Source organism: Nelumbo nucifera, chromosome 1, assembly GCF_055504915.1.
Source record: "Nelumbo nucifera cultivar China Antique chromosome 1, China Antique-T2T, whole genome shotgun sequence".
NCBI classification, from domain to species: domain Eukaryota; kingdom Viridiplantae; phylum Streptophyta; class Magnoliopsida; order Proteales; family Nelumbonaceae; genus Nelumbo; species Nelumbo nucifera.
In genome coordinates this window covers 159,564,736-159,708,914 of record NC_142649.1, presented here as the reverse complement: position 1 = coordinate 159,708,914, position 144,179 = coordinate 159,564,736, and the positions used below count along the sequence as shown (strand labels likewise).

The 144,179-nt window shown below is 39.4% G+C and overlaps 6 protein-coding genes and 1 long non-coding RNA gene across 15 annotated transcripts in view; all 7 read left to right on the top strand.

The window, feature by feature from the left end:
* RHON1 (Rho termination factor) overlaps positions 1-14,811 on the top strand; it is a 17,941-nt gene extending 3,130 nt beyond the window's left edge. The window contains exon 2 of the mRNA XM_010248482.3: positions 13,411-14,811. Within this exon, the coding sequence (XP_010246784.1) occupies positions 13,411-14,540 (1,130 nt within the window). The 3' untranslated portion in view covers positions 14,541-14,811. The remainder of the gene's footprint in view (positions 1-13,410) is intronic.
* Positions 14,812-22,157: 7,346 nt separating this feature from the next.
* On the top strand, positions 22,158-23,101 carry LOC148804050 (uncharacterized). Its single transcript, XM_088899143.1, has 2 exons — positions 22,158-22,407; positions 22,734-23,101. Exons 1-2 carry the CDS (start codon positions 22,158-22,160, stop codon positions 23,099-23,101), a joined length of 618 nt encoding a protein of 205 aa, XP_088755269.1.
* Positions 23,102-53,338: 30,237 nt separating this feature from the next.
* Positions 53,339-73,132, top strand: LOC104589989 (putative E3 ubiquitin-protein ligase XBAT35). 6 transcript variants are annotated; one of them, XM_088894975.1, is made up of 11 exons: positions 53,372-53,612; positions 53,711-53,844; positions 54,736-54,850; positions 56,630-56,710; positions 56,853-56,941; positions 57,039-57,130; positions 57,278-57,359; positions 57,767-57,814; positions 59,255-59,357; positions 66,705-66,790; positions 71,990-73,132. In XM_088894975.1, exons 2-11 carry the CDS (start codon positions 53,743-53,745, stop codon positions 72,776-72,778), a joined length of 1,587 nt encoding a protein of 528 aa, XP_088751101.1. In that variant the 5' UTR covers positions 53,372-53,612; positions 53,711-53,742; the 3' UTR covers positions 72,779-73,132. The 6 variants fall into 6 exon arrangements, with proteins under 6 accessions (XP_088751102.1, XP_088751103.1, XP_088751105.1 ...); XM_088894977.1 differs by lacking the exon at positions 66,705-66,790 and adding an exon at positions 66,842-66,879 and having other exon boundaries at positions 53,370-53,844; XM_088894979.1 differs by having other exon boundaries at positions 53,371-53,830.
* A 14,899-nt stretch (positions 73,133-88,031) lies between these two features.
* Positions 88,032-94,893, top strand: LOC104589991 (U-box domain-containing protein 3-like). Of its 2 annotated transcripts, none has more exons than XM_010248487.3 (5): positions 88,032-88,221; positions 90,605-90,885; positions 91,925-92,041; positions 92,189-94,117; positions 94,338-94,893. In XM_010248487.3, the coding sequence occupies exons 2-5, from the start codon at positions 90,610-90,612 to the stop codon at positions 94,401-94,403; spliced, it is 2,388 nt and encodes a 795-aa protein (XP_010246789.1). In that variant the 5' UTR covers positions 88,032-88,221; positions 90,605-90,609; the 3' UTR covers positions 94,404-94,893. The 2 variants fall into 2 exon arrangements, with proteins under 2 accessions (XP_010246789.1, XP_088751099.1); XM_088894973.1 differs by lacking the exon at positions 88,032-88,221 and adding an exon at positions 88,539-88,856.
* An 8,682-nt stretch (positions 94,894-103,575) lies between these two features.
* On the top strand, positions 103,576-108,995 carry LOC104589992 (uncharacterized). Of its 2 annotated transcripts, none has more exons than XR_734046.3 (2): positions 103,576-105,765; positions 107,279-108,995. It is a non-coding gene; the product is annotated as an uncharacterized LOC104589992 (long non-coding RNA). The 2 variants fall into 2 exon arrangements; XR_016080498.1 differs by having other exon boundaries at positions 105,864-108,995.
* A 16,222-nt stretch (positions 108,996-125,217) lies between these two features.
* Positions 125,218-132,970, top strand: LOC104589993 (coatomer subunit beta-1-like). Of its 2 annotated transcripts, none has more exons than XM_010248489.3 (5): positions 125,218-125,392; positions 125,466-127,579; positions 129,611-130,120; positions 131,690-131,775; positions 132,374-132,970. In XM_010248489.3, exons 2-5 carry the CDS (start codon positions 125,531-125,533, stop codon positions 132,576-132,578), a joined length of 2,850 nt encoding a protein of 949 aa, XP_010246791.1. In that variant the 5' UTR covers positions 125,218-125,392; positions 125,466-125,530; the 3' UTR covers positions 132,579-132,970. The 2 variants fall into 2 exon arrangements, with proteins under 2 accessions (XP_010246791.1, XP_010246793.1); XM_010248491.3 differs by having other exon boundaries at positions 125,221-125,392; positions 125,489-127,579.
* Positions 132,971-142,878: 9,908 nt separating this feature from the next.
* LOC148804049 (uncharacterized) lies at positions 142,879-143,913 on the top strand. The gene has a single exon (XM_088899137.1). It carries the CDS (start codon positions 142,879-142,881, stop codon positions 143,911-143,913), a length of 1,035 nt encoding a protein of 344 aa, XP_088755263.1.
* Positions 143,914-144,179: the final 266 nt, after the last annotated feature.

Below are 144,179 nucleotides of genomic sequence, written 5' to 3'. Positions count from 1 at the left end.
CTCAATGACCTCCTTGACTTGCAATCCTTATTTTGTGTCCTTGAAACCCCTTTTTGCCTTTCATGTCGCACGCTTTCTCACAGGGTCTCATTTTTCTTTTTCTTTTTTCTCTCCTTTTGCACCTAAGCCATGTTAGCTTTAAGAAAACAATGATGAATCAGGCAATTGAGTTAAATAAGAACAAACATTTCCTTGTCCATGCTCCAAAAGAGTGATTGAGGAGGTATTTAGAAGCCATCTGGCACTGAACGTTGTTGGTTTTTGTTTTTCAGTAGCATTTGAAGGCAGAGAATTATCAATTAAATTAAAGTACTTCCAATTGGTAACTGGAAAGTGAAATTAGTTCATCAATTGTAATCATTAGAGGTCTTACATTTTAGAACTCTTAGGTGTTCGGTTCATGGTTCTGAAAAAGGGTGGTATTGTTCCAGAACCATACCGATTCTTCTTCTTTTGAAAATGACCATCTTCATGGTTCATTTTTTGAACCATGCTATGTGAGCATTGATTGTACAATTCATGATACATGTACTTTCACTATTTACTTATTTTTTTATCAGTAAAGGTAAATATTATTAAACAGTATATCAAACTTGAGGTTACAAATGTGTGGGTAAGTTACCCACACCCATAGAGATAATCAAATACAACTAGAAACTGCACTCCCCATACCCAGCCTTACAAGTTAGCCCAAAATAACTGCTGCCTATTTGCCCCCTGTTTAGCTAAAGTATCTCCCATGCCATTTGAAATTCTTCTCACCCATTTAAAAGTAACATTTAAATCCCTTGTTAACCTTTCAATTTCCCTGATCCTGTGCCAGTAAACCCAAGGAGTTCGGCTGTGAAATTGTGTCCAGGAAATTACCACCTGATCCTGTGCCTGTAAACCCAAAGTCCCAGTTCAGACCAGAATTATCGAAGGTCACAAATTTGGAAATGGGTTCAGATTTTTAGTTTGACAAAGGTTGTTCTCCCAATCAAAGGTCTTCCCAAAACAAGACCTTGTTCCCATTTCCCACATCATATCGAATATGGTTGAGGAAGGATAGACCTCTTGAATTGCTTTCTAGGGAGATGTTGATGAAGCATTAAGCTGTGTTTGGTTGCAGTGCAATTTTATTTGCACTAGTACAAATGCATGGGAGTGCAGATGAAAAAAATGCAAATTCTCATTTAATTCTGTTTTGGGTTTTACTTTATTCTGCTTCATGTCTTAATTTACATCATTTATATTGCAATCAAACAAAATAAGCTAAAATCTGAAACAAAAATAGGTCAAAATTTACATTCAAATTGTTTTCATTTTCATGGTTTTGCATCAGTGCAACTTTATTTGCATTGCAACCAAACACAACATTAGGGGCTATTTTTTGCATCCCAGCCATTGACCGCCCATGTATACTTTCAATTACCTTGTGTTAGAGCCTTTCTTATTTTAACAGGAATCTCTAGTGCCATTTTCCTAGGGAGCTCTATTTTTCTGGACTAGGTTCCCTATCCTAAGTCCCCCTTTGTCTTTTGGTCTACACACCTACTCCCATTTCACCAAACTATCTTTCTTTTCTTCTCTTGGTTCCCGGAGGAAGTCCATCATCTTCTCCAACTTTCCTACTATTTTGATTGGAATTTTAAAGGTGGACAAGTAATAAACAGGAAAGTTAGCCAAAGTAGCTTTGATTAAAGTTATTTTCCCTCCTATGGATATATAATTTCTCTTCCACAAAAATATCTTATGAGCAAATCTCTCCACAACCAGATTCCAAAGGCCTTCAAATCTTGGGTTTCCTCCCAAGGGGAGACGGGAGACCTAAGTAATCCAAGGGTGAACAGCCAACTCCTAACTTCACACCCTAAGATTCCTGCTATTCTAAAAATTTCCTCCTCTTATTGATTTAACCCCACAACACAACTTTTTCCTAGGTTAATCTTCAAGTTGGACACTTTTTCAAAAGAACTAAGGAGTTTTTTAAGGTACCCTAGGGAGGAGGGGCTGGCATCTTCATAGAAGAGAATTATATCATCTGCAAACTGTAAGTGGGTTACCACTATCCATTTCTTCCCACCTTCCAACTCCTGATCAGGTTGTTTAAGTCCTCCTTGATGTTCATTTTGCTAAGCACCTCCACAACTAGAGTGAAAGGGGATAAGCTGGGAAGAAATCTCTAGCAGTTCCATTAATCAGGATGGAGTAATGCACTGATCTTATGCAATCCTTAATCCACTTTCGCCACCTATCCCCCAAACCAAACTTCTCCATAACCTCAAGCAAGAGAGACCAATCCAGTCATAGGATTTCTCTAGGTCAAGTTTACAAATGAAACCTTTCCCCTAGCTTTCCTATTTTCTGCTACACACTCATTACCCACTAGAATTTGGCCAACTATTTGTCTGCCTTCCACAAAGACTCCTTGAAAAGGTGATATTATTGAGGGTAAGACCTTTTTCAGCCTACCTTCCAACACTTAAGCTACGATTTTATAAAAGCTTCCCACCAAACTAATAGGTTTGTAGTCTCTTGGTGTTGTGGCTTCTTTCTTCTTGGGAATTAGGGCAATAAAAGTGGCATTTGTTCCTGGTGAAATCTCCCCTTTTTGGTGGAACTCCTCAAAGACCTCAGTAAATCATTTTTTTTTTTTTAAAATCTTCTAGCAATCATGATAGAAGGCCATAGAGAAGCCATCTGGTCCAGGGGTCTTTAATCTTTCCATTGAGAAGATGGCATCTCTGTTTTCCATTTTTTTTATCAATAACAATAAGTTTTATTAATGAATAAGATTTGTGAAACTTTAATTACAGAAAGGGGGAGGTAAACTATCTTAACTCCCCAATAACAAAAGGACAAAGAAAAAATCTAAAAATTAGCCCAAAACTGAGAATCCTTAACCACCCCTTGCTTAGCTAACCCATCAGTCATTGAGTTAGCACTTCTCTTCACCTAGTTGTACTTCACCTCAATATTCTTACTCAGCCATTTAAATTTTTTCTTTTCATTGCTGTAGCTCCATAAACCACTGTTGTCTCCTTTCAGCCACCTAATCACCACCTCTGAGTCCCCTTCAATAACTAAGAATCTGATGTTTAATTCTCTTGCTCTTTGAATTCCTTCAAGAACTGCTAGAATCTCAGCCCTAAGAGAGTCACCCTCGCCAATTGGGCCTGAGAACATGGCAATAATAATCCCATCCTCATTCCTGAACACATCCCCAATCCCAGAAGGCCCTGGATTCCTTAAGCTACTTCCATCAAAATTCAGTTTTATGAATCCAGCCGGAGGGGGGGGGGACCAAGAGGGCCTAGAGGTTCTCTTACAATGGGAAGAGATAGTTACCTCTTTCCACTTTCTCAATAAGTCAGTCATGGAAAATTCAGAGAATAGCTCCATATATTTCAGCCACTGAGCGCATCTCTGTTCTCCTTAATTGTGAAGTTGCATTCCAAAGCCCTTGACTGAGCACTTGTTAGCCTATTCCACTCAAGGTCTGGTAGGTCTTGCCTACTTTCAACCAGTCTAGAAAAAATACTTTGAAATGTACTACAAAGGATTTGATAACCTCCCCTTCCCTTCTAGTTTCCTGCCCATCCACCTCTACTACATTAATAAAGTTATTCCTTCTCCCATTTGTAATAGAACAGAAAAAAAAACTTGTGTTCTCATCCCCCTCTTGAAGCCATCTGCACCTAGACTTTTGCCTCCAAGAGATTTCTTCCTTAGAAGCTCCTCTAATTCTACCTTCAACTTCCACCTTTCTTCTTTCTTGTCTAAGGCTTCAATTTTTGATGAAATTCTCTCTTGAACTTCTTCTAGCCTTCCAAAGTACGAATTGTTCCAGATCTTGATTCTTTCTTTTAGATCCTTTAACTTTCTCATGAATCTAACACCCTTTTTCCTATTTCTAGGTCTGCATTCTCCCCACTAGGACTTAATTCTTTCTTTGAAGGTAGGGTCCTTTAACCACATAATCTCGAATAGGAAGGGTGATGGGCCACCTAGCAACTTTTCTTGTCCTAAACAAATGGGGCAATGGTCTTAGGTTACCCCAGGCCTAGGCAAGGCCCTTGCAGTCAAATTTTCTCACAAACCTTCCCAGTCTACTGAGAACAGAAATTTATCAAGTTTTGAGCAGGTTGGGTTGGCTTGGTAATTTGATCATGTGAAATCAGCTTGTAATTCAACTCAAAAGCATCAACTAAACTGTTAAACTTTCTCATGCTTTGGGTAATTCTTTGATTTGGGTTGTTGGTTTCTCCAAGCACCAAGGTCCCTCCCACAAACCCCCGACTGCACTCAATTCCTCCCAAATTTGGTTCCTCCCTCTATACAAATTAGGGCCATAGACATTGGTCAACACCCATTCCCTTCCATTGGCTACCCTTTTAACTTTTGTTGAAAATTAATCAGTTTTATGGTGTTTTTCTGAGTAGATTTTATGTTAGTTGTTAGATAGGAGGTGGGGACCACAGTAGTTATGTGAGTCCAAATTTTATTATGTTTTTGAGTGTTATATATGCTGTTTTATGTTTTGCCGCCCTATAAGGGCATAGTTGTCTTGGTACTATTCTATTATTTTTAGTATAAATAATAAGTGAAGGGGGCGGTCAAATTATTGATCTCTTTTCTTTTCAACTTCTCTTCTTCTCCTTCTCTCTTCAAGAAACTACTTTTCTTTCATATTTTTTAATTCAACAGATTTCTACTTGGTATCAAAGCATTGGTTAGGGTATCTTGAAGCATTCTCATGCAGCCCTAGATCAGCTGATTGCATGAAGTAGTAAAGGGCTGATCGATCTGCTATAGATTGCCCAGTTCTTGGATTTTTTGGTGGGATCTAGTCATCAGGAAAGTGATCTACTGTTCGACATCAAAATCAGGAAGAATTGGAGTACGGGGAAGAGTCCTAGAAAAGTTGGATTCTTTGTTTTTGATCTGATCTTGGGCGCCCAGGTATTGTTAGTTTTCTTTTGATTTTTTGAAGATGACGGTTTGGTTTCTGGAATTTTCTGAGCCTCCCAGAGTGATCGATTCATTCTTCTCTCTGTTGGGAGGTGTGGGGAGGAGAGAGATTTCTCTCCAGGTAGGGTTTTCTTCTTCTGGAAGGGTTGGTTTCTGTGTGTGTGATGTTAAATTATTTTTTGAAGGTCTCCAATCTATTTTTTTCTTATTGTTGAACTGTTTGAAGTAAGATGAAGAGTTGGAATATCGAGATGAAATCTACCGGTACTATGGGACTGGGTGTTGGAGGTAGTAGTGATATTTTTGGGTATGGGATCATTACTACAGTAAAATTTGATGGTACAAATTATTTGGAGTGGGCACAATCAGCTAAGATGGTTATTGGTGCTCGTGGAAAATTAGGGTATCTCATTGGGGAGGAGAAGAAACCTGATACAGACTCTTCCCGATGGGTGTAGGAGAATTACATGGTAATGTCCTGGTTGTGTAATTCTATGTTTCCTCGTATTGCAAAAAAATTCCTATGGGCTAATATTGCTAAGGAGATTTGAGATGAAGTGACTGAAACCTATTCTCAGAAGCAAAATGAAGTCAGAGCCTATCAGTTAAGAAATCAGGTGATAAGTATGAAATAGGGAGAAAAACCTCTTGCTGTGTGTTTCTCCATGCTAAAACCCAATGGCAGGAAATAGATCACTTAGAAATTGTTGTATGGGAAAGTGTGTAAATGATGTAGCAACTTATCATAGACTGGTAGAGAGGAATAGGGTTTTTGAGTTCTTGGCAAGGCTGAACCCTGAATTTGACATTGCTAGGCAGCATATTCTTTCTAGGAAGGGTGTGACACTCTCTCAGGTCTATGCCTTTGTCTTTGGAGAGGAGAGTAAGAGGAATGTAATGCTGAGACAGCTAGGGATTGACCAGTCGGCTATGGTTGGTACAACAAAACCTAAGCCGAATGGAGACAGGGGGAGTAGTGAGACTAGAAGGGAAGATAAGGATTTGATGTGTGATTATTGCAAGAAGCTTAAGCATACCAGGGACACTTGTTGGAAGCTTCATCCAAATTTTATGCCTGCTAGGATAAGAAACAAGAAGGGAAATGCAAATGTCGTCATTACAGGAGACTCTTCGGCCCCTCTTTCCCAAACTGATTGGGAATCCATTGCAGTAGCAGCAGTGAAAACAAAATTGGAGAGGTTTGGACAGCTTATGAATAAGAAAGATTCACCTAGCTCTAGCCTTCCAGATGGATAGTAGAATGCAAGAGCCAACTACACCACTTCCTTTGCACATACAGGTAGTTCATATGTGACTGTAAATCTTGCATCCACTTCAGGTAAGGAGGGACCTCCCTGGATTATAGACTCAGGAGCATCTGAGCATATGACAAATGCCCCTACCCTTTTCAGTTCCTATCAGTTGTGCTCTGGTAGAGACAGAGTCTCTACAGCAGATGGTTCACATATGCCCTTTGCTGGGAAGGGGACAGTTAGAGTGACCAATGATATAACTCTATCTTCTGTTTTACATGTCCCTAGACTTCATACCAACATAGTGTCTGTTAGTTCTTTGACAAAAAATTTAAATTGTTCTATGACCTTTTTTCTTGGTAATTGTGTTTTGCAGGATTTGGAGTCAAAGAAGATGATTGGGAGTGGTCGTGAGGTGAATGGAGTCTACCTTTTGGATGAGATTCCGAGACATCAGGACCATCATGTTAGCAGCAACAGTAGTAGTGGGTCAAAGTCAGTGAACCAAATTATGCTTTGGCATAATCACTTGGGACATCTTTCTTTTAGTTCTTTGAAATGTCTTTTCCCAAAGTTGTTTGAGTCTGTTCAGTTATCTATTTTGGAGTTTGAGAGTTGTCAGTTAGGAAAGCATTGTAGACAGTCTTTTAAACCAAGTAATAAAAGAAGTACTGCTTTTAATATTGTTCACACTGATGTATGGGGGCCATATCATACCCCTTCCATGGGAGGATTCCGTTACTTTCTCTTGTTTGTGGATGATTGTACACGATATTCTTGGATATATTTGATGAGATCACGTGATGAGATTCCTAATTTTGTATGACAGTTCCACCAGATGGTTCTCACACAATTTGGAGTGGGAACTAAGGCTTTTAGATCAGATAATGCCAGAGAGTACTTTGAAAAGGACTTGACCACGTATCTCTTAGAACAAGGTGTAGTTCATCAGAGCAGTTGTGCATATACACCGCAACAGAATGGAGTTGCTGAGTAAAAACAGACACATTGTGGAGGTGGCAAGGAGTCTTATGGTGTGTGCTTCAGTTCCTAAGCAGTTCTGGAAAGATGCAGTTCTTATAGTTGTGCACATTTGATTAACTGTGTTCCTTCACGGACTTTGGGGTTTAAGGTGCTATTTAGTCTTCTTTTTCTAGATGGGGAGATATTTCATATACCTCTGAGGGTTTTTGGCTATGTTTCCTTTGTTCACATTCTTGGCCATCATCGCAAAAACTTGGATCCTAAGGCCAAGAAATGTGTTTTTCTTGGGTATGTTCAGAACCAAAGGGGTATTGTTGTTATGACCCAGTGTCGAGGAGCAGATTTGTCACTATGGATGTTAGCTTCTTTGAATCCACCTTCTTCTTCTCGAGCGGTTCTCCTTAGGAGGAGAGTTTTGGGGAGAACTCACAATTTGTTCCTCTTCCTATTTCTTTGGTGCCTCCATCAGTTCAGCCAGTACATGCATCAATTCAACTAGCACCTGCACCTCTAGTTTCATTACCTGAGCCACTACGGGCAGCCTCACAGAAATATCAACGCCAGCAGATGATGGTTGACTCCACACATCCTCAACCCACACCACTCTCTATCAGTCCTTCTGAAACTCCAGATTCAGTAAATGCAGTTCTAGGTATTCCTCTTGAGCCTGAGTCTGTTATGTTTTCTGATGATAATGTTCCTATCCCTAACACCATTATTGCAGCTGATCCCACTGACCTTGATCTTCCCATTGCACTTCGTAAGGGGAAGAGAAAGTGTACAACCCATTGCATTTCACACCATCTTTCCTACAGTGCCTTATCACCCTCCTATTGTGCTTTTCTTTCTTCCCTGGATTTTGTGTCTATACCTAGGAATGTTACTGAGGCTCTCTCCAAACCTGAGTGGAAAACAGTCATGCAAGATGAGATGGATGCTTTGGTCAAAAACCAAACTTGGGAAATAGTTGATCTCCCCCTAGACAAGGAGACAGTCGGATGTAGATGGGTATTCACAATGAAGTATAAGGCCGATGGCAAGATAGAGAGGTACAAGGCAAGGTTAGTAGTAAAAGGGTATGGTGTTGATTATCTAGAAACCTTTACACCAGTAACTAAGATGAGTTCAGTTCGTATCCTTTTATCTCTAGCAACTACCTATTCATGGCCCTTGTTCCAGCTTGATGTCAAAAATGCCTTCCTCAATGGTGATTTACAAGAGGAGGTATATATGGACATTCCAATAGGCTTTTATGAAAATGTTGGTAAAGGAAAGGTGTGCAGACTTAGAAAATCTCTATATGGATTGAAACAGTCACCTAGGGCTTGGTTTGACAGGTTCAGAGGGGCACTCATCCGTTTTGGATACACACAGACACAGTTTGATCACACCCTCTTTGTGAAGAGGAGAGATGCTCTGGTGTCAATTCTGATTGTGTATGTGGATGATATAGTGGTGACAGGAAATGATCTGGAGGAGATTGATGATATCAAAAAATCATTGCAGCAAGAATTTGAGATCAAAGATCTTGGTGAGCTCAAATACTTCTTGGGGATTGAAGTTGCAAGATCTAAGCATGGAATCTTCATTTCACAGAGAAAGTATGTACTTGACCTACTGTAGGAGACTAGGAAGCTAGGTACCAAACCAATAGACACTCCTATTGATCCAAATTACAAAATTAATAGTGTGGATGGTGAGTTGGTGAAAGATGTGGGGAGATATCAAAGAATGGTGGGCCGATTGCTGTATTTGTGTATAACACGACAAGATATTTCTTATGTTGTCATTGTTGTGAGTCAGTACATGCATGCACCTCGGGTTCAGTACTGGAAAGCTATTGAGAGAATACTTGCATATCTGAAAAAGCACCATGGTAGAGGCATTCTTTTCTCAAATCATGAGAATCTGAAGCTAGAATCCTATACAGATGCAGACTGGGCAGGATGCTTAAATGACAGGAGGTCTACATCAGGAGTGTGTACCTTTGCAGGTGGAAACTTGATCTCCTAGAAGAGTAAGAAGCAAGCGGTTGTGGCAAGGTCAAGTGCAGAGGCTGAGTATAGATCCATGGCTCATGGTGTCTTAGAACTTCTTTGGGTTAGATCTCTTTTGAGTGAGATTGGGGTGAAAGCAGAGGAACCTATGATATTATATTGTGACAATCAGGTTGTAATCGATATTGCCCAAAATCCAATTCAGCATGATAGGACAAAACACATTGAAGTTGATAGACACTTTATAAGAGAAAGGGTAACAACCGGAGAAGTTTGTTTGCCTTATGTCTCTTCAGAGTTGTAGCTGGCTGATGTTCTCACTAAAGGGGTGGCAAAGAACAAGCTTGAACATGATTTACGCAAGTTGGGAATGTGTGACATTTACTCCCAACTTGAGGGGGAGTGTTGAAGATTAATCAGTTTTATGATGTTTTTCTGAGTAGATGTTTTATATTAGTTGTTCGATAGGAGGTGGGGACCACAATAGTTATGTGAGTCCAAATTTTATTATGTTTTTGAGTGTTATATATGTTGTTTTATGTTTTGCCGCCCTATAAGGGCATAGTTGTCTTTGTACTGTTCTATTATTTTTAGTATAAATAAGAAGTGAAGGGGGTGGCTAGATTATTGCTCTCTTTTCTTTTCAACTTCTCTTCTTTTCCTTCTCTCTTTCTTCTCTCTTCAAGAAACTACTTTTCTTTAATATTTTTTAATTCAGTAGATTTCTACTTCATCATTGAGACTAAGTAGTTTCCAATGAGCTCTTCTAAACACTCCAACTCCTCATTCTTCCAAATTGTGAGTATGCCTCCTAAAGCTCCTCAAGGTGCAGAGGCCCAATTTAGACCTCTAATTTCCTAGATACTTCTAATCCACTTTCTATATATTTCAGCTAGCTTTGTCTCTTGAGCCAAGAACATTTCTTGCTTTTCTTTTTTTTTTTTTTGATCAATAACAGAAACTTTATTAAGAATTATGAAGCTTTAGGTACAAAAAAGGGGGAGATAAAGAGTCTTATCTCCCCATCAGAAAATTACAATGAAAGAAGATTAAAAAATAGCCCAAAAAATAGCCTCTCTATTCACCCCTTGCTTGGCCAACCCATCTGCAAAAGAATTAGTAGTCCTTTTCACCCAGCTGTATTGTATCTCAATGCCTCTACATAGCCATAAGAATTTTTTCTTTTCATTATTGTAACTCCACAAGCCACTGTCCTCTTTCTTCAACCAGCTAATCACCACCTTTGAATCACCTTCCAAAATCAGCCGACTGATATTTAGTTCCCTTGCTCTTTGAACCCCTTCCAAAGCTGCAAGGATCTCAGCCCTAATAGAGTCTCCTTCTCCAATAGGGCCTGAGAACAGAGCAATAACAATCCCTTCCTCATTTCTGAAAACTCCCCCAATCCCAGAGGGCCCTGGATTCGTTATGCTACTGCCATCAAAATTCACTTTTATAAATCTGGAGGGAGGAGGGGACCACAAGGGACTAAGAGTCCTCTTACACAGAGTAGAGGTTGCTATCTCTTTCCAGTTTCTTAACAGGTCAGCAATAGGAAAGTCTGAGAACAGTTCCATAGTTTTTAGCCAGTGTGCAGCCTTTAAAAGTATTAGGTCTAATAGTTCTTCCAGGGATCTTTCCTTTTCTGAAAATATTTGAGAGTTTCTTTCCTCCCATAGTGACCAACACACGGCTGCCCTAATATTCCTCCACATCATCTTCCCTCGCTTCTTAGGCCATCTGAAAAATGAAGGGGAGAACAAACCTTGGATACTCTCAGGAGGGTTCCAAGTACACCCAAAGCGAGAAAGTACCCACTCCCAAACAGTTTTAGTAACCTTACAAGAGACCAAAAGGTGGTAACTGGATTCCCCATCATCTTTACAGAGAGAGCATCTATTAAGAAGTAAACAAGAATTGGGTCTTTTTTTCTGAAGTAGATCATTTGTATTTATTCTTTCCAGGAAAATTTCCCAACAAAAAAACCCAACCTGAGGAGGAATGGGCTTGCTCCAAAATTCCTTAATCGGAAAGGACACACCAGAAGGGACAGATGACTGAGTTAAGGTTTCAAAAACCGAAGCACAAGAGAAGGTTTCTGAAGTAGAAGGGATCCAAATTCTGGTGTCTTCCCTATTAGGATCAAGGAAGATATTCTCAATGATGGCTAATAAAGGTAAGAGGCTGTCCAAGTCTGTATCCCTAATTGCCCTTTGCAGGCCGAGGTTCCACCCAAAACCAGAAGTGGAGTCTGAAGGAACTAAAAAAGAAGAGATAGGTTCATTTTTCAAATCTGACAGAGCATACAAGGAAGGAAACTGGTCCTTCAGAGGTGAAACCCCAACCCAAAGATGTTCCCAACATTTTATTCGATTGCCAGAATTAACATCGTACCTGATCCTAATTAGCCTCCTCTTTTTGGCACTTGCTTAACCTCTCACATTCCAACTAATTATCTTCATTCTAGCATCTGAAAACAGTCCCTGAGAGTTCCTCCTGATTAAGTTCCTTTTCCTTTACCGTTCTCCTTTTCATAAATTATTTCAGTCACCAGTTTCTCTACTTCACTCTTCTTTTTCCTCTTCTCTTTATCCTTTCTTAAGTGAACTTTTATTTTTGCTGAAATCTCCAAGATACCCTTTTCTTTTGGATTTTGTTTTCTTTTTCTGGTTCTGGAATTCTCCTGCAGGGAACACGAAACCATTTCCAGCACCACTCCTTTTCTCCTCTTCTTCTAAAAGGGTAGAAAAATTGTTCATCACTAGACTGATAATCTTACCTTCTTCCTCCACCTCCTTACAATCCTCTCCTACAATCCCCTCAACAGGCTCTATGGCATTTGGGCTTTCAGTAAACAAGGGTGGCTGTTCTCTAGCTGGATCTGCAAGCACAGGAGGAACAGGACCAAAGGTCACAAAGTTAGTACCAGAAGGAACAGGGTCTGAAAGCAAAAAAGGATAAACAGAGGGCGGAGGAGTAGAAGGTTTAGATCCTCCCTGTTCCAATCTTTTACAAGCTTCTCCTGGATTAGGCCCTTCTTGGTCGCCTTCAAGGTTAGATATCACCTTGCCTGCATCCTGTATCTGTCCCTCATTTGTTGCCATGCTCGGACCAGTGACTTTGGATCATAAGTTCTCATCAAGTGTAAGCATGATGCCATATTGGTTTTTGAGACACAACATATGACTTCCATGTCATGTTTACATCAGCGAATCATGTTTCCTGGTGAGAAATCTATAAAAAATTGTGTTAAAAAGAAAAGGTTATTTTGCTGGTTCTGGAACTGGCAATAACATACAGAACATTGGTTGCATTCGTGAACCTGATGAAACATGAATGCAACCACGAACAGAACCCCTCTTTGGTGAACTAGAACCCAAATTTCTATTTCAAGTTAGCACATTTATTTACTACCAAAAAAAAAAAAGTTAGCACATTTATTTGCATTGCAATTGTGGAATAGACTCATAACAAATGCTATGATTGAATGGAACGAAATGAGTGTACTTTTGCGTGGGCACCAAAGACCATCTTGTTAAACTTAATTGGGAATTCTGTCTTCTACGTGGGTCTATAAAAGAAAAATAGGTGAAAACCACGACAGAAAATTGTCATGTATGTTAGGGTAACATAAGAAATGAAAGGATCTTTATGCTTCTGTTGAGGAATCAGTAATTATTGCAACTAGAGACACATTAATGGTTAGATGCCAGCCTGGCCACTGGGGTTTGGCCCTTTCAAGTTGGTTCTTTTGGGTTGTATTGTAGTGGCCTGATGGTCTCTGTGTGTAGTCATTTTGGTAAGCGAGATTCTGATTTTTCCCTCTATTCTCTTATTCAATATTTGCATTATTAAATAATAATATTCTTGATCTTGTTACTGAGGACAAGATAAGAAATTATTAGATGCCGGATTAAGAATGCATGATTGCCAAAATCATATTGGTGCTCAATTCCGTAATTCCATTATTAAGATATGTGTACTGTTCCGTGCAATTCTTTCCTGTGAAGAAGCATGCATTAATTGACTGGCTTTTTGAATGTAACTTATCCGTCTCTTTTGATGGTGAAGAAACTATTATATATTCAATTAAATGTGGATTCTGAATGGCATGGGTTGATTAGTAATGATAAGATCCAGGAAGCAGGAAAAACATGCACTGAACTGTTTTACATGTATACTTGAAGACTTTCTACTATGAAGTTGGGCTTTCATTCTTGCAGGATATGGACCACCAGATGGAAGATGTCTTCCTTGCTCAAGAGTTTCTGGAAGTGCCATGGCTGCACCATCTTATTCAACTTTTCCACAGGTCAAATCAATGAAAACCCTGGTTCTTGCTTACAAGAGAGCATCTATTGCATGTTCTGCTAATTCCAACAGTCACAGAAGAAACCCAGATTTCTCAAGACAAAACAGACAGGGGATCTCCAGAAGCAGGAATAGACAAACCCCAGAGAGAGAGAGCTCGGAAAACCTTGAAGAACCTGAGCTGTTATCATCAAAAAATGGGCCATTATTCTCACTTTCCAGCAGCCCAAGGTTTCAGGCTACTGCTACCCCGGGTCCAAGAGAAAAAGAGATTGTTGAACTGTTCAGAAAGGTCCAGGCTCAGCTCCGAGAGCGAGCAGCAATGAAGGAAGAAAAGAAGATTGAAGCCTCACAAGGACGAGGTAGGGAGAGTGAAACGGTTGATTCCCTTCTTAAACTCTTACGTAAGCACTCAGTTGAGCAAGGGAAGAGAAGAAGCAGTGGAACAAGCAAAAGCTTTGTCCTGGACCAATCGGAACAAAGCAATGTGTATGATGAAGAGCAGAATACAAGCTTCTTTGATTCGAATAGCATCACAAGGGATGAGGTGCAAGTATCAAGTGCTCCTTCATTTACAAGACCAGCTTCAAATTTCCGACGCAAGTCTCCGGTCCCTAGGGTAAAATATCAGCCTGTTTATTCAACGGAAGATGGTCCAAGCCTTACATTGGACTCTCCTCCGAAGTCATTAGGGAGGAGAAAGAAAAACATGACTGAGCCGAAGTTGAGGCGTGAACCAGAGCCTGAGCCCGAGCCCGAGCTGGAGCCAGAGCCAGAGCGAGAACCAGAGCCTGAGACTGAGCCAGAGGCTATTTTTTCAGATAGTGAAGGGGAAGCATTTGGTGAGTTGGTTGAATCGTCTTCTGACACTGAGGAAGTGTACCATGATGATGAGGTAATGGAGGAACCTACCAACCAGATGGACTTGAGTAAACTAAAGCTTTCTGAACTCAGGGTAGTTGCAAAGTCTCGTGGTGTGAAAGGTTTCTCCAAATTGAAGAAAGGCGAACTTCTGGAACTACTTGGTAGAAATCAGGCTTGATGTCAAACCAAACTGAGTCGGTCCCGTCCCCATAGACTATAGTATTTGAAAGAGTGTATCAGCTTTTAGTTCATTTATCTTCCTTCCTGTCTTTCTGAATCCATAGATATATGCTTTTTTGCTTTCTTATCCCCTACTACTAGTACCTATACATTATGGAATTCCAGGCTTTCCCTTGTTTGGCAGGGATTTTTGAATCAACTGTAGGATCTCTTCCGTCGTCCCTTTCTTCTCTGTTTGCTAATGGGACTATTTTTTCCGTGATATCTCATCTAATCTTGCTAACTGAACTCTGTACAAGTTGCAATTCCTATGCAGATGTATCCAGACCGTAAAATTGTGGGCCCCCTTCTTGAAACTTTGTCAAGAAAAATGAATCTTAGCGGTTTGATAAAGCAGAATAGGCCGCAAAAGTCAAAACTTGATTGGGTGGTTGACGTCAAAACTAACGGTCTAGATCGATGAGTCTGGTCCATTGATTCAACATTCCAGGTCGATGGAGTACCTAAGCTACATGTATCCAGCTACTCGGTTAGAATAGTGGACGATAAAATCAAGGGTTGAGAATTGAGATCGATCAGTTAATATTTTTTTTTTTTTCAAACGTGTCACTTTTTGAAAGGGGCACACTTCCTATGGTGTCTGTGTCTCTTAACACGTGCTCAAAGGGAGTTGGACCTATACTGTTCAACGCATCCTACGGTAGAGATTGCAACAAATGTTATAATAGACGGATTCAAGCTCAAAGGTGATTGCTTGTTCAAGGTGATTTCTTCTCAGTGATTACACACATGTAACATACGATGCCACATGCACCTTGGAGATGGAGGCATATGTTGAAGGATGCAAAGAATATTGTTAGGTCACATAGCCTAATGTCTTTTTTACATGTTAAAAGAAATATTAATGTAGCTCGTATATTTGTTAGATGGTGTATGGAGTATGGTGACTAAAAAAGTATGGACTCGCTTGGAACGATAAGGAATAAATCAAAGCGTTAAATGATTTAAATACCCTTAAGGCTCAGTTTGGAAGGAGTATAAATATAAATATGTACAGTATAAATACATATAAAATAATACAAAAATATAAGGATTTATATTCAACATTTGTATTTGTATTTCTTTTAAACCGAGCCTTAAGTTTTTGACAATGGATAAAAACATCGTTACAATCTTATATAATTTTTTTTTCATTTCAAAACTATTCTTTTGTGGTCTATTCTTCATTGTTCATTAAATTTTCAAAACAGAATCTAACTTACCGATGAAAGATCCCTAAAAGTTAGATTTTTTCTTCTACTGTTGCTGGTTGATTTCAGGTGAATAACACAAAAATTGTGTTTTAGACTTTTAGGTGATAGGAATATTGAAAAACACAAAAAGTTGTGGGAATTTCAGATCAGGGTGGATTTGAAGGAGTAGCAGATCTGGGTAGATCTGGTTTTGGGACTTCTCTTTCTAATTTTGTATTCTTTTAATCCGACGAAAACAGAGCAAAAAAGAGGTACTCTGATGTTTTTTCTGCAGCTGGATTTTGAACTTTGATTGCCCCGTTTGGTTCATAGGAATAAGGGTTTGGAATCGGAATTGGAATGGGCTATTCTGATTCCAATTGTTTGGTTGGGTAGAATCGGAATCCCATTCTTATTTCTGCTGGAATGGCATTCCCCCATTTGAGGAATGGCTATTCCCTGCCCATCTCTTGGGAATGAAATCTCATTCCTACTGAGTCTAATTCCCATTCCTATTTGAATCAAACAGACTATCAGAATAGATCATTCCGATTCTGATTTTAAAAGATTTTCAATTCCCACTGCAAACCAAACGGAATTTTTTTTTTTTATGCGTCACTATAGGAAATGTAAGAAGAATGTTGATTTTTTTGGCAGCAACATCCACTTCCAACTATCTTTAATGGGCTGTTAATACAAGAAATTATTGTGACCATATGGAATTTTTGGTTCATTCTTGTTGAAATTGTGGAAAAAAAAAAGACAATGGAAAAGGAGAAAATAAGGAGAGCTTTAGGTTGTTGGGTTCAGAGTCCAGATGGGTTGACAGAAGCGAATTGAATACAGAGTCACCTCCATGGTCCTTGCTCAAAGAGGAGGCGAACAGGGAAGGGCATGGACATATTAGAAGAAAGCTTTTGAGGAAACCCAATAGAATAGATTCTCTTGACGTTGAAGCAATGGATGTATCTAATTTCCATGATCATCACAAGGTAGCAACCGTAGCATACTCGGTTAATATTTCATATTAGACCCCTTTATCGTCCTCCTTTGTTGGTGCTGGATTTATTTTTATCTTCCATGAATATACCACCTTCTGTCGCAAGTTCAAGGGTCTTGAGGAGTTACGAGTAAGCCAAAAAAAAAAAAAGATGGTGAGAAATGATTTGAGGCAATGTTTCAAAATCAGACCGGATCGGACGGTCAGATTAAAAAAACCGGGAACCGGTCATTCCGTTTCATTCTAGAACTGTCTTTTGACTAAAAACTGTTGATTTGGTCAACGAACCATTGACCCAGACAATCAAACTATTTAAACCGTCAATCCAAGAATCGGATTCTTGAATGGTTCATTGTCCGATTCAATTTTAAAAATCTTGATTTGAAGACCGTAATTTAACAATTAGATATGGCACTGAACCAAGTAGTGTGTTGTAACAGGATTCATGTTATGGATCATATAGTCAAGACGACTCTTAGTTGAGTTCAGTGTTGCAGCAACTCTTTCTTTTCTATTTGTTCGGGTCATGGCTGAGCTGGTCCTGCGAGACACGTGGCCGCCCAGCTATCGCCCTGCCACATCATCCTAGTTCGGCCACATCGGCCTAGCTCGGCTGAGCTATAGTATTACTGTAGCCCCCCGTCTTATCCTTCCAGCCACGTCAATTGTACGTCATGCGGATGAGCACAAGTACAGATAAGGAGTAAGGAAAGACGATTCCACTGGGGAATGGGACTCTATCCCGAGTACCTCGGTGGCTAACCTCATCCCGATAACCCCGAAAGCCCAATTTGACCAGGACACGGATTTTTGGCTATAAAAAGGCACTCCATGCTCAAGGTAAGGGATCCAACTTTCGACACCCATACTGTTACTCTGCTCGGACCAGCATCCTCATAGCTCGGCTCGACCACCCACCATCTCTTACTGACTTGAGCATTAGAGTACTTACCCGGGGATAACTCCTCGGGCCTCTGACTTCTTTCTTGATCACAGGTCTTGAAGTGCGGCCTCGCCCTGTCAGCAAGGATTATCTGGTTACTCTCCTCAGTTCGTGACCACCTTGGATTGAACAACATCAGATTGGCACCGTCTGTGGGAGCGCACAAAAAGCCACCCCGAAAATCTTTCCTTACTGCGCAATCAAGAAAGCGATCAATATGCCCAAGAATCGATCCGAGCGTTCAACAAGCCATCCCCGTCTCAGGAGTCTCACCACCGCAGTTCTCCGCATCAAGAAATTCCACAACCCCTAACCGCTGTTGATCCTGAGAAATTCCGAGCAATGCAAGAAAAAGTCGACAAGATCTTCGAAATGGTGCAGAACCTAGGACTCGTAGCACCACCTAGCAAGACCGTCCCTCCTTACGCACCGATGCACACGAAGGATGATCCTCGTCCCGAGGACCCCAAAGCGCTCCGAGCAGACAAGGGCATAGCGCGGTCCAACCAAGAAAAGCATGATACAACAAGAAGGTCGGCCCCCTCCGTCCGCTCTCGTAGCATGACGCACCAAACCACGTGGATCCCGACCGAAGAGAGGCTTGGCAAATGAACGCCACCTCACGTGGTCTCTGTCACTGAGTCCAGCTCCGTAAAGGACCGCGTAGTGCACCCCATGAAGGAAAGGGTGACACACACTACGGCTCCAAACCAAAGGGATGACGAGATTCGAGAACTCCGCCAGCGCTTAGAGGAGTTAGAGCGCAGCTAGAGAAGCACGACGCCAACTGAAGATCGGCCTGCGCCACCACTCGTGCCCATGGGCAAGGACCCACCCTTCACCCATGAAATTGTGGACGAGGTACCTCCCATAGGATGGCGGGCACCCCAGCTTGACAAGTACGATGGAAACACTGATCCTACTGACCATATCGAAGCATTAAAGGCTCAGTTTATGTTGCATGGACCCTCCGAGGGCTTGATGTGCAAAACCTTAGTGGCCACTCTCGCAGGTCCAGCCCTAACCTGGTATTCCTCTCTGCCTCCACGCTCAATAGCGTTGTGGGAGCAACTGGAGACCCAGTTCCGCGCTTAGTTCATAGCGAGTCAAAAGCATTGGAAGACCTCGGCCAGCCTCATGCAAGTGCGACAGAGGAAAAACGAGTCCCTCAGGGACTACTTGGCCAGATTCAACAAGGAAGCACTACAGGTTAGGAACCTGAACCAGTCCGTGGCTGTCACCGCTATCCAGAATGGCCTCCGCCCATCCCCATTTAACTTTTCCATCTCCAAAAACCCTCCGCAAACCCTGGTTGCGCTGATGAGCCGTGCACAGAAGAAGCACAGACAGCTACGGGATGAGGAAGAGAGGCCCGACAAGAGGAGGAGAGATATTGAGGAGCGAAAGTCAAAAAGATCAGACTGGGACCATAAGAGGCAAGACCGCCGACCCGACCACAAACCACGAACACCCCCGCCGACCTATCGGAACTTCATGCCGCTCAATATGCCGCGGTCTAAAGTCCTGATGCAAAGCTGCGACCATAACTACGTCCGTTGGCCCGAGAAGATGAAAATGCAAAGCAACAAGAAGAATCACGACAAATATTGTGAGTTCCATAGAGATCATGGCCACGACACAGAGAACTGCTTCGACCTACACAACCACATTGAAGACCTAATCAGGCACGGATACCTCGGTGGATTCATCAAGAGTGAGAAACCGACACAGGAAGAATAGCGCACGGAGGATGCTCGACAACCGCCCCAAGCTCCCCCTACTGGTGTGATCCACGCCATATCATGTGGAATCGCCGCAAGAGGGGAGAATAGCTCGGGGCACAAGAAGTATGTGTGACTGTGCGAGATCGACATCCGGGGGCACAAGAAGAAGTGTGGCCAAACCATCACATTCACCAACGATGACCTCCGGGGGGTTCAGACCCCGCATAATGACGCCTTGGTCATCACAACCGAGGTGGCCAACCTCGAGATAAGACAAATCCTGGTTGACACGGGTAGATCCGCCGATGTACACTTTGAGAACGCGTTTGAAAAGCTTAGCATTGACAAAGAGCGCCTCACCCCCATCAACACTCCCCTAATGGGCTTCTCTGGGGAATCCCACCTGCCCACTAGGAGAATAACTCTTCCCCTACTGATTGGGGACGGTGACATTACTGCGACGACCATGGTGGACTTCATTGTGGTTATTTGCCCTTCTTCGTACAACGCCATTCTTGGTAGGCTGACCCTTAATGCTTTGCAAGCTGCAATCTCCACATTCCATCTCGCCATGAAGTTCCCCACCGAATATGGTATAGGGGTAGCACGTGGAGATCAAAGAACTGCGTGGCAGTGCTACTTGCTCTCCCGCCGAGGACCACGGTCGGCCGTAGAAACACTAATAACAGAAGCTTACGACCTCTGAGATGATGTGAGGACACAACGCAGCCAACCTGTTGAAGACCTCATCCAGGTACCGCTTAACGAAGGAGACCCCGAGAGGACAGTCCAGGTCGGCTCTCTCTTAAATGACCACCTCTAGGAAGAGCTTGTACAACTACTAAGAGACAATGCCAATGTATTTGCCTGGTCGGCAACAGATATGCTGGGGGTCAACCTCGACGTCATCACACACCGTTTGAACGCCGACCCCTGCTACCGACCTATCAAGCAGAGAAAGAGGAGTTTCGCAACAGAACGGTGGTAGGTGATTGTAGACGAAGTACAAAAGCTACTCGACGCTGGCTTCATTCAGGAGGTCAAGTATCCCGACTGGCTGACCAATGTAGTAATGGTGAAAAAAGCCAATGGGAAGTGGAGAATATGCATCGACTTCACTGACCTAAACAAGGCCTACCCCAAAGACAACTTTCCTCTACCAAGGATCGACCAACTTGTCGATGTAATGGCGGGCCATGAACTCCTGAGCTTTATGGATGCCTTCTCAGGGTACAATTAGATCCAAATGCATCCCGATGACTAGGAGAAAACAACCATTATCACCGACCGTGACTTGTATTGCTACAAGGTCATGCCCTTTGGCCTCAAGAACGTCGGCGCCACTTACCAATGGTTGGTGAATGAGGTGTTCAAAGATCATCTCAGCCGAAATGTAGAGGCATACGTCGACGACATGCTAGTGAAGAGCAAGAAGGCCGAGCAACACCTTGCCGAGCTAAAGGAAGTCTTCAATACCCTCAGGAAGTATCAGATGAAGCTGAACTCGACCAAATGTGCTTTCGAGGTCGGCTCGGGTAAATTCCTGGGGTTCATGGTGACGCAAAGGGGGATTGAGGCAAACCCAGAGAAAATACATGCCATCCTTGACATGCAATCCCCCCGAACCCACAAAGATGTACAACGGCTTGCCGGTAGAATAGCCGCCCTTAGCAGGTTCATGTCCAAATCCGTAGACCGGTGTCTGCCATTCTTCAAAGCCCTCAAACAACCGAAGGACTACCAATGGACCGAGGAATGTGAACGGTCCTTTCAAAAACTAAAGTGGTACCTAAGTTCGCCGCCTCTCCTCACCAAACCGAGCCCAAGGGATGAGCTATTGCTTTACCTCTCAGCCGGGGATGAGGTCGTCAACTCGATACTTATCAAGGAGGAAGACCGGGTAAAAAGGCCGATTTACTATACCAATAAAGTCCTTGGCGGCGCAGAAACCCGGTACTCCAACTTGGAGAAAATGGATCTAGCTTTGGTCACCTCGGCCAGAAAGCTCAGACCGTACTTTTAGGCCCACACTATTCGAGTGTTCACCGACTAGTCGCTTAGGCAAGTCCCCCAAAGGCCGGAAGCATCTGACTGCTTGATCAAATGGAGTGTGGAGTTAAGTGAGTTCGACATCGAGTATGCACCCCAGCCTGCGATCAAAGCTTAGTCCCTAGCCGACTTCATTACCGAATGCACGTTCACCACCAAGGATCCTGCTTCGCCGCCACAAATGTGGACCCTACACATGGATGGCTCATTCAATCAGCATGGCAGCGGAGCTGGTCTTATTCTTCCAAGCCTGGATGACACGGTGTTAGAGCATTCCCTCAGGTTCGAGTTTAAAGCGTCCAACAATGAGGCTGAGTATGAAGCTTTGATCGTCGGGCTATGCCTCACCCTAGACCTTGGAGATCAGAGAATAGAAGCCTTTAGTGACTCTTAGCTGGTAGTCAACCAGATTCATGGACAATTTGATACGAGAATGCCCACGATGGCAAGTTAACTACAGAAGGTGCAGGAACTCATCCACCGACTTGAGCACTTCAACATCTAGCAAATTCCTCGAGCCGAGAACATAAGAGTTGACACACTATCCAAGTTAGCCAGCTCCCTGAGAACCGACCTCAGCAAAACAACACGGTTGGACACCCTGGCCCAGCCGAGCATCACGCAGACAGCTCTCCTCGTCCTCCCTGTACAACACGACCCATCCTGGATGGACCCTATAACACAGTACCTCCACGAAGGCACACTTTCAGAAGATCAGACAGAAGCAAAGAAGCTCCAACATAGATCAGCCCGGTATTGCCTTAACCAGGGTCAACTCTATCGCCACTCACATATTCTCCCCTACTTGAACTGCCTCTCCCCATTCAAGGTAGACTACGTCCTCAAGGAGATCCATGAAGGTATTTGCAAAGACCATCCTGGCGCACGCACACTAGCATACAAGGCACTCCGGCAAGGTGATTTCTGGCCGACGATGAAACAGGATGCGATCTAGTTGGTTCAAAGATGCGACAGTTGCCAACGACACTCCAATCTCCACCACCAGCCTGCAGTTCCCCTGAAGCCAATCACCAGCCCATGGCCATTCGCGTATTGGGGATGGACATCCTCAGCCCCTTTCCTACTGTGGTTGCTCAGAAGAAGTTCCTCCTGGTGGCGGTGGATTACTTCACCAAATGTGTAGAAGCCGAAGCTCCAGCATGCATTACTGCGCATAATGCCCAGAACTTTTTTTGGCAAAGTATTGTCTACTGATTCGGTATTCTGTGCATCCTCATCATAGATAACGGGACACAGTTCACCGACCGAAAGCTTGAAGCCCTCTGCTCTGACCTGAAGATCGACCACCGGACCATGGCTATACACCAACCCCAGAGCAATGGGCAGACCGAGGTGACCAACCGAACCTTGTTGCAGGGCCTGAAGACTCGATTGGATCAGGCCAAGGGGAGGTGGGCCGAGGAACTGTCGAGCATACTTTGGGCATACAGGACTACTCCGCAGGCAGCCACCAGTGAGACCCCCTTTAGCCAGACCTATGGAGCCAAGGCTATGGTTCCTATTGAGATTGGCTCCCCAACCCTCCGGACCGAGCTCTTCGATGAGGACCTCCGCACAGAGTTAGACTTGATCAAGGAAGCCCGGGACTGAGCATATGTCAGGATGGTAGCACAATAGCAGAGGATGGCGAAATACTACAACACTAAAGTCAAAAGACACGAATTCGAGACTGGAGACCTCATCCTCCGCAAAGTCATAGTACCCGCGCTCGAAGAAGGAAAGCTCGGACTGAACTAGGAAGGGTCGTATAAAGTGACCAAGGTCCTTGGCCCAGGCACCTACAAGCTCAAAGACCTGGATGGTCGACCAATATTGAGAAGTTGGAACTCGGGAAAATCTCGGGATGTACTACCAATGGACTTGCAAGCAATAAAAGTTTCGTTTCTTTTAAGCTACAACTCTGACCCCAAGGCGCGCACACGCCCACTGCACACACCGGACATACACATGCTGAGCCACACTGTCAACCAAGTTGACTTCGCTGATCCCCGAATGACTAAGTCCATTACGCCTAGCTCAGCAGAGTATCGCCGACTAAGCTACCTGACTCAACTGACAACAGCTGAGCCTAAACGTGGAGGAAGAACGCCCCCGCCTACCAAGGCCTGAGGGCGGTCGAGGAACTCTACACAACCTCCAGCTTAACGACTGAACTAGCTGGGAAGCGGCTAGTCCTAGAAGGGCCCCAAAGGCTCCCGAGACCGGAAAATGAGCGTCCCATTGCTGAGAACTCGGGAACCAAAAGATCTCGAGCAACTACACCTTGGTCGGCACACGACCGAGGATGCTGAGGCATAACCCGGCCGGCTATGCCTCAACCAACTACACCTCGGTTGGGACAAGACTGGGGATGCCGATGCATAACCCGACTGGCTATGCCTCGGCCAACTACACCTCGATCGGCACAAGACTGGGGACGCCGAGGAGTAGCCTGGCCGGCTATGCCTCGGACAACGAACTAAAATCGTAGAAGTATAAAGAGGTCGCCCAAGGCACAACATACCCGGCCCGTGCAGTAGCCCGACCGGCCACACCCCCGCTAATAGAAAATGGTACTATAAGGCCAACAGAAAGTTGTACAATAAGATGTCGAGGCAAGGCCCAACCCGACACACACAATAGCCCGGCCAGACATGCCACGGCTGGGAAAAGAAAAAAGCACTAGGATAGCAACATATGGGCAGACAAAAGAAACACTAAATATTCAACTCAAAAGCGTTCATTACATCGCTTAAGACTCGGCATACCGAACCCAAGAAAAAAAATAACAGAAAAAGAGAGAAGACAGCCACTCAATCCTCGGCCACAGAGTCAGTAGCACCATCAACGACTTCGGCCTCAACATTAGCTCCCTCGGTGGATCCTTACAAAGAATCCAGATCGAAAGCACCCCAACCCTGTGACTCATCGGCCAACTCCGGATGGCAACGAAGGATCCTTCGATGAAAGAGGTTGGACCCAGTCGCAAAGGAAGCTTTGGTGTATTCGTCCATTTGTAGCCGCATCTCCTCCGACGCCTTGTATTGGTTAACTGCCTCCTTGGCAGCCTCCTGCCTCAACCTATCTCGCTCCGCCTTAAGATCGAAGATCTCTCGCTTCAGCTCCCGGACAAGGCTGGCCTGCTCGGCCAGTTGTACCTTTAGCTCGGCCACCTCCCTCTCAAGAGCGGTCGATCTCTCCCCAACAGCCTGCAGCTCGGCCAACTGGGCCTTTTGTTGCAGATACTCGGAGTCTTCCCATTCGTACGATGATTGGAGGTCTCGAAGATGATCAACCAGCGCAACCGCCGCATAAGCATTCTGTAGACGAACATGGTAAGTATACCAAAAAAGAGAACGAAACACAAGGAATAAGAAGAGGGGATTTACCTGGGCTGTAGACTGTAGCAGCGCACACTCCAGGGCTCCACTCCCGACCTCGATTGATTCCCAAGCTATTGACATTGTCATGATTCCCCGCAGTAACTGCTCGAGAACCCCAGGCGTCTCCAGATTGTCGTCCACACGAACTGACCACCTCGGCACGTGCAAACTCGAGTTGTTGCCTGTCTCAGTTACCGACGCGCCTACGGGACGATGAACCCCTTCAGGGTCGACCATGACAACGTCGTCCTCCTCAGCCTCCCACTGCCGGACTCTCCTTTGCCAATGAGCTGCCCTATCCATGGAACGTGGCCACTCTCCTGTCTCGGGATGAGCTTCAAGTTGCATATCGGCTCGCTCCTGCCTTTGTTGAAGTTCCTTCATCCGACGAACAATCTCTTCCTTGCTGGCCATACTTAGACTTGCAACACAGGATACCCAAGGTAAGTAAAAGGCAAGCAAGATAAATTTAACTCGACGAACAAATAAGTAAAGGAAATAGACCAATCACCCTTTCCATTAGCCCACCGAGCATTAGCATCTCCGAGCATGTGTACGTGATAACGTCGATTTCATGGATCATGCTCAGGGTTGACCTCTCCCCCCAAGTGAGCGCCAACCATTGGGGTTGCGGCAGAGTCGTCCTCGGCTCCCGCAGCTCGGTAGGAAAAGGGGAACCCTAGGAATGCGCATGAAGAAGAACGACTCCTTCTAGTGCTTCACGGAGTAAGGGGTCCCGACCAACGACCAAATATTCCACCGAGTGGAGAAGTAATAGTACCCCTAATGGTGGTGTTTCAGCTGGAGCATAAAGTTCACCATCCCCAGGGTCAGCTCGACATCGCGAATGGAACAATAGGACATAAGGCTGAGCAAGAACCTAAAGGAGTTCGGCATCAGCTGCACCGGCAACACCCTGTACCAGTTTAGCACCTCGGCGAACCCCTCGCTCAATGGGAACCTCAACCCAGCCTCCAAGTTATGCTCATAAATGCATAGTTCACCTGGCTGAGCATCAGTGGCCATCTCTCCGGGAAGCGGACACCTCATTTGGTATTCCGCGGGAATGGCGTACGTAGCTCAGATCTGAGCCATAACCCCAGGTGCCAAGACATAGGGCATGGTGTCAAATCAGCGACCTGCCCATAGAGGAAGCTCCGCTTCCATCCCGGAGGGACCAGCCTCAACCTCCTCAACTTCGGCAGCCACAAAATCTCTCAGCTCAGGCTCATAGTTTGAGTCGTGAGAAGAGCTAGAACCAGAAATACTGGAGGACCTGGAAGAGGAAGAGGAAGAGGACCGATGAGATGAAAAGAACATACCGGGCAATTTACAAGAACTGAGGAGCTAAGGCCACCGAGCTATCTGTTGTGCTAGCTGCCGAGCTATCCACCGTGCTATCTGCCGAACAACCTTCTGAGCAATGAGTGCCAAACACCTTCTTGCAAGCAATACCGAGGATAAGGGTCCCCCCGTCTTCCCTTTTATAACCATCAGGGGCATAGACCGAGGAGAGATCAACGATGCAGATGAAGCACCTCTGACAATGCCTCGGAAGACCAATCGATGCGACCAATAACGTACGATGGGAAGCCACGAAAACTGAAGCAGCATCCTCTACATGCAGCAGTTACGCCTATTAATTGTGCCAGTTCGACTATAGTACTGATCCAACCTTCGACGCGGAGACTCGCAGTACCGGTCTATCCTTTGACGTGGACCCTCGACTAGGCCACTTAAGTCCTCGGCTCGGCCGTTTAAGGCTACAAGGCCGCATAGTAGTCTGGCCAAGCATCCCCCTCCTCGACAACAGAACTAGGGGAGTGGTTCAGGAACCAAAACTTCGGTTCTCATTTAAGTTTTGCAGCTGACGAGCAGAAGACTCCTCGACAACGACCTCAATTTTATAGCTCGGCAACCCTGAAGGAACTCGTCTCCGGAGCCTGGCGCCCAATGGCCGAACATCACAACCTCAATTCCGAAGCTCAGCCTCCAACCGATAGCAAAAAGCCTTTCCTCGGCATACGGCCGAGCTAAGCCCCAACTTCGGAAGCTCGACACATCATGGTCGAGCATCACAACGACCTTAACTCCAAAATTCAAACCCAACTCCAAAGCTCGGCGCACCATGGCTGAGCATCACCATGGCATAGAAGCTCAACTTCCACTTGGAATTAGAGCCATTCCTTGGCTCCACCAGGAGGATGGACCTGGAAGCTCAGTTCGACACCTCGGCACTCTACCGAGCTATGCAACAGCACAACACTTCGGACCAGGCACTCCCCCTCCTCGGCTTCATAACTAGGGGAGTGATGTTCGGATTCCGAAGTTAGAGCTCTTAGAGTTTTGTAGCCGACGATGGGAAGATTCCTCGGCCACATTCCATATTGCCCGGTTCTCACCGAGGAACACCAAAGAGGACAGATGCCCATCCAGACATCAACTTGAAGTTCTTTGGCCAAAGAATGAATTGGACTACTTTATCCCTCGATTTCAGAACTGGGGGAGTGGTGTTCGGGTCATGGCTGAGCTGGTCCTACGAGACACATGGCCGCCCAACTATCGCCCTGCCACGTCATCCAAGTTCGGCCACATCGGCCTAGCTCAGCCGAGCTATACTATTATTGTGGCTCCCCATCTTATCCTTCTTGCCATGTCAACTACACGTCATGTGGATGAACACAACTACAGATAAGGAGGAGTAAGGAAAGATGACTCCGCTGGGGAATGGGACTCTATCCCGAGTACCTCGGTGGCTAACCTCATCCCGACAACCCTGGAAGCCCAATCCGACCAGGACACAGATCTTTGGCTATAAAAAGACACTCTATGCTCGAGGTAAGGGATCCAATTTCTGACACCCATACTGTTACTCTGCTTGGACTAGCATCCTCATAGCTCGGCCTGACCACCCACCATTTCTTACTAACTTGAGTGTCGGAGTACTTACTTGGGGATAACTCCTTGGGCCTTTGACTTCTTTCTTGATCACAGGTCTTGAAGCGCAGCCTCGTCCTTGTAGCTCGGTCTTGCCCGATCAGTAAGGACTATTTGATTACTCTCCTCAGTTCGTGCACCACCTCGGATTGAGCAGCATCACTTTTATTTCTTTATTTCTTTTTATTTTTTTAATTTTGATTTGGCATATATCTATGAGAGAACGAACTACTATTTGATTAAAGGAAAAATGCTAGTTCGCTGAGAACGGTGAGATACCTTTGGTTGTTGTGTAAGCTCTAACCATTGTTGAGAAGATAGCATATTGAAATTTCATAACCTTCAATCTAGAAATTGTTTTCCCTCTTCATGGGTCCCATTCTGGGTCTCATTCTCCCCAATGCTACATTTTGAAAATTTGAAGAAAAATAAAGGGTAAAGTATTCTTTTCAATCTTTTTGTTACTAGTTCTTAACAATTGTCTATTGTCAGAAACTATAGGGGTACTTTAAGTGATTATGCAAACAGTAGGATGAATTCTTGCCTATTTGCTAAACCATAGGGGTAGCAAATTGATTTCTATCTAATGCTTAGACCGGACCATATGGTTGAACCAATGACTCATGACATTTCTGAGTCTCGATTATTTGATGATTTTCACTTTTCATGGTCTAACCTGGACGATTAACCAATAAAAGTAAAACCATGATTGGGCCGAAAACTGATTGGATTGGGGTTAATCTGACATTGCTTCACGTTTTTAAAATAAATAAAAAATAAAATTGTTAAACCAATAATAATTATTAAACTTAATAATATTATTAATAAATTTGAATAATTTAAATTATTAAATTTATTTTTTTTGTGAGTAAGTTTTATTGTTAAATAAATTTAATAATTTAATGTTTATTTGTTACAAACAATATATCTAGTGATTTATAATAAATAGTTAATTGCTAATTTATTGTATTGTAATTTATTGATTTATAGGTTCTTAATTTGCCCTAGAAAAAAATAATGGAAGATATCATAAATTAATGTATATTAATAATAATTATTAAAATTTATATGAATAGCAATATTTACTATTACTTAAACTTAATATTTTAATGTTTTCTACTATGGCTGAGTTTGGAAGGAGTACAAATGCAAATATGTAGAGTGCAAAACCTTATATTTTGTCTTATTTTGTATGTATTTACCCTATACATATTTGCATTTGTACTCCTTTCAAACTGAGCCTATGTGTTTACTATAAATAATAACATTTATTGAAAATTCCCAATAGGTACCTTATACTTTAGGCAGAATGTCAATTTAGTACAAGAATTTTAAAACATGACAATCTAGTACCCGAACTTTTGAAATGCGACAATTTAATACCTACCATTAATGAACCATCAATTATGTATATCACATGACCTCATGTGCGATTTAAGACTTTTGAAAATGCCAAAATTACCCTTGAAAATAAAACACACTATTCATCATTTTATTTTTCAAGAAAAATGAAACAGAGCTCAAGCCAAACTCTCAACAGTCTAGACCGATGAAAACACAAGAGCTAGGGTTCACCACTGGCCGCCACCATGGCTAATGGGAGGGGTGATGTTCTCAGTTCACCATCGTAGCTGCCACCATGGCCCACGCTTAACGCTCTGATCAAGAGAGAGAAAGAGAAAAAAGGGCGCTCGTTGACCATGAAATGAAACAAAAGGACAATTGGGCAAAGTCTTGAGTCCTGAGAATCTGGAGGTAGCAGATGAGGAAGAAGATGGAGGTCCAGTAGAGCCACGAACACAACTCCAAGGAAGCAGGACATCAAAGCGTTCGGTTGTCCTACACTTGTATCGGTTGCGTTTAGTTGTCCTACACTTGATGCATGATGCCAAGGAAGCAGGACATCAAGGCAGCAGAAAGGGCTTGCAGTTGACGAAGAAGAAAACTCTCTATAATGATCCGCCCCTCAAGACATCAAGGCGCTTTGTCAGAACCGCCCTTCAGTTGACGCAGTTGATGCCGTTAGTCAAACGCAAGCCATTAGAAATACAAACTGCAGTTTTCTTCCTGCTGCAGTTAGTCAAACGCCCCTCAATTGATGTCTTGAGTTTTCTTCTTCGTCAGAACCTGAGCTTTCTATTTTGTATTTCTAATGGCTTGCATTTTGACTATTTGTATTTCTAATGAACAGCCCCTCAAAACCGCCCCCATAGCCCATAGCCCATGAAGAAAACTCAGGACATCAAGGCAATATTTCTCAGTTGGACTATTTGTATTTCTAATGAGCCTATAGCCCACGCAGAAAACTCTTTCTTTTGTAACTTAGAGGAGGGGAGGAACAAAGGAGAGGGAAGAAGAAATGGAACATCAACGTGTTCCAATCTCATTAGAAGTGCACCTCGGCACATACTAAACGAGTGCAGAAAATTCAGTATTGGCTTGGTTAATATAGAATGTTGATAAAGAAAATTAGATGACACTTGAAGGGTATTTATGTCTTTTTTCATGACACTTAACAGCTGGTTAACAGCAAGTACTAGATTGTCGCATTTCGAAAGTTCAGATACTAGATTGTCACATTTTAAAGTTCGGATACTAAATTAGCACTCGGCCTAAAATACAAGGTACCTATATGGAATTTTCCCTTTCTATTAAGGGTTCAACTATGATACTGAAATAGACATGATATCCGGAAAACTTGTGACCAATCAACTGGTATCACATGAAGGTGGTAACCAATCATATGATATTTATCAATATTCATAGGTGGGGTTTGATTGGTCAAAGCTTTTCTGGTATCATGTCTTTCCAACATCATTGATTTTCCCTTATAAACAGATGATTATTAATTTACCATTATGGATTTATTAATTATTATGTAAACTTAAAAACTTAATGTTTATTATTGTTTATTTAATGTGAATGCCTTAAGTTGATATGATTGAGAAGTTAAAATATCATCATTAGCCTTATATTTTAAAACGTGGTTCACCATTGGGCATGAGATTGGAATCTCTTTTGGCAGTGGTTAATTATGATATTAATCTAATGGTTAAAATAGGTAGATTGGGTGAGGAGTTGTTTGTTGGAAGGGGAATTGATATGCTCTATTAGAGATCTAGGTGTATTCATACCAATGTTTTTAAAACTGATCCAGAGGTTGACCCAGTTTTCCCAACGGGTCACGGGTCACCGGTTCAACCGGGCAGGTCGAATGGTTCAGTCCAGTGATGTCATAATTAAAATAGTAAAAAATTATATATTATACACACACACACATATATATATATATATATATATAGCTTGTATAAATATCTAGAAAATGATATAAAATTATAAATAGCTAAATAAATGTCTGAAATATCTTAAAACTTATAAAAAATGCCTAACATTTATGAAAAATATATTATCCAAAAATGCAAAAAAAGTGAGAAAAACTGAAGAAAAAAATGTAAAAATAGAAGGGGGGCTTGAGTTGGGACTTTTAAGGAATTTCTCGATTTTTTAATCCAAAAAAAATGGAATAAAAAGTATAGGTTGATAGTTTAACCGTCGCCCGGTTATCGGGTCGCCGGTTCGATGGTTCAACCATTTGGGTTGTCTAGTTCACTGACTTGTCAACGATTTTTTTTAACAAATTTCGGGTTTTCTGAGAACCAGACCTAGAAAGTTAACCAGGTGATGGTTCGAACAATCTGACCATCTGGGTCAACGGCGAATTAAAAACCTTGGTTCATACTTTATTTTAGAGGCAAAAATGGTATTAAGTAGGTGGTGGAACGAGAGATGATGTGATTTTCAAGAGAGACATTGTGGAAAACCAAACATCTCTCATGATTTTGACAATCTTATCTAATATATATCTATTAAAGGAAAAGGGGTGGTCTCCCTATATATATAAGGAATCTTATATATCTTATATGCCACCCCATTTTCGGGTTGACGGTTTGACCGTTCGGTTCGAATGGACACCCCGTTCTGACAATAAAAATTACAAGTAAAAAATTACAGAACCATTCTGGCCACCGGTTTTCGGGTCAACGGTTTGATCATCCAGTTCGAACGAATGGCCCGTTCTAACAACAAAAATTACAGGCAAAAAATTGAGTGTGTAAGGTCCATTAAGTAGTGTCATACGTGTTATGTCATTCAAGCGTATGACTCATACAACCTGAGAACGAAACCATTATGGCCACCAATTTTCAGGTCGACGGTTCGATCGTCAAGTTCAAAAGGACGGCCTGTTCTAACAACAAAAATTAAAAAATAAAAAAAATGGCCAAAGACCATTGAACATGTCAACGATGGTTCGACTATCCGGTTTGAATAGATGACCCGTTCTGACAACAAAAAATTACAAGCAAAAAATTGTGAAACTATTTTGGCCATTGGTTTTCGAGTCAACGGTTCAACCATCCGGTTCGAACAAATGACCTGTTCTGACAACAAAAATTATAGGCGAAAAATTGAGTGTGTGAGGTCCATTAAGCAATATCATACATGTTATGTCATTCGAATGTATAACTCATACGACCCGAAAACAAAACCATTCTGGCCACCAGTTTTTGGGTCGACAGTTCGATTGTTCAGTTCGAATGGATGGCCCGTTTTGACAACAAAAATTAAAAAAAAAATATCCAAAACAATTGAATGGGTCAACAGGTTGACGGTTTGACCGCTCGGGTCAATGGGTCATTGATTGATTCAATGGTTTTTGGCCAGGGACTGGGATTGAGGTAAAACGAAACCAGTTGCCTGGACGGTTCCCAGTTAAAAAAATAAAAAAAATTGGTCGTTCGACCATTTGGTTCGAATGGACGGCCCCGTTCTGATAACAAAAATTACAGGCAAAAAATTGAATGTGTGAGGTCCATTAAGCAATATCATACGTGTTATGTCATTCGAGCGTGTGACTCATACAACCCGAAAATGGAACCCTTTTGGCCACCAGTTTTCGGGTCGACAGTTCGACCATCCAGTTCGAACGAACAGCCCATTCTGACAACAAAAATTAAAACGGCCAAAAACCATTGAATGGGTCAACGGTTCGACCACCTGGGGTCAATGGGTCATTGATCGATTCAATGGTTTTTTGGCCAGGGACCGAGATTGGGATAAAATGGAACTGGTTGCCTGGACAATTCCCAATTAAAAAAAACAGCTAAAAACCATTGAACGAGTTGATCGTTCAACTGCCCGAGTCAATGGGTCATTGACCGATTCAACGGTTTTTTGCCAGGGACCGAGATTGGGGTAAAATGGAACTAGTTGGTTGGATGGTTCCCGAGCCGAAATGTCCATCCATCTGGGTCAACAACGATTAAAAAACCACCGTTTTTATGCTTTTGGATTTTCACTATTCAAAGGTTTCTTCTATTGTGGGCTTTATTCGAGCATGTGCGATATGTTCCCTTTTTTTCATTTTTTGCTTTTGTTTTTGTTTTTTGTTTTTTTTTTGTGTTTGGTCTTCTTCTTCAAGATCCTCCAAAATGGTCTAGGGTCTACCACCATTTTATTTCTTGCCTTTTGTTTTTTCTTTGGGTTTTCTTATACAATGTTTTTTTTTCTATTTTCTTACAAGACGATCGGGTTTGTCTCTTTCTTTGATTGCATGTATGTTTAGCTCTGTCTCAAAGCGGAACTTTAGACTCGATTTTCTGATTTTTTTTCCTTGGTTTTTCTTGTTTGGTGGATTTATTGCCAATTTTTTGTGTTTAAGGTCACTTTGGATTTATCTTTCAAGGTTTTGGAACCCCTTACAATGTCCACCCTTCCCATGACTATGACTACAAAGTTATTCCATTTAATTATTGACATCTAGAAAAAATGACCCAGAAATGGAACCGTTCTAGACACCGATTTTTAGGTTGAGGGTTCGACCGTCTAGTTTGAACAAATGTCCTGTTCTGACAACAAAAATAAAAAAATAACAAGTGGCCAAAAACTGTTGAATGGGTTGACGATTCGACCACCCAGGTCAATGGGTCATTGACTGATTCAATGATTTTTGGCTAGGGACCGGGTTTGGGGTAAAACGGAACTGGTTGCCCGGACGGTTCCTGGGCCGAACTGTACGGGTCAATTGGGATTTCTCGATGTGAAGCAAAGGACAATTAGGAAGTAAAAGTCTAAACTATCACTGTATGATCGTGTTCTTTTATATGAGATGTTATGCTTAAGCAATATTTAAAAAACGAACAGATGATGATCTCTTTTAAGTCTTTATATAAATTTCAAGACTTGAATACTTATAATTGCAAGTTTCTATGTTACAATTTTCGCAGAGGCCCCTCCGCTAGTAGTTATTTAAGATACTAATCTAATGGTTAAAAGAGATAAATCAGGTGAGGAGTTGTTTATTAGACTAAGAGTCGATATTGGTGGGTTTATAGTATTTTTATTAGTAGAGGCAACATGCTAGTAAGTAGGCGGTGGGGTGAGAAACTAATGCTAGGGAAAGGAAGGGAGAGGTAGGGCGTTTCCCTTTCACCCTTCCTTTCCCTACTTTCTCCTTCAAACCAAACTCAGCGTAAGAGAGATGTTTTGGAAAACCTAACATCTCTCATGATTTATCATGATTATTTCCATCTTTCGGCAATGGTGGTAAATTAATCTAATGGTTACAAGAGATAAATGAGGTGAAGAGTTGTCCATTGGATTGGGAATCAATATGGAACGTTTATAGATCCTAGGTGGATCCATTATTATTAGAGGCGACATGCTACATAAGTAAGTGGTGGGGTGAGAGACGAAGAAAAGTAAATGATGTGGCTTGCAAGAGAGATGTTTTAGAAACTAAACGCCTAATGATTTTTCATGATTATTTCCATCTTTTGGAAATGGTACTAAACTTATAATCTAATGGTTAAAAGAGGTAGATGAGGTAAAGTATTGTCCATTGGATTGGGAATTATTAGAGGCAGCATGCTACATGCTAGTATAATAAGTGGTGGGGTGAGAGACAGACGTAAATGATGTGGTTTGCAAGAGAGATCTTTTGTGAAGAAAAAACGTCTTCCATCTTTTGGCATCAGTGTTTTATAAAACTAACCGGTTGAAAGAGGAAGATGAGGTGAAAATAGAGGCAACATGCCAGTAGGAGTTAAATAAAAAAATTGAAAAATCGAACTGACCAAAACTGAACCGAAAATTCAGTTAAATAAATTGGTTGATTCGGTTTTAGTTCAGTATTTTAAGAAAATCGAAGGTGTTGGTTCAGTTTCGGTTAATCAAAATAGAAAATCGGTAGTTAACCGAACTGACTGGTATACATATTTATATATATTTTATGGATACTTATATTATATATGTATTATATTTTTTATACATTATAAATTAATAAATATGCATTATATATAAATATATATTTATAATATATAATATATTTTTTATTATTTAAAATGTGATATTATATATTTCTAATATTTTATTATATATTTATATATTTTTCTATAATAAATATTATGAATAATAAAAAACTGAAACACCAACGAACTGAACCGACAATTAATTGAACCGGTCAACCGATTGGCTTCGGTTCGGTTTCGGTCCCTGGTTCGGTTTCAAAAATTAGCCCATGGTTTTGTTAACCGAAATGTGAACACCCCCTAAATGCTGATAAATGAGCAGTGGGGTGAGAGACGAAGAGACCGTAAGGCTGCATTTGACATTCCTTATTTTAAGTATTTATCTCTTTTATTTTGCTGTTAAAAACTAAATTCATAGAGGCATTTTAATTGCAAAAAGGAGATAAGTTCCTAAAATAAGAAATGCTAAATGCAACCTAGCTAAATGATGTGATTTTCAAGACAAATGGTTTTGGATAACCAAAGGTCTCATGATTCTTCATGATTATTTACATCTTTTGGCATTGGTGTTTAACAAAAGGTAGATGAGGTGAAGAGTTGTCCATTCGATGGGGAATCAATATGAAGTGTATTCAGTGCTCAAACCATTTGTACAGCTGTGCATTGAGAATATCTTTGCATTTAGATTTTTTTTTTCTCATGAGAAGATATTCCCTGTACAAGGTTGTAAAAGGTTGTGCAAACGGTGTGACATGGTCTTGTGAGGACCCAATCCTGATGATTTCATTAGAGATCCTAAATGATGGGTTAGTTAATATTAGAGACAGAATGTTAGTAGATAGGTGGTGGCCTAGTGGGTTGAGACATGAAAAGACAAATGATGTGATAACATTTTTCAAGATTTTTCATGATTAGTAGTAAGTGAGTACGTGGAAAATAATTTTTTATGATGATGATGGTAAATGATATGTTTCTAAACATTTCTACAAATTTTTATATTTTCATGCTTATAAAAATTATTCTTATTTTTCATACTTATTTTTATTTAATATGATGAATATATAATATTAGAGATGTGGCTAAATATTTTTTCTATAAATTCTATGTTTTTGAATACATTTGTGTGTTTTTATCTTTCTAATTATTATTATTATTTAATAAAAATGTTGAATTATTAACTCACCATTAAATAGAAAATTAACTACATTTTTTGATTGGTTTTAAATTTGTATTTTATTCCTATCGTCGATAAAATTAATTATTCTTTATCACACTTAATTTTATTTAATATGGTTAATTAATATAGAATTGAATTAAATAATGGGAATTAATATCCTAATAACAAAAAAAAGATCATCAGTTTAATGTTGGAAGGAAGGTATTTGTTGATTTTTTCAAAAATAGAGGGGAGATTTTTATGATTACCAAAGGTTTTTGTATTTTACCCTTTTTTGAACAATTGTTGCAACTTGCAATGATTAACCAAAATTGATGATTATTTAATTAAGGTAACGTGTTATATTGAAGTTTCAAAAGTTGACACCCTTTCAGAGATGTCATACCATTGTTCTTATCTATACTACTTTAAAAAGTAAGAATAGCCTCAAGAATATTTCTGGAATTTTTTGAGAACAAAACTTACCCCTTTATATTTAAATTTATTGATAAAAATGAGGGCAAATAGAGTAGTTGGATATTGATATTAAATGAGTTGAAAAGAGGTAATCTTAAGGTATTCAATGCATTCAATTCTCTCTCATTAAATCTAACATTTAAGGTATTAATTTGCACTCACCTTCATTGAATCATATATTTAAGGCTTTTTTGTTTTTTCTCATCATTAAATTCTATAATTAAATTCATAATAACAAATTAATAATTTTAATAACATAAAAACTTATACTTTTAATATCTATCTAGAAAAAATAGTGTTTTCATCTAGGTGAAATTAAACCATTTGGGTCAAATGGGCCAATCTATGTTGTCATAATTAAATAATAAAATTTAAAAATATATAAAATGCAAAAAATATAGAAATTAAAAAAATGGAAACATTTTTAACATCATATATTTGACATATTAAACAATAATCGGAATGATAAACAATGTTTTAAAAACTGACCCAAAGGCTGACTTGCTTTTGCCTTCGGGTCAGGTAAAAGGTCACTTATTCGACTATCAAGGTCAAACAAGTCAAACCTTATATGTACATATGTAAAAATACATATTTTATCAATAAATAGTATACTTATGTTTTATATATATTTTATAATTATGTTTTATGACATATAATATATGTATTATGTTACATTTATTTATATTTTTTAATTCAGATTTTAATTTTTTATTTATAAGAAATATTAAAATTTTAATTTGGGGCCAAAAAAGGGTTTTTTTTGTGAAAATAGCAAGGCAAGGTGCCTAAGGCCCTTGGGACATATAGATCTTGAAAAGTTACTCAAAAAAAAAAAAAAAAGATAACCCCAATCAAACATCGGAGTGCAAAGTTATGGCTTCCAAAAGTTTGCACATAATTAAGTATGCAACCTATAACCTAGTTATTGGGTCGAATGGGACAATGGTTGTACCACTCAGGTTAGGCAATTTTTAACTAAAAGGGGGAGTTTTAACCATGGTTTTTAAAAACGAACCGATGACCATACTGGTCAAGGGTCCGGTTACCGGTTCGAACGGTCCGACCGTTTCACCCGAATGATCGACCCGTTCTGACAAAAAAATAAAAAAAAATAAAAAATTGGAAAACCGTCAAAACCGTTCGAACGGTTAACCAGCCGATTCAGCGGTTTTCTAACCAAAATCAACAGTTTTGAGGGAAAAAACGGTTTTGGAGGAAAACGGAACCGGTCAGGTGACCAGTTCCCAGTTTTTCTGGTCCAATCCGGTTTTGAAAATAGTGGTTTTAATAGAACCATACCCAGGATCAAGGTTGAGTGACAATTTGAATGGTTCAATCGGCCAAGTCAACAATAGGTTGACTATTTTCCTATTATCTCTCATTAAATATCATATCTAAGATATATTCTCTTGCTAAATCCTATATTTAAGATATATTTTTCTTATTAAATTCTACTAATTAAATCCACAATATTAATTTTAATAATATAAAAATAAATATTTTGAAAAATAATTTGAAAACAAAACCATTTTCTTCCCTCTTGGTGGTGAGTAAGCAATTCAACCATTTAGGGTCAAATGCTTTAACAAATAATGCCATAATTAAATAATAAAAAATAAAAATATATAAAATATATAATACAAAAAATAAAAAGAACTGGGCACATCACTAATATTGTATATTCATTATACTAAACAAAAATAAGTATGAAATGTAAGAAGTATTTTATAAATGATGAAAATGGAATGTCAAAATTAAAATCAACCTAGAAATGAAATGATGCCATAGTCAAATAATAAAATTTTTAGAAGTAGAAAATACAAAGAATCACAAAAATAAATGTTATACAAAAGATATTATGTTTTATATTTATGAAAAATAAAGTATTTGGTACATCTATAATATTATACATTCATTATATTGAACAAAAATAAATAAATTTTATCAATAATGGAAATGTAATACAAAAATTTAATGTCAACCTAGAAATCAAACTTTTTTTTGGGTCGTGGATTAGTAAATTAGTTCAAATGGATTAATTGATGATATGATAGTTAAATAATAAATATTTAAAAAGTATACGTAATCAAAAGAATATATAAAAAATTATATACTAATTATGTCAAACAAAAATTAAGTGTAATAAGTAAAAATTCTTTATATAATGTAGATGGAATATATAATTTAAAACCGATATGAAAGCAAAGCTATTTTCTTATCTAAATCATGGGTCAATGATCCAACTTTTTGAAGAAATTCATGATGTCATAATTGAATAATAAATATTTAGAAAAAGCTCGAACACAAAAAATAAAAAAGTACAGAGTTTTGTCAAAGACATTTTAAAGCATTTCTAATGTTATATAATCATCATATTAAGACAGAAATGGAACACAAAATTTATTAATGTAGTAGTAGTAGTAGTAGTAATTGATGTAGCACAATCCGGTCACTCCTAGCTGGCGGTGGCTTGGCTCTTAGGTAGTGAAGGAGAGCACCTAAAATGGAGAAGACGGTGAAGGATTCCCGGGGAGTTTGCTCGGTGGGAACACTATGACGATCAAGTTAGAACTCTGAGAGAGAATTGCAGAGAATAGAAGGAGAGCTAAGAGTGCAGATAGCGCAAAATCAAAATTACCTTTTCTCTCAGGGGGTTGGAGTCTTTATATAATGGTGTTCTGTCAAATCTAACATAACCACCTCTGATTCTCTGTTGCAGCCGTTACTTGCCAGGGCTGCGCAGGTCACTGTTGCAGAGTACGGCTCTGTCATACGAGGGACACCTCTCAGGCTTGGAAGGTTCGACGCCACCTGACGAGAGACATGGGTGCAGGGCCCTAGGTTTGGCAGGTACGGTTGTTAGGGAAGATCTTCCTGTGATACGCCGAGTTGTCTTCCTTCGAGCTACCTTGCACCGAGTTCACCCCGAAGTGCCTTGAGCTTGGGAGATCCCTGTCTTGTAGTACCCTGGCTTGGGATGCCTGTGGAAGAATCTTAGCTCGGGGTGTTCCCTTCTTGAGGAGGAGCTCGGGGGCTCCCTTACCGTGGAGCAGCTCGGGGGCTCATTTACTTGGGAGGAGCTCGGGAGCTCCCTTACTGTGGAGGAGCTTGGGGGCTCCTTTGCTTGGGAGGAGCTCAAGATAATCAGAGTGTTACTCGGTTCCGAGCTGCCACATTGGATCTTGGCGGACTGGTCGCGCTGAGCTATCACCTATGCTGAGTCACGCCCACATGTCCCCCTAAGATGAGGTTGAGGCAAATCACCCTCCATCAATTGCCCCCCACTCCTCGTGCCAAGGGTCCCGGCCTGGTGCGGGGAGTTCATGATGTGACGGGTGGATTTGGCCCGAAGTCCTGGCTGCCTCGTTAGAATTCGCCGGTTGGACGTAAAAAAATGCGCTAAACCGATTTCACCTCGAGGGTCGCACAACCGGTTTTCTTGAGGGTCGTTAGATCGTCTTGATCTCAACCGTTGAATCTCGGGCATACCGGCTATAAATAGGGGGACCCCCGTCATTTTCTCCGCCATAAGCTCACTAGCGCTCGTCTTGAGGTCGCGTCTAAGGTCTTCAGCTCGGGTTCTTCAGTTCGTCTTTTTTCCTGTCGTTGTGTTCTTAGGTAAGCTTCCCAAGCTCCCTTCAGTTCGTTTCCAGTTTTTCAATTTCAGTTTTGTAGCTATCTCCTTTAGCCTATTTCCCAGATTGTAGCTATGTCAGACCATTGCTTCGACAGTCAACTGGATGAGCCCGAGGTGGGTGCCCCGGCTCCAGTGGACAGTCTCCTAGACGAGCCCGAGGTGGGTACCTCGGCTCAAGTCGGTGCCTCTGAAGCACATTCTACCTACGAGGTGCGTAGGACCTCGGGTAACCCGACATCCACCTCTAACCGAGGTCGGATACCAGACAAGTTCGTTCCTTCTACCATGATGGTAGACAAGCTGAGAAGCCTGATAGCCTGGTACAACCTTCCTAGGGAGTACCCCTACCATCTTCCTGCAAGCGACTTTCCCTGGGAGCACGGTCGTGACGAGATCGTGGTTTTCGGGGAACAGCTCATGGATGGGCTCCGCCTTCCACTGCACCCTCTCATCGTTGAAGTGTTGAATCACTTCGACATAACTATAGATCAGCTCCACCCGAACTCAGTCCGGAACATGGTCGGTGCAATTTCCCTTTGTTTCGACTACGCCCTCCCCCTTGATCTCAAAATTTTCTCCTCTATCTTATCGATAAAGAAGAATGCATCCAGCATTCTCCCCGAGCACAGGCGGACCTACTATCTGTCCCCCCTCCCGGGCTTTAAGTTGTTGCACAAACTCCCTAGTAAAGTCCCGACCTAGAAACAGGACTACTTCGTAGTTCGTAACACTGCGGAGTGGCCCTTTCCTACTCACTGGAGGGTGGTCATTCAAGACCCAGGCATTAGGCTAGACAAGAAAACAAGTGAGATGCTTCAATCTTGGGCGGAGCTCGGCTTCGACTACAAGGACTATCTTGCCGAGAACAAGCTCATTGAGGCCGGTTTGAGTCCCAGTAGGTCGCCTTGTTTAGAGTTAGTATTTTTCTTTGGTAGTCAGTTTCTTTTTGGTAGTGTTACTAACGTTGGACTCTGTTGCAGGTCCTATGGAGTGACTTGGTGTCGAGAAGCTCATCGGGAAGATGAAGGGGAGAAAGAGGCGAGCTACAAAGAGAGCTTGTATCGAATCTCCATGGGCTCCTACTCCCGAGCCCAAGCCGCATACTGATGCTCTAGTGATCGATCTGGAGGAGCCGAAGAACCTTCCACCTCGGGGGCCCGAGGCGACAGCGGAGCCCGTCCCTGATACTAGGGAGCCCCCTTCCGAGGCTACTGTAGAGTCCGCTCCTGTCTCTACCTCGGAGAGTGAGGGAGCAGCTCGGAGCATACTGAATCCACAATGCAGCCTTCGGAAGAGCAAGAGGGCTACATACCCTGAAGAAGTCTCCAAGTGGGCCGAGCTAACGCCTGCTCAGCTTGGAGCTCGAGCGGCGACCCACTCCATGGTGGTAAGTCTCGGTGTTTCTGTAACTTCTGTACTTGTTGCTTTAGTAGTACTAACTAGCATTCTTTTGGCTGGTGAACTCCGCCATGCACGCCCTGACCCTCTAGTCCGGGAGGCACTTGAAGCGAGCTCGGGTTCCCGAGGATTCAGCCCGCGCAGCCCATGCCGAGCTGGAGCTATCTCGTGGCCAAATCCACGGGCTGGAGGGCGATGTGTCAGCCCTAAGGTTGGAGAAAGAGGAATGGCTGCACGAAAGGGAGGAGTTGCTGCTCGAGAAGGAGGAGTTACTGCACGAGAAGGCTACCTTGAAGCGTCAGGTCGAGAATCTTGAAGCTGACATCAAGGAGCGCCTTCTTGACGCCATGGAGGAGGCCAAAGTCAAGGCCATTCAGGAGTACGTCATGTCCGAGGATTTCGACGGGGTGATGGTGGATGCCTACCGCAAAGGCTTCAAGCTCAGTCGATGGTTGATCAAGCGCGAGTTCCCACAGCTCGATGTGAGCGCCATCACCACCTCTCGAATCACGAGAGAGGTAGCCTGCAAAGCCGCTGAAGACCCGGACTCGGAATAGGAGGAAGGCGAAGACATCGGGGAGGTCGGCGCTATAGACCAGGTTGCCGATCAGGCTGGAACCTCTACGGAAGCCCCGGGCGAGAAGTCCTCCAAGTAATTCGAGTGGTTCTTGTACTTTGAGCCTGCGAGCTCAGTTTTTCCTTCTTTTGTAAAGCTTTTGTAACGGAATTCATTTCGTAATGAAAAAATACACTTTTTGCTAAATGTTGTGCAATTTATTTTATTTTCTGAAGTAACTTTTTTCACCCCGAACTATTAAGTTATCGAGCCAAGTACTCGAAGTGGGGGTTTCACGACGGTTGTTGCCCCGAACTGTCACCCGGTGCTTAGTAGGGGTTAACTTTGGATGTACACTGGGGTGAGCAACATAGTATGGTATATACCCGAACGGTCTGCACCCGGGCTACTCAAGCTGACATCAGTTGTCCCTAACGGGTTCAACCTGTTGTATGTCGGGGCAGGCTATGCATCATAGGGTTGACACCCGAGCTTCCTGTGCCTTGGTGTTAAACGTACTTATCCCATGCCAATGAGGCGACTAGGTCTTATGTGGTGCCGAGGTCTTTTGTTAGCTCGGGGAGGCTGGGGGAGCGACTTGTAGTCCGCTCTCCTATAGTTTGCTCGTGCCGAAGGGGCAACTGGGTGCCAAGGTCCCTAGCTCGGCATCTTAGCCCTTAGGCTGGGGGAGCGACTTAATAGTCCACTCTCCTGGAGTTCGCCCATGCCGAAGAGGCGACCGGGTACCGAGGTCCTTAGCTCGACTTTCTAGTCCTTAGGCTCTGGGAGCGACTTGTGGTCCACTCAGCTCGGTAATTATAGGTAATATTGTCGCAAGTTGACAATATTCCAATCTCGAGGTACTTGTTTCCCTTTTAGGATTTCGAGCTCATATGTTCCTTCCCCGAGCACCCGCTTCACTCGGTAGGGTCCTTCCCAATTTGGCCCGAGCTTACCAACACCGGGCTCAGGTACCATGATTTTACGCAGAACCAAGTCTTCGAAGCGAAGGTTCTGTTTCTTAACCCTGGCGTTGTAGTACTGAGCTACCCTCTGCTGGTAGGTCGCGGTCCTAATGTATGCGAGATCTCGTACCTCGTCAAGTAGGTTTAGGTTGGTGCGTAGCTCATCTTCGTTTGCTTTGTCATCGTACACTTCTAGATGTTAGGTGGGAACTTCGATCTCGGCTGGGATGACTGCCTCTGTGCCATAAGTGAGGTTGAAGGGGGTCTCGCCTGTTGCGGTCTTCATCGTGGTCTGATAAGCCCATAGTACACTGGGTAGCTCATCTACTCAGAGTCCCTTAGCTCGGTCTAGGCGTGCCTTCAGCCCGTGGAGAATGGCTCTGTTTGTGACTTCCGCTTGGCCGTTTGCTTGAGTGCACGCCACCAAGGTGATGTTTTATTGAATTCCCATATCTTTGCACCAGTTCTGGAATTTAATATCCTCGAACTGCTTGCCATTATCAGAGATCAGTACTCAGGGTAGTCCAAAATGGCATACTAAATTCCTCTAGAAAAAGTTGTGTACATTTCGGGCTATGATCGTGATGAGAGGTTCAACTTCTACCCACTTAGTAAAATAATCGACTGCCACCACCAAGAACCCCCTTTGCCCCGTTGTTGGCGGAAATGGTCCGAGTATATCAATCCCCCACTGTGCGAAAGGCCACAGGCTAGTGAGATACTTCAGGTCGACAGCGGGCTAGTGGTGGATGTTGGCGTACTTTTGGCACTTATCACATCTTCTGACGAGCTCGATCGCATTTGTCTTCATCGTTGGCCAGTAGTATCCCTGTCGTAGTGCTTTTTGGGTGAGGGCCCTACCCCCCAAGTGTCCACCACACAGGCCCTTCGGAAGGTTGCAAGCAGCGCAGATAGGGGAGCGTGTAAGATCTTCGGTACAACCGTTTGTCTATTATGATGTATTTGGCCGCCTAACGCTCTACTCTTCTGGCGGCATTGCGATCTGCAGGGAGGGTCATGTGTTCCAGGAAGCTCGCGAGCGGGTCAATCCAGCTCGGCTCTGCTTGAACGACAAGAGCGACCTCCTCTGCCCCCCTGAGAATGCTAGGCCAAGGCAAGTTCTCTATATACACGGTTCTCATGGTATTATCATTGGTGCTGGCTAACCGGGACAGGGCATCGGTGATGAGACTAAAAACTACCTTATTTTTATCCCCAAATATTCACTCTTTTCTATTAATTTAGCACTTAATTGGACTCATTACTCTTGTATTTCGATTCAGGGCAAGCAAGAAGGCAATTGGAAGAAAACAAGGCAATTCGAATGATTTTGCACAGTTTCGGCACCATTCAGTAATATGGGCATAACTCTCAATTCTTGGACTTCGATTTGGATAATTCAAAAGGCATCAGAAAGATGAAAGCAAGGCTCACAACTTTTATGTTTTGGGTTTTGACAGATTCAGTCCGCATCGAAGACGAAACCGGGTCCTAAGTTGGAGCAAGTTCGTAGCAAAGCCCATTTCACAGCTGAAGCCCAATTGGCTCAAGAGCCTTGTAGCAGCCCAACTCTAACTCAAGAGCCTAGAGTCCCAATTTCGAATGTAACCTCCAGAAAGAGAGTCTTATTAGATTTAAATTTGAATGTAATCCTATAAAGATAAGAAGATTGGATTAGATCACTAGATAAGAGATATGATAGGATTAGTTCAAAACAGATCAGGACTGGAAGTTAATCTCCTAGAAGGAGTTGGAGAGAGCCCTCCTCCTAAAGCTATATAAAGGGGGGGCGGACCAGCTTTAGGCATCACTCAATCATCCAAGAAATCATCAAGCAACTCAAGCTACCAAGAAGAGCAGTTCGGCCTACTGAGAAGCAGAGCATGGAGGGATCGAAATTCATGAGCAGCTAAGCTTTTCCTTTCTGGTTCAAGGGGGGAGGTTCGATTGTGTCATCGTGAGGTTTTGTATTTAATTCAAGTTCTTGCTTTTTAGTTCAAGTATTCATTGGTTCTTGTGCATATTCTCATTGGAAGTTAATGTTAATTAGTCTGACAAATTAATTAATGTTGATTTTCCTACTGCTATCCATAGTTCGATGATCCGTAATTGTCACGAATAATGGTACAAGTAGCAATTAGGTTAATATCTTTCTGGGTCAATTGTTCATGACAGCCTTTGACCAATGTATTGACATGTTTTAACCTAAAGGGAATCAATGGAACAGGATTCGATAATTGCAGCTATCTCAATTATTGTTATTTTGGTTTAACTATTTTCACAAAGCTTAATGCTTTCACTAGTTGATATGGAACACTATCGTACCTAGTCGATTAGTGATAAGTGTTGATTGAACGCTGGGTTTGGTCAGCTGAATTAGGAAAACACAAGGTTTATTATGGCTATTCTAATAAATTTAAGGTTAAATGCTTGAATTACAAGACCACTGAAGTCTACCTATGATCGACGGCCAATTGACTAACCCGAACCCTTGAATTAGAATTCGGTAAGACTAATTACATTTTAGTTATTTAATTTTCCCACTTAGTTATATTATTCATTCGGCTGAGAGATTATTCCCTAGCTCCCTGTGGGATTCGACCTAGTACCACTATTACTACAAAAAATTTATTGTGGGACTAGCATTAATTTTGAGGGCTTCGACAACCCGTTAGTCGGCCTCAGCGTTCTCTGATCTTGGGATTTGCTTGATGAAGTGTGATTGGAAGTTGAGCAGAGCCTCTCTTACTTTGGCTAATTTGGCGATCATGGTTGGCTCGCAAGCTTCATATTCACCTGTAACTTGGTTGGCTACGAGCTGAGAATCATTGCAGATGACGATGTGCTTGGCTTTCACTTCATTTCCTAGAGACAGCCTGGCTATTAACGCCTCTTACTCTGCTTCATTGTTGGACGCCGTGAATTCAAAGCGTAGCGCATACTCCAGTTTCACCCCGCTTGGCCCATATAGAATGATTCTAGCTCCGCTGCCCTGTTGGTTGGACGAGCCATCCACGTGAAGGATCCAGGGCTCCTCATCCCAGCTCGGGTTTGATCTAACTAGGAGAGAAGCTGCACTAGTTGCTGCCTCACGGTGCTGGAGCTCAACCGGCCTGGGAACCTCGGTACTGAAAGTGCATTCCGCGAAAAAGTTAGCTAAGGCTTGGGCCTTGATAGCAGTTTGTGGATTGAACTGGAGATCGTATTCGCTGAGCTCGATGGCCCACTTTGTCAGCCTACCGGAGACCTCAGGCTTGAGTAAGACTTGCCTCAGAGGTTTGTTGGTGAGGACGATGATAGTATGAACCTGGAAATACGAGCGAAGCTTCTGAGCTGCAATAACTTGAGCATATGCCAATTTTTCGATTTCTGGATACCTCATCTCTGCACCCTGCAACACTTTGCTAACATAGTAGATAGGTCATTGGACCCAATCTACTTCTCTTATTAGTACCGAACTGACCACCTCGTCACTCACAAAGAGGTACAGCTCCAAAACATCACCCTCCTCGGGTCGGGTTAAGACCGGGATACTGGCGAGGTAATTTTTGAGCTCGTCGAACGTGAGCTGGCATTCTTCGGTCCATTCAAAGCCTTTGCTTTTAATTGCCTTAAAGAAAGGCAGGCAGCGATTTTCCGATTTGGACATGAAGCGGCTTAGAGCGGCTATGCAGCCGTTCAGCCTCTGAACCTCCTTCAATTTCCGAGGTGGTCTCATATCTAGGATGGCCTTAATTTTATCCAGGTTGGCCTCAATGCCGCGCCGTTAACGATGTACCCTAGGAATTTACCCGAGGTGACACCGAAAACACACTTGTTCGGGTTTAACTTCATATTAAATTTACGCAAAACCTCAAAGATAGAATGCAAATCTTGTATTAAATCATTTGAAAACTGAGTTTTGACGACCATGTCGTCTACAAAGCATTCTATTTTCTTGTTGATCAACGGCTGAAACAATTTATTTACAAGTCTCTGGAATGTTGCCCGGCATTTTTCAGTCTGAAAGGCATGACCTTGTAGCAGTACAAGCTGAGCTCAGTTATGAAGGCTGTGTTTTCTTTGTCAGCAGGGTCCATCCTGATCTAGTTGTAGCCCAAATAGGCGTCTAAGAAACTCAGCAACTCATACCCTGAGGTGGTGTCCACTAGACGGTCGATCCTAGGGAGTGGAAAGCAGTCCTTTGGGCAAGCTCGGTTCAGATCAGTATAATCGACACACATACACCACTTACCGTTAGCCTTTTTTACCAGAACGTACTTGGCCACCCAGCTCGGGTAATGGACTTCCCTGATAAAGTCAGCTGCGGGGAGCTTCCCGACCTCCTCGTCAACTGCTCTCCAGCGCTCTAGGGCTAAGTTGCGTTTCTTCTGTCTAACGGGCCTAACTACAGGATCAGTATTCGGCTTGTGAGTGATGATGCTAGGGTCTATGCCGGGCATTTCTACCGCAGACCATGCAAAAACATCTAAATTTTCAAGTAAAAAACTTACCAATTGGGACCACAGAGGCTCCTCGATTGAAGCACCGATCTAGAGTGTCCGAGTTGGGTCCTCTGTCGAAGTTGGGATGGAGATAGTCTCTTCTGTGGGTGCAGCTCACTCCTCGCACTGCTCCGTAGGTCGCTCTAGCTCGAGGTCGTCTGCCACATTGGCTTTCCCTTTGAGGGCGACGACGTAGCATTTGCGAGACTTGAGTTGATCGCTTCGCGCCACCCCAACACTGAAGTCCGTAGGGAACTTCATCGCCAGATAGTAGGTGGAAACCACCGCATGCAGGTAATGGGTGATGGGCCAACCTATTATGGCGTTGTACGGGGAGGGAGTCGCGACCACCAAGAAGTCATGGTTGAGCCTCACTATGCTAGGCCAGGTGCCGACCTCCATGGGTACAGTGATTCTCCCCAGGGGCCTGACTTCTTCTCCGCTGAAGCCCACTAAGGGGGTGCTTGCGGGCCTGAGGTCGTTCTCTTGGAGTTGAAGCTTGTCAAATGCTGCCTTGAAGAGGATATCTGCTAAACTGCCAGAGTCGACGAGGACACGCTTGACTTCGAAGTCAGTGATCCTTATTTTCACGATGAGCGCATCGTAGTGGGGGTAGTGGACCCCGTGCGCATCGTCCTCTGTGAAGAAGATCGGGTCTTCAGTCCTTAGCCGCTTCGGGGGGTTCTGGTCTTCCCTTCCGACCTCGCGGGCTGATGTTTGAGCTGTAGCCGAGGTGCATCCCGCGATGATCGATCCTCCGACAATCACATTGATGGTCCCCCGAACTGGTCTCTCTTCCGGGGGCTGCCTCTGCGGTTGTTCGGCTTGCCTGCTGTTGGGTTCGAGAGCATCTCTACTTTGCTCTCCCTACCGACCTGCTTTATTATTATTGTTCTGTACAAAATTTCTCAAGTATCTGCGATGGATAAGCTCTTCTATCTCGTCGCAGAGGTTTTTACAACTCTCGGTACTATGACCGTGATCTTTATGGAAGCTACAATACGAGTTCTTATTCCTTACATTAGGGTCCCCTCTTAGCCGGGGTGGCCACTTCACGTACGGGGCGTCCTTGATCGCCATCAGGATCTCCTCTCTGCTGGTGGAGCTCGGAAAGGCTGACCTGGCCTTGCCCCTCGAGCTAGGTCTTTCTTCTTCTTGTTGTCCCCCTGTTCACCCTTTTGGTTGATTTCCTCCTTCGTCCCTATAAACTGGTCCGCGAGCTTGAGGAACTCGGTTGCAGACTTTGGCCGATTTACCACCATGTGCCACTTGAATTCTTTGTGTGTGATGCCTCTCTTGGCCACTATAATCTGAACTGCGGGGTCCAGGTCGGGTATCTGTAAACAAGCATCATTGAACCGCTTGATGTAACTTCGGATAGATTCTCCTTCCCTTTGGACTATGCCGAGGAGGCTCTCCTGGGTCCTCGGGCACCGCTTTCTAGTGACGAAGTGACAAGTGAAGACTTGCACAAACTGCGCCCAACTTCTTATTGATCTGGGTGCGAGGTTCCGGTACCATGTACGAGCCACTCCTTTGAAAGTGGTGGAGAAAGCCACGCACATGCAGGACTCACTGGCCCTTGCTAGGTGCATCTGTGATTGAAAGGCATCTACGTGATCATTCGGGTCGAACGATCCATCATATTTGTCCAGAGGAGGTAGTTTGAAGTCCTTGGGCATTGGGACGACCAAGAGTTTGGGAGATAGAGGGGATGGTACAGAGAGGAGCGGAGTGGATTTTATTTCACCCGAGCTTACCTCTTCCTTACCCTTGAGCTCGGGCAGGTTGTGCGTTGCAGTTCGGCGAGCTCGGCGACGTCTCTGCTACTTTTGTGCGGGCTCCGCATTAGTGCTGTTGGCCTCGGTATTGTCGGGCACAATTTTTGCAGGGAGGGGGGCGGACTGTTGGTGATGGCTGCAGATAGAGGGATCTTGGCTGGAGTCTGTAGCCAAGACCTCAAACTTGTTCTCCACAAGGGGGCCACGAACTCGGAAAGCTGAGGTGATGCGGGCTTGGTAGGCTGGGACCCTCCTGACCTGACTGCGTGCGGCGAGGCAGGGGTGACTGGTCTTTCCTTCCTCCCGTGGGATGAGACTTGACTCTTGAGAGGATTCTGAGTTTGAGAGGTCTCTCCCCGGCGAGAAGGATGCCCGCCAGACTTATTGCACGGCCGAATGTCGAGGAGGAAGGGATTGCTGGGTCTGAGGCAGCGGAGGAAACTGCTGCTGATAGTGATGCTGAGAAACTTGGTGTAGCACTTGCTGCTGATATAGTTGGAACTACTGGACTTGTTGCATCTGAGCTTGCATGGCTCGCATGCATTGCATCAGGTCTTCAAGCTGGTTTTGGGCTGTCATGGGGGGAACAAGGGAGGGTTCAGTGAAGGTTGTTCCCACCGTTAAAGACAGTGGAGCATTCATGGGTGCCATTGTCTAAGGCACGTTCAGAATGGAACTCCGTCCGCGGAGAGCGGGACGATGAACTGTCCAATACACACCGCTAGGACCTGGAGTTTCTCCCCGACGGTGCTCATTTCTGCACTGTGTGTTGTGTTGCTGGAAGAAGCCATGAGAATTGAAGTTTGCAAAGTTTTGGTGGAAGGCCTTTTGAAGCATTCCCACAGACGGCGCCAAATGATGTAGCGCAATCCGGTCACTCCTAGCTGGCGGTGGCTTGGCCCTTAGCTGGCGAAGGAGAGCACCTGAAATGGAGAAGACAGTGAAGGATTCTCGGGGAGTTTGCCCGACTGGAACACTCCGACGATCAAGTTAGAACTCTGAGAGAGAATTGCAGAGAATATAAGGAGAGCTAAGAGTGCAGATAGCGCAAAATCAAAATTACCTTTTCTCTCAGGGGGTTGGAGTCCTTATATAATGGTGTTTTGTCAAATCTGACATAACCACCTCTGATTCTCTGCCGCAGTCGTTACTTGCCAGGGCTGCGCAGGTCACTGTTGCAGGGTACGACTCTGTCATACGGGGGACACCTCACCTCTTAGGCTTGGCATGCACGACACCACCTGACGAGAGACATGGGTGCAGGGCCCCAGGTTTGGTAGGTACGGTTGTCAGGGAAGATCTTCCTGTGATACGCCGAGCTGTCTTCTTTCGAGCTACCTTGCACCGAGCTACCCTATGCCGAGTTGGAGGTGACATACTGAGGTTATTCTACTTGAGACGGCCTACTTAGGCATGTCGGAACAAATGTTAGGAGGCTCCCGAGCTCACCCTGAAGTGCCTTGAGCTCGGGAGATCCCTGTCTTGCAGTACCCTGGCTTGGGATGCCTGTGGAAGAATCTTAGCTCGGGGTGTTCCCTTCTTGAGGAGGAGCTCGGGGATTCCCTTACCATGGAGCAGCTCGGGGGCTCCTTTACTTGGGAGGAGCTCGGGTGCTCCCTTACTTGGAGGAGCTCGGGGGCTCCTTTGCTTGGGAGGAGCTCGGGATAATCAGAGTGTTACCCAGTTCTAAGCTGCCACACTGGATCTTGGCGGACTGGTCACGCTGAGCTGTTACCGGTGCTGAGTCACGCCCACGTGTCCCCCTAAGATGAGGTCGGGGCAAATCACCCTCCATTAGTAATAGTAGTAGTAGCAGCAACAACAACAGTAGTAGTAGCAGTAGTAATTATGCATGTGAACATTTAATACAAGTATTTAAGTTTATTTTTAGTCATATTGTTACTTTTATTAATTTTCCATTTATCTCTCAACCAAGATATATCTAAAACTTAAGTAATTAATATGAAAAAAAGTTCATACGTGTAACGCACATGCTTAACTAATAGTAAATATAAAGTCAAAACACTTTAAACGCCCAATCATCCGCAAAACACATTTTCTATATGTTTTTTTTTTAAAACAAGATAAATTAAACGTCTATGAATCGAAACACTGGTAAAACTGAATGCTTGCAAAGCACTACGCAGCCAAACACCTACATCATTTCCTAAGGCCGCATTTGTTTGCAGTGTAAATATAAAATTACACGGATGGAGTTTAACAACAAGGGAGAATGACGGTTCAGTCTAGGGTGAGAATTTCTATGCACAAATTATAATTGGAGTTCAAAAATCTGCATTGGCCTGTCCATATTTTTCGGTAACAAGAATCAGATTTCTGAGTGTAAAAAGCAAATCAGCTTTATGCTCATTTTACACTCTTGTGCATTTAGATGATCGATGTTAAAGGTAATGTCACTTAAGCCTTTGATTGCTCAATCTCTCTCCTATTTTCTCCACTCCAACATTGAGCACGATCTTCAAAAGTCTAAGCTACAACTAGGATTAAATGCTTTCGTTTTCATCGTAAAACAAGAACCCTTATTTTTCTATAGTAAATCAGTGGATGAATGATGAATCGGTGTTAAATATTTGTAAGAAATTAAAAGGGAAAACATGATAAAGAACAATAGGTTTGTAGGATTTCTAGACGAACTCTGGTAATAGGACAACCCATGGAAAGTCAATTTCTAGATGAAATCTGGTTTTGGGATCAACATTTGGCTTTGGGATCGAAATCTGCAACATCTGTGCCAAGAGCTTCATAGGATTTAGGCTTATAGATTGAGACTGATTTTGGGATCGAAATCTGGAGCTTCTTTGTCGCTACTCCGAATCATGTAGTTGCAAAAGCTTCTCTCTTGTCCAAGACACATGTTCGGGTTTTCACCATCGACCGACTGAAGCCATGATCGTGATCGCAATCGGCTGAGGTCATAGTGGCTGCCACAGTTACAGTTGTTGTTGGAGAAAGAAAGAGAACCACACTCAACAAATGCATGATGGAGAAGCAGTGGCGTCGATGAAGATTGAAACAAATTATTGGGAGAAGTACCTTTACACCGATGGAGAGATGAGAATAGCTTTTTACATCGATTATTGATACAAAAATCTATGGAAAAGCTCATTTACATTGGCATTCATTGTTATTTTATACTCCTATAGCAGAAGTGTAAAATTACATTGAACTGGATTTTATACTGCTTTCAAACACAACCTAGACTCTATTTATTTGCTATGTAAAACCTGTAAACCCTCACCACTGATTTGATTTTGTTGACATTGTTTTATAATGTACATCATTGATAATAAAACATCACCAATGGAGTGAGATTTTGCACATAAGAATTCTTCTATTCACGTCTACCCACGAATAACGTCTCCCTGCATAATGTTCTCCATGTGTAGATGCGATGAACGTGGGCAGGAGTTTGCCTTTCATTGTCATTTCCAATTACCTCGCTTGTTTTCAGCGTTTGCTTCGTTATATTGAAAAGTGAAAACCTGTCTACAAAAGCTACCATACTGCACCATACATCATATCTTACCCGTTGGAATGGTTCACGAACATCCACACCAGCCGACGATTTGACCACCGATATCTGCCGTATTTAATCAAAGGCCCCAGCTTCTTGATCGAGAGGTGATCCTAGGTTCTTAATCAACGGATGAGATCTGATATATGAGTTCAAATATTTGTACTTGAACTTGACGATACAAATATATTTTTAAATTTTAATTGTATGATATACACATACAAGAAAAACACCCATTGATGGACCAAATCTTGTCCGTTGTTTTTCGTAGGAAGATTCATCGAAGCGTCTTACCGAAAGCCGCCGAAGCAGTAATGTATTGATATTCGGATGCTTCTGTGTTAAGGAAGCTGTCTTCTGCTCCTTGAAGTTGAACCTTTTCTTGAGTTTATCAGTGTTTCGCAATTTTGCGATTATTATCTGGACTCTCTTCATTCCGTATTCTGAACAATTCCGTTGAGCTTCTGCGTTTTGGGTTCGTAATATTGATCATCTAGAGCATTGTAATTTTCTAGACTTTTTATTGTTGCTTCACTCCTGAAGTAGTACTGAATACCTTCGAGGAGAACGGTTTTCCTTTTCTTTGATTTTTCCGGTTCAGTTTTAGTTCTTGGTGGTCGTGGAATTGAAGAAATGGGGCAACAACAATCCAAAGAAGAACTGCTTTATCAGCAGGTCAATTATGCAAACATAGAAGGAATCAAAGAGCTTCACAGACAAGGTGCAAACCTTGAGGTATTGAAACCTGTTATTCTCTCTTCAGAGAAAAAATACAAAATCAAAAAAATAAAATTCTTGTTCGTTATTGAGTCGAACTTAGTTTTTATAATCATCTTTTTGGTGCATTGGACCTTGATATTGTTAGATCAATGTTTTGTAATTGATGCATATATTTCACTTTCAATTTGGAATGGATGCAAAAGTTTGTCTTCGCCGTAGAAAGGGGCTAAAAATATATAGCTCAAAGATTGCAGATTGAAAAGAAAAAAAAAATCTGCTCTTTTTTTATGTTAAAACAAGTTAAACATTAAACTCTGCTTGTTACATAGTAAAATTTGGAATAAATTTTTGAGACTGAAATATTTGGAGAGAGAACTCTCGCATTTTTGAGAGCAAGGCCTGCAATGAAGAGGGGTTACTGGTGAAGACAACAAGCACACTTATGTTATGGATTTCGATCCGCAAGGAATTCATTGGATTTTGATAAGTATGTTTATAGATCGATATACATAGGTTATATGCCATTACACAAATTTCCCATTGTACACAGTCTTATTATACAAGGGCTCCACACGTTTTTTAAGATTTTGATACATATAAATTAAATATAATTTACCTTGTTCAAAAAATGGTTCAGGCTGAAATATTTGAGCTATATTTTTTATGATGAGAATTTTGTTTTCCTTTTATTTATGTCAAAAGAAATTACAAGGGATGGAAAACAAAGTTTTCGATGCAAAGGGGGCAGAAATAATAGCTAAAAATTTTCAGTCTGAAAAAATTACTTCCATTCTGTGAAGAAACCAGTGCAGCCTTAGTTGCAAACTGCATAATTTTGTCTTCGTAAGTGTAAACTTCTCAGTCCGTGCAAGGAATAAATTGTGTTTCACCGGATTTTTGTTGCAGTGGGTTGATAGAGAGGGAAAGACTCCTCTGATTGTTGCGTGCATGAACCATGAACTGTTTAATGTTGCTAAAACTTTGATTGAACTGGGTGCCAACGTCAATGCTTACCGTCCAGGTAAGAATCTCAGGTTTCTATCTAGAATTAGGGTTTTATTATGTTAATCAAGTTTGTATAGTATAGGTTGAAGGAACAACTTACAGTACTTTCAAGAATTCTCTTATTTATCAAAGGTTAAAACTTATGCTCATTATTTGATGAAATAGTTCAATTGATCCGTGCCATGTTAACTCTACATGCATAGTGAAGCTTAAAAAAGTGTTTGAATGAGGAAAAAATGTTCATATGTCAACATCAACAAGCTCTCACCATAAATTGTCTTTATAACCAAGAACTCAGGAAGAATAATGTAGATATTCTTTTGCCTTATAAGTGATACTTTACTTGTTCAAGTTGGGCTATCAACGGATTCCAAAGATCCAATACCCAACTTGGCATCCAATATGATTATCCAGGGTTTGGATGTTAGTACTTGCATCTGATTAGTAGTTGAATCAGATGCAGATTTAACTCCATTCAATCCAATTAAAATTCAAGTCTTATTAAATACTACTAGTTTATATATGTAATAAAATTATGTAGAAATAGACATTATATACAATTATACAGAGTTTGTAACTAATAAATGTAATATTTTATATTTATATAAATTGATTATACATGTATAAGTTAAAAAATAAATAATTTTTAAAAACTTTTTAATTTTTCTTCATTTTAAGCACAATAAGTCAGACTCAGATTAAATCCAATCTGATTACATCACTATGTTCAAGAGCCGTCAACATTCTGTAATTCTTTAGCTTCTCTTCATTTATGATCCATTCTTGAAAAGGGTGTTTTTTCTTGGATCCATGTTTTATACTTTTACTCAAGGTTTAAAGTATCAATACACTCCGATATGGCACAAGGGGTGTATCAGTACTTTGAACCATGCACCCACCATTGGTCAGGGGGTAGGTTTTAGGCCTGTCTGCCCCCTGAAATAGGTCAAAAGCTCGAAACACCCATATTTGTGTATTGGTGACCCATCGATACATGATTAAATTTTGAACCTTGGTTTTCTTGTTCTAATATTTCTCCTTTAAACATTTACCAACAGTTATTTAGATTTGCATTTCACATTATTAAAGAGCATAAATTAGGCAGAAGGTTTGTAGGTTCATTCTATGTTAGTAAAGGATAGGAGATTTTTCTCATGAGTAGTATTCTTCCTCAGGCTAATTATTACTGTAATGGAAAACTAAAGAAATATATGAACTTCCTTTTTCTAAAGAAAAGTTCCCACTGACTACAAAGAGACTGAAGCTGCGCATCTGATCCATGCATGATTCACTTCCTTCCCCTTTATGTTAATACTCAACTCAACTCAACAAGGCCTTCTCCCTACTATATGGTGATTGGCTACATTAATTCCTGTTCCGCTATGCTGCTCTGTCCAGAGCCGTATCTATTATTAAATTATTGGCCCTCGTATCACTTTTCACTACATCAACCCATCCCCATCTTGGCCTGCCCCTGGCTCTTCGAGACCATTCAACTTGCAGCAAGTTACTTTTTTTCTTACTGGTGCTGTAGACGGTCTTCTCTTCTCTCTCCTTTTGTACCAATGAATACAAAATTAATAGCGAGATTAAGTGCATGGATATTTAATCAATACTATAATTTAGGGTGGATATTGGAAAACTATATGGCATCTTGTTCTAGTGGAATTTCATGTATATGCATCATGCTTTTAGATCAATACAAACACTTTAACTTTTCAGAAAGAAAAAGGACACTTGATCAATCTCGATTTTTATCTATTGCTCTTTTCTCATTTTCTGTTAATTACTTTAGGATGTCATGCGGGGACACCCTTGCATCATGCGGCAAAAAGAGGCATTGAGCAAACTGTGAAGTTACTTATTTCTTATGGAGGTTTGCCTTGTTGACTTCATATTAATGCTATAGTTATGCAATGGAACTTTAACAATTGGTTCCTTTCAGGAAAAAATTATTTAAATGTTTCTGTTGTTTGCCGTGGTGCTCTCATTGAATGAATTATTCCTGAATACTCCAGCAAATCCTTTAATAATGAATGATGATTGTCAAACCCCACTTGAAGTTGCTAGAGCAAAGGGGTATAGCAAGGTTGTTCGTGCCATTGAGGTACACTTTTTTTTTGAAGCTGTCATTTCGTTTGTGTAATCATTCTTGTGTGTATGTTTCTTAAACTAATGTGTATTCCCTTTGGTTTCTCTTTTAGGGTCATTTATGCTTTTTTGCTGGCTACCTGCGGGAACTTTATGGACCAGGATTTCTTGAAGCGTTAGCCCCTCAATGGGTGTCAAGAAAAATGTGAGTATTGTTTCTAATTATTTTACTCTCTCTATATCTGTCTCTGTCTCCCCATCTCCCTCTTTCCCCTCTCCCGCCAAAAAAAGGGACAAAAAAGTATTTATCTTCCATAGTATGTTCTGACAAGTATCTGATGTTTGTTTGCAGTTGGGCTGTGGTTGTGCCCTGTGTCTCCCGCAATCCTGCTAAGCCTCTCAAATTGGAGCTTGCTATATATTGTGGTCTTCAGGTAATTAACAGCAAAATCAACAACCTTTGGAAGAAGTTTAAGATCATGACCTGAATGGTTTATGCTAAGTTCTATGAAGTTTAAGCTCACTTGTAAAAAGAATTCTTTTATTTTTCTTTTTTAATCAATAATCAAAATGTTATTATAGGGTTTAGGTATTAATTAGCTTAGTTTGCAACAATGGTTTATCTGTTTGTGCCTAGTGTGCTCACAGATAAAGTTCCAGATAAGTGATTTATTTGAAACATTTAATTCCAGAATCCACTCCAAATATTGTAGATAAGATGTGGGTTGGAGTGAAATATTTAACTGATGATATCCTTATTTTCCTTTTTTCATGAAGTGTTTATTTCTACAATATTTGGAAATAATACTAATAATAAGTTCTCATAACTCATTTATTACAGATTATTTGGAATAGGTCAGTCAGTTCTTGCTTTGTGGATATAAAAGAGGTTTAAATACTTTTGCACCTATCTCATCTCTGAAATGGTGGCATTCCTTTTTTTTTTTTTGCCAATTCATGTGTAACTTAATTCAAAGCAGTATTATTTGTCTGTGGGATTCCTGAAGATAACTTCACATTTCCAACTGTGCAAGGTTACTTAGCCTTGTTCAATTGCTAACATCTATGCTTAACAAATTTTCTGTAGGTCCTAGGTTGGGTTGAACACATAATCTTGGATCAAAGATTCTGTGTTTGGTTGGGTGATGCCTTGACACTCAGATTTCTTGTAATTTGCTTTATATTTAATGATTTTTCTTCTTTATTTATATCTTCAAAAAAAGCAAAAAAAAAACCACAGTTGCACCAACCTCTTCTTCAACCCTCCATTAACTCTTTCTACCTTGGCACATCTTTTCTCCAATTCTTGAGCTCTGTTCAGACTTTTGTTGGGGTCGTGATTTTTTTTTTTTGAGAAAATATAACTTTTATTAGAAATAAAGAAAGGAGTACATGAGGTGATGTGCATCATAAAAAAACAGAAAAAGCTCTTTAAGAACTACAAAGGTATGGTCTGATCACTATACAAAGTACCCAGGTGAGCACCAACTTTTGCAAGGCCATCTGCTAATACGTTTAAATCCCTAGGAATCCAAAACAGGTTAGAGTTCATGCTAGAAAGGATATCTCAACTCTCAAGAGCCAGCCTGCAAGGATCACCTTCTCCTAGCCATTTGATTGTATTTGCAGAATCACCTTCAATGGTGAATTGGGCGAAGAACATATACGTATCTTCCATATAAAGGTGTAGTTTTAAGTGCATCAGCACATATTGTGTTTGTTCATGCTGCATGCACATATGCGTCTTTTGCTCTATGAACATTTTGACCATGACCATTGTTAAAGCGGATTCTTCAACAAAATAATTTTTTCCTCTACGTTATTCTTTTTCTTTGGCCATTCGTTATATCTATGTGTTTATGTATTGTGATTAATGGGAAAGAGTTTATTAAAGATAAAAAGGGAGAGGAATACAAAGAGAAATGGACAGGAAGTGAGAGAGAACACAGAATGGTCCATACAAGCATCCCATGCCTAAACCTGGAATCCCACCAAAAAAACAGGGAGAAAACACAGTTGATGGTTAACCCCCCCCCCCCGCCCCCTCAAATGAAACAGCAAGTGGCCACCACCTCTGAGAAGCAACAACCAACCCCACCTTCCATTTGACAAACATATCCAATTGGGAGTTATTTAATATTTCTTCCTCTATTTCCTTTTCATTTTCCCTCTTGTGTGTGTTTTAGTCAAAATTCTTCACTGTGGATTAGCTTCAAGTGATATTATATTATGTTCTGGGCAAAGGTTTTCCGTGCTTCAATTAAACTAAAAAGTTTGTTTCCCTAGACAATTCACAAGTTCTCAATGAAAGCTTTTGGCAACTGAACAGGAAGCACAGCCTCGCACAATTGTTCCACTTTGGAAATGCAAAATTGAAGAAGTGAAAATTAACCAACCAGATCCTACAATCATCATTTTTGACAAATCAACTAGTAAGCTCCTTCGCCTGCAGTTCTACCTCTGGATTGTTTTATGTGCTATGATGTATGATTATTTTGAATAACAATTTTATATCTGTATTTTTACGGAGTGCACTACCCCTATATTTTATGTCTCATCTCATGCATTGGTAAGTAAGCTAAGGATTATTTTATTTGTTCTTATTTATTGTTATGTTTTACTTCTTATTTTAATTGCAAGCATACTTCATTGGAGTGTGTCTTGCTTAGAAGTTACTATTTTTCTACTTTGATGCTTGCTGTGTTTATCTAGATGGATGAATACCAAACTATTATAGCAATAACTAAGAAAAATAAAGATGAAAATGATGGAGAAAATATGGTGTCTTGTGTCTGTTAGCAGCCACTATTTCCTAAATATTTGCAGTATAACATATATATAAATGAAAGAGAAGTCTCTACTAAAAGGAGAAATATAGAGTGCTCCCTCTCGATGGACTAAATATATGCTGCAAGTACACATGGTATTATGGTGCACCATAGATCATCATGCTAATACTTTACATGATGAGGAAGTTACTCTTTTGAACATGTCTTGTTACCTGTATATGCTTGACCTTGGAATTGTATTTTCAATGCTCATATGCTGATAATGCTATGCTCTTGAAAATTCCCTGGCATTCCCATTCCATTTACTAGGTGGCCATTGCTTGGTGCAATGGTATATGTTGCAAATATTTCCCAGATTGAGTGTGATAAGGCCCATGACAATCCTGCAGCTCCAGCCCAGCCCCAGGTATCAACAAGAGAAGCAGCTCAAGTGCAAGCCCAGTTGGCCAGCAACAAGGGTACCAGAAGCTACATGCTTCCCCTCACATATGTTTACTCAAGGAGGCCGTGCCAACACTACTTTGTTAGCACAGATGAGTTCAGTTGTAAGAAGTTATAAATAGCTCCCCCCCCACCCCCCCCACTTGAGAGTTCAGTTGAGATTTGAGATTGCCCTCCAACTTTTCTTCTCTTCCCTCCAGAAATGGCGTGGCTAAGATAATGTATCTTGGTTTGGCCCAAAGAACAATTTGACAGATTAGAAATGAGCTGGTTCCCCCTTAGGATGCCGGAGGTACTGTGAAGATTCTCCATGTGGAGAGTCCAATTTGCACTGTAAATGAGGATGTCATCAAAGAACACCAGGAATCTGATGGTACCCAGATCTAATGTCTGCCCAAGTTCATCAAAGAGCTTTTCAATGAGTGGAATGGGAAACCTATCTTTGACTGTGATGTTATTTAGGGCCTTGTCGCCTATAGTCCACACAGAATCTCTAGGTGCCATCCTTCTTTTTTACAAGAAGCACTGGAGATGAGTACGGGCTCTTGATGGGCTGGTTGGAACCCTTGCTAAGCAGCTCTTGCATGATCTTTTCAATCTCAGTTCTTTGATAAGTGGGATACCTATAAGGCCTTACATTGGCTGGTGCAGCCCTTGGACTCTAGGAATATGATGATGATGATGATCATGTGGGCCCGGTTAGGAGGAAGGGTCGTGGGCTCTTGGAACACATCATTATATTCTTGCGAAAGTTGCTGTAACTGGTTGGCCTGTAGTGAATTTTCTGTTACAGTCTCTTCACTGGTTAACTTGTGCTCACCAGCTCATGGACCTAGGTGCATCAATGTACATGTTGACAATATTTGAAGATTGCTTGGGGAGCCTCTTAGGTCTAGGCTGTTGGCTTGAGGCCTTTGATATGGTATTGCCATGGGCCAATTGAAAATTCCATAGTAAGATTGGCCCAATCATGAGTGACTTGGCCAAATTGACATGACCAGTGCATCCCCAAAATGGCATCAGTCCCCGAGAAATTTATAAGGTACTAGTCTACTGTGAATTGGTTCCCTTGTATCTTCAGGCCCATGTCTTCACAAATGCTGTCGCAAGCAATGCGATTGCCATCAACCACATATACAGAGAATGGGGTGGTGGGTTGAATGGTCAGGCCAGTCAATTTGACATCTTAGTAGTAATGAAACTAATGAGCTATCACTGTCAATCAAAATAGTGACCCTCATAGTCTGAGAAGAAGGAAGCCCGATCAGAGCTTGGAATGATATTTCTGGGTTATTCTGTGACATATCCTTCCCCTGGTTTGGTCCGGTCATCAACTTCACTCTAGTTTAGATCTTCACCTCCATCGTCCACTTGCAACAACTATACTTTTTGGGCCTTACGTCGATGGCCTGGAGCAAATTTCTCATCACAATTGTAGTACAGGCCTTTCTCATACTTGGCATGCATTTTTGTCCAAGAGAGTTGTTTGAATGGCATAGAAGCTAGACCAGGTCCTCTTCTGTGGACCAGTTCTAGTTTGATCAGAGGGGTTTTAAGTATAGGTCCTTGTGGTTTGTGCAATTTCTGGAACTGGTTGAGTTGTTCTTCCAGGACCTTGGCCAAACCAGCTGCAGCCAATATTTAGGTGGCTGCAAGGCCTTGATCTCTATTTGCATGCCATCTCTAAGTCCCCAAATGAAGCAACCAGTGAACACATACTCGAGCCAACCATGGACTCTTAAGAGCCAATTTATCAAATTCTTTCCGGTATTCTCTCATTGATCCAGTTTTCTCGAGCCTAGTGAGAGCTTCATCAAAATTTGCAAAACCAAAGGGGAAAATCTAACACATAAAGCCTCAGTGAAGTCTAACCATGTTAATTAAGGGCTGAGATTTTAGCAGCTTTGGAAGGGATTCAAAGGGATAAAGAATTGCACTTAAACAAGCTGCTGCTCATAGAAGGAGACTCTGAGACTGTATTAAACTGGTTAAAAGAAGACAACTCAAGACTCTGGAGCTACAGTAATGGAAAGAGGAAATATAAATGGCTGACCAAGGACATGGAAGTTCGATGCACATGGATAAAGAGAAGTGCTAATTCATTTGCAGATGGATTAGCTAGACAAGGAGTGAATAGGAATTCTATTTTTTGGGCTCAATTGTAATTGTTGTTGTATTTTGGGTAACGGTTGTGGGGAGTTCAGATATTTTAGCTCCCCTTCTATGTATTCATTTTCTTAATCATTTAATGAAATCTCTGTTATTGATAAAAAAAAAGTTGAACCATGTTAATTGGGGGAGGCTCTTTCGATACTATTAAAACCATAAGTTGGCCTCACCATCCAAGTAAATTGAGACAACTGAGACTCCCTATGAAGCAAGAGTCTCTTGAAACTCAAAATATTGTCCAAGTGGAGCTCCAATCCTCCATGAGCCACTGGCACTAGAACCTTCAGACTCATCTTCCTTACAAATGGCTGGGGAGACCTGATCAAACCGAGTCATTACTGCTGAGAGCATCTCCTTGATGTCCTTCAGATCTATAGAGAACTTGTGGTGGTCTACTTCAATCCGATCTACATGCTCATCCACAGAGACAGATCTGGTTGCAGGCATGGTCAGATCGCAGGCTCTGATACCATCTGGTAAGATTGGAGTTCTTATTGATGAATCTGAGGTTCTTCATGGGAGGTCAACCTCTTGTAACAGTTTACACTTAAGGGAGGGAAGGGGGAGAAGAATTGGAGGGAAATCTCAGATCTCAACTGAACTCTCGAGTGGGGAGGGGAGCTATTTATAACTTCTTGCAACTGAATTCACATGTTTGCTAACAAACTAGTGCTGATGCGGCCTCCTTGTGTAATCATATCTGAGAGGAGGCACGTAACTTGTGGCAGATGCTTTAGATGGATTCCTAGAGAGCTAAACAGTGTGGCAGATGTTTTGGCTAAATCAGGGGTGGGAAGAAATTCTTTGTGTACAATGATTCAAGTTTACCCTTCTAAATGTTGGAGAGTTTTTTTTTTTTTTCTGTTTTGGATTGATGTAATCCCCTTGCATCATTTGTATATCCTTCCCACTTTTTTGCTGGCAATGAAAGTAGCCTTTTTCAAAAAAAAGGGTAAACTTGCACCTGAGCTGCTTCTTTTGTGGATACCTGGGGCTGGGCTGGAGACTGTCATGGGCCTTATCAATGTGGTTGAAAAAATTTAGGAATTTAATATTCATTATTAATTTTATTTGCTTTTTCATTACTGAATGCATGAATATCTGGCAAAACAACATTGAACCTCTGTAATTATCTTCTTTGCTAATGGGGATGCATGTTATATGGATTCCATATGATTAACCATTAACTATTTTGTCTTGTTTTTTCCTCTTTTTTTTCTTTAATTGTTTGTTTGTGGCTAAACATTTTATGTCTCACCATTAACCTGTATTTCTCTAAGTCTCACAACAATATTGTTGAAACTTTCTTGAAATTGAATAACTCCCTCTGATATTCTATGTTCATTCTTACATGTCTCTTAGGGCTGTTCATAAAAAGCATCAAAAGACCAAACTGGCCCAACTAGAACCATATAGTTTTTGGGTCGGTTTCGGTTCATCAATATGCATAACCTGATTGGTTGGTTTGGTTTTCGGTTTATAAATTTATAAACTGACAATAACCCAAACCAAACTGATTATGTGTTTGTATATTTAATAGTATGGTATTAATATACATTAGACAAAGTAGACTATTGTCAACAGTCAACAGGTTACATGCATTCCTATTTCGGTGAATGTGTAAAGTTGTATCCATAAATTACTCTCAACTAAAAAAGAATAACATGTCAGATAGAAATAGAAATTCAATTTTCATTCCTATTTCAGTTAAAGACTTAAAAAGTGCAGTTACATAGACTTGCTGTCAATAGGTTACAGACCACCAGGCTGTTAGGCTCATTTTTCAACTCAACAGGCTAGGTTAGTGTTAACAGTCAGTTGGGTTTAAACTGACCAAAATGAGAGAAACTGACTACACATTTTTAAGTCAGTTTTCATGTATAGTCGGTCAATTTCAGTTGGTAGAAATCTCAACCCAAGTGGTTCGGTTCAGTTCAGTTGAGAGAATTGTGTGCAATTGAACCAAACTGACCCGTGTACAGTGATGTCTCTTTAGTATTCTACATTCATACTTACATGGAGTTGTGGACTAGACTTGTTCATGGGCCAGGCTCGGGCGGGCTTTTCCTTTTTATCAACAGAAAATGTGCAGGCCTGAGCCCAAGCCCGGCCCAACCAATGGGCCTAGATCTTGAGCCTGAGCCCAGCCCTTATATAAAGCCCGAAGCCCAACCTGTACACAAAATGTCTTATTTTCAGTGTACTTTTATAAACTAATATTATATTAATTTAGTAATAATTTAATAAATTAATAAACTAATTTATATTTCCTAATAGTATATTAATATTTATTAATAATTTAAGAAACAAATATATATTATATATATTTATTATATAAAACATAAATGCTTTTTTATTATATGTAATAGTATCGGGCCAAGCTTATTTGAGAAAGCCCAAGCCCGAGCCCACGGGCCTGAAGTTTTGTCCAAGCCTGAAAAATAACGGGCCGGGCCGTCGGGCTACCCGGCCCATGAACATGTCTATTGTGGACCAATACATCTGTTCTTAAGTGAACTAATTCTTTTTCTATGGGTTTTACCATGTTTTAATTGTTATCATCTCATAAATGAGTTAGTGACGCCTAAGATGTTTGCGCATTCCTGTAAATCTTAGTTATATACATCTCCCTCTCTCTCTGGTCTTCTATACAATAACATTGAAGACATGAACATTGTCAGAGTAAGCTAAAATTTTTTGGTACATGTTAACAAAATCTAAACATGTGTGTCTCCTATACTCCAAGATGATATTATGCAAAACTTGATCCTCGTATGCATCAATGTGGTGGGGGATGTCTTGGCAAAATGCTTGCAATCAAAAAAAAAAAAGTAAAAGGCAAGTAAAACATGGTAGCATCTTACAGTTGTGTTTACTGGCATAGAACATAATACAATGGTAGTCTACTTTCCTTTAGACAGGGGAATAGTAGAATTCTTGGAAATAAAATGAGTATGGAGGAACTCCTAAGGTGGTGGGAAAATTTGGGCCATGGGTTGCAATCAGCAAAAATTTCAAGACATAGTTGTCAAGGTGACGCCTAGGCGTCATCTAGGTGACTAGGCGCTTTTCAAAGAGTGCCTTGCCCAAACGCCAAGAAAAAATGTATTAGGCGCATGCTTAGGGGACTGAAACACATATATAATATACAATATTTATTAAATAAAAGTAAATATAAAATATATATAATATTTTATTGGTTGGTTTTAGTTTTTATAATAGGACATATTGCATGTTATCATGTTTTTGTTGTGAGGAAAGTAAAAACAAAATAATCTCAAGGGTTTCCCTTTGACAAAAGAATCGAACTGAGGAAGATGAGAGAACAACGGCCCTCCATCGTTCCAATACAGTCCTAAGTCAAGGTGAGTTAATCAATTTCTTCCTTCGTTTTTTTCTCTTTTTCCACTGGTTTAAAACAGTGGTTATGCCCCATTTTTCTCCTCTTCCTTTTTGTTGGACTAAAACCATTCTTCTTTCCTGGTTTGAATCATATTATTGGACTAAAACAGGGGCTCCGCCCCCTTCTTTTGTTCTTAAATTTCTTGCGTGGTTTCAGCTTTTTTTCCCTCATTATTGGTGTCTGAAACAGGGTCTCTGCCTCTTCTTTTATTCTTCATATTCTTCTTTTATTTTAGTTTTTCTTTCACCAGCTTTTCTGGGTCTAGAACAGGGGCTCCACCCCCTTCTTTTGTTCTTAACTTCTAGCATTTTTCAGCTTTTTTTTGTTTTCATCATTGGTGTCTGAAACAGGGGCTCCGCCCCTTCTTTTCTTCATATTTTTTCTTTTATTTTAATATTTTTTCACCAGCTTTTCTGGGTCTAGAACAGGGGCTCCACCCCTTACTTTTCTTCTTCATTTTCTTCTTTTATTTTAGTAATCGTTCTCATCAGGAAAGACTGCAAGAAACACAAGCACAAAAGTAAGTGCAGAATACATTAAAAACAAAAAAACAAAACAAAACTAGTTCAGAAGGGGTAGAAATCCATCGGCTTCTTATTTTTAAATTCCATCGCCTAGGTGAGGGCTAGGTGTCTGCCTGGGTGCCCCATGGTCGCCTAGCCTCGCCTTGGCGCCTTGAAAACTATGTTTCAAGAACTCTTCAGCCTAGGAGTTTCTGGTTGGTCAGAGTCTATTTAGGTCTTGAGGTGTGGGGCATTGTCTGATTTGTATTCTTGCTTTATTGTCCATTGTGCTTGAATGATAGGGCTCACATAATTCACTCTCTGTATGTTATGGGGCTTTGGTTCCCGGTGTGCTGTACAATTCATTCATTTTTTAATAAAATTTTATTTTATCTACATAAGAAAAAACTCCACATTGACTTTGCATCTTTATTTCTTGCACTATTCCTGAATTTTGATTTTATGCACTCACAGAAACACGCTACAAGTTTGTCTCTGCAAATGAGGGTGATAAGCAGCAAATTTTGATGTTTTATAATGCATGCAGGGGATTTTCTGAGGTATGCCATTGGACAAAATTCTTATATGTTTCTTGTAAATCATACATGCAGGTTATCGCTTTTCGAAAAGAAAAAAACCATACATGCAGGTTATGTTATTTTCCTTTAAGCTCTGCACATGAACACCCAAAAATTTGAAGAAAATTGCATATCTTTACAAGGATATGTTGTAAATTGATGGTTAAAAGCTAGTGTTAACTTGAAGAAGTATTCTCTTAATTTACTTATTTTCTTTGTATATTTCCATTGTACAGTGTGTTGGTGTACATGGGTTCTGCTGTTATCTTTTTGATACATATTCAGCATTAATACCAAAAAAAAAAAAAAACTCTCAACTGGAAGTTTGGCCTGGATGTAGGCAAGATATATGTTATAAACCTTGACAATTTAATGGCCAAGCTGAATTGATACAGTCTAAGTTTGTTAACCATGACTCGAGTAGGGTTTTGTTTAGAAGTTTTAAGCTTGATCTACAATTCTACATTTCCACTTGAACTTATACATGGTTACTGTTTAGAAGGCAATGAAGGAGTATTCAAAAATTGGATATATCATTTCCTTAGAAAGGATATGTGATAATTTGAATGGCAAATACTGTCAAGGTAGTGTTTGGGGAAGGGAGAAACCAGGCTGGGGTTTAGTCCTGATTACATATGTTGTGAAGGGGTGGAGAAGAAAAACAGCAGATGAGAAAGATTTGTATTTCATCCCAGCCCCTAACTGGATTTTATTAGATCTAAATAAAAGTATTGGTACAATTACGAGAATGCCCTTAAGGGGGCAGCAGCTTATAAAAAATAAAAGAAAGTGCTAACTGGCCCATGACAGAAGAGGCCCACTAGCATAAAAATAAAAGACATAAATAGGAAATAAACTAAGGCCCATTGGGCCCAATATATCTACAGGTGGTCACTTTGATTATTGATGCAATTTATTTTGAGGATTTTAACCTTAGGTCCTGGTTTTTCCGGTTCTTTGAAGTGCATGTGGCTTTTAGTTCAGTTAAAGCCATTAAAGGTTGCACTTTTTAGGGGAAGTTGGATAATTCAGAATGTGCCTTTAGTAGATGGTTCATTGGCCATTGGTCTGCAACTGATTCAAGGTGAATGAGATGAGAAAAAGTAGGCTAAGATGGTTTGGTCAACATGCATAGAAGATCATCAACAGCACACATAAGAAGTGATCTATTGCAAGTTGAAGGGGCTACAAAAGCTAAGGTGGTTTTAACCTCCCCCATGGGGATAAATTGGGACTTTGGTTTTAGGTGGGGGATTTAAGGGATAATGAATGTGAATGCCTTGGTTTGTTATTAGCCAAACTGGATAAGGTTTTCTTGGACCAAAATTTGGAAGATAATAGAATTTGTTCTCCCTGCTCTAATGGTATCTTCTCATGCCTCCTTTTTCAACCTCCTTATCCACTCTGATTACTTGGGGGTGAACTTCCCAGTGAAAGAGATTTGGTGCAAGCCTATCCCTCCTAAATTGCAAGCTTTGTGTTGGGAAGTGTTCTTTGGAAAGATCAATACCTGTGATAATCTGCAGAAAAGGAGGCCTAAAATGTGCCTCTCTCATGTGTGTATGTTTTGCAAAGCTAGTGGTCAAATCATTCCTCATTTACTATTCTCTTGTCCTTTTGTGCTTTGTGTTTAGGAGTATTTCTTCTCTCTTTGGTAAGTCTGTTCAGTCCCTGCTTCCTGAGGCAGCCAAAGAAGAGACAGAATAATGTGGAGGGCAGTAAGGGTAGCAACAGTATGGACTATTTGGGAGAAAAGAAACCAAAGAATCTTTAGTGATAAGAGCAGTTCCAAGGAGGAATTGGTAGAAGGCATAAGTTAGAGATGCACATTGGGTAAAAGCTTTAGGAATTTTTTGAATATTCTCAGTTAATGACATTGTAAAAACTTGGAGAGAAGTCGTGCAAACAGGGCCAAGGAAAGGTGTGCGTATTATTTGGCATTCACCATCTGATAACAAATAAATCTGAACTTTGATGGCAGATCCATGGCTAATTCAATGAGGGCAGGCATAGGGGGTGTATTCAGGAACCACTTAGAGTTGGTGCTGGTTTTGTACTCTGGGCCAATTGGAACTGATGATTCAGTTAGAGCTGAACTGATGGCACTGCTGCAAGGATTAAGATTAGCAAAACAGCTTGGACTCCAAGAGTTGGAAGTGGAAGGGGATTCAAAACTGGTCATATCTTGTACAAGAAGAAAAACTTCAGTTCCTTGGATTTACAGGCATGCCTACCTTTCAATGGAACTCAACACCACTTTTAATTGGGTTAGAAGAACTGCAAATGGAATGGCTGATGTACTGGCTAAATAGGGGGTCAATAAACAGCAGTTTTTTTGGGCAAAAGTATAGAGCTATGTATCAGGGCTTTAGTTGGAAACTTGGAATGCTCCAACTTGTAACAAAATTAAATTTATTTTAATGCTTGATGAATTTCTCTTCTGATAAAAAGAAAAGTGACATGTATCAAAGTAGTAAGAATTGATATGGAATTAAACAGAATGGAATGGCAAAACACGATTCTTGTAAGTTGTAACTGATCCCATATAGGTGGGATAAGGCTTGGATGATGATGATGATGATGATGATGATTTTTCGTTATTTTTTATTTTCATATTTATATTGTTTCAGGAAATTGTGCCTTGCACTTCAAAAGAGTGCATGCCTGACCTTATGTCCTGCACCTCAGGTGTTAAAAGGCCCTTACACTGTCTTGTGCAGTTGTGCCTTGCACTTTTAAAACACTGAGGTGGCGTTAAACCTCCTTTGTGATGAGGGTAAAGGGAAAGGCCTTTACTCATGCTATCCCACTATCATAGTGAAATGTTGGGGAGTAGCCACTTTGATCATCCAAAGTGAGTTATGTTTTTTTTAATAGTTTTGTTTTTTTTTTTAATTTAAGATAATTTTTTCTAATATGAAAGAGAACTAGAACATCATTTGGAGACGAGATCAAAATAAATAAAAAATATAAGCCCTTGAAGGAAGCTGCCTCAGATTGCCAATCAACGTAATCCAGCAAGTTGCTGTGGTCATTATGAAGTTACTATGCTGCATAGTTTCTATTTATGACAAGATGTCTTGCTGTATGAGCAATAAAAAAAGCAAAGAAAGGAAAAGATGTCTTGCTGTATGGCAAGCTCACCAGTCACACAGCAGTTTGCAGGGCTATACTGTTTTGCTAGAGAAAACATATCCTCTTCACTTTAATTATTATGGACTTCAACTACTTCTTGGATACACTTAGGTCAGAGAGATCATGGTGTAGTTAGGTCATTGGTGTCTAACCCCTTCCCTTGGCCATGTTTGGTCACTTACCTTTCTTTGGTTAGGATTAATTGGCACATGGAGTTAATTTCTTAATCTTGAGGACCTGCCCCCCTTCTAATTTGATGACTGGTGAACTTGTTTGGAGAGGTTCCTCAAGAAAAAAACTGGATAAGGGATCCCACACCTGGAAGCCCACAATTTTAATCTTAATCTTGAGGACCAGCCCACAATTTTACATGGACTAGGCTTAAATTTTCGGTCCTTGGGCTGAGCCTGGGCCCAAAAGTTCGGGCTTTTAAATTTTTTGGGCTGGGCTCAGGCCTAGCCCTTAGGAAGCCCAAACCCGGCCCAAACTGAGCCTGGCCCGATTATATACATGTATATGTGCATATATGAACACATATTTGCATGCATATGTGCATGTGCATTTTTTTTTAATAAACTATACATATATGCATACATACAAATGTATACACATGTATATCAAGCCCAGCCTAGGCCTGAGTCCAACCCGACTTCATCAAATTTTAGTGTGGGCTGTGCTCTGGCTTTAGGCCCAATTAAGGTTGGGCCTGGGTTGAGCTAAAACCTGTCCCAGCCCACCTGGCTTGCACCCCTACCTGGAATTTTCATGTGTTAGGATTTCCACTGCATATGGTTATTTTTGTCCAATTTTTACTGATACAAGGTGCGTAAAATTGGATCCAAAGTTTACTGGATTTGCCAGGGAAGTTAATGGAAGTTAACTGTTGAGATGTTTGAAATAGAGGACAACATGGCTGAAAAAGAACCAAAAAAGAAAAGACAGACTTGGATGGTCCCCTTTGAGGGCTCTGGTAGCAGTACCATTTTTAGTTATGATACTTAGATTAGAATACTGCCATGGACATGGATACCAGAAATTAGGATACAACTCTCCATTTGATATGCCTATCATGTAAGGATGATCATTTGTAGCATGGCCCTGCCCAGGCTGGAAATTTCTAGGCTTGGACCTAGGCTTTGTGTCCAAGCCTGGGCCCGGACCTGGATTGGTCCACAAATATTTATATATTAATTATATGCATGTGCGTCTGGGTAATTTATATTTTAAAGTCATAGGCCAAGAAACCTGGCCAGGGTCCAGGGTGGGCAGGGCCAGACCTGGGTGGTAAACCCAGCCTGGCCTGGTCCATATGATCATCCCTACCGTCTGTGCTTTAATTGCTTTTATGACTCATTTTTTGAAGTTGAATGCCATCTTTCAATACTTGTATCTTGCCAAGTTTATTTGAAATGTGGTATACAGTTTATGTATACTCGAGTTTTTATAGCATGATTTGTTAAGAGACTCTACTTTTGCATCTTTTAAAGTTAATTCTATAAAGCATAGCTTGTCATGTATTAGACATGCAAAGATATTCAGGTGTCATGGGTTATGGATACAATTTGAATTGGTAGATCCATTTGTTTGATCTATATTTGTTGCACTATTTATGTGGGATTTGTAGAAGTATAATCGCTAGACTATCTTCAAGAGTGGTGGTCCTTATTAAGATTGGTTACAATCCAAAGTATGGATTTTTTTCTAGGTTGGAGGCAACAACGTTCCTATGCTAATACTTTCTTCATGCATGGAGTCTTCTGCATCATTTTTATTTATCAGTTCCATATTTTTGTTTCTTTCACAACACACCACCGTAAAGATTCAACATGGCTAGAAATCTCCGTATAGATTGCAGCTTCTGGTTTGCATCTAATCGTCCTTCTGTCAATGGACTTGGTTCCAACGTGCTTGTAAATAGCATTTTTTGTTGACCTTGCAATTGTATAACATTGATTACACTACTCATTTGATGAAAATTGCCTCCGTTCATTGCAAGGTTATATGAGCATCATTTTCTTCTTTTTTTTTACTTGTTTGACATTGCAGGTACATCCCCCATTATCACCTAATACCCATACTCCAGTTGCTCCAGCAACTGCACCACCCTCTACTGCAGAAGATGTAGAATTAGCTATGGCAATCAACGCTTCCATCCAATCAGCTATACAGGAGAGTGCACCAGTTCTTCCTAATACTCACGTGGGCCCTGAAGTAAGCAGCATAAATGGTTGGGGGACCTCTGGGGATAGTTCTATTTCGGTTCCAACTGGAGAACCTGCACCTCCTTTAAAAGCGAATAACAATGAAAGCAACACGAATTCTGTTGATAATTCCAGTCAAAATGGTCTGTCCCCAACAGGAGGACTTGCACCTCCTTCAAAAGCTAGTAGTGGATGGCCGGATGAACCCGTTAATGACGCATCCAATGGTTGTGCTGTTTCAGAAGCTGAGCCAGGTAGCAATCAAGCGCAGCATAACCAAGCAGTGCATGAGTCTTCTCTAGTAGCTCCATCAATTCCATCAGCTCCACCGATTTCAGAGATAGGTACAGATGATGGCCCCATTCACTATCCTTCAATTGATTGCAGCCCAGTTGATCTATCCATACCAACTGCGGATAGTGGACCATCTACAACAAATGAAGTGAAAGAAGATGGTGGCGCCTCTTCCTCGTGTGTAATATGTTTGGATTCTCCAATTGAGGGAGCTTGTATCCCTTGTGGCCACATGGCAGGCTGCATGTCTTGTCTGAATGAGATCAAAGAAAAGAAATGGGGATGCCCTGTGTGCCGTGCTACCATAGAGCAGGTTGTAAGGCTCTATGCTGTCGTGTGACAGTAAGGGAAGTTGATTATGGTTCGTGAAAATTCTGGATTTCTTCTGTTGATTGTGGGGTAAATGAGAATCTGTTTTGTGGCATTTAAACATTTTTTTTTATTTATCAATCACCACATTCATAGTGTCGGGTGTACAGATCATAGCTATACGGCCTATACCACGAATATGTATAAAAACAAGAGAAACTCTACTCTAGTGATCGCAAGTCTTGTTTGGTTGTCAATATTTCTATGTTATCGAGTGTTCCTGGAATGTTTCTGTTTGATTTAGAGTGTATAATCCTTGTATGAAATTGTGTAGCATATCTTCTCTATCAGTGGAATTGAAATGACATGGCCCATTTTCATGCCACTATCTTGTTAGAATTGTGACTCAGGCATTGGATTTTGTTTCTCAATGATCCTTGGATACTTTGTCATTTGGAACGAAGCAATTATTGATCAATGCCCATACCGCTCAATGTGCAGAGCGGGTAGACCAGCATGTTATTTCCTTTAATGCTAGAATATGCAAAGCTACATAAAATAAGCGATGGGAGTGGGGCTTGATCGAAGATGTTTTGATGATGGGAGGACATTTGATTAATCCTCGTGTTCAAGTGCTTGTTGTACTGCATGTATTATTGGACAAATTGTTCTCATTTAGTCTGAAATATCAAACATCCCATCAATCTTATGCAGAAAACCTGCTTAATCAGATTATTTAATAAACCCTTTTTCTGCTTTGTACATATAATTGATTAGGTGGTCGGTATAATTTGTTTAGTTTATTTGTCTAGTTGAGCAAAAAGAAAAAAAAAATCCATTGATGAAATTCCATATTATTTTTGAGGGATGTCATGCATCAAAGTTGCAATTGTAAATTTACAACCGAATCGAATTCTGTACCTGCCCTGTTTTCAAGTCAACAGTGGAGTTCTCATTGATTTATTCAATGAAAGCACTACAACTGATTCACCACATTCATAGTTTCATACTAATGCAACTGTAGACAGTTGTGACCTTTATTCACTATAAATGGCAATTCATAGGGCTTCTTTTGCCCTCAAAAATCAAAATGGCCTTTGCCAAGGCATGGTGTGTTCTCTCAAACTTTACATCTTTGTGTGTGAAGCATGTTTTTCCCTCTATAGTAACAGTCGTCTAAACAAAGATATCCGAAGCAAGGTTCAAAGTATCGATCGGCCAGTATTGGTCCTTTTTTTCTAATTTTTACTTTTTTTTTATTTTGGTTCAGAGGGGCCGGTTTAAGTCCCGGCTACCCTCTGAACCAGGTCCTGACCCGATACAACCCCTGTAGGGGTGTATCGGGAAGGGCTCGATATGATACGTATCGGCCCGTATGTAATGATTTTTTGAACCTTGATCCGAAGTATTCATGTAAAGAGAGCATGGTGGATTCATTTCCAAGTCTATTCAAACCGGTTGAGAAACTCTAGTGAAGTTGATCTCTTTAGCTCTCTACCCGCTACGTTAAGAGTGCTTCAGAATCTAAGGCCCTGTTTGGTGCATCTTTTCATATGGGCCGTCAGCTGTTTAGAAACTCAATAGTCTGTCTTTTCATCTTTTCTCGTTTGGTTGGGAAAAGATCTAGCCATCAAAAGATGTCACCCCAAAAAGACGCATGAAGCCCAATTTGGGCTATTTTCGGGATGTTTCAAATGGAGCTTTCGACTTTTTTTATCATGCCTTTGCATGGAGAAACGTGATTTAACCAAATGATTTTCAGGTTGCTAAGATCTTGATGCAAAAACTCACATTGTCTTTTGACTGTCAGGTCTACCAAAAGATCTTTCAAAAAAGACTTGCCAAATGGTCCCTAAATTAGGATTCCATTTGGATATTCAAGATTTGCGTTTTTTAATCCCTAAACACTTAAAATATTTCTTGTTTTGCATTTTTATTTATCACAATCCAAAGCTCGAAAGAAAAAGCTTATCCAAACATAGATCCAAATGTATCAATTCTTAGCTTTTAAGTTTTGATTGGCCAAATAAACAGTGTGAAAGAAGAATACTTGCCAAGTGGGTGGGAAATGTTCTGTAAAGCTTAATTTTAACTTTCAAGTAAGCTTAGGTTTCAGATTTCCAGAAATGCTTAGATACTGGGTATTTCTAATAAATTTCTCTGATACCCTTTCAGTCATGCCAATCTGAAGTCTAAGGGTCCGTTTGGTTTGCAGTCGGAATCGGAATTGAAATCGGAATCGTCCATTCCCATAATCTGTTTGGTTCAGACAGGAATAAGAATGGAAATTAAAATCAGCAGGAATGGGATTTTATTCCCAAGGGAGAGACAGGAATGACCATTCCCTTAAATGGGGGAATGCCATTTTAACAGAAATAGAAATGGGATTCCCATTCCGTCCAACCAAATAGTTGAAATCGGAATAACCCATTCTGATTCCGACTCCAGACCTCTATTCTTGTGAATCAAACGGGGCCTAAATTCTTCTTATTCCCTAGGATAATAAGGATATACCTCAGCGATTTTATAATGGATATGGCACTGAAAGTAATGGCAAAACAGGAATCATCTAGCTGACCTAGTTGGGACAAAATTTAGATGAACACGATGATGATGATGATTTGATGTGACCCTGTTGGTTCTTCTAGGCTCCCACGAATTCCCCATGTTACTAATGCTCCCTTTGGTTGCATTTAAAATAAAGGAAAATGAAGGATTTTTAAGGATGACAACTTTTTTCATCCCTGATACTCGACTTCCTGAGCCCATCAGGTAGAATTAATAGGGATCTCCCATCGGGGTTGGGGATGGCTGATGGGAAATGAGGTTCCTGATCCTGATTATAAATATATTAAATGTATATTGTTATATATACTATTTATATATATCAAAATATATTTAAAATATTATTTAAATTTTGTAGATTTGGGTCCCAATGAGAAACCCATCTCGGATGGGGATCAAGGTTGGGGACAGGGATCTGTTTCAAAATTGGGTCAGGGACGGGGAATATGACCCCCACCCTGTTTCCATTCCTAATGATTTTCTATGAATTGTTATTTTATGGTGTTTGGTTATTTATAAATATAAAATGGCTGTGGAAAATGAAAATTTTCGAAAAATTGCAAGTATAGGAAAGTTATATCCCTTCTAATTTTATCTGAGTATTTTCTGACCAGAGATTGGTCTTGGACCTCCCTATTCTTATCCCACAACAATGTCTTTTTTAACCATTCAGGTTTGTTTTCCAAGTTAAGTGAAACACTTACAAAATGGGAACTAGATTTGTTTTCCTATTGAATATAAAAATCATTCTTCTCTCTTTATTTTATGTGCAACCAAATACAGCCTACATCAGAAACACAAATAGTATTATCGTGGAAGTGGAGAGGGGTAACTGAGCTCTTGACAAAGAAAGAAAGGGCGAGGCAGCCCAATGCATGAGGTTCCCATCAATGTTGGATCCGGGGAGGGATAAATATACCTAGCCCTACCTTTGCACATATAGAGAGGTTGTCTCCAAGATTTGAATCTTAATCACCAAAGGTCACAATGGAGCAACCCAACCATTGTGTCAAGGCCCATCCTCAATTAATCTCTCAACTGTCATCAAGAAAATTTATACTCAAATTCAGGGAATTGGGGATTTTAGAGGTGTAAAATGGGTCATGTTGTGGGTATGGGTCAAACTGGGTCAGACTGGTTTTTTTTTGTTTTCTTTTATTTTGATATTTTTTATTTCTTTGCTAAGTAAAACTAAAATATTTATCTTTCATTTGGGAACTGTTTGAAAAAATAAAAAATCTAACAAAGATATGAAAAATATACTTAACCAAATAAGAAGTCAAAGAGACAATAACTCAAAGTAAATAACAAATTGGAAGATAAATAAGAATTTTATTTCATTTAAATTTGAATGATACAAAGCATACAGTGGTTGGATGAATAAAATATGAAATATCAAATATATTAAATAAAATTAAAACAAAATTTCAATAATTTGAAAAATGCTATACAACTGTTGAATATACAAAAAATATTGACTTCATCATTTTCTCCTATTCTTCTTGACTTTGATCATCTATTTAGTTGAAACCACTGTTTTCAAAACCAGACCGGACTAGACAGTCGGACTGGAAAAACCGGTAACCGGTCACCTGACCGGTTCCATTTCCTCCAAAACCGCTTTTTCCCTCAAAACCGTTGATTTTGGTCAGCAAACCGCTGAACCGGCCGGCTAACCATTTGAACCATTTTGACCATTTTCCAATTTTTTATTTTTTTTTAAATTTTTAATTTTTTTGTCAGAATGGGCCAGCCGTTCGGGTCGAACGGTCGGACCGTTCGAACCGGTAACCAGACCCCTGACCGGTTCAATCGCCGGTTCATTTGTAAAAACCATGGTACAACTTCTCTTGTTATCCAACACCCTAGTACCTGCACTAAAGCAAGACTTCGATGAAACTGTAGACATTGGAGGGATTAGTAGATCACGTGCCATGGCGGTGAGAACTGGATAATTTTTTACATGTTCACTCCACCTAGCTAAAATATTAAAATTATTTGCTCCCTCTGAGGTGAAGGAAGAATCGCCTAAAGTAGAAAAAAATGCTTGTAAAAAAAACCCCAAAAAGTTGATTCATCGGGCGGGCTGAGCGCGGCCCACTATGGGCCCATAGGTCGTACTGGCACGTGGGTCATGGGCCATAGTCGTGCCATGCCATGCCAACCCATAGACTTGGAACCCCAGGCCCAACACGGCCTGGACCATCGTGCTGGGCCTGGCACGGCCCGCATGCTATCGTGTCATATCATGTCGGGTCGCAGGCGGCACAGCCCAACTTACATCTCTAGGATTAATTTCTCTCATGATCTCATGTCTTTTTTTTTCTTTTTCTGCAAACCTGCAGCCCAAACTAACTGCCATGCAGGCCCATGCTAGTTTAAAAATATTCATGCAATAAGAAGAAATGTTAATGATTTTAGAACTGTCTATCGTCCAACTCTGCCGGTGTAAGCTTGTTTTATACCGTCAGTCCTAAGCCCAAGTAAAGGAGGGTTGCATCAAGTTGGCAGTAAGCATTAAAACTTTTGCTGCTCTCATGGTCATAGGTCCTGATTGTATATGTTACACATTATTACAAGTGGAAGGAGCTAGAAGAGTTAGGACAGACTGAAAAGGACATCATAAAAATAACAAAAAATGATTTAAACACCCATAGTTTTAACAATGGATATGGAAGAGAATGAAATGGAAAAATAAGATTCATGTAACCGACCCCATATAATTGAGATAAGGCTTGGATAATAACGATGATGATGGTGATGATGATGATGAAAATGATCCATGATCCACAAGAGTTTTTTAATGTGGTAGGCTGCAACTTAAGGATCTTTGATGTAATTTGGTCAAGCCAAACTGCTACTCTTGTAACACGGCCATGTTCTTGACATCTTGTCTAATTAGTTGGGTAGTCAAGATCATCTTATTAAACTGATTTTTCACAGCATGCATGAAGATTTCAAGGTATCAATAGGCTACTTTGTCATTTAATTTCCTTTCAGAAGCAAGTTATGAAAAGATGGAACAAATTTAAGGCTAAAATGATCAATACTACAAGCTTGGTAATGTGATTTTCAAGGATTGTTGAAAACTACAAAATATGAAATTATTTAGCCACATGGAGCCATGAATGGACAACAACGCCAATCTAGTTCCAGTCCATCATAAAAGCGACCCCTGTGGATAGTTACATGTTTATGGCCCCAGGCCAGATCAGCTTTATTGTTTACATACATGTGTTGGATTTGGCTAGACTCTTCTTCTAAGTAAGGCCAGCTGTTGATGCTTAAAAACTTCTAATTATACAATGCCAAACAAAGGAAAACTTCCATTAAACATGTGGTAGGGATTAGCAGGCTGAAATCTGCTGCTTTTGAGGAACCATGGCAGATTGAATCTGCTGGTGAAGCTTTGCCAATAAACTGCACAGAAAATCCTTTCTAATGTTTATATCTGATGTCTGCCATGAGCCAACATTCTGAGACCCATGACCCATGAATGTTTTGGCCTACCCTTTGCAACTCCTGCCACAAAGAAAAATCGGACTGATTATTTGACTCACCGACTGTTAAATTGGAATGCCTTCCCCCCAATTAAGGGCTGGGACCCAATAGAGTGAAAAGGATATAACCCAGGCCCAAAATGAAAGAAACTCAATCAAAATCAACAGTCCAGTCCAATTAGTCAGGTGGCGTCGGTCTAGGGCTGGGCCAAACATTTATGGAAACAGTTGGAGCCAATTTGGGGCCACAAAGCGCCAACCCATGTCATGTTTGATAAACCAGATGTGAGGGGCCCATATTTCCAACAGCACATGGAATGCTTCATGGGAAGGAGAGCATAGACCTCTACAAAGGGAAACCCAAAGAAATTTCAGGGACCCCAACAACATCCAACCTATCTCTTTCCTCCTTCCTTTTAGGGGGAAGTGGGAACCATCTCTTTAACTTTAATGGAGAGTACTTTCTACCGGCAGCATGGCGTAAACGGCAAATTAGCAATAATTTTTCTTTTTGGGTACCCACTAATAAAATCAAATCGCTTAAAACTAGGTCATAAAGCCATATAAAAACTTGGTTGATGGAATCTTCCTTTCTATTTTACTTTTTCTCTGTCATACCTAAATCTAAATGGCATGGTTCCATGTGGAGCATTGTTCATGGGATTTGCTTAGACAAAACCAACAACAACAACTTGATCAATTAATTTTAGGGAAAACAACAGGAAGGCACCTTGTAATTTTGGGGTAGTGACACTTAGGGCCTTAACTTTCACTTGTAACTCATGTTAGGTTCACTCATTCATAGTTTGAGTAATTGAGAGAATAAAAATTGTAAAATGGCAGAAATGGACATTAATGCACGGATTGTTGTGTTGCTTCCGGGCCTTATTTATTCAACTGTGAAAAAGAAAATAAGAAAAGAGATGAACAACTAGATTCAATAAAGGAGAGGGCAAAATAGCCCCACAAAACATGCAAGGGGTAGTTTTAAAACTTTTAAAACAACAAAGCATCCATGACATATGTGTTCTAATGGTTGGACTTGAGTTTTAATTTCTAAAAGTAAAGGGTAGCTCCTGTAATTTTCCCTTAATTTTAACCATTCATAATTTATTTTTCAAGGTTCAAAATATCAAAATATGTCAAATCATATTATACAATATGCTTTTGAACCCTTCAAGATGCTGTTTAGAGAGATTTAGGGGGGGGGGGGCTTATCCTTGAAACATCATCCTCAAAAAATTAAGGCTCAATTTGGAAAGAATGCAAATATAAATATATATAGGGCAAAGGCAAATGCAAGGTTTAGAAATACCCATTTACAAGGTTTTGCACCTTACTATATATTTATATTTGTACTTTTCCCAAACTGAGCCTTTTTAAAAGAAAGAGTATAGCCCTTTTTTCTTTCCCTTGTAGGATATTGTTCATCCCAGTTCTAGCCAGTCCTTTACAAGGATAAATCATCTAAAATAAGCTTAATTTTTGTGTAGAAAACATAATAAATGGTCCCACAACATCGGACATTTCTTTGTTCTTTTTGAAGACAAAGACACCATGGAGTCTTGGACTGTAATGGATGCCCACCCCTCTGTCCTGGAGACACCCAATCGCCCATAATGTTGAAGCCCAGGCAGAATTTCTAATCCAAGTCAAAACAGGGACTGAGTCACTATCCAAGTCAAAGCAATGACCTACCCTTTCCTCTTCAGCCCTACACCACAAAGCCCTGCTCCCTTCAATTCATCGACTGATTAACATGTCTATGTCCAATGCATTAATTTAAAGTAGCCACACCCCATCTCCCCACCTCTCTCTCTCTCTAATGGGTAGGGTTCAGGGAATCCTTGGACTGTTTCTTGTTTAATTTATATTTATGTTAATAGTGACAAGATAAGGATGGTATGTGTGGAAGTGGACAGTAGCCTTGATTGAAAACAAGTTTCTCAACAGTTGCTAAATATTTAATGGTGTGAGCAGAATTCATGGAGAGCAAGAAAGAGTAAAGAGGGCAGCGATTATAAGGCATGAGACATGTAAAAAGGGAGAATGATAAAGTAGGTCAAAGTTGGGTCACATGTTTTGTTTTTAGTAGTACAAAGCACTTGTGATTGTTTGTGTAAACAAACATTTTTACAGTTGTAACATTAAGCGCCATCAACATCCTAGAATAAGGCAACTGTACAGTGAATTATCAATATTTTTTTTAGGAGAATGACTATTCAACCCATCATCAGAATTTTTAGTCCTATCGTACAGTTGGGGTAGGTGTCAGTTCAGAATCGAAGTTAATATACGGGTGGATATTAGTGTTTAGGGTAGGGGTATTTGACATTTTGAATTGTTATAAATCTACAGTGAAATTTAGAATTTTGCATTAGACTGCAGTGTACTTTTTTATATTTTTTAATATCAGTGTTGTCAGATTTTGACGGGAGGTAAAAACCATTTTGGTCATTGGGCTTTAATTTTGACTTCTCAAATAAAAATACAAAATAAAAGAAGAAAATTTGTTTCTTTATATATTAAAGAAAGGGGCTATACAAAACAAGGGTAGCATATCTAAGGATGCAACTTGGGCAGGTTTAAATTCGATTTGGTTAACTGGTTCAGTTGATATGTTAGCTGATTCATTCCAACATTGACGTAGTATGATTCCTGCAACCTCCGACTTTGGAGAGGGGGTTGTTAGTGTGTTGTGTATCACTAAATATAAAAAATAAAAATAAAAATAAACTTGAACAGATTCAAGTTGGATTTTTTTATGAAAACTTGATGGGCCTGACCCAAAAACCGGAGCCAAAAACAGTGTAAAACGTTATGAACTGCTACTCTAAGAATGATTTTCGAATTGTTATTGACCTGGACGGTCAGACTGTTTGGCCCAAAAACTGTCCAGACAACTAGTTTCGTTTTATCCAAACCCGGTCCCTAACCAAAAACCGTTGAATAAGTCAACAATCTATTGACCCAAACAAACAAACCGTCGACCCATTCAACAGTTTTGACCGTTTTTATTTTTTATTATTTTTTATTAAAATAGACCGTCCATGACTAGAACATTTCCATTTGCAGCATACCTCTAAGTATCAATACGGCTTGTTAAGTTAATGGAGACACGGGTGAAATATTCCATCCATAAGGTTAACTAGTTTATATATAGGAGGTTCCTTGTTCAGGTGAAATGGCATGAAAGTCTTGCGAACACACGTGCCAAATTAATGGGACTAATACAGTTTTTTTCTCCTCTTACCATTGACCAGGTCTGGAATTGGGTTAGATTCGGACTGGATTCACCTACATCCAAATCTAATTTGATCATTGAAACTTAAATCCGAATCCGATTTAAAATCCGAGTCTTCTCTATTATCATTAAAATAAAAGAAAATAAAAAATAATTGTTTTTTAAATTATATAAATATAAAATACTATAATATTTATTATATCTTATATATAATTAGATTATTTGATTTTTATCTGATTGGATGAGACCAATTCCACGCTCAATCCAATTATTCAACTGATGCAGCTTCTAAAATCCAAATATGAGTAATCCAATCAATGCCAGATTGGATATAGAATCAAATGCAATGTGTTTATTCTCAAATCCTTTTCTTTTTTTTTTTTTGTTTCTTCTAAAAGGCACCTATTTTTTCTGGTTTTTTTTTGAAAATTTCTAATTTTAAAATTGAACAAAATAACTCAAGTGACCAATCACTTTAAGACTTTTAGCACTCCAAAACACCATTCTCTCTCTTTCTCCACCCCCATTAACTCTTTTAATAATCTCTCCTCATTAATTATGGGGAAAATTCCCGATTATTGCCCTGTACTTTGGGCCTAGTGCCACTTTGATCCCCAAACCTTAAAATGTGACAATTCAATACTCGAACTTTCAAAACATGCCAATTTAATACCTACCCATTAACCAGCTGTTAAGTGGCATTTGAAAAGACATAAATGCCCTTCAAGTGTCATCTAATTTTCTTTATCAATCATCCAAATATTGAAAAAAAAAGAATAGTCCCAAATCCTTGCCTCTTCTATTCAAGAAAGTTGGGGTCACTAGAATGCCCACTGAGATGTGGTCCCAACTTTCTAGATTAAAAGAGGCAAGGATTTGGGACTGTTCATTTTTTTTGTCAACGTTTGGGTGGTTGATAAAGAAAAATAGATGACACTTGAAGGGCATTTGTGTCTTTTCAAATGCCACTTAACAACTGTTAACGAGTAGGTACTAAATCGGCTCGTTTTTAAAGTTCGGGTACTGAATTGTTGCATTTTAAAGTTTGAGGACCAAAGTGGCACTAGGTCCAAAGTACAGCCGTACAGGGTACTAATTGGGAATTTTCCCATAATTATGCCATTAAGTACTCTCTCTTTCAATAACTCATGCCACTAATTCTTTCTCATCTCTGTTACTCCATTAAATTACATAAAATTCATTAACTTATTTGCATTGAACTATAATTATCAATAATTGAAATTGAGATATTCAATGATATGTTATTGTGCTAAATAGTCCACTTCTATATTCCATTTGAAAATAATAAAAATTAACTAACTACAATAAAAATAATTATTAATTTAGTCCACTTCTATTATTAATTTAGTAAGTTTCTTAAATAAAATAAAAATAATTATTAATTATTGCTATTAGTAAAATATTTTTATTAATATAATAAAAATAACTTAATTAATAAAATGGATATGATAAATTAAAAATTAATATAAATTTAAAATTAATATAAAAATAATAAAAATTTATCTAACAATTATTAGTTTTATAATTAAATTTTATTAATTCAAAACCAACTTAAGTTCCACTAAATATATATATATATATATATATATATATATATATATATATATATATATATATTAAGGAATTTTAATTTAATAAGAACTTAATATATTTAAATTTTACAAATTTCAAAAATAATAAAAAGTATTATTTTTAAAATTAGTTTAATTTTTTTAATCAATTTAAAATTCCATTTAAAATAAGGAAAATTATAAAAATCACCTTGGGTTTTCTAACAATCCTATGAAACTCCCTAGTGTTTTGACCCTAACAAAAACCTCCTCTATTGTTTTGGAAAAAAAAAGGTGCAAATACCTTCCTTTAATCAGCATTCCAAATAAAAAAAATGTTGATGTAATGCATTTTAATTTTACTTCACTTCAGCCTTTTTACGTTTGTCCAAGAAGAGTAAGGAGAATTATTCTTTGAAAGTTGTCTAGCAAAATAAATTAGTGGAGGATAAAGTTGAAACTTTAAGTTATGTATGATAATGCATTAACAATGATAATGGTATTTTGGTAACTTCAATGTCTTTGTTACTGAAGAGCTAAGGGAAATGAGATGTTTGCACTTTTTTCTCAAAACTATAGGGAAGGCCTTTGTTGGGTCAAAACACAAAGGTGGTTTATAGAATTGTTATAAGAAGATTTTTTTTTATAATTTTACCTAAAAATAATAATAAACGGATAAAAATTAATAAAAAAATCTTTTTCAAAAAAAAAATAAAAATTAGCATTAAGATACAAAAAATAATATAAATTTATCTAAAGAATAGGAAACTAGCCACTCTCACTAAAGCACAACTTAGATTGTGACCGGATAAACTAGACATAACCCCAAAAAATAATGCTTAAATTTAACTTAGATTGACACAATTTAATTGAAAATGTCATAGAACTCCATCTTCGATTTTGCTAATAAATAAAGATTGGGCATTTCACGGGTCCTAAGTAGTTTAGGTAGTAAAGTGACACACCCCCATGGTTCAAGGGGATTTTGGAGTTTATCCTTAATTAAAATAAGGGTATTATTTGTGAGTTCAGATGTGCTACAGGATCTTGATCAAGAGATATTCTTGATGTGAGGTTGTAGGATCGTGTGTCCAGCATATTGTCACTAGTAGACCAGGACTTGTGTGTCCAATGTCCATGCATGTGTTGTGGCAAACACTAAACTAATCCCTTGGGCTACAAATTGTGTATCTAATTTGGAGAATTTAGGGTTCATTTGGTTTATAGTTGGAATCGAAATTGGAATCAGAATGGTCTATTTCAATAGTCTATTCGGTTCAAACAGGAATTGGAATTAGCTACAATGATACTTCATTCCCAAGGGAGGGGGAGGGAATGTTCATTTTCTCAAATAGGGGAATACCATTCCACCAGAAATAAGAAAGGGATTCCGATTCTGCCCAACCAAACAGTTGGGATTGGAATGGTTCATTCCTATTCCAAACCTCTATTCCCACAAACCAAATGGGCCCTTAATCAATTTATAGAGTATTGAGTATGGGCCCACACAAAGTTTATCTGATGCTCAATAAGAAGCTAAGTTTCACACTTTACTCCATTGATTTGTGGGATGGGAAGGGAAAAAGGAATATTCAAGAATATTCTCCTTTTCCCATGTTTGGTATGTGGGACATCATGTGATGGGATGGGGAAAATGTGGAATTACAATTTTCATTTTTTGGGTGTGAAATCATATCATTGTTTGTTTGAAACAATGGAGGAGTAGGGGTCCATCATATATTTAAATATATGTATTTTATACAGTGTGTTATATTGTTTATTTATATAAACATTATAATATGATATTTATAATATATATTGTATGTAAGAAAAATCTCTAATATTGGAAAAATATGTTACCAAAAGAGCTTTGACCGATCAAAGCTCCCCCCATAAATAGTGATTAATACCACCCAATTGGTCATCTCTTTTATGATACTAGTTAATTGGCGCACAGTAAAATCTTCCAATATCATAGTTGAATCGATTATATGTAATATTTTATATTGCAACCTAGCTCTATCTATAGGGTGAAAGTGGTACTTGATCCCAAGCTTGAGGTATGATGGCCAACACCTAAACTCGTCTAACAATTTTGTAACTACTTTTGTGAACACTTTTAAGGTTGTGTTTGGCACCATACTATATTTATTTGAAATGTTTGGATCGATGAATACAAATCAAATCAATGAGAGATGTGTTGTCATGTCACATATGCAAGTCACTTCAATTACAACAATAAACATCAATTTGACATCTCCTCAAACAGTTTTAAATGACACAGTTGTAGCCGAGTTGTATCATAGTAGAAGCAACTAAGATACCAAACACAAATGATTTATACAAAAAAGTTTTGGAGGATTCCACTACCTTAATTGCTTTTACAAACTTTTGGCACAATATAATCAACAAGGTTGGATAGATCAATGTGAAACAAATTAACAACTCATCTCAAGACTCTCGGTTCAATTAAGCCCTGTCCCTACTTTATGGGGTTAGCTCCCTGAATCTTCTTCTGCCATTTCACTCTATCGAGAATGTGACAATTCAGGCTCCAACATGACACAGCCTCCATTCAAGCTTGACAAGTTTTTAGTAGGGAGTGCAAATTTAACACTAATCAGATGATTCATTGAGCCATTAAGTACTGATCTCGCAATCTCAAATCTGTGGCAAATTTTTTCATAAAACTAGGGTTTAATCCATGTGGACTTGGGAGATGGGGAAAATCTCCTAATTTTAAATGGGGACTATGGGAGATGGGGAAAATCTTTTTGCGATTATTAGGGGTGTTCATGGTTCGGTTAATCGAATTATGGTACTTTTTTATAAATCGAATCGGTGGTACAGATTTTTCCAATTCTTCAAATCGAAACCGAATTGGTACCACCAGTTAACTGGTTCTTCGGTTTCGGTTTTTGATTGATTCGGTTCTTCGATTTTTTATATTTATAATATATATTATACAAATATATGTACAATATTATATAATAAATAATAAATGATATATAAAATATTATAAATATTTGAAAAATATATAATATATTTATAAATAGATCATTATAAATATAATATAAGTATGTATTTATATATATAATGAATATATATTTATATATAATACATAGAAAATATGTGACATATATTAAAAATATATAAAATATACCGGTCGGTTCGATTAACTGTTGGTTTTTTGTAGGTTAATCAAAAACCGAACTGCATTTTTAAAAATCCCAAACCGATCAATTCGATTAACTGCATTTTGCGATTCAGTTTTCTTGGTTTGATTCGGTTTTTCAGTTTTTATGAACACCTGGAATAAGGAATTTTGGCTACTCCACCCATTCACACGATCATACCAAGTAGTTGGAGACTCCTGCCAACCAAAGTGCCTCCAAACCAGTTCCAATATGATTCGTGTTTGTATATCATGTGTGAGACCCACCATACATGCGGTGTGGGAGTTGGGATCTTCTGCCAATAAAACATGTTCCAACCCTCTATCAACTTGATCTAATACCTTGCATCTCAAACGTATTTTGTTGGGAGGTAGAGGTGATCCATAATCGTGGTGTGGTGATGTACAGAGATGAATTATATTGGAACATGTTGGGAGGGACTTTTGTTGGCAGGAGATCCGAACAGGATCATACCCGCCCCATTGCCAATTTGGCCCAATTTGCCATTCCTATCCACAACTAGAAAATGACGTTACAAGAAAATCAGCTGGCCTCTTCATCTAATCTAAAATTGGTTTGGTTGTTGGTGTTCGGTGCCTCACACCAACCTGATAGCACGTTTTGGCCGTGCATCCGAAACATCTCCGTACTTATAAATTTTTATTTATAGGAGATATTCCAGATGCACGGCCGAAACGTGCTGTGAGATCGGAACGTGCTGAGCCGTTGAGTTAGAGCAGATCCGGAACTCTTGCTTATTGGGCGAGATTCGGGCCATAATTGTTATGCGTTCTGTGGATGTGGAATGTACAACTTTTACCTCATGCTAAAAATGGCCCGGCTTCAGTTAGAACAACAGTCTTTATAGACTTACATCGAGAATATCTTCGTACCTATGCTTTACTTCATGGGAAGATATTAGCAACGCAAGGTTCGAATGGCTGTGAGGAGTTAGGAAACCATCATTTTTACTGATCACGGAAAGATCTTTCACGCTGAAATTATCTGATGTTGATTTTAAACATGCTAATTTTACTAGAAAAAAATAATTATTATATTAATAATAAACCTAATTAGTAAAAAAAATATCAGAGAGAGTTGGATGGACAAAATTGTCCTTGACAAATTAGGACGAAACCAATTGCCTGATGCCTCTTCTTGGGTCCCACACATTTTTCCCTTTACCCGTTTTATTTATTTATTTAATTTTGTTTTGCTTCCTCTTCCTGCAACTCTCTCTCTCTCTCTCTCGTGGAGGTCTGTAAGGACCAAAGAAAGTAAGGCATAAGAGGAAGAAGATCGGGGTAAGGTTTCAGAAAGAAGCAAAGTAATAGTACACTGGTTTTGACTTGCAGAGTATTGAGTTTGGTGTTTTCTGATTACGCCTCCATCCACAAGTTTGAAGCACAATAACAGAGGTATCTTATTCTCTGTCTAGAAAACGAATTCTTCTTCTGTTTGTGAGTTTGTATATTGCACCAGCTTTGTATGCATGACTTCAAGCTAAGAAATTTGCATGCATTATCTGGTTCTCTCTGGATTTCAAGGCTTTATTTAGTAGGCTGAAGGGGAGCTTAGAGTTTGGACTATATTTGCTGACAATTTTTTTTTTTTTTTTTATATTTGGTAACTTCATTTGCTTTTCAACCAAATTTTCGGTTTCCTTCTTTTGAGAGAATTCATGCTGAGAAGCTTCCATCTATAAATAATTTCAATACTAAAATTGTGAAAAATGAGCTTTGGAAATTTGGAATCTTATTCGAAATATGGTTTTGGGAAGTGGGTTGGAGTCTTAATCATCGTTTTCCTGCCAGTTATTGAGAAGTCCTTAGCTGGGTGTTTTTGTGTCAAGAGCAAATGTTTTGAGTTAGACTTCGATATACTCTTTGCACTTGGGTTGTAGAAGTAAATCCGCCCACCCTACTTCAACTTCTTTTATCATAATTTGTAAACCAATATCTGCGAAGGTTGCCAGTTTTGATGTTGATCCATGCTCTGATCATGATTGCTTTGCAACATTAGCGCTTTATTAAAGTGAATAGTGATTGATTAGGTATGGATGTTCTTTTTGATTACTCAATTTCAGCAATCGTGGCATTGGATACTTAAGCTCTGTCTCATTCATTTTCATTTTTACTCTATTGTATGACAAGTTTGTTATGCTTGTGAGGTCCTATACCCAGCTGGTTATTCGTGTTCCTCTTTAGGAGTTTATACCGTTATGGTTCATCTATGAAGAAAAAATATTCCATGAACAAAATAGTTTCTTCCTGTTCCTTCTTTCTTCTTTTCTTTAACATGGATTCTGGAATAAAACTCATTATAAGGAAAGCTCAGTGTCAAACTTTCCACAAACTATTTCAATTGTTTCAAAATACCCAAAATGATGAAAAAACCTTCAGAAGCTAGGCGTGGTTTTGTGTACAAATGTGATTGTAGATTTGATAGAACCAACCAAAAACCCAAATAATACTGGTGTTAGCTTTCAAATAGGAAACTGCCCAAAAGAATCTTAAGTGACTTGCTTTGGAATTCAAAGCACAAACTTCAACAAGCTCCACCTTGGTTTGAATCCCATCGAGCAAGTAAAAAAGATGATCTTCCATCATCTTCTCCAGCATGCTGAAAGGCACACAAATTAACCATTCTGTGATCAAGTTCAAGTTGATCTTGAACAAATTTGCAAAAACTGTAATCTCTTTTTCATTGATCATTATCTCCATCAATGCTTTGTGTAGATCTCACTGGATTAGTAGGTTTGTAACTTTGATTTACCACAAATGGAAGTTCTCTTTTGCCAAATTCCCCCACCTGGAAGGTCAAACCTTATGATTAGAACCTCCATACCATGGTACCCAAACCCGGATTCCAATCAAACCAACAACTGCGGTACTGATCTTCCTTTGAAACAAGCCTACCACCAAATCTGATCCCTAATTTTTGTGCGGAAAATGTGAGTGTGGATCCAAAACTAGCAGTACTTTTTCCAAATTGGAAACTTCCACAAAGACTCTTAAGTGACTTGCCTTGGAATTCAAAGTACAAATCTCAATAAGTGGTTAGTAGTTATAGCATAACCGTGCTGGATCTAGACACAATTAAGATTTAAGGATGTCTCATAGGCTCCACGAAGTATTCTGTATTATCTTTGTTTCTTAACTATGGATTTTCAAGCGTGTACAATATGCATAAATAAGTAAATAGTTTTTGCAGTAGATTTTCTGTTTTCTTATTTGCTAAGGTGTTAGAACCTTTTTTTTTTCAAAAGATTTGCTTTTATCCATTAAAACTTCTTCATTTCTTTGTTCGGTATAGATATCTGTGGAGCAAATAATACCATTCACCTTTCAAGCCATCAGAACTTCTTTATCATGTTTATCTCCTCTGGTTGCTCTCTAGTGTAGAAGTTTCTCAGCAGTCATCATCGAACTATGTGACTACAATTTGCCATTTCTGGTTGTACTAGTTGACAAGATAGACCAAAACAAATTGTGAACTCGTTTATACATCCGTTTCTTGTTTTGCCCTATTTTGCTATCTTCTTTAGCTAGAAGAACAAAAACGGGAAGAAGAATAGAAAAATGAAGGCATGTAATCCAAGCAAATGCTTTGACATGTGGCTTCTATTCTACATACTGAGTGTAGTAGTACTCAATAACTGCAAATGTACTTCTAACTAGTAGTCTGCTAAACTAGTCATATCACAATAACACAGATCAATTCATTTATTTTGAACTAACATGAAAGTTCCAATATCTTTGTGTTAGTTATTCCTTATATGATTTGCTTTTCATAAAACAGGTATCATGGACACAAGATCCATAAGATGTCTGGTTAACAGCATTTCTCGGTTCATTCATCTGGTAGCCTGCCAGACAGTCAAATCTGTGCCTATGCAGAAGGATTACAAGTATATGGTGGCTTTATTGAAACTTATGAAGCCTGTGCTTGATGATGTCGTTGACTATAAAGTGCCAATGAATGAGTTTCTACTTAAAGAATGTGAGGAAATGGACATAGCTGTTAACGAGGCTAGAGAATTCATGGAGAAGTTGTCTCCAAAGATGAGTAAGATATGCAGTGTGAGTGCCTAATGTCATCTCTTATTGTTCTTCAATATGCTTAAGCCAAAAGAAGTACTTGGTTTGCTATTGTTCTTTTGTTCTTTTTTTTCCTTAGCCAATGAAAGGTGCCTAGGTTCCTTAATGCCTAAGATCTCGTTGTGGAACCATGAAATTTCTTTCACTCTTTACATCAAGGACTGCAATCAGGCCAAAAAGGACAAAGCTTTGTCAAGAGACATACCTTAAGGGGGAATCAAAAGTAATTTGCTTAACGGGTCATTGATCATGATTAGAAGCAAATGATTCTAAGAGAACATGCTAGTTGTTTTTGTGTATCTGAGTGGGGGGGCTCTTACAGATGGTGGGTTACAGCTTATGGGGTAGACTGTGGAAGTGATAACATTGCCATCTGTAACTTCCCTTATCTAATGGACTGTCTAAATTAGCCCTTATCATGCTGCCAAGTGGCAGAAATAGGAAATCTCATTAGTTCAGACCTATCTAAAAAGGCTTAAAAGTTAGCTGTTTGGGAAAATTGTACATATGTAATATTCTTTTGCTTTATGAATAGGTTCCTTCTCAAGCAACTGTGTATAACTGGTTATTTAGTTTTTGTAAGCCATCCACCCCATATCCGTGTATAAAACAGATTGATCTTTTAATTTATCAAACTGTGGTAGCATACCTGGATGGTGTGACCTCTTTGGGTTCTACCTCCTTTGTTGATATAATTACTTGAATCGTCATTAGGGTGTTTCAGCATCATTGCCCATATTACATGTAATATGATTCTGATCTGATCAATAAAACAAAATTTTCAAATCAAATAAGTCTAAAGCTCTCTAATTCTCCCTGAAATTTCCCCTCTTTTTCAGACACATCCAACAGAAAAAAGGATCTTGCAAAAATCAAAATTTTATGGTCAAACTGCACACATGGGGAAGCTTGATTTATGATTTCCTCAAAGCCGGCATATTTGGGATTCTTTTTTTTTTTATAAGTGTATTTGGGATTCTCATATATATTTCATTCTTGATTCATGCTTTGATATGACCAGGTTCTAGAGAGTGAGCTACTGGCAACAAAAATCCGGGGATCTTCAGTGGAGATTTGCCACATATTGTGTACATTGCCACAGTCATCTCAATACACTTCCCTTTTAGCTCATGTTCAGGTATTTGGAGTTGAAATACTCTAAATAGCCTTGCAAACTTTTAATACTGTGTTCTTTTTGCATAAATTTCATTAGATGACTGTACATTTTCTGCTCTCTTACTGACAACGAAAAGTGAGAACTTATCTGTATTTAAACTGTCTTCAGCAATGTCTGCGGGAGATACAGTGTTTGGAGCAGGAGAAAATATCAGAACTCATAGAAGAGGCTATGATAGATCAAAGGGACAATGTCATCCCTTGCACTGAGAATCTTATAAGAATTGCTGAGATACTTGGTTTTACATCAAATCATGAGTTGTTGGAAGAGAGTATAGCCCTGGAAAAGGAGAGAGTGAAGGCCCAATTCAAGAAAAAGGATGAGTTAGACCATATCGATGAGTTAGACCATATCGATCAGATTGTATATCTTGTTGCTCATATTCGTGATAGCATGGTCAAACTTGAGCCTTTCGCAGCAATAAATGGTGTAGCCGTGCCTCCATATTTTCGCTGCCCTCTGTCATTAGGACTGATGTTGGACCCTGTGATTGTGGCATCTGGTCAGACCTACGAGAGGGCTTTCATCCAGAAGTGGCTTGATCATGGGCTGATTATATGCCCCCAAACCCGTCAAACTCTTAGACATACAAATGTCATTCCAAATTACACTGTCAAGGCTTTGATTGAAAATTGGTGTGACAATAACAACATACGGATTTTCAATAATGTTGACTGCAACAATATCTCAAGCCCATCCTTGTCTGATCATGCATCCCATCAAGATTTCATCCGCACTGATAGTTTCCGTAGTTCTCTTAACAGTAGCATTTCTACTTCAAGGTCCTCTCTTGGAGTCGGAAATGGATCTGAGATTCAAAGGCTTGAGGTCTTTTCAGGTTTGGGTGAGGACAGCAATGGAAGTTGCAGCAAGTTAACTCCAAAATGTGACCAACTATCCCCAGAACAATCATATAATCACAGCCGGACTGAATCTGTGTCAAGTGCCATTTCTAGCATAGAATATATGCCCACAGCTTTGACTACTGGTCTTTCTGAATTATCAAGGGTATCAAGTAAGCATGGGGATGCAACTGAGTTGTCTGGAGAAATCACATCCAAATGCATGTTTTCTTCTCCTTCAAATAGAAGTTCAGGGTTTTCCCCATGGTTGTCAGGGAAACAATTCTACAGTTCCAAAACTAGGGCGGAAGGGGCTGAAAATGGATGCATTGGCCATTGCCGTACTCCTTCTCTTCCATTTTCAGATTCTAGTTTGGATGAGTTGACCACTTCATCTCATGTGGAGAAACTGGTTGAGGATCTAAAGAGTCACTGCAACGAAGTGCAAACAGCAGCTGCAGCAGAGCTGCGGCTTCTTGCAAAGCATAATATGGAGAACCGTATCATTATTGCCCAGTGTGGGGCTATTGCCCCATTGATTTCATTGCTCTATTCATCAGTAAAGCTGTCCCAAGAGCATTCCGTTACAACCCTATTGAACCTATCAATCAATGAAGACAACAAGGCCATGATTGCAGAAGCAGGAGCAATAGAACCACTCATACATGTCCTCAAGTCAGGAAATTCATGTGCAAAAGAGAATGCTGCTGCAACTTTGTTCAGCCTCTCTACCTTGGAAGGGTACAAGATAAAGATTGGCCGTTCTGGTGCAGTAAAGGCCTTGGTTGACCTTCTGGGATCTGGGACCATCCGAGGGAAGAAAGATGCTGTTACTGCCTTGTTCAATTTATCAATCTGTCATGAGAACAAGGCAAGAATAGTGCAAGCTGGAGCAGTTAAATATCTTGTTGAGTTGATGGATCCAGCCACCAAAATGCTTGACAAGGCTGTTGCTCTTCTTGCAAACCTATCTACAATTCCAGAGGGGTGCTCAGCAATAACTCGCAACGGTGGTATCCCACCATTAGTTGAGGTTGTTGAAACAGGGTCCCAAAGAGGAAAAGAAAATGCCGCTTCCATCCTGTTGCAGCTATGCATTAATTGTCATAAATTCTGCAGCCTGGTCCTGGAGGAAGGAGCTGTACCACCTCTTGTTGCATTATCTCAGTCTGGTACACCAAGAGCTAAAGAGAAGGTATGTTTATGAATTAATCATTCTTATGTTAATCCTGAGCTTTTTCCTCCCTATCAATTAGAACAAAAGCAGTATTCCAGTTGCTAATCAAGCAAATGCAGAAAGATATAGCTTTTGTATGGTCTTGCTGCTTTTCCTGTGCACATCCACCGAGCCATCCATATATATACAAATATACAAAAATCTTATTAGTTTAGATTCTTGGGATACATTGTTGCAGGCGCAACAACTTCTCAGTCATTTCCGGAACCAGAGAGGAGGGACTATGAGGAAGGCAAAATCATGATCCAAAGATAGGAATTTTGTTATTCCCATCCAAATTTTGGTCTTCACGGGCTTGGCGTTTTCTTGCAACGGCATGATCATCACCAGCCGCTTGTTTGATTCTCCCATAAGATGTTCTAACTCCACATTGTCTCAAAGCGATGGATCTGAAATATTCTTTTCTATTTATATGCAGTAGATGAAATTTACACAATTATACAACAATGGTCGTGATGGATAAGAATTGCAGATTTTAGTCAAGATTTGTCGAGGAAGTAGATGGTTTATCGTGAACAGAAGTAACCTTGATTTGTGATATAGTAACTCAAACTTCAATGTGGTTGTATTTCAGAAATGTGTATATGATGTAATTCCGTTTGTCGTATGTTGTATAGCCATGGTATATAGGCATTCCTATTCTGTTCACCACTGCAAGAAATTTTATGATTTCTGGATTGTGTTGCTTATAGGGATCCTCCAAATTGATAAACAGATTTTTTTTATTCATAAAAGTTGAAATTTTTTCCTACTTTTACCAAAAATATCCAATTCGTATATTTGAGAAGAGTCTTCCACGACGTTTGCTGGAATTGCTTAAAGCTCTAAAACCCAGATTGCAGATTGTTCAGTTCCAAGATCCAATGGAGATGTCAAAATATGAGACAAATTAAAACCTCTTTTCGTCCTTGACCTCTTATCCGACATCTCTATCTAGTAGATCACCCCTTCCACGACTAGGGGTGATCATGGCCGGGCCCAATGCAGGCCCAAGCTTGGAAATTTGTGGGCTGGGCTGAGTTAAACATGATCACCCCTAACCGGTGCCAACTAGCTTGGCTAGGAAAGTCTCTGGTTGGTTGTAGTGGAAACTTGGGATCAAGTCTTGCCTTCATTCAGGTAACCTGAGTCAGGTTGAGGGTTTAGGGGTTGGGGGAGGGCCACCTCGTGTAGATATTACCCACCAAAAAACAAAAACACAATGTTTGAAAACGGGTGTTCGACAATATGGTTGGTTTTGCTTTTGAAAACAAACAATTACCATTTCAGCAAAAAACAATATGATTTATGCAACTATAGCGCGTCAAATGCGATCTTTCATCGAAGGTCTCAAAAACTGAGACCCACTAAACTGACCCCAAGTAGCGGCAATGGGTATGCACATTCTGAAAGCATGAGAATCCAGCCACACATTGGGAATATCTCCCCATGAATTTAGCATGCATTTATGGAGAGATATTCCTTATGTGAAGCTGGATGCTATGTGCACAAAGTGTTTGATTTCAAGATATCTGGGTTCCAAGTAGCATGTGTGATATGAATCTGGATCTCCTAAATAACAAGTAACAGTAGGCGCATTGTTTTTGACGGCATGACATTTAAAAAAAATGGTATTTGAATTTCTTATAAGTGTTTTATTAATATTTTGTTCTTATTTTATTGGAGTTATACATATTATTTTTATTTCTAATAGTATATTGATATTTTTGGCAAAATTAAGGCCATGTTTGGTTCAACTCTCATTCTTTTTCATTCTTGTCCAATATGAAATTCTAAAATAAACAAAAAATGGGTAAAATGAGAAAATATTGCTATGAACCAAACATTTTTCCTAAAAGATGATTTCTTTTTAAACCGCCAAGTGCCCAATGTTGCTCGTTTTCATTTTCAAAAAAAAAAAAAAAACAGTGTTAGTGGTCATAAACCACCAGCCTAGGTCTCCAAAATCATCAGCATATATGTTTACTGGGGGATGGCCGATGGTCACTACCCGTTGGCATAAGTTCCCACAGCAGTCTGCCAATAAACATTTATGGTGGTGGTTTTGTAGACCTAGGCCAGGGGTTTATGACTGCATAAAGTTTCTTTAAAGAATGAAAATGAGCAAGATGAGGATGATTATTTTTCATGCTATAGAGCACTTCAATTTTTGTGCTATGGGCTGATTTTTCGTTCTGAAAAAGAATATTGAGGCCCATGGAACAAATTTTGTAACCAAATGCTCTAATGTCATTCATTCTTCCCCATTCTTGTCCAAAATGGGTAAGAATCAAGCAATTAATCAAATATAGCCTAAATGGTTGAAACCAACACATGCTTAAAAAGAAAACAACCAAACCTACCACGTTTGGATTTTATAGACCAATCTGTTGCTCGCTACACTGTGTTAAAAACAACATAACCTATATAATTAGTGGGCATGCCAATGCTTTTTTTTTTTTTTTGAGAGAGAGAATCCAATGTTTCATATACATGTATGGGTCCTATGTGTATTGAACATTGGTGGGTGTGTTCAATCATGATTGGTTATGTCAGTTTTTACACAATGTAGCGATCGAGCAGCAGATTCCAATATATATATATATGCACTTCCCAATAACCTAAATAATTTCTTCTCCTAAAATTTCTCCTAAACAACCTCCCCCATTATCTCTCACTTTCTCCAAAGTTATATCTAATTCCTATTTATCTTCTAAATTATCTCTAATTCCTATTTATCTCCAAAATTATCTCTAATTTAGTAGAGAGTTTGTCTCCTAAATTATCTCTAATTTAGTACAGAGCTTCTCTCCTAAATTATCTCTAATTCCTATTTATCTCCAAAATTATCTCTAATTTAATAGAGAGTTTCTCTCCTAAATTATCTCTAATTCTTACTTATCCTCTCCCCTACTTTTTATCTATATCTATCTACAAAAGTTTCGATTAAAATATTAAGAATTATTTAAATATTCTAACAAAATTATATATCAACTTTAAAATATTTATTAAAAACACAAAAAATAGTTTTCATATTTTTACAAAATATATCACAAAATTATGTACTAACAATTTAAATTATGTTTTTCCAGATTATCAATTTAAATGTTTCTCAAACATTCAATAATAAGTAATACCTTTAAACAAATAAAATTCAAATAACAAAAAATTTTAAAGATTTTCTAGATTATTTAAATATTTATCATAACTAGATTTTAAATAGTTAAAATAACGAAATTATGTAATAAATTTAAAAATTTTCTTAAAAGTATAAAAATAATTACAACATAATATTGAAATTAATAAAAATTTAATATTTTACAAAATTAATAACGAAATTATGTAATAATAGTATAAGTTATGCTTTAATGGATACTTAAATTCAATAGATAATTAAGATTTTAAAATTTAAATATTTTACATATTATTTAAGTATTTAAATAACTAAATATTTTAAATAATAAAATATTTAACATAACTAGATTTTAAATAGTTAAAATAAAGAAATTATGTAATAAATTTTAAAAAAAGTCCGAAAAGTAGAAAATAATTATAACATAATATTGAAATTAATAATAATTTTAATATTTTTGCATAATATTGTAAATAACTAATTTCATTTATATCAAGTAATAATTTGAGAAAATAACTTTCAAAAAATATTTATTAATAATAATTTTAATCTCTTAACTTATATTTATTATATAATTATATATACCAAAATTAATATTTATTGTATTTCAGAAATTATTTATTGTTTTTGTGATAAATATATTTTCAATGATTATGTATAAATTTATTTTGTTTTGTTATTTAATAGAAAACTTTCAATAATTATTGAAGATTAAACTACTATTTATTGAAATTTTTAAATTTAATTTATTATACTTATTGTATTTATTGTATTTTTCTTATAACTTATTCATTAATATTTATTACAGATTAAACTATTATTTGATATTATACTATTTAATGACTAAGTTAATATATTTTTAGTACTTGTTGTATTTTTTTAATAATTGTGTATTATTGCTATAAATTTTCAATAATTAGTGGAGATTAAACTATTGTTATTTATCAGAGATGATATCATTAATTTTGCTGAAATTATGAGTGTTCAGGAGTTGATTCAGTTCGGTCGTAGGCTATTTGGCCAACCAAATTGACTTGGTCAAGTTGGAGAGTTGGTTAGTTGAAACCGACTAACCTTTTGTGAAAACCAACCCACTCAAGTTGTATTGGTTTGGGTCGATTTTTTTGTTTTGTCAGTTGGTTTAAACTTAAAAATTAATTTCAATTTTAAAAATTATAGTGCAATTATTAAAAAATAAATTTAAAAATTAGATTTATGATATAAAACATTTTAGACTAAGAAATATGGGAAATTTTCCACTTTTCCATGCTAAAAATTATATTTAAAATATAAAATATTAATATATCCATGTTTAGATCGTTCGGTTTTGGTCAGTTTACAAATGGCCAAAGTGAAACTAATCCAACTTGGAAAATTTTTTAACCTAAGCCAACCTAAAATACTAGAAAACCGACCAACTCGAGGTCGAGTTGATCGGGTTGGTCAGTTTCATTAGTTTGATGACTAAACCTAACTAAAATTAATTATTGTTATTTTTGTATTATAAAAAAATTATTAAAAGTAGTATATAAAATATGAATAATTATTAATTATTTAAAAGTTGAAAATATAAAACAATTGTATACTCTTATGTGTTTCTATTAGGGTCATTTACTAGAACACACCTTATAGTTTTACATATTTACTTAAACCTACTTTATAGTTTTCATTTTATTAAAGAATCACATATATCTTACAACATATTTATTTAATCGACCTTTCATTAAGGAGTGTTTATTTCGCCATTAGGCCCATGATTTTTTATTCCAAAAATACCCTTAACAATATTTTTGTATAGAAAACAAAATTTATCAAATATAGCTAATAGAGTGGTTGCATGTATCTTATTAAGGGCAAAAATGGTATTTTTATTTTTTATTTTCTTTTAATTAAATTTATTTAAATGAACATTAGGGTCAACACTGTCATTTTCCACTGTCATCTAATGAAAGATTGATTAAATCCATTGCAAATTATAAGTGGTGTTTTAGTAAAATGCTAACTATAGGGTAGATTTTAGTAAATCCATGAAACTATAAGGGGTATTTTAGTAAATGTCAATTTCTATTGTTTAGCTTTCACTTAATAAATTCCGTGCATCGCAAGGGTCCCCACTAGTTAGGTTTTATAACCATCTGGGCTTAGGCTAACTAACTTTTTCAAATTTTCATGGCGAAATCCCTAGGAGTCCAATAACACTCTTTAGTTTTGTTCATGTGGGGATCAAGTTAATTGGGTAGTCCATTCTATGTTTAGAATCTCAATACCTTAATGAAGATTTTGACTTCAAAAATACATCATTTTCGTGAAATACAATGTATTATTGAGGTTACGAACACAATGGTTCCTTATTTTCTTTGTTTTTTTAATTTTTTTTCCTATCTTTTGCCTTGTTGAGTGATTTTAGTCCTACTTGTTGAGCACACATGCACACAAGGTCTCCATTCTCCAACTCCTTTTGGTTTTTCTCTTATTTTGTATCCCAGTTTTCTTTCGATCTTTGTAACCATTGTAGTTATTCTTGGGCATGTTTTATAACCATCTCTTCTAGCTAAATTCAATGCATCCTTAACTCTTCTAGAGGTAGGAGGAGCTATAGATAAAAACTAAGAAAAAAATATTACAAAGATTGGCTTTTTTGTTCTTTGTGTTTTGAAAGCGAAATATATTATCGTTCACCATTTTTTCCTTACTTTCACTTTATCTTCTATTACATTGGGTATGCATAATGAAGGGATTTATTGTTTTAGCTATTGCATCCTAGAGGCTAGATGCCTAAAACCTTTTACACCAAATGAGCATATTTCCAAAGGTGATGAAATTAATTATAACAGCTTGTAGCAGTTATATGGCTTGGTCAACCAAGTCCAAGTCACCAGCCAAATGGGCCATTATGGCTAGGATAAGGCGAATGGAGGCAAATCTCACAACCGGTGAAAATGCCTCTTCGTAATCTATACCCTTTATTTGGATATAAACCTTTGCTATAAGTCAGGTCTTAATCCATTTGTCTTGTGCTTTATCTTGAAAACCCATTTGTTTCCAATGGATATGCGCCCAGGTGGAAGGTTAACTAATTCCCACACATTGTTTTTTATCAAGTCAATCTCATCCCTCATAGTAGTTAGTCGTTCACTATATGTGGGTGAAGATAGGGCCTCTTGATAAGATGTAGGATCATCAATCTCAAGCGGAGTGCATGTGAACACTTCCCCTTCGATTTAAAAATAACGACAAGGAATTTGTCCGCATTCACTTCTATGCAAACTAGAACTTTGAGAATTACTATACATAGATGCATCCCAACTAATAGGAGCACTCTCATTAGACATTAAGACACCCCCACTATCCTTGGTGATGTCAATATGAGTTTGAAATTCCCCACCCTCACCAATAGATCTGTTTATGGGTCGGGTCGGACTTTTACTTTTCATAAATAGAAATTTGTTAGGCCCAGGCCCAAGCCCAAGCCCAAGCCCGGCCCTGATAAAAAGCCCGAAGCCCGAGCCCGGGCTTTTATTCATTGCCGGTGACTGTGTTCGCCGGATCTGAGTTTGTGGTGAGCTGCGATTTTAACAGTGAAAAGTGTGCCAGTTCGCGTCTGAGAAAGAGAGAGAGAGAACTCACCGCCGTTGCCGGTGCCTATATTTGCCACCTCGCTGGTGTCTGAGATTTGAAAGAGAAGTGAGAAGAGGAACGAGAGAGAGAGAAGGAGAGGGCTCACCGCCGGAGTTGTTGCGCCGGTGAATGTTCGCCGCCTCGCCGGTTGTGTGGCTGCCTGAGAGTGTGAGGATTGAGGAGGATGTGAAGAGAAGAGAGGTTCGGCTAAGGGGAAAGAGGTGAAAGAGAAGAGAGGTTCGACTTAGGGTTTTTTAAGCTTAGTCTATAGGTCGGGCCGGGCCGGGCTATTTTAGCAAATCCTGAGCCCAACTCGAATTTATTGCGGGCCGGACTTTTTGGCCCGAGGATAAGCCTGCGGGCTCATTTGCATGTTCAAACCCGTTTGGGGGCCGGCCCATGAACAAGTCTACTCACCAAGTGATGGTGAGATTTTTTATGTAACTCATACAGTTCTAGATCCCCTCTAATTTCACCAATATTCACGAACTCACCCTCAAGATATTCAACATTGCAAGACTTCGTTCCAGTCATACCCCCAACAAGTTGTTCACCATACATCACATATCCCTTTGAAACTTTCAGGGTATCTTAATTCATATGGAGTAAGTAATAGGCACTAACTTGCTTAGGACACAATTAAGAATGTAGGTTGCAACACCATTTTGTTGCAACCATATCAAGAAAAGTACAATTCGTTCGCGTTGCAACACCATTTTGTTGTGAAGTAACAGGAATAGTAAGTTGTTTATGTATGCATTTTTCCTCACAAAATGTCTTGAACTGATCAAACAATGAAGCGCTTGAAACAACCTAAAACTTCATAGCGGTGAACTAACAAATATACATACCTAAACCGTGAGAAGTCATGAATTAAAGTGAGGAAATAATAAGCATCGTGTTGTGCCATGGGGCTACAAATGTCGAAATGAACCAACTCTAGTGGATAAAAGGCCCTTAAAGCTTTTACCAAAAGGCTTTTTGCATGCATGCCTTCCCTGCCAAACATGGCTTGCATATTGTTAGGTTGACCTTAGCGAGTGACCCTAAAAGGCCTTTTCTAGCGAATCTAGTCATCTTATCTTGATCAATATGGCCAAGTCTAGCATGTTAGGTCTTGCAACAGGGAAACTAAGGCATCATAATTATTATCAAGTGTAAAGAAACCATGAGATAAAAACCTATGGCTAAGTAAACAAACATCCATCAAAGAAAATGTCAAAATGAAGGGAGTAACTTAAATGTAGCAAGGCCAGAACATAACACAAATTCCATTTGACATTGGGAGCATATACCACATCATGTAGGAGTAGTGTACGTCCACTATGCAACTTTAGTTAATACGATCCAACTCCAAGGATTTCTTCTTCCTAGCGTGACGTATTATTGCGTGTCTGTTAAAACCTGATGGTAATCTACAAAGCCAATTCTATCTCGAACTACATGCTTGTTTGCTCCTGTGTCTACAACCCAATCAAGCAGAGCATGAGTACACACAAAAGTATTGAAAGAATTGAACAAAGAGGGAGGGCACCTTCTTAGGCTCAGAGCAAATGTCAAGCATAAGCATAATGGCCCTTCTTTCCATGATTACTTAACTACATCTTTCTTTCCTCCGTGCTTGCCTCTACGATGCTTAGCAACTCCACCATTTTTTGGGCCAATGTTTTGATAAGAACCTTGTCCACCCTTGCGCTTAGGCTTGAATGCCTCATGCTTGCTCGTTTGGGTGGCAAAGGGCAGAAACGGTAACACGATATGCTTCACAGCACTCAAGTTATCGTAAAACAAGAGTTTCATTTGGGCCCACTTAGGGAATGTATCACTGCTCACACTTGTTGCTCATCGATTAAATTAAGCAAGGGTTTGGATGTTAGGAACATAATTTAAATTATAAAATTGATTTGATTATAATACCTCAACCTACATTATACAATCATCTCCCATGACATATGTTGAGATATTAAATCCAAATAATTTTAAAAATAAGGAGCTCATCCCATTTTCCACATTTAAATATGGAATCAATCTGTACAAATAAAATGTATACAACTACTTCCCAAAGCCTTGTTGGAGTTCCAAGTATTCATGCCAAGACAATCATAACGAAACACATCCCCTTACAACGCCTCTCAAAAATAAGTACAAAAGATTACAAATTAATGACAAAAATCGAGGATGTCGCATTGCCAGTAAAACTAAAGTTGTATTATTGTCCATACAACATCCATAAGTAAACAAATAAATAAACATAATAATAAAAGTGGATTTTGCTAATGGATAAAACTTACATTCCATCTTAGAGGAAAAGAATTAAATCACATACTTGGAATTGCATAATCATGCCAAAGAATTCAAAAGTGCATGAACATTCTATTGATATCATAAACATATTAAACTTTCCTTCCGTAAAATGCAACGATAATAATGACCAAGATTTAATCTATACTAGCATGACCGTATCTAATCAGGCCCATAATCATTGCATAGTGATCATAACAGTACAAAATTAATTATGTGCTTAAAAACAATAAAAAATTATACTATCACCTAATAATATGGTTTTTCAAATAACTCGTTATCAGATGGGTTCTGCGCCAAACATGCCCCAAAGGGCTATATTCCTCAACCGCAAAACAGAGGCTTTTCCCCCTCCCGCTCTTCTATTTTTTCACATTTTCATATTCCCGCTCTCCCAGTCCACCTCTACGTGCTCCTTCTCTCGCAGTCGTCTCGCACCATCGAACTGCCGATTTCTATTCCTGCACTCCTCTATATTTCTCGGTCGATCATTTCTGATTTCTCTTTGCTCCTTTTCTTACGGTCTTCCCGCACCATCAAATAACACCAACCGGCAATGGCATTGCCAACGACAGACTTCCTCGGATTTGAAGCTCTAAAGCTCGAGTTCATTTCCTGACGGCATCAGCAATGGTAGACCACTTCTTAGAGTGCAGTCAGAAGTGGGAGACCTCCTTGGATTTGAAGCTTGAGTTCATTTCCCGACGAGGCAGATTTCTCATAATCAGGCCACGACCTTCTTGGTTCAACGAAGGCCCTCTCTCGTTTTCCTTTGTTCAGAAATAGCCTCCTCGTCTCAACTTCTGTGCACATCTCATATCCTTGTCTGTTCACCACAGATGGAAGGTAAGATTGAAAACCTCCATGACCTAGGATAGTTATCCCCCTTTTTAGGATTGAACATTTGCCACGTATGTTGATATTAGTAGGGAATCTGGTATTGTCTTCTTGAACTTTTGTTCGTTCATCACATTCTTGTTGAATTTGGTGTTATCTTCTTGAATTTTGTTTCTAGATTTGCTTAAACTTCTGTAAGTACGTTAGTAGAATCATGTTGATTAGCTTAAGGGATTCAGGTGGTTGGGCTGTAGATCTCTGTTGATATGCTAGTAAAAAGTAAGTTATTATAATATTCCCCTGTTGATATGCTATTGAGTATTTTTTTTTATCTGATTCATATTCTAATATTCTCCTAATGGTATGCTAGTAAATAGTAAGTTATTATAAGTTTCTCTGTGCTATCCACCGGACAGCACAATCGGCAACAGTAGTGTCAACAGCGTGGGTTTCGACTACCCCTATCATGTTTCACTCGTACAGACGAAGGTAATTCTCCAACTCGAAATTTTTTTTATTTGGTTTGGTAGTGACTCAATAATTTCTAATGCTTTATTATATCTATCTGTTTCATATTATTTCATAATCTTAGTTTCTCCAACTCGTACAGACAAAGGTACATGATTTTATTGACCTAATCTACCCCAACTGTTATTATATTTCTCTGTTTTATATTAGTTCTTATCTGGCAGTTGGTATTTTAATTTCCAATGCTTTATTATTCTTTTCATTTTATAGATTTGTGATTGCCACTTGGTTCTTGGGTTATCTCAATATTTCCTTGACTTGCTAATTCTTACTAAATTGTTTAGACTGGGTTATCTTAGTATCTCAGATTTCCTTGATTTGGGTTATCTCAATATCTCAAACATGCTATAGCCCTATGCGTTTGTAAATATACTCATTTGGGTTTAGAGTTTAGAGGGCAATGCTTTTGATATCAACATTGTGTCTATAAATTTCTCACAAAAATGGAATATTGAGTTTGCAATGGAACAACAAAGATCTACTCATATCTTTGTGATTTCATAATTTGTTGGAATCTTATTCTTGACAAAAAGTCACAATCAAAAACATCATTTTGATGAAGCCTAGTTACTTGATTCATATTTTTCTTATTCAATTCTTCAACATTCTATTGAATTTCTGGCTTCAGTTCCTCGAATTCACTCAAAGCACTCGATAATTTCTAATGAAGAACATCAAAAGTATAAAAAAACACTTGATGAAAAAACTTTTTCTCACAGGTATAAAAATGGTAGTAACACCTTCTAAAAAGAATTGTTTACATTGTACTGACACCTTGGCATGACATAGTTTATGTAATCAGACTGGAGAACATAAAAGCACATTAGGATTATTGGTTTGGATTTAATAGATAAAGAAAAACCTCGTTCTGCAGTCCTTATTATATTTTTACCAACATTTAAACAATCTCTTAATGATCTGTCAAAATTGTCAAAAGAAGGTTCAGTTCTAAGCTTTTAGTTTCTGAACACCACCTTCTACTGATTCAGCTTGATGCACCTGCCGTCTTTGTGATTAACGACAATGGATGTGTGGCAACAACTTGCCCCTGATTAGCCAACAGTTATTTTGGTGGTCATGGCTTCTGGTACTATTGACATTTCGTTTGCTACGGACAACCCTAAAATCAAAGCCATTCTCTGGGTTGGTTATCCTGGCCAAGAAGGTAGACGTGCCATTGCAGATGTTGTTTATGGAAAATACAACCCTGGTAATTTAATTCTGATTAATTAGTCAATTACCTTCTCTGATCATCCTCATTTATTTCATTATCTGATTAATTTTTTGTTCTATATGTTGATTTATTAGGTGGAAAGCTCCTACAATTACTTATACTACAGATTTTAGTAGCATCATATTTTTCCCCAATACATATAGACCAATCAACCACTTTGCTACGCTTAATTGATTGTTATTATTATTATTATTATATTTTTTTATGAATCTTGAGTGTAACAACTTAAGTGATTGTTATATACTTATATTCACATATCTGCATTTTTATTTATACAAAGCTTGTCTACTTGTTTCATGTTCTAGTAATATTTATATGAGATTTATGTTATCTCAAATGTATTAGCTTATTCCACATATGGTAGCTTTCTATTGAAAATCATTTGGCATTTGCTATACTAATCACTTTTTATTATTTGGTGACAAAAGAACAAGAGCAATTACAGCAAGATGTGCCAAGCAACTCATATATAAATTAAGCTAGTCCTTGCTACCTTGCCTACCTTCCCTCTCCCTTGTTCTAATACAACCAGAGTTCAGATTCCCAAGGAGTAACCCCCATTATTTTTCACTTGCTTAGGAAATATTTTCTCGAAGCTCTTGGCTGATCTTTGGGTTCAAGTGAGCTCTCTCAATTCTCTCACCAAATAACTTATTTCCCTTAGTGTGTGTGTGTGTCTACTCTGCCATGTCCTGGGTTAATTACATTTGAGTTCGTTGCCAACTTGATACTTTCTTCTGCATCTGACACTAATAAGTGTCTGTTTAAGGGTCAAGGCACATGATTACTTAATTACATTCTGATGAAAAGAGGTTTGGGTGGGAACATCCTTTTATGCTATTTCTAAGCTTCCTTATCGGAATAATAGAAAGTTCAGTTGTCTGCTTTCTTCTTTTTGTTCACCAAAATTATTAAGTACGCATATAATTCAGTTGTGTGCCTTGTAACAAACTTTGGAGTGTGCTTTGTTGCTTCTTTTTCTTTTGATTTGTAACTTGATAACTTTGGTTGCTGCTATAATGTAATTTTATACAGAGGTAATGTGGTAGATATACAAACTTGAGAGCCTTGAACTGTATATTACAGTTCCCCCAATGCACCCTTGACCCTTCTATTCTGGAAGAAAAGAAACCAGATTGCCAAAGGAATCTGCTAGATCATTTGTTGATCTTCTAATCCATCAGAATGAGAAGTTCCTCATAGCTACTACTAGTGAGGGAACGTAGCACATCAGAATACATTGTTTTTCTAATACTTGTTAACTACTGCAACATTTCCTTTTATGTCCCTTTCTTGTTCTCTATCAAAGATCTATTCATCTCTGACCTTTGTTAACAGTAATGATGCCAAGTTGTCTCTCTTTCATATTAATGTCAATCATGACCATCTCTTAAAGCAGTTTTATTAATTACAATTTTTTGTTTAATACTTGGTTTTTGCATTATTGGTGTTTAATGTATTCTGGTAACAACCATTTTATACGCAGAAGGGTCCTTGCCTCTTCCCTGGTCCATCAGGATGAAAATTGCATTTGGTCCTGCAAAAGGCCTTGCCTTTCTTCATGAAGAAGTTGAAAGGCCAATCATATATAGGGACTTCAAAACATCTAATATCCTGTTAGATGCGAAAAGTGACTAAAAGTACAAGTCTAAACTCTTTTTAAAAATATTATTGCTCTTCAAATGAAATGTTGTTCCGGGAATATAATGCAAAGCTTTCAGACTTGAACTTGCCAAAGATGGTCCGGAGGGTGATAAGACTCATGTTTCTGGGATTTGCTATGTCCCACCTAGGAGATTTCCTAAAACTAAGAAGACCAGAAAACGTGGTCAAAGTTTGTACTGATGTGGGCTTTTTAGGCAATCTATGTTTTCTTTTTGTGGGACAGTTGTATGAGTTAGGGGTACCCAATGGCTTCTATTTCTCCTGGTAGATTTTTATATCTTCTACAAACATGTTGTGTACTACTTTTCCAAATAGAACATCTAAATCCAGAAGACACTTAATTCAGTTTGCCGACATCATTATACATCTAAAACCTTCACAAGGCAATAGAGTTGGTTGGATTCCTACTTTGTGGTTGTCAGTTTTATTAGATTGAATGATTATTACCCTTGTAGTTGTTAACACTTGATATCCATACCCATACTTTGCCCAGAAGTCTTAAAATTTGCTTTTCTTAGGGTGAGGTGTGATACAATTCTTGGGTAGTAAGAATGATTTAACATGGATTTCTTTTGACATGGAGAAAAAGCAACTGGGACCTTCTTATTGAATCTGCGGCATTTGCTCGTCCTGCTTGCTTGCATACATTGCCAATGGTGGAAAGTTTTTATGGTTAACATGATTGATAAACCAGCATTTTAATAATCCATCTGCAATGGGGCACCACTATGAATAATTATTGTTTGACATCACTAAAGGATAGTTTTACTTGAAGTTTGGAGATAAATGTATTCAATTTGATCTTTACTTTTTGGGCTAAAGTATGCCATTTTTTCCTTCTACATATTGATTGACATTCCAACTTGATATCCATACCCATAAATGTATTCAATCAGAATCCAGTGGCAATACAGATGGTAGAGATAAGATTCAGAGTGTAGATTCTATTATTAACTCCATGGGGCCTATTGTAGAGGAGTCCAAGCATTTAGAAAATGGTGATGCCTCCATAGTTGCTCAAGGTAATGAATTGGAAGATGGGATCTCTAGCAAATAAAACAAACCTCAATCCATGGTACCGATTTCCATCCTACACCCAGAAATAAAGCAGGAAGCTGAAGCTGAAGCTCAAGACCTAGAAGAAGGAGATGATGATGATAATGATGATGATGATGAAGGACCAGTTTCAAATGAAGAAGCTGAAGGTGTGATGTTTGGAAGCTCTGAAGCCGCCAAACGGATCATGGAGTTGGTGCAAGGAACAAGCACTAGTTCTCACTTTAGTTTTGAAAGCTCCCTTGATCATTCTCAGAGAATTGATGGACAGATTGCTACGGACACAGATGAAGAAGTGGCCGGTACGATCAGTACAAGTGGTTGGAAACACGAGGGGCGGAAGAAGAGAGCTTGGTTCAGACCCTATTGAATTCTTGTACAAACCAAGAATTTATCAAATTGAAATTAAAATGTATTTGTAATTCAAATATTTTTGAATAGAGAATGGTTTTTTAAATTTTATTGTAATTGATGTTTTTTCTTTATTTTTCATATTTTATTTCGATTTAAATGAATATAGAGAAAACAGGTAATTTGAAGAAAATAAAAAAAAGGTTATTTGAAAAAAAAAAGTATACTTTTAGCGGCAGTCGCAACTGCCGCTAAAGAAGTTGAAGGCTGCCGGTAAAAAACATATGCCAAGTTTATAGCGACAGCTTAACATTTATACCGGAAACCACGAAAACAGCCGCTAGAATGTATAGCGACAGCTCTTTTAGCGGTAGTTTGCTGGCTGCCCGTAAAGACTATAGCGGTAGTTTTAGGGACTTTTAGCGGCAATCACGTCATTTTTCTTGCAGTGTCACTAACCAACATCTCCCACTCGACTAGTAATGGAGTGTGTAACCTGACAAGGAAAGATTGTGAGGAGTGTTATATTAAGCCACCATCTACTAACATAACACTACAACTCTATATCTCGTCTATACCCTAAGTCATTTAATTACACTTGATTTATCACCTCTGATTCCTTTATTACATTGGACAACAAATATCTATATAATTGCTTGAGCTATGAGTTACAAACCACAAGTGTAATTTCAAAAGACTTGTTCTTAGACCCTCATAGTAATCCATTTAATGCTTAAACATGCTCCATTGGATTGCATCGATCATGACCCTTGGATAACACCCTAAAGTAACAACACCAAGCATCAGCTTCATGCTATAGTTCTAAGTCACAAAGGGTATAATGTTTGGGCTAAAAGTCCATAGGGCTCACATGGTGATGAAATAGGGATCTATTCGATCACCCCCATGATGGTCGTCAAAAAGCACATATGGTATGATGTATGCTATGGTGGAGATCCCACTTTACAGGACATGTCACACTCCTATGCCATATGAATCCTAGTCTAGGCACTACACAATTGGGTAACTTAAGTATCTTCAGCCTAATCGCTAATGATAGCGATTAATTAAGTACTCACATTCAACTACTGAATAGGTTCAATATGCAACTACGGAAATATAGTCATATTTGATTTTACTGAATCTCATCTTAGACTTACTAAGGAAGTTCAAATATCAATTTCTCCATATTTAAAACTTTATATCTCAACACCTAGACAATCACCTGTGTGAGAGGGCCGATAATTATATGAGCCTTGTGACATTACAATTATGTACCACATAAAAATCAATTCATTAATGATAAAAGAGATACAATAAATCTCAAAGAAAGAGTCAATACATCAATAATCAAATCAAACCCTACGTAATCTCGAGCAATGGACTTAGTCAAAGAGTCAGCCACCATCTTGCTAGTGGAGATATGCTTCACAACTATTTTTCCCTATCTGATTACAACTCGAATATAGAACTTGGGGTACTTAGCAAATTGTATGGCAACCATGTTATCACAGTAAACTGCCATCACGACTTTGTTTGCACTACCTATAGTGTCTAATCGTTGTAGGAAACTCCTCACCCAAATAGCTTCTTGAAATGCTGTACAACCCATAACATACTCTGACCCCATCATTGATAGAGCAATGTAATCTTGTTTTCTGCTACTCTAAGAAATAGTAGCACCTCTAAGTACATACACATATCCTGAGGTGGATTTGCACTCATCTCTATCACCATTCTAATTTGCATCAATGAAACACTTTAATCTCAAGTCCCCACTTTGATAGTAGAGAACGAGATTAATTTTACCACGAAGGTAGCAAAAGATCCTATTAACTGCTTGCTAAAAACAAGTCTAGGGTTGTTTTGGTAACAACTTACCAAACTAACAACAAAGCAAATATCGATTCAAGTACCTAATATAGCATACATCAAACTCCCAACTGCATTCACATAAGGAACCATACTAGTGCGATCTTTTTTCTCATTTGTTTTGGGGAAATGATCAAGATTCGAATTGTTGACCCTTCTCAATTGAAGTATCAACGGGTTTTGAATAATGCATCCAAAAGCATTCTAAAATTCTCTTGATATAAGTTTTTTGAGACAAACCTAAAAGTCTTTTAGAACGATCTCACAAGATTTCAACTCCAAGCACGTATTTTGCTTTACCATGTCCTTCATCTCAAAAGTAGAGGATAACTACACTTTAGTAGCATTGATTATTTCCAAATTATTCCTAACCAATAAAATGTCATCAACAAACAAAGTGAGTAGCAATACTCCTTCTCTGTTTTCTTGACATATACACAGTGGTCTTCATCAACCATGGTTATCCCAAAGGAAGTTATAGTTTCATGAAATCTCAAATACCGTTGCCTAGATGATTGTTTGAGACCATAAATAAATCACTTAAGACGACACACTTTGTTGTCTTGACTCTCAGCAACAAGTGCAATAGGTTGATCTATATAGATCTCTTCACCTAGTCCTCCATTGAGGAATGTAGTTTTGACATCCATTTGGAATAATGTCATCCCATATTTTTGGAATAATGACATCCATTAAGGGATGTAGTTTTGAGGGGGGAAGTCTAATGTCATCCTATATTTTTGGAATTGTATAATTGTTTATTACTCTTATCAACCCTATAGGATTAGGATTGATATTACCAAACAGTTTTTTTTTTTTTGTTTCTTGCATCCCAAAAGAGTCATAAAGCAATAGCAATCATTTGTATCGTCTTTTTCTTTTTCTTTATTGGTTAAAAGTGGAGGCAAAGTATTCAGCCATTGTTATTGTAGGTACATATTGTTACCATGATTACATTAGCACGAAAGACGCTAAACCAATGCTACAGAAACACCAGCAACAAGTTCACAACCTGTCACAGATTTGCGATGAGCTTAAGGTCACCATAGACCTGCAATGAACTCAAAGCCACTGTACCGATAATGAACTTGAGGTCACCATTGACCTACGATGAGCCCAAAACCATCACAAACTTACGATGAGCTCAGAGCCATCATGAACCTATGATGAGCTCAAAGCCATTGCAAATCAGCGATGAACGAAAAAATATAACGACTAGTCGATATCACTCATGACAAGACGTCCAATAGGATTAAGAGAGAAACGTAAGGTTAGCATGGACATCATCCATGCCCCACTAGTATAGGAATTTCACAAAAGGAAGTAATATATGTATATTATGAGAATCCTCAAATGAAAGAAACCTCGTTCTGAAGATATATCTCATAAAACATGTGGCGAATCCTTAATAGTGTCCCCCTAGAAATTAACACTGAATCAAAGATTCCCTTTCCAAATGGGAATTAAACTCTTTTGAAGCCTTCCTTTTAGAATCTCAAAATCTTTCTCTATAAAAAGAGAGACATGAATCATAATGAGGGGCGATTCTCTATCAAGAGAAGACCTTAGCTTACCCTTTCCTCCTAACCTTCCTTCGTCTTTCAAGGAGACCATTGCACGTAGCCTTACCACACCACTCACAGTTATATGTATGGGGCAACCTATTTACTGTTGCCTCATTGAATTTAATGTTTAATCTTGTCCACAAAGCTCTTGTAAAAGAAGAAAAATAGGTGATTATGTATTTCCATATTTTGTTAACAAAGGGCACATAAACAAAGTTCAAAGTATTGATATGATATGCCCCATATCGAGCATATCGTATTGTATCTTTGGGTGCCCAATACACCTGTTGAAGGGATGGGATATCCATCACATGGACGCCCAAGTCTTGTAGAATGGATAGGGCGAATTTCAAAAATTTCTCCCACCTTTGCAGAGAATCGAATTCCCTATATTTACAAAAACATGTTTTTCAATGATCAATCTTGAATCAAGAACCAAACCCGATCTAAACCAAAAGGATTAGGAGGGAGGATGTACCTGATACAGAGAAGCAATATCTCCCAATGGAGGTGTTCACGCCCAAGGAAGGATCCAAAATCTGCTCCCACTGAAGATGACGCAGTGCAGGATGGAGTAGAATCAGCAATGTTCTTCCAAAAGAACTTGACCCTTTGCAAGAATCAACTGGACGGCATGTGAGTACAGCTCCAATCAATCTTTTCCCAAAAGATTGGAATCAAAATCAGATCTTGATTTCTCCCAAGAACTAGAGATCGAACTGAAGGTGATGGAGGCGGCAGGAAGGAGGCGGCAAGAGAGAATTCGCAGGGTGCAGAAATCTCTCTTCTTGTGATTTTCAGCTCTGAAGAAAAATTGAACATCAATCACTAACAGTTGCCGCCCCCTTCTCCTTTCAGAAACTTAAAGGGATCAGCTCCTAATCCCATTAGGAGTTGCTAATCCAAATCATATTTGGATTAGAAGTCCCTTTAAGTGATAAGGGATAACCCTTATCTTATCTGCAGATCAGATCAGCCATCTCCTAATCTAATTAGGAGGCTTCCAGATCTAAATCTCATTTAGATCTTGGATTTTCTAAGTGGATAGGGTCTACGCCCAATCCTATCAGCTGATCCATCTCAGAATTCGCCCCTTTTAATTGACTGATCAAATCAGCCCAGTTCGAAATGGGCTTAAGGCCCATTTAAGGTTATGTATTCACTTAGCCTTCCAAACTACTGCCCAGTTGGGCTTCCTTGTATGGCGTGGGACCCAAACATTGATCTACACATCAGCCACATAGGTTCAGCCCAGCCTTTGTTACAAGGTCTGGCCGAATACACTGTTATGGACAGTGCACCCCCTGAAACCCATCTTATGGGCTCTATGGGCCCAACACTTACCCTAAGTGGTCCCTGGGCCAAGCCACCTTGTAACACCCAGGGACTGTGGGTAGATGCAAGATTAGCCCATCAAGTATTATCCTCAATGGTCTTACACTTAACCTCTCAGCCCATAATGATCAAACACTGCCCGACAAGGGAGGACCTCTCCCTCGACTGCAAGGAACAGTGTTGCACTCTCCGCTTACATGGACCCCGGGAATTAAAACCTTTTGCAAATCATTTCGAAACCATAACACACATATCTTTATATAAATATATTTTGCAAAACAAAATCTCAACAATTGAAATCGGCTGCCGGCAGTTTTGGTTTCCATCAGAGAGAGTGCATCCCTGATCATTACCTTTCTCCGACAAAGGGGCTGATCCTGTCACTATGATCACCCACTCAGATGAATTCTCGGACTGTCCCAACATACCCAGGTTTTGACCCCCGCTAAGGATCTCACTGATTGGTACATCAAAGACAGCCCAATCCGACATTTAGTGTAGTATCATAAACGAGTCTAGGGGTTAGGTGTAATTTTCTAGTTTTTCCCATCTATCTCCAAGGTCCATGGCAATACTGGAAATCTGGTCTGGTTCAAAGGTTCTATTAATCCTACATTGCATGTGCTTCGGGTCTCACCCTGGTAGCTGAGACAAGCCACCCCAACAGTTGGCCGCACACCAGTGTCAGCCTTGGCAGAATAAATCTCCCCAGACTTACCCAATGACTATGAACATTCTAAACTAACACAAGTCTCATTAAGTGTCCAGTTTAAGGGTATAACACAGAAACACACCACAGGAATATGAATCAAATGTGTACTTTATTCATTTACAATAAATTCATAATGTACATAATTCTGATTGAAGCTAAAGGCATACAACTGTCTAACAGCTCCCACTTGCACTTAGGTCCAATCTGGTATAAGCCGGAGTCCCATACTTTCCACGTGTTTCTCGAACACTTTCTGTGTCAGTGGCTTAGTCAATGGATCTATCACATTCTCCGTTGCTGCTACCTCTCAACATCAACCTCCCGTAGGTCCAGTGTTGTCATACAACAGTGGAATGGGTGATGTGCCGAATTCCAAATTCAGGAATGAACACCTTCATTCATAAGGTAGCCTCACTTACGGCAATGCGCTCGGCTTGGGTTGTGGACTGTTAATTTGCTACTCAGGACCCCTGTTTGCTGCTTTTCCAGCAAACAGCAAACGATCCTATCGTGAAAACATATCCAGATGTAGATTTTCTATCATCCGGATCCGACTGGAAATCCGCATCTGTATACCCTTGGATCTGTAGTGAACTACCATCGAATACCAGACAAAACTCTTTTGTCCTTCGAAAGTACTTAAGTATGCATTTCACAGCAGTCCAATGCTCCTGCCCTGGGTTGGCCTGGAATCTGCTTACTACACTCACTGCCTGGGCAATGTCAGGACGAGTGCACAGCATGGCATACATGATGCTCCCTACGGCTGAGGCATAGGGAACGTCTTTCATGCTCTCGATCTCCTCAGAGGTCTTTGGAGACATCTTCTTGGAGAGATTGACTCCATGCCTGAAAGGAACATTTCCTTTCTTAGAGTTTTCCATGCCATTTCTCTTGACTATTTTGTCAATATAAGCAGATTGGGATAATCCTATTATCTGCTTCAATCTATCTCTATAGAGTCGAAGACCCAGTATATAGGAGGCTTCTCCAAGGTCTTTCATGGAGAATTACTGTGATAGCCATACATTTATCGTAGTTAACATTCCCACATCATTCCCAATGAGCAGAATGTCATCTACATACAGAACCAGAAACGTAACATTGTCACCACTGGTCTTCCTGTAAACATAGGGTTCATCCGAATTTTGCTCAAAATCAAACTTTTTGACCGTAGAGTCAAATCGGATGTTCCAACTTCTAGAAGCTTGCTTGAGTCCATATATGGATCTATTTAACTTACAGACCATGTGTTCCTGACCCATAGCTACAAAGCCTTGCGGTTGCTGCATATAGATATCTTCAGTAAGATCTCTATTCAGGAACACAGTTTTGACATCCATCTACCAAATCTCATAGTCATAGTAAGCTGCTACAGCTAGTAGGATCCTAATGGATTTAAGCATGGCCACGAGCGAAAAGGTTTCCTCATAATCGATGCCTTCTTTCTAAGTGTATCCTTTCGCCACTAGACGAGTTTTGTAGGTCTCAACCCTGCCATCGGGGCCCTTCTTCCTCTTGTAGATCCATTTGCAACCAATTGCTTTTACCCCGGAGGGCGGATCCACTAGAGTCCAGACTCTATTGGTCTCCATTGAGTCCATCTCAGCTCTCATGGCATCTACCCATTTAAGGGAATCTATGTCCAACATAGCTTCTGTATAAGTTACGGGATCCTCTTCACTAGTCAAGGTTTCGACCAGGTAACTATCCTGATCGTAACCAAAACGGACCGGTGGCCTGGACACCCGAGTAGATCTTCTAGGTTGGTCACTACCTGGAACTTGTGGGACACCTCCCACTGCATCTGAGCTCTCCTCATCAAGAATGATTTCCTGACGAAGATTGTCTAGGATGTAGTCATTTTCCAAGAATTGTGCATTCCGACTGCAGAACACCTTCTGCTCACTTGGATCATAGAATAGGTAGCCCACTGAGCCCTTTGGGTAGCCTACGAATACGCAACAGCTGGTCTTGAATTCCAATTTGTCCGGATTCGTTCTTTTAACGTGAGCTGGACAACCCCAAATCTTCAAGTGTCGTACACTTGGTTTCATTCCGGTCCAAAGCTCATAGGGAGTCTTAGGAACCGATTTGGTTGGAACCCGGTTCAGCACGTATATCGCAGTCTCTAATGTGTATCCCCAAAAGGATGTGGGTAACTCTGAATGGATGAGAAGTGACCGGACCATATCTAATAGGGTCATATTCCTCCTCTTTGAAACACCGTTAAGTTGTGGTGTAGCAGGAGGAGCTAACTGTGATACTATCCCGTTTACCTTTAAGTAGTCCCTGAATTCGTCAGAGAGATATTCGCCGCCTTGATCTGATCGAAGGCACTTAATTTCTCTCCCTAACTGTTTCTCGACCTCTTGTTTGAACTCTTTGAACTTTTCAAAGGATTCAGACTTATGTCTCATTAGGTACACGTAACCATACCGAGAATAGTCATCAGTGAATGTAATGAAATACACGCGTTGGTTACGGGTCCTAACACTCAGAGGACCACATACATCAGTATGTATAAGGTCAAGCGTGCCAGTACATCTTTCAGGCTTACCGTTAAATGTCCTCTTTGTCATCTTACCCTGAAGGCAAGGCTCACAAGTGGGAAGATCTTCTACAGTTAGAAAATCCAAAGGACCATCCTTTACCAGTCTTGTGATTCGGTCAATACCGATATGGCCAAGTCGGTAATGCCACAGGCACGTGGGATTAACTGTATCACGTGATCTTTTCTTAGGGATTTTGGCCGACATAGTTTTGGCTATGTTACTTTCTAGAAAAGGATGTAGAACATAGAGACCGTTCTTCAGTTCCCCATATGCGATGAATTTATTGTTTCTTTTAATAGTAATCGTATTACTGAAAGAGATTGAATATCCATCCGCACACAGTTTGAGACAGAAATCAAATTTCTTCTTAGATTTTGCACAAAAAGACAATCCTTAAGTACAATATTTCATTCTCTAAATTTTAATTCTACGGTGCCTATTGCCGTAGATGCAACGCTTGCAGAAGTCCCCAAGTAGAGTATTACTTCTCCATCATTCATCTTTCTGCTTACCTTGAACCCCTACAGTGAGTTACACGCATGAGTTGAAGCCCGGAGTCAATACACCAGGACGCAGAAGCCACCAAAAAGTTAGTTTCTATGACACAAGATTCGAAATTACCTTTCTTGGATTCCAGGTACTGAGGACAGTTCCTCTTCCAGTGGCCAGTTTGTTTGCAGAAGTGACATACATCTGCTGTTCCTTCTTCTGCTTCTTGGGCTTGGTAGTCTTTTCTGAGGCTTCTTTGCCTTCCTCTTTTTCTTGCCCGTTTTGTTAGCTTCAACAAGCATCACCACAGGCTCATCCTTCTTAAGTAAGTCCTCGGCCCTTTGCAACATATTGCTCAGCTCTTAGACGCTGACATTCAGGTTGTTCATATTGTAGTTTAATATGAACCCATTGAAGGAAGAGGGCAAGGAGCTTCGAATGGCATCTACTTGAGTGCCAAGATCTAGCCCGGATCCAAGGGCTTCCAGCTCATTAATGTATCCCATCATCCGAAGACAATGGTCGTGAACTTTCTGCCCCTTGGACATCTGAGCGGTCATGAACATTTTCAAGACCTTCTGCCGAGTAGAACGGTTTTGCTCTTCGTACATTATTTTCAGACTGTCCAATATGTCCTTAGCGAGTTCGATTTGATCGAACTGCCTCTGTATTGAGTTGTCCAAAGAAGCAACGACATAGCAGTGGGCTAGGGAGTTTTTATCCTCCCAATCTTGGAATTCTCTCCTACGGGCTTCAGAAACCCTATCACCCGGACGTTCCGGGGCAGGAGACTTGACTACCTTGTCCAATTTTTCAGATGTTAAAACCAGCATTAGGTTACGGTACCAGTCAGCATAGTTTGGACTCTAAAGCTTGTTGTCGTCAAGAAGCTTTGCAAATTGTCTATTTGCCATTTTCTGATAAAACAGCAAATATCAGTCCACAACCTTACTTGATTCATGTTCAAATCATAGACATGGATTTAAATCTATGTTCCATTCCCATTTGTTCATCTCTGAGTTTTCCCTCCTTCTCAGGGACGGAGATAGTGACTTGTCTCTGGAAATGTGGGAAACCACATAGGGTGCATGGAGCCAACTGTTTCAACTGCAAAACCCCACCACCTTTCTGTGAAGGATCATATCCACTCATCATATGAGTTTTTCCTTTGGCTCTGCCAGACAAGGTTCAGAGCCATTTTCAGGTAAACTTTTCTGTCCAGGGAGTGCTCACCCATCATATTCGTGAACGCCAAGGTACCATGAGAGAGTTCTCATTTTCTGGTGAAGCCCCTCCCACATCAGTCTATGACGCCCCTATCATCTTATGAAACACTTAGACAAGCCCAACAGCAAATGGATAGCCCATTTTCTGGTGCGTTCCTCATTACTGAAGAACCCATCCTCATGCTAATGATGGAAGGCCTTTAGAAAGTTCATCACATGAATCTCCCTATCACGTGCACTCATATTTACTGGAGGGAACAAGAATTACGCCCTAGTTTATTTTAGGTCAAACCAAAGTGGCTCCCACTGACTTTCATAAAGCTAGATTTCGGTGGGCCTAAATCGGCTAGGGTTCCGCACGTAACCTCTTCAGAAGGTGTGGGGCCCACCATTGAGGGAGGTCATCCAATGACCAGGAGGGACACCATGGCAATGATGTGCATTCAGCCATGGTGTGCGCAAGAGCCACTACCGAATCTGCATGGACCAAGCACTTATGGCCCATGAACGTAACACATCACACATCCATACATCACATGCAGGGAGGAATTGATCCAATAAATTAATTATCTGCAAAAGCCCATTTGAAACCCATTTTAATCCATAATATTAACAATTAATATCATCTAGGTATATGGGTTGAATTAGGGTTACCCAGTTTGGCCCATATAGCTTGTTCTTTTGATGTGGGCTTTTGGCAGTTTTAACAATTTAAAACTGGGCCTTACAGGTTGGGTCGAATTAAATATCCAATTAATTATCAATCCTTAGGCCCATTAAACAAAAATTAGGGCTGATATACAGCCTTAATCGAACCCTAGATTCGGTCCAAACAATTTGAACCAATCTTGGTTCGAATGGGTCTAGGGTTTGATTTTTAATTAAATCTTTAATTCAAGAAAATAATCTGAAATTAAAGAACTGATAAAAGAAAACAAGAATCAGTCAATCCAGGGCTGTTCGTACAATTCATCCTGCAAAACAGAGGTTAGATCACAGAATGCAGTTTCATAAGCTGCAAATCGCAGGTAGTGAATGTCCCATCTGCGAAATCTCCTTCCTTGCGCCTCCATCTTCGATCCAAAAATAAAATAAATAGAAAACCTAATTTCTATTATAGTTACATCAGATCGAATACCTAATACATTGAGTCTAAAATTAAAAAAAATTTATTTACAGACCAAATGTAATGAGTAAATCAAGAAACTGCAAATCTTGCAGGTTCCCTGCGCAAACCAAGAATTCGATCTCCTCTTGTACGAACAGCCCATAAATCAAGAAAATCATAAAGAACTATTCTAAACAATAATCAGATTTATATAAAATTAATTTCAGATTATTCGCCCATTAATTTTGGGAACAAATTTCCCAAAACCCATATCTGTGCAAATCGAGTAGAACACCTTCTGCCCATTTGCGTAGGTTCATATCTGAATTAAATTGATTCAAGATTTGAACCTGGCTCTGATACCACTGAAGGGATGGGATATCCATCACATGGACGCCCAAGTCTTGCGGAATGGATAGGGTGAATTTCAAAAATTTCTCCCATCTTTGTAGGGAATCGAATTCCCTATATTTAGAAAAACATGTTTTTCAAGGACCAATCTTGAATCAAGAACCAAACCAGATCTGAACCAAAAGAAGTATGAGGGAGAATGTACCTGATACAGAGAAGCAATATCTCCCAATGGAGTTGTTCACGCCTAAGGAAGGATCCAAAATCTGCTCCCACTGAAGATGGCGCAGTGTGGGATGGAGCAGAATCAGCAATGTTCTTCCAAAAGAACTTGACCATTCGCAAAAATCAACTTGACGGCTTATGAGTACAGCCCCAACCAATCTTTTCCCAAAAGATTGGAATCAAAATCAGATCTTGATTTCTCCCAAGAACTAGAGATCGAACTGAAGGTGATGGAGGCGGCAGGAAGGAGGCGGCAAGAGAGAATTCGCAGGGTGCAGAAATCTCTCTTCTTGTGATTTTCAGCTCTGAAGAAAAATTGAACATCAATCACTAACAGTTGCTGCCCCCTTCTCCTTTCATAATCTTAAAGGGATCAACTCCTAATCCCATTAGGAGTTGCTAATCCAAATCATATTTGGATTAGAAGTCCCTTTAAGTGATAAGGGATAACCCTTATCTTATCTACAGATCAGATCAACCATCTCCTAATCTAATTAGGAGGCTTCCAGATCTAAATCTCATTTAGATCTTGGACTTTCTAAGTGGATAGGGTCTACGCCCAATCCTATCAGCTGATCTATCTCAGAATTCGCCCCCTTTAATTGACTGATCAAATCAGCCCAGTTCGAAATGGGCTTAAGGCCCATTTAAGGTTATGTATTCACTTAGCCTTCCAAACTACTACCCAGTTGGGCTTCCTTGTATGGCGTGGGACCCAAACATTGATCTACACATCAGCCACATAGGTTCAGCCTAGCCTTTGTTACAAGGACTGGCCGAATACACTGTTGTGGACAGTGCACCCCCTGAAACCCATCTTATGGGCTCTATGGGCCCAACACTTACCCTAAGTGGTCCCTGGGCCAAGCCACCTTGTAACACCCAGGGACAGTGAGCAGATGCAAGATTAGCCTATCAGGTATTATCTTCAATGGTCTTACACTTAACCTCTCAGCCCATAATGATCAAACACTGCCCGACAAGGGAGGACCTCTCCCTCGACTGCAAAGAACAGTGTTGCACTCTCCGCTTACATGGATCCCGGGAATTAAAACCTTTTGCAAATCATTTTGAAACCATAACATATATATATAAATATATTTTGCAAAACAAAATCTCAACAATTGAAATCGGATGTCGGCAATCTTGGTTTCCATTAGAGAGAGTGCATCCCCGATCATTACCTTTCTCCGACAAAGGGGCTGATCCTGTCACTATGATCACCCACTCAGATGAATTCTCGAACTGTCCCAACATGCCCAGGTTTTGACCCCCGCTAAGGATCTCACTGATTGGTACATCAAAGACAGCCCAATCTGACATTTAGTGTAGTATCATAATCGAGTCTAGGGGTTAGGTGTAATTTTCCAGTTTTTCCCATCTATCTCCAAGGTCCAGGGCAATACTGGAAACCTGGTCTGGTTCAAAGGTTCTATTAATCCTACACTGCATGTGCTTCGGGTCTCACCCTGGTAACTGAGACAAGCCACCCCAACAGTTGGCCGCACACCAGTGTTAGCCTTGGCAGGATAAATCTCCCCAGACTTACCCAATGGCTGTGAACATTTTAAACTAACACAAGTCTAATTAAGTGTCCAGTTTAAGGGTATAACACAGAAACACACCACAGGAATATGAATCAAATGTGTACTTTATTCATTTACAATAAATTCATAATGTACATAATTCTGATTGAAGCTAAGGGCATACAACTGTCTAACACCCGTTTATAGGTGTTTTTGGGAACCCCTTTTTCAAAATAATTTATATACCCACAAACATAATTATACTTAAAACTATAATTAAAAAACTAAAAAATAAAAGGTGCATCACTTAAACTATTGATACACCTCTGCCAATACACAAAGGCGTATCGATACCTGATACTTAAAACCATGCACATAAAGCTTCCTGATATAGAAAAAATGTCAATTTGTCCTTCATTAATGCCATCCTAGTATACTTTCCAAAGGAAAATCTGAAATCTGAAAGGAACCTTAACCTTCCGTATACTCTTCCATGGCACCATTTAAGAGGAAACATAAGAAAGATCTCTTGTAAAACATTGGTAAGCTGATTTAATTATGTAGACATAGTTATGTGAATGCTTCCAAGGCAAAGAATCTACTTGTAATTGAGAATACAATTAAACATTTAGTAAAAAGTTTTATGTTTTATATTTTGCATATTCAATTTGATCATTATAATTTTATTATTGTTTCAATTTTAATAAACTACAATTGCCATATCGATGTTGTTATTCATTGCATACTTATTTTCTAACATGTACAAATGCATGTTTCTCATTATTAAGAATTGGTATAAAATTGTGATGGAAAATGCTTGATTTTCATTTGTAAAGTTGCATACTTAGGTGGTGTTTGGGACTGATAAATTGATGCCACATCAGCGATTCAAAAATCATTGACTATTTTGTTGTTTGGTTGGCCGATTTTTGAGAAATCAGCAAATTGATCAAAAGTCAATTGTTGAAAACGGGCTAAAAAGTTCGGGCAAAGCTTTTTTATGAGAAATAAATTCATAGCCGATTTCTAAAGCTGACATGGCAACAATGGTACCAAACAAACAATTTCTTTAATTTATGAGAAATTAGTGATTTTAAAAAATCAGTCATTTATGAGAAATCTCATCAGAGGAATCATCATCAATCCCAAACACCTCCTTCGATTGTTAGAGATGTTTTAATATTGCCAATTTAAGTGTTCATTTTAACCATATCTATAAGGTTCTATATCTTTTCTTCCTAAAGCCTCTATGATGTTCTACATCCATCAAAAATAGAAGTATTCTCTATTTATAGAACTAGTTGAATTTTGAACATGCAAGAGATGGAGATAAGGTAATTTTATATTCAACTTCTACCCTATTACTATTTAAAATGGCTTTTCAAACATCTAGTAGATGGTTATTATTGTATATAAAAACTTTACCATAAATTTAGTAGTTTTTTTTTTATTTTTTTATATTTTTATAAAGCTAAAATGTAAATCTTTATTATTTTATTTTTACATTACATCATCATCTAAGCTTTGACCCAACTCTACTTAGCCTAATAGTGTGAGGTTGTCTTACACCACTAGTCCCAAGCATGATAAATGATGGTTATGCCAAGTTAATAGTCGACCATAAAACCTTTTCCAAACTCACATGATCATGGGTCATGTTTTTTATATTCATTTTATTTAAATTTATTTCTTCATTATTTTTGTTTATAATCAATAAAATAGGATTTATATTACATTTAAGATATATTGGGCCATTGGGCATGACTCTAGAAATAATGAAAATCAATGTTAGAGTTTTTTGCCCTATATTCAACGAGTTAGGATTTGCTTACAACCAAACTGTCCCAAGACACTTCTAACATGATCTGCACCAGTGCATCTGACCATGAGACCGGTACCCATCGTGCTTGCAATGTGTGGAGAGAGAGATCATGTTGGAAAGTGTTAGAATTTGGAACAGTTTTTTGTTGTGGTCAGATCTGGTCCAACATAGGGTTCTAACAACCATTGCATTTGTAGTTGTACATCAAGAACATTTTGCCACGAAGAAGAAGGGAGATGTTCCCAATGAATGGTTGCAGTGGCTGTTGGGACTTGTGTTAGGACTAGATCTATGCTCTATCCGAACTCATGTTCAATTAGCATAGGAAATTAAAATCTTATTTTTTATAATTTTCTCAACAATAAATGGAACCAAAATTTTAGGTAGTCATGATGTAAGTTCAAGTGAATCCTGATTTCCTCCTTTCAAAACCCTCTTGACACCCACCTCACAGTACTTGCAGCCATGGATTAGAAACATCTCACATGAATGAAAATATACAAATATGGAATTGTTCCCCATGTGTAGCTGCAACATGTTGATTATTGACTATGAGGTGGGTGTGAGGATATTAGGCAATTGCGCATAATAACTTTAGAAAAATGAAAAATCAATGTCAAAGAGATTTTTCTCCTAGTCTGCATGCTGACAACAAAAACCTGCTCCAATACACATCTAGATATATTGTATACGTACAACATCTCACCATGAGACTAGAACCCATTATAAGATGTATAGATACAAATCATGTTGATCCCAACAGTCATTGTTGAAGTTATACGTATACAATATTATATCTTGTTAGTCACTAGGGAGATGTTGGTTACACTATCTGTATTCAATTCCGATTCATGTTCAATTGGCACAGAAAATTAAAATCATATTTTTTTAATAATTTCCTAACAAGATTTTGAGGTGATCGAGGCCAATCCTCTCCTTCCGTGACCAAGAATACGATATCAAATCTACTATCCACAGCCTATCCTCTCTTTCCGTGGCTGTCATGGGGAGATACTCTCAATAAATCGAATGGATAGGCTGTGGGGCACAGCCGTGGATTGGGAACATCTCCCATCAATGAAAGCATATAATTATACAATTAGATAGATATCCCAACATGCGGTTAAAACGTAATATGAAGTGGGTCGCAGGAGGATTTTGCGGGTTCGGGTCTGCTGCCCACGAATTATTCCCACATCCTATCCATGGGACATAACAGCTGCGTATTAAGAATATCTCTTTTATAATTCATGGACATGTCCCAATACACGGCAGTGGATGTGGGTAGCACGTGAGATTTTGAGAGGAGGAAATCTGAAGGAATGACGACTATCGGCGTCGTAGAGTACATGAGTAAAATGATGATGACAAGCAAATGACGACTATTCGCCGGTTTGCCCGTTCGAAATCTCTGTCCGTTTTCCTTTTTCTCCTGCGGTAATCCACAGTGAGAAACAAGTCATTTACTTAAAGGTTCAGAAAATTTTCATATTTACGATAAAGTCCTTTACAACCCAGAAGTCACAATTCTCCTTCTCCCTTTTTATGTTTTGTCTGAACTCTTAACTCCACTAACCAGAATCCTTTTGGCGCAGATCTGAAAGAGAGAAAGAGAGATAACAGTTTCTCTTCACTTCTCTTTACTGTCTCCCTCTCTCGACTTTGTTTTCAGATCTTTTGGCATAACTTCCACAGCCGAGAAATCTACTGGAATTGTTCGTATTTCGATCTGGCGTAGCAGTAAGGTACGGATTTAGATCTCTCTTACTTTTCGATTTTTCAATTGAACACGTTGAATAGAAGAATGGAAATGCTTAGGATCTAGGGCTTCGAAACAGCAGTTGTAGATTAGCTTCTCGGATTTGAAGAAACTATCATAGAGAATGGAGAAATCTTGCTCGTTGCTTGTTCACTTCGACAGTTCAACTCCTGCTCTCGCTAACGAGATCAAGGAGGCTCTAGAAGGGAACGATGTTCCCGCCAAGATCGAAGCAATGAAGAGCGCTATCATGCTTTTGTTGAACGGAGAAACCATCCCTCAGCTGTTCATCACTATTATTCGATATGTCTTGCCTACCGACGACCACACGATCCGGAAGCTTTTGCTTCTTTACTTGGAGATCATCGATAAGACGGATTCGAAAGGAAAAGTACTCCCGGAAATGATTCTCATATGCCAGAAATTGAGGGATAATCTCCAGCACCCGAACGAATACATCCGTGGCGTCACTCTTAGATTCCTTTGTCGTATGAACGAGACCGAGATCATTGAGCCATTGATCCCTTCGGTTTTGTCCAATTTAGAACATCGCCATCCTTTTGTGCGGAGGAATGCGATCCTCGCTATCATGGCCATCTACAAACTTCCCCAAGGTGAGCAGCTTCTTGTCGATGCACCTGAAATGATCGAGAAGGCGCTTTTGTCTGAGCAGGACCCGTCAGCAAAGCGGAACGCCTTCCTTATGCTCTTCAATTGTGCTCAGGATCGTGCGGTCAACTACCTCTTCACCCACGTTGACAGTGTCCCTGAGTGGGGGGAACTCCTTCAGATGGTTGTGCTGGAGCTGATCCGCAAGGTTTGCAGAACGAATCCGGGAGAGAAGGGGAAGTACATTAAGATCATTATTTCGCTACTGAATGCCCCCTCCGAAGCTGTTATTTATGAGTGTGCTGGCACACTTGTTTCACTCTCCTCTGCTCCCACGGCTATCAGAGCTGCCGCCAATACTTATTGCCAGCTTCTGCTCTCTCAGAGTGACAACAATGTTAAGCTTATTGTTCTTGATAGGCTGAATGAGCTTAAATCTTCTCATAGAGATGTTATGATTGATATGATCATGGATGTGCTTAGGGCTCTTTCTAGCCCCAACCTTGACATTCGCAGGAAAACACTTGATATTGTGCTTGAACTAATTACTCCTAGGAATATTGATGAAGTCGTTCTTACTTTGAAGAAGGAAGTCGTGAAGACTCAGAGCACGGAGCTTGAGAAGAATGGGGAGTACCGACAAATGCTGGTTCAGGCAATACATACTTGTGCTATTAAATTCCCTGAGGTGGCAAGCACGGTGGTTCATCTATTGATGGATTTCTTGGGGGATAGTAATGTTTCTTCAGCCATGGATGTAGTCGTTTTTGTGCGAGAGATAATTGCTACTAACCCAAAATTAAGAGTTTCTATAATAATGAGGCTCTTGGACACTTTCTACCAGATTCGTGCTACAAGAGTTTGTGCTTGTGCTCTTTGGATCATTGGAGAATACTGTCTCTCTCTTTCAGAAGTTGAGAGTGGGATTGCTACCATCAAGCAATGTCTTGGAGACCTCCCGTTCTACACAGCTACAGAAGAACAAAATGCTGTAGATGCTCCAAAACAGCCTCCACAAGCAAATTCTATCACTGTATCCTCCAGAAGACCTGCCATTCTTGCAGATGGTACCTATGCAACCCAGAGTGCTGCATCAGAAATTGCTGTTGCTCCTCCTTCCCTTGTTGCAGGGTCCTTATCATCTACTGGGAATTTGAGGTCACTCCTTCTTATTGGTGACTTCTTCCTTGGGACAGTCATTGCCTGTACGCTAACAAAACTCGTTTTGAGATATGGAGAGGTTCAGCCATCTAAAGTTGAAGTGAACAAAGCATCTAGTCAGGCCTTATTAACCATGGTCTCTATGTTGCAGTTGGGACATTCTTCAGTTCTTCCACATCCAATTGACAATGATTCTTATGATAGGGTTGTCCTTTGCATAAGATTGCTATGCAATACTGGCGATGAAATTAGAAAAATATGGTTGCAGTCATGCCGTCAAAGTTTTGTTAAAATGCTTGCAGATAAGCAGCTGCGGGAAACAGAGGAAAATAAAGCTAAGGCTCAGACTTCTCATGCACAACCAGATGACCTCATTGACTTCTACCATTTGAAGAACAGGAAGGTAAGACCATACTATTGTTGACATCTTTTACATGTTGAGAGTTTAGAATACCTAATAAACATGAAATTACTTTTCACCTATTATTTTTTTCCACTAGTTGAAGCAGCACTATTGTCTTTTCAGGCCTAGTTATTTAATTATTTATAAAATTTCCCACACTCTATCAAGATTATTGGAACTTTAATAATGAAAAGACACCATACCGATTTATCCAGTCTTCCCTTGTTTGCTAAAAAAAATGCACCTATTCTTTTTGATCGGTAACAATTGAATTTTATTGCTTGCGAACGAAAAAAAAAATGTATTTACAGTAAGTGTTGAGCACCTAAATATATAAAGGCTAGCCTCTGCTACCTAGCCCCATCCCTCCCCAATTACAAATTGTCCTTTTACATCTGTCCACACTCCCCAGAATAATGGCTCCCTATTTACCCCTTGTTTAGCCATTGTGTCATTCAAGTTTTCTGCTGATCTTTCAACACAGGAAAAAGAGAAAACCATTTTACTAACCATTACTCATGATCAAGGTTCAAAGTATCGATGCGTATCAGCCCATATCGGACGATACGTATCGTGCCGGTGGCTTCCTGATACACCCTTACAGGGGTTGTATTGGGTCAGATCATGGTTCAGAGGGTAGCCAGGACTTAAACCAACCCCTCTGAACCGGTTTTGAAAAAAAATAAATAAATAAAACATAAAAAAAGCACCGATAGGCCTGTGTCGATACTTTGAACCTTGCTCATGATATATCAATATGAAACTGCCATCACCCCTGTTGCAATTCCTTAGCCATCTCACTACCACCTTAAAGTCCCTTCAACCATTATATCTCTAGATTTAGGGATCTGCCCAACCTCAGTCCCTGTAAAAACACCAAAGTTACAGCTCTTGTGGTGTCCCTTACCCCTATAGGATTTGAGTAGATTGCTAATAATTTGGTACCATGGCTGTCTCTAAAACCCCTCTAATGCTTGATTACCAAGGATTGCTCAATAGTGCATCCTTTAAGTCATGATAATTCCCTTAAGGGAAAATTCCTGGTTAGTACCCTATACTTTGTGCCTAGTGCCACATTGGTCCCCGAACTTTAAAATGCGACAATTCAGTACCCGAACTTTCAAAACATGACAATCCAGTACCTGTCATTAATCAGCAGTTAATCTGCCATTAAGTGACATTTGAAAAGGACACAAATGCCCTTTGAGTGTCATTTAATTTTCTTTATCAACCATCTAAACATTGACAAAAAATTAACAGTCCCAAATCCTTGCTTCTTCCATTCAAGAAAGTTGGGGTTACGTTTGAGTGGACATTTTGGTGACCCCAACTTTCTTGAATAGAAGAGGCAACGATTTGGGACTATTAATTTTTTTGTCAATGTTTGGATAGTTGATAAAGAAAATTAGATGACACTCGAAGGGCATTTGTGTCTTTTTAAAGTGTCACTTAACAGCTAATTAACGGCAGGTACTGGATTGTCACGTTTTGAAAGTTCGGGTACTGAATTGTCACATTTTAAAGTTCGGGGACCAAAGTACAGGGTACTAATTGGGAATTTTCCCTTCCCTTAAAGTGGCATACTTGATGAATTCTTTATGTTTATTGGACAGAACCTTTCACCTTGATCGCTATAGTCATTAATTTATTTGTACTTTTATTGTTTCTTTCTATGTAAGACGTAGATATATTTATGTGGGCCTATGTGTGTGGTGTAGGGGAAAGCAGAGACTACAGGATTAATTATATTAAGGTTTTATTTTTATTTTTGATTTCTGATAGATTTCTTTAGATCAAGGGTTTTAACAAATAATGGTGTAAAGTGCACACACAAACTGTCAAATAAGAATTTCCTTGTTTTGGAGCTTGAATACTTATTCTTCTTTACTTGATGCCTATTTCATCCTCCAAGTATTGCTACTGCTATATCTATCTAGTGTATGTGTGCCAATTTCACATGGATTTTCTTTTCTCTTCTTCTGTTCTTCTCTTAAGCTTCTTGCTAAGTTGTCTTAACTACAAAATTTTCAGGGCATGAGCCAGCTTGAGTTGGAAGACCAGGTCCAAGATGATCTAAAACGTGCCACTGGAGACTTCACCAAGGATGGTGATGATGAAAATAAGCTCAACCGCATACTTCAACTTACAGGATTTAGTGATCCTGTGTATGCCGAAGCATATGTTACAGTTCATCATTATGACATTGTCCTTGATGTTACGATCATTAACCGAACTAAGGAAACCTTACAGAATTTGTGCTTGGAGTTGGCAACCATGGGTGATCTCAAGCTTGTGGAACGTCCACAGAACTATACACTAGCTCCAGAATCAAGCAAGCAGATAAAGGCCAACATTAAGGTCTCATCAACTGAAACAGGAGTAATATTTGGGAACATTGTTTACGAGACATCCAATGTGCTTGAGCGAACGGTTATTGTCCTCAATGACATCCATATAGATATCATGGACTACATCACTCCAGCAAGCTGTGCTGATTGGACATTTAGAACCATGTGGGCTGAGTTTGAGTGGGAAAACAAGGTATGGCTATCATGAATTGCTTGATTTATTTACGTATCCATGCAAGTGTATGTTTCTATTTTTGACTCATTGCTTTGTGGGGTTATGTGGATGCAATTGAGTCATGTCTATCAAACATCATTAAAACCAATTGAAGTATTTGTTCACCTTATTATGGTTAAGATTGAGGTAGAATCGAATTTCCTTGTTTTTATTTTGTTAAATTGTGGAAGAGACTCTACAGAAAAGAATGACACTAATCCTAACTTGAAAACATATTGTTGGGGCTTTGATCATTACCTCTAATCTCCAACTAACATTCAGTCTTAACTTGCATCCCCCAACCAGGTTGCTTTTTTGCCTTAATGACTTTCTGAAGCAATATTTAGTGTACTGAAGATGTTTTGCTGAGACTAGCCTCCAACTACATCTCCCTTGTAACTCCCATGTGGCACACCATCATCAGACCCTCTAGAGAAAGTTATTTTACTGTACTGCCTACCTATCAACTTGCAAGATGGGTTTAATCCCACTAGATTTTAACAAAACACACTGAGGCATATGCTAGAAGCATTTATGATTTGAGCACCTTTTGCACGAGGCATACCAGGGATTCACGCCTTACGCATGCCTCATACAGAAAGAAAGAAGGAAATAAATAAAGAAAAGAAAGGAAAGAAAATACAGGACCCCCCCCCCCTTGGTTAGTATCGTGCATCCTCATAGCGGCTTACGCCTCTTACGTTCTGAACTACACCTCATGCCTCCAATTAGTGGAACGTCTCATGTCACACCTCCGCACTTTAAAACATTGTTATAAACCACAATTTGTCTCTCAATAACTTTATATTAGCCTTTCTATAGCTGTTAAATGCTGTAGAAAACATCACGTATAGATCAAACCACAGCTATTGTAAACTTGCAGTCCCAATGATTGTAACCATAAATCATAATTGGCAGGCTAGTTTACCTTTCTCATCTCTTTGTTTTTATTTTTTTTTAAATATTGGATGACTTAGATTGGCTCCACTTATATATCAACTATGTTAAGATAAGAATTATGCCTGGTGAAGCATTAGAAAAAACACTCAACTGATCAAAAGAAAGAGCTAATCAGTAAAATGTTATACAGGAGCAGCAAAAATGAGCAATGAACATAATGTTCATGATGTTAATTCAGTGACAGTGTTGGTGAAGTTGTGATTATAATGATGTTAATGACGTGGTGATGTAGATGATAATCATAATGATAAAGAGGAAGGTGAAGTAGTGGCATCAAGTAGCAGTCTAATTTATACTTAACCATTTCAATAATAAAATTATTTTGGTCTGTGGTAGAGTTTGTTTTGTATAATGAAAAAATATATCTTGTGCTTTTGTTTCTCTAATGCTATACTGCGGCCAAGTGACACAAGTTGGATTCTGGTGGAACCATTTGATTTAAAGAGTTGTGCTAATTGATATGTAATGATTACCCCTCGGTTGTCATTAATGCCATGATTTTCTCTGACAAATGAATCATCTCCCTTTAATAACTTACTTATGTTTGGCTGATACATCATGCATCTGATCCATAACTTCATATTTCAGGTGGCTGTGAACACTGTTATTCAAGATGAGAAGGAATTTCTGAATCACATTGTCAAGTCCACAAACATGAAATGCCTTACTCCACCGTAAGTTCTTGCTTTTCTCTTTTGCATGCTCTATGTATTGGATATATATATATATATAATAAAGCTAGTTGGAAAGTTCTTTTGTCTGAACTTCATTCAAACCTACTTGTTATGTAGTGGACATGATAGATGCATATAGGGCAAGGTGCTGCTATTTAGATAGTGTAGAAGAAGACCAACCCATCAATTAGGGAAAAAAAAAAAAAAGAAAGTTGAAAACCTTTAGTTTATCCAATAATTTAGAAAGGCCTATAAGGGCCATTGCTTGGTGCAGTGGTAAAATCTTGGATGATGATTGTGAATAAAAAAAAAAAAAAAGAAAAAGAAAAGATCTTGCGATGATGACTGTGAGAAAGCAGGTTTAAGTGTGAGAGTGCCACTTTGTGCTGAAAATGCTGAAGGTTAGGTCTGTTCACAGCACATCTTCCCCAAGATCCAGGATAGCTAGCACCAGCATTGGTAGTGATTTTTTTTACAGTTACCAAATGACCAACTTGAACTTTTAATCCATCTTGCATTTCTCTCTCTGCTAGGGATCATCACACCATGACTGACCAATCATTTTTTGTTCTTCCTATATGTGGCTGTCCTGATTCAGGTCGGTTCTGGATGGAGAATGTGGATTCCTCTCTGCTAACTTGTATGCAAAGAGTGTGTTTGGAGAGGATGCTTTGGTAAACCTGAGCATTGAGAAACAAGCAGATGGGAAGCTCAGTGGATACATAAGGATAAGGAGCAAGACACAGGGGATTGCCCTAAGTCTGGGGGACAAAATCACGCTCAAACAGAAAGGAGGAAGCTGATGAATAAGGAGCATTATCAGTCTTTCTTGTTTGTGTCGCTTTCCTGCAGAATTCAATATTTGTTTACTTCTGCTCTCTGATTACTTTTTTGAGCTGCAACTTTTCTGCATTGGAAGTTTACGAGTTACCTATGTCAGGATTGGTATGCAACTTGGATGGGTTGGGGCCAACTCAAACACAGCCCTAAGATTTGAATAGTCAAAACACAATGCATATATACCTGATCAAAATTCTTGGTCCAAGTCCAAATCCAAGTTTAGTTTATCCTAATTGGCTTTGCTTCTATTCTTATGTTACACTATTATGTAAACTAAATTGAACCATGTAAAACTCAATACCGGGAATCCTTTTAGATACAAAATAATGTTATCATTCTTATATTGTTTTAGAAATATGGACTGTTGGCGTCCAAAAAAAAAGGGCTGGCTGAGACATCAAAGCCCAATATGGACTGGGTCAGGTATTTATGACCCAGCCCGTGACCAAACGGAAGCCTCAAATTCCAGGCCACCCTCACATTTGGGTAAGTTGGATTGAGCAGGTACATTCTACCTCCACCCACTTGTTTTCTGCATATTTAACATTATTAGTTCAACAATATGATATTTTGAGTCTAGATCTCTTGTTTTTTGAATTTGCTTTTCTATTGGAAGTTTGCAAAGAAAGATAGCTTGCTGCTTCAGATTATAAATTCACAAGTGGATTCACTCAAGATTTTCATTTGTAAGATTGTATCCTGCCATCGTCTATTTAGTAGGTTTTGGTTATTGATTAAAATTCAAATCTTCATTATTACTTTCAGGGTTCAAAAAACTGGTATTACAAAGAGTATCAGAAAAGTAACTTTAAGACATGTTATGCTTAAGAAACGCAAGGATATGGTGGAATGATTAGGATATGTGTGATAGTTGTTGGGATTAATTAATTCTTTTCCTTTTTTAAATACTTTTTAGATGATACGGAACGGTATCAGTTCATACCGATACTTCTCGATGCAACATGGTATTTACTGATACTGCACAGAATAGACGGAACAAAGTACTCCAATATTCCACCTGATCATTTGTTAATCCCTTGAAAGTCTGATCTTGGTGCACCATTTCGGTTATATTGTGTTGCTGGATGCATACTGGGGGGCTGTGTTTGGTAAAAGTGCAAAAAAGTGAAAGCAAATTTGTTCAAATGGAAGGATACAAGCATGATTCGGTTATTTATCCAAAAAAAAAAGAAAAAAGAAAACTGATTCGGCTGTGCATTAATAAATTCACAATATGTTGTTTGGTTGTGAAAGTGTAAATCCAAGATATTTTACCATGGCCAGCTTTGAGTGCAAAGTTTGCTTCCATTTTTGTTTTTATTTTGAATGCAAGCAATTGAAAAACAGACTTATTTTTGTATTCAGTACAAAAATATATTCTTACAAAACGCCTACAAGTTGAACTTGGATGTTAACTCACTTTAAGTTCTACAACAGACTTATTTTTCTGTTGCATTTTTTACTGGTGCTGCTCAGCTCATTGGTTGTGTTCGGAGATGATATAACATCTGTATCATTGCAATTTAACAGCATCAATTAGGAGGTTAAGATTGCGTAATTGTGCTTGATACCATTGGTGTTTCAAGTTGTAATGCATCGTGTGTTTATATTTGAAACACAAACACCACTATTTGTACTTGAATGAGTTGAATCCTGTTTGATGAAAAAAAAAATTGTTTTTCCATCCATGTTAGCGCCACACCAGTCAAAGTGTTGAAACAAAATACTTTGTTTCCCAAATCAGGAATCATCAAACTGATGTATAATGTTTCTTAAATTACAAAGACATCCCGTGTGCTATGGGGCACCTGACAATTACCCCCTTGAACTTTCATTTGCGATAGAGATCTCTTTTACTATGGGGCCAATGACAATTACCCTCTAAGCTTTCATTTGCAACAAAGACCCCTTGAACTTTCACTCTAAAACAAATACCCCTCTCCTCCACCCTTGATAGAGTCCCAATAATTAACTTCGAAAAAGATTACCATTCAGTTGTTTAAAATTTTTGAAATCTCAAACCACCCTTTTCTTATTTATTTGAATGATTTATGATTCAATTAGTTTTCTAAATATAGTATTGAAGTCTTCTTAATTGCTCTAATAGAATCTTTGCAGATTTCTGGTTGGATTCAATATTCAAAAGAAATGATAGAGGTTTCTTTCTAATGGATACAAATTTAAGGTTTTGTTTGGTTTTTAATAATTTAATAGAGAAAGGAGTGGATAATTTTTAAATTTTAAGACAATGAAAGACATCCAAGTCAATGAAATAGAATTTAAAGGAACTTGTTTTTCTATGTCAATGAAATGATTCTTGTTATTTTAGCTGGTCTTGGTTGGAGAAAATGAAGGTCTTTTTGGGTCAATTAGGGTTCAAGAGAAAAAGGTGAGGAAAAGAAAATAAGAAAAGGTTCGTGTAGATATTTTAGTAATTTAACACATTTTGTCATCAGATTTTAATGGCCAGAGGGTATTTGTCACAAATGAAAGTTCAAGGGGTAATTGTCACTAACTCAAATGAAAGTCCAGGGGTCTTTGTAATTTACCCTTTTTTTCTTTTTTTTATAGGAAAACATCAAATTGATATTTCTTGAAACATCCCCTAACATGGATTTTCATTTAAAGTGTTCTATAATTGTTTATGTTTTAATTCAAAATGTCTCCAACTAGAAAATTGATAATTGAACTCAAAGCGTACATGTGGTGGTGCCGGCTATATGAATCCTTTTTCGCTACTCCATTTTATTTCTTACCACTTCTACCCGTATCCTTTGTGGTCTACCCCTTATCCTTCTAGCCCCCTCAACTAGTATCAAAACACTTCTTAAGAATGTTGCCAGTGATCTTTATGTACATGTTCAAACCATAGCCTGTTTTCTCTCATTTCATAACCTATTAAAGATATTCCTAAGTTTCACAAATAACTCCATTTTTAGTCCTATCCTTTCTAGTTATTCTACTCAACATGTTAGCAAATGCATTTCTACCACACTCATCTGCTGGAGATTTTATTCTTTAACTGTCCAACACTCTCCAAGCTAGTGCTTTCTTGCTGCTGTTATTCTTTCATCCACTAATTAATTTAGCTATAAACTAGAGTAGGGGAATCCATTAAACTTAGAAGCAACTATCGTTAATACTTTTTAAGTTGTGGTCTTCATTGGAACTTGGATGCGTCTACACTTTTATCTTGTCTACTAAATATATCTATGTGTTTTTAATAAGCAAAACATACACCTTTTTTAGCAAAATATATAACCTATCGAATAGCAAGTCCTTTGATTGATTGCTTGGAGCGAGTACCTCCAAGGTTTAAAATTTCGATACGATATGTCCGATATAGGGCGTATCGTGTCATATCTTTTAAAATTTCATGCGTATCGGGGGCGTATTAGTAGCGTATTGACAAAAAAGATACAGTCAAAAACTAAGAAAAATTAAAGGGGGAAAGCAAGCTTCTTTTCCCCGAAATAAGCCTTCTTTCACCCCCCCCCCCCCCCAAATGACTTTAAAACTCCAAACTTCATTCCTAGAGTGTTAGATTTGCAAAATTTTTCAAGATTTTATAATTTTTGAAAAATATGGCAAAAATAGGTAATTTTTTTTCAATCTTTTATAATATCTTGTGATTTTTTTTTCTTGAATGTTTAAATTTATGTTGATATACATTTCTTACATTCAAAATCACAATTTTTTTGTGCTATCAGTAGATTTATGGAAATTTCGTGAAGATATTTGGGGAAAATATAAATTAACAAAATAAATTGAAAATGTAAGTTTTTTCTTTGCCTATAAAGACTAAATATGTTTTAGATCTGTGCATTTATCTATAATATCTATAGAGCAATTGAAATTTCTTCTTTAATATTTTTTTTTATATTTTTAGAATTAAAAAAATAAATAATAATTAATTATATTTTATCATTTGATCATATCAATTAAATATATTATAATTCTATGGATGATCTATCTTATCCATAGACTAATTGAACTTTCTTCTTTAATAATTATTTTTTTATTTTTTAGAATTAAAAAATAATTAATTAATTAATTATATTTTATCATTTGATCACAATGATTGAATATATTATAATTCTATGGATGATCTATCATATCCATAGATGAAATTACTTATTTAATAACTATTTTTTGAATATAGTATATAATGTTTATTTTACTTTTTATAATTTTTGGAAATGAATAATAAATAATAATTATTTAAATAATAAATAATTATTAATTATATTTTCACATAGAAGTTGTGCCAATGCATGTTTTATGGTTGGATAGGTGAGTTGGGTTTTTCTCATCCCATAAAACATTAAAACTTAAGAATTATAATTTATAAATTATAGTTAAGCATAGGATTTTTTATGAAATTATAAATAGTTATAATATATTTCTTCATAAAACCATTAAAATATATTAATTTAATGTATATACACCTCATTGATGTCTTATATTTAGTGTTGTTGATGTATTTTTATGATTTATTAAAGTATTTATAGTATTTCCAAGCGTATCTATGCGTATCTTAGTTTTTCTCTAATACCCATGCATATCCAAGGCGTATCCCTATACGTATCTTAAAATTGCCTTTCCGATACACTTGACGTTTCCGATACTTTGAACCTTGAGTACCTCTTAAATGTGCGATCAAAAGCAGTGTTGATTATTGCCCTTAGTGCTCATTTGGGAAGGCGAGGTTCAGCCAAGCCGGCATAGTTGCTTTTAAGTGCTATGGATAAACTAAGCTATATTTGGTATGGCTTCCATTTATCATAAAAATGGTGCCACATAAGCGTTTACTTTTACTGAAAAAAAAACGGAAGTTATTTGGGTGTGTTTATCACAAGAAACATGGAACTATGCCAAATAGCAAAAAAAAAACATATCAAAACGCTTTTCATTAAAAAATATTGCCTCAACATTTATCATGTGGCAGCTTTTGACTTTCCAAAGATGGTACTACATGGTCAGCTGTCCACTTCAACCACTTTAGGTAGGTTTAACTGAATGTTCAACTCAGCCTCCCAAAATGAGCACCAAGTGTATTTTGGAGGATTAATGTGTAGGGGGCTTCTTGCTTTCAGCAAGGTTCAAAGTATTGGATACGCTTAGTATATCAAGAAGGCAATTTTAAAATATATATCGAGATACGTCTTGGATACGCATGTATATCGGAGAAAAATTAAGATACAAATAGAAATGCTATAAAAACTTTAATATTAACATAAAGATATATCAATGACACTAAGTATAAGGTTTTAATAAGATATATACATTAAATTAACATATTTTAACAGAATTCATGAAGAATCGCATCATAGTCAAACATATGTGAAAAAAATATCAAATGATCTTTGAATATGATAGACCAGCCATATATTAACAATATATTCAACCCTTATGGGCAAATTACAATAAAAAAAATAATAATTAGTATTTATTTTTAATTCAGAAAATTACAAAAAATAATATTCGAAGAAAAATATCAAATGGTCTATGGATATGATAGGTCAGTCATATATTAAGAATATATTCAACCTTTATAGGCAAATTACAATAAATAATAAATAATTAACGTGTATATTTAATTCTGAAAATTACAAAAAAAAATCAACAAAAAATCATATTTGAAGAAAAAAATATCAAATGATCTATGGTATATGCAGTTCTTATGGACAAATCACAATAAAAAAAATAATTAATTAATATTTAATTTGTAATTCAAAAAATTACAAAGAATTAAAAAAACATACTTGAAAAATAAATGCCAAATGATCTATGAATATGATATATCAGCCATATATTAACACTATATGCAGTTCTTATGGACAAATCACAATAAAAAATATATTTTTAATTTTTAATTCCAAAATTTACAAAAATAAATAAATATTACACAAAAATTTTCAAATCTTACATGGATATGGTAGATCATTCATAGGTTTTCTAACATATTAATTTCTTACATTCAAATAAAAAAACAAACATTTTTCTATTTTATCTTTATTTTTTATTTTTTCCAATTTTCCTCACAAAAATCCATATATCTACACATATAATCAAAAAGTTTGTTATTTCCCAAATGAAAAGGATTAAATGCAAAAATAGTTGAATAACTCACCTATTTCAACAATATTTCCCAAAACATGACAAATCTTCTCAAATCTTCACTTTTAATGCTTTTTTTTTGTAGATCTAGACAATGTAAGCAAGTGTTTCAAAGATTTGGAGTGGTTGGGTGGAGAGAAGGCTTTTTTCGAGAGAAAGAAGCCTTCTTTCACCTGCTCGTTGTTTTAAGTTTCCACCCATATCGTTTTTGTAGCGTATTGGTTGATATGCCCTCATTTCGGTAGTGCATCAACCAATATGGCATTGATACACCCGAAACACCCCCATATTGTATATGATGTAGGCGCATTCGGTTGGCCTATACAAGGTTGGCGCATATCAAATGGAGGACGCACGCATAGGCTTACCATGAGGGTGCTTAGAGTTACTTAACACAGACCAGGCGAACCCAGTCGTAGAGCGCCATGTGGCGCTAGTAGAACATCTCGCCAGACCCTTGTATGACTCACATCTGGACCATCCGAGCCCAACTACCCCTGGTAATTCCAGCTATAAATGCAAGGCACCCCTCACAAGATAGGGGATTCTATTCCACTTGAAACCTTTGTGATCTCTAGTCCACCAAGGGCTTAGCGCTATTTGAACCTCGTCTGGACCCCCTCAGCTCCAGACTCGTCACTTACCTCATGCACGTATTAACTTGATCATCGGAGTCCTCGCCTTGGGTAACCACCCAAGGCCTCTAACACCCTCTCCCTTGTAGGTATGTCATTGTGGGAACAACACCCCGTCCTCCCTCAGACACCCTTCCCAGTACTAGCCCTCAGCTTCTACAATACCCAAAGGATCGACACGCCTTGGCCTCAACTCATCTCCCTGGGACCCTCAAAGCCTTCGGCCTTCCCTCGAATATTGGGAGTGAAATTACTTTGTTGCCCTCGGCCAAACCGAGCACCAACAATTGGTGCCGTCTATGGGAACCGTTGCTAAGACGATCCCTCAAAACACTACAAACTCAAGATCTCCTAAAGCTTCAAACACTATAGTACAAAGAGCCAAGAATCCCCAGAACATGGTCACGAGTGAACGGTTCCAGGACATCATCAACCGCCTAGAATACCTCACGCAACGTGTGGAACAAGCCTACCCCCAAGCAGGAAGTCTCTCCCAAAGTGACCACCCCGCCGGGTGTCGGATCACCAGGGTTGACGTGAGCACGTCGAGCCCCCAATACTCGGCCTAGCCAACCCTTAGCGGGTTGAATCCACTGAGTCTGGTAGCAGCCGACCCGCCAACCCACCACGAAGAAACAAAGGACCTCCCAGCTGAAGGGAGGAAGGGTCGACACGGTCCAAAGACAGTTGCCAACCTTCTGAGCCACATCATCGTCGTTGGAGGGAGAACCCCCGGGATGAGGGCGAACACCTCTCCCATGCCAGTCTCAGACCTCCACGACGTCCTAAATGACCGCCAAGCTAGACAAGAGGTGCGCGGTCCTGTCTCGAAGCATTCCAGAGTTCATGCGGATCCCCACCCTGCCCGCGAAGATAAAGACGGGTGGCAAGCCCCACCCGACCCTCGGATTGTTGAGTTGCGAGCCAAGTTAGGGGCCATCAAGGATGAGCTCCGCCAAGTCCAAGAAAGCCGAGCTGACGCCTCAGCCGACCAAAGCAATTCGACAGGGAGAATGGATGCCTTCACCTCAGATATCATCTTTGTGTCTCTCCCCCAGCACTTTAAGGCCCCTACATTGGAAATGTATGACGCGACCTTGGACCCTGACGACCACCTGGAGAGCTTCAGAGTGCCAAAGTCGTCAGGGTCTGAAGCAAATTTGTCCAGGTGCCACCTAGGCCACCTTTACAGGAGCCGTCCATCATTGGTTCTCCGGCCTCCCACCTCAGTCGATCAGTTCGTGGGAGCAATTTGCCAATTTATTCCTCGCTCGCTTCATTAGTAGTAGGCGATACCAGAAGAGTGTCATCTCGCTAATGTCTATCAAACAAAAGCAAGGAGAGAGTCTATGGACCTACATTGATCGCTTCAAAAAGGAAGAGATTGAGGTCACAGACCTCAACCCCATGGTCTCTATGCGTGCAACCATTAATGGACTCCGCGCCGGCTCAGCCTTGAAGTGCTCGGTCGCTAAGACCCCGCCGAAGACAAGGCTAGAGTTCCTCAAGAAGGCCCAAAAGTATATTGCGGCCAAAGAGGCTTCGGTCGGGGACCACTAGGAAAGAGAAGTCAAGTGCCACAATGGGCCCCTTGCGAATAAGAGGAAGGGCGGAGACAACCACCACCACAACAACAGCAGCAAGGACCACAAGATGCCATCGGCCTTATCCCTAGCTTACCACCAATACACGCCACTCAATTCCACCCGGACGCAGATACTAATGCAGATCGGGGAAGAGAATTTCATGAAGTGGCCCGAAAAGATGAAGAGGAACCCCAAGAGGGAAAATCACAAAAAATATTGCAAGTATCATCGTGGAACCGGCCACGACACTGAATATTGCTATGACTTAAAGAATGAGATATAGTCCCTCATCCAACGAGGGCACCTTAAACAGTTCGTGAGTAACGAGCCCGGTGCTACATCCTCCCAGCAGCAACAACAACAACCACAATAGCAACACTAGCAAATAGTCAACGTCATCGACGTCATCGTCAGGGGCACGACCTTAGGTGGGGCCTCAGCCCCGGCCCGCAAGGCCTATGCCAGGCAATTAAACATCCACGGGCCTACCCCAGAAAATCCCAAGCAATAGGAAACCCTCTCCTTTAATGACGAGGACTTGAAGGGGGTCGTAGTCCCCCATGATGACGCCTTGGTGATCTCAGCCATCATTGCAAACATCATAGTTAAGAGGATCCTCGTCGACACGGGCTCCTCGGCCAACATCCTCTTCCACGAAGCCTTTCAAAAGATGAAAATCGCGTCTAAGCGCCTCTAGCCATCCGACGTCCCACTAGTCATCTTCTCTGGTAACGTTGTCAAACCGAAAGGAAAAATTACCCTACCAATTATGGTACGAACCGAGCCTTAGTAGGTGGCGAGGATGAACAAGTTCTTGGTTGTGAGGATCAGCTCACCCTACAATGCAATCACGGGGAGACCAACCCTTCACGTGCTAAGGGCGGCCACCTCCTCGCATCACTTCGCCCTCAAGTTCCCCACCAAGCATGGCGTCGGAGTTGTCCAAGGGGACCAACAAGCAGCCCGCCAGTGCTATGTAGCAGTATTGAAGGGCAAGAACAAGGAAGGACAGCCACTAGAGGGCTTCGACCTCAAGGAGGAACTAGGGAGCCGAGGACCTCGTCTTGGTTCCCCTAAACGAGGCTGAGCCCTGAATTGACCATTCGATCATCACTCACAGGCTGAGCATGGACCCGAGCTCTAGGCCTATTCGGCAAAAGAAGATGAACTTTGCACCTAAGCGTTGGAAAGCCATAGGAGAGGAAGTTGGTAAGCTACTCGATGTCGGCTTCATCCGAGAAGTATACTACCCTAATTGGCTGTCAAACGTGGTTTTGGTAAAGAAAGCTAATGGGAAATAGTGGACTTATATTGATTTCACATACCTTAACCGAGCCTACCCTAAAGATAGTTTTCCTTTACCGAGGATAGGTCACCTTGTCGACGCCACTACAGGGTACGAGCTACTCAACTTCATGGATGCCTTCTCCGAATACAACCAAATAAAGATGCACCCAAAGGACGAAGAGATGACCTCATTCATCATCGAGCACAGCACTTACTACTACAAAGTGATGCCCTTTTGCCTCAAGAATGCAGGGGCCACCTATCAACGCCTCGTCAACAAGGTGTTTAAAAATCAAATGGGGAGGAGCGTCGAAGCCTATGTAGATGATATGATGGTAAAGAGCCTGAAAGATGAGATTCACACCTCGGAATTGGCTGAGACTTTCGACACCTTGCGGAAGTTCAACATGAAACTCAATCCCAGCAAGTGTGTATTCGGCGTCACTTTAGGTAAATTCTTGGGTTTCGTCGTTACTCAAAGAGGCTTCAAGGCCAGCCCTAACAAGAAAAAAGCCATACAGGACATGGCACCCCCTCGGTCGGTAAAGGAGACTCAGAGACTCACCAGCTGAATAGCTACTCTCAACCACTTCATGTTAAAGTCGGTTGACTGCTGCCTTCCTTTCTTCTGCGCCATGAAAAAGTTGAAGGAATTTCAGTGGACGGAAAAATGCCAATGGGCCTTTGACGAGCTAAAGGCCTACCTCGCCTCACCTCCCCTCCTCGCTCGGCCGGCCCCAAGAGAGACCCTCTATCTATACTTATCGGTCGGGGACGAGGCAATCAGCTCAATGCTGATAAAAGAAGACAAAACACAAAAGTTGATATACTATATCAACAAGGTCCTCTGCAATGCCAAAACCAGACATCCCGAAGTGGAAAAATTGGCCTTCGCCCTTGTGGTCTCGGCTAGAAAGCTCAAGCGGTACTTTCATGCTCACACTATAACGGTCCTCACAAACCAGCCCCTTAGGGCTGTCCTCACCAAACCTGAGACCTCGGGGTGCCTAACCAAATGGGCCATCAAGCTGTCTAAATTTGATGTACAGTACCAGTTGAAGCCCACTACCATAGCACAAGCCCTAGCAGACTTCGTAGCAGAATGCACCCTTAGTCGGGCCCTCGGTCAAGCCCCCGAAGATGCTAAAGGGGATCGCCCGGCCGAGGGAACCCACCCCAAGTGGACACTCTTTGTAGATGGTTCATCTAATGCCAGAGGAAGCAGAGCAGACCTCATCCTTCTCACCCCAGACAATGCAGTCATAGAGTATGAGCTAAGGTTCGACTTCCCTGTATCCGATAATGAGGCCGAGTACAAGGCCCTCCTCCCCGGTTTGCAACTTGCCAGGGACCTCAGCTCCTTACATATCGAAACCTTCAGTGATTCACAACTGGTGGTGAATCAAGTCAACGGCGAGTACAAGGCCAAAGAGAAAAGCATGTCCAAGTACCTCGACAAAGTCCAAGAACTAGCCCACCACTTCCAGCACTTCTCCCTGCAGCAACTCCTGCGAACCGAAAACACAAGAGCCGACACCTCTCTAAATTGGAAAGCACCTCGACTGCACTGCCTGCTTGGAGAAACTACCTCGGCCCTCCATAGAAGAAGTCCAGGTACTCCCAATAGAGGCCGAGCCATGGACCCCATCATCTTCCTACTGACAGAATGACTGCCCGACAATAGGAATGAAGCTAGGCGGCTCTGACGTTAGGCAGCCCACTACACCCTACTAGAGGAAAAATTGTACAGAAGATCTTTCACCTTGCCTTACCTCTGATGCCTCCGTCAGGAGGAGGGTGAGTATGTGCTCTGAAAAATTCATGAAGGCATCTGCAATAACCACCTCGGCGGCCGAGCCCTAGCCCAAAAAACACTAAGGCAGGGGTACTTTTGGCTGACCCTTTACAAAGATGTAGCCGAGATGGTTCAAAGGTG

What these genes read in the sequence shown, in the direction of transcription:
- LOC148804050 (XM_088899143.1), top strand. Translation starts at nt 22,158, where the DNA reads ATGGACCCTATAACACAGTACCTCCACGAAGGCACACTTTCAGAAGAT. An exon ending in ATACAAGGCACTCCGGCAAG is followed by an intron (nt 22,408 to 22,733) that starts GTGATTTCTGGC and finishes TCCTCATCATAG; the next exon opens with ATAACGGGACACAGTTCACC.
- LOC104589989 (XM_088894975.1), top strand. Translation starts at nt 53,743, where the DNA reads ATGGGGCAACAACAATCCAAAGAAGAACTGCTTTATCAGCAGGTCAAT. An exon ending in GCTTTGTGGATATAAAAGAG is followed by an intron (nt 57,815 to 59,254) that starts GTTTAAATACTT and finishes GCAACTGAACAG; the next exon opens with GAAGCACAGCCTCGCACAAT. An exon ending in CATGCAGGGGATTTTCTGAG is followed by an intron (nt 66,791 to 71,989) that starts GTATGCCATTGG and finishes TTGACATTGCAG; the next exon opens with GTACATCCCCCATTATCACC.
- LOC104589991 (XM_010248487.3), top strand. Translation starts at nt 90,610, where the DNA reads ATGGACACAAGATCCATAAGATGTCTGGTTAACAGCATTTCTCGGTTC. An exon ending in AGATGAGTAAGATATGCAGT is followed by an intron (nt 90,886 to 91,924) that starts GTGAGTGCCTAA and finishes TGATATGACCAG; the next exon opens with GTTCTAGAGAGTGAGCTACT. An exon ending in CACCAAGAGCTAAAGAGAAG is followed by an intron (nt 94,118 to 94,337) that starts GTATGTTTATGA and finishes ACATTGTTGCAG; the next exon opens with GCGCAACAACTTCTCAGTCA.
- LOC104589993 (XM_010248489.3), top strand. Translation starts at nt 125,531, where the DNA reads ATGGAGAAATCTTGCTCGTTGCTTGTTCACTTCGACAGTTCAACTCCT. An exon ending in ACCATTTGAAGAACAGGAAG is followed by an intron (nt 127,580 to 129,610) that starts GTAAGACCATAC and finishes CAAAATTTTCAG; the next exon opens with GGCATGAGCCAGCTTGAGTT. An exon ending in ATGAAATGCCTTACTCCACC is followed by an intron (nt 131,776 to 132,373) that starts GTAAGTTCTTGC and finishes GTCCTGATTCAG; the next exon opens with GTCGGTTCTGGATGGAGAAT.
- LOC148804049 (XM_088899137.1), top strand. Translation starts at nt 142,879, where the DNA reads ATGAAAAAGTTGAAGGAATTTCAGTGGACGGAAAAATGCCAATGGGCC.